The sequence below is a fragment of the Toxotes jaculatrix genome, chromosome 14 (genome assembly GCF_017976425.1).
Source record: "Toxotes jaculatrix isolate fToxJac2 chromosome 14, fToxJac2.pri, whole genome shotgun sequence".
Classification (NCBI taxonomy): domain Eukaryota; kingdom Metazoa; phylum Chordata; class Actinopteri; family Toxotidae; genus Toxotes; species Toxotes jaculatrix.
The window spans coordinates 6,264,752-6,408,930 of record NC_054407.1 but is presented as its reverse complement, the minus strand read 5'-3'; the positions used below and the strand labels follow the sequence as shown (position 1 = coordinate 6,408,930).

The 144,179-nt window shown below is 41.7% G+C and overlaps 1 protein-coding gene across 1 annotated transcript; it reads left to right on the top strand.

Annotated features, from left to right (window-relative positions):
• The first annotated feature begins 67,882 nt into the window (after positions 1–67,882).
• On the top strand, positions 67,883–142,454 carry carmil3 (capping protein regulator and myosin 1 linker 3). The gene is made up of 41 exons (XM_041055381.1): positions 67,883–68,015; positions 71,476–71,570; positions 81,838–81,888; positions 83,130–83,189; positions 83,273–83,394; positions 86,882–86,976; positions 87,387–87,457; positions 87,663–87,736; positions 93,001–93,076; positions 94,144–94,232; positions 95,386–95,480; positions 97,004–97,090; positions 99,698–99,807; positions 101,473–101,550; positions 106,075–106,151; positions 110,860–110,964; positions 113,807–113,876; positions 113,988–114,069; positions 115,973–116,069; positions 116,158–116,212; positions 117,638–117,810; positions 118,901–118,969; positions 119,330–119,423; positions 121,452–121,550; positions 121,714–121,833; positions 123,032–123,145; positions 123,899–124,074; positions 124,194–124,281; positions 126,758–126,883; positions 128,048–128,114; positions 128,660–128,847; positions 129,123–129,173; positions 129,642–129,721; positions 134,647–134,766; positions 135,802–135,970; positions 137,488–137,857; positions 139,680–139,786; positions 139,878–140,094; positions 140,416–140,487; positions 140,852–140,971; positions 142,414–142,454. Exons 1-41 carry the CDS (start codon positions 67,958–67,960, stop codon positions 142,452–142,454), a joined length of 4,308 nt encoding a protein of 1,435 aa, XP_040911315.1. The 5' UTR covers positions 67,883–67,957.
• Positions 142,455–144,179: the final 1,725 nt, after the last annotated feature.

The following is a 144,179-nucleotide window of genomic DNA, read 5'->3' as shown; positions in this document are numbered from 1 at the left end:
GCTGGTATGTGATTTATTATTGACAACTGTGGCTGATTCAATATGTTTGAAGTGGAGAATTCACACGCACACACAGTTTACACAAGCACAACATATACAGTCTCACATTACATACAGTACATATGCAAAATTTTGTATATACAGCCAGCTCAGGAGCGGAGGGTATAGCGCTGAGGCATGAAAAGTCTTTCCCAAAATGGCTCCCTCATATCACAACGCACAATTAGGCCTGCTACAGTAGCGCCTTTGCCCTGGAGTCAGTGGTGGCGCAGTATAGAGCTCTGCTTGGTTTCTCTAGGCTTTTACCCTGCGTGGGTATGAATGCTGCTGCAGCCCACTAACTGTATTGTGTGTGTGTGTGTGTGTCATGTGTCCAGCTGGTGCACGAGTATTGAAGTAGCAGGGTCATTCGGCCTCGTGGGTGGTGGCTTTTTGTTCTCATCCCTTTCTCTTGTTCTTCTGCACATATACATGCACAAACAATCAAGGCTTTGCGCTGACATTAGAGCCACATCAAATTGGCAGCTCCTGTGAGGAATCCGCGGGGCAGCGCTTCCCCTGATGAGCTTTTCTTCCGCAATCCTGTGCAGCCAAAAGAGTCCTGAGAGGAGAGATTCATCGTGCAGTAATCGCCCTATACAACACAAGATTTCCAGTAGACCTACATCTGGGCATTCCAGCCTTATGGAAGCCCGAGAGGGTCTCAAATTCTCCACACTCAGAGAACTTTCACTCTCAAACTTTCTCTGCCATCGCAGACGAAAAAACAGAGAAATTTAAAACTTCATAAAATCGGCAAAACGGGGCCATTTCTGTGCCTGCTTCTTTTTTTCCTTTTCCCAGTGTATAAGCTGGGACCTCTGTGGAAATTAGGTGAATCCATCACACACAGGCAGTGCCTCAGCCCTTTTTTTCATATATAGAAAACATGGAGGAAAGGCAGGAGGCTGGGAGACAGGGTGCAAAGAGACTGTCTTGACAATTTTTTTATTTTTTTGCGTTAACTTTTTCATCTGACCTGGCAGTGTGCCCCCTCACGCAGAATAATAGGAGCTAAAGCCATTCTCTTTTTGCCAAGCCATCACTGAGCCATGGAGAGTGGGGGGGGGAGGAGTGATTTCCATGTTAATGGGAACGGTCCCGGCAGTGTCTAAAACCTTTCTCTCTTTTCCTTTCCTTCTATCACTCCTTCCTCCTTTCCTGTCTCTTTCGTGCTTACCTACCTTTACCTGCTGTCGTGCCCGAGCTCTCAATCCCTCTGCTGTTGTCTTGCAACGTTACCTTTCACCTCTCAGCCTCTGTTTACTCCTTCTTTTTTTCCTTCCCTCTCTTGCGCTCTCTTTCTTTCTGTCGAGCTTGATGAATGGAGTCGCTGGACTGTGAGCGGCACATCCTCAGCGGGGTGTGGCGGGCCGTTGCTGGCTGTCTCACATCACTGTTTGTTTGGGTGTGTGTGTGTGTGTGTGTTTCTTTTTGTTTCCTCTCTCAGTTAGCCTGTTGGTATACACAAGCTCAAATCCTGCTTCAAACTCGAGCTCATCAAAATGGATCCTTGGAAAGAAGTTAGAAGAACACTTTCTGAGAGTCTTTTAAAATCCCTTATCCCCTACCACTGAGGAACTACACTGATGTGCACTTGGCTGAACATGTACAATCCCCACCTAACCCTCTGAGGATCCCTGAGCAGCCAACTGAACATGCTCCCTGAGGTCTTTGCCATCCCCCCTCCTGCCTTCTCCGCACTCTTGACCCTCCTCTCCCTGGGCTCCTCAAAGCACAGCTGGAAATGGGCCAGCACGTCATCTCTTTCCAGATATTCTAAGTAGCTCCATCCACTATACGGTCTCTGTCAGGAAACCGGCAGTGGGTAAACTACTCTGCTGCAGGGGTGCAAAATGAATGGCCTCAGCCCTGCACTCCCATACCTTACACATAAAGGCTGGCAAAGCCAAACTGAGCGCTCCTCCGATTCTTTGCGACATTCTTATAAATCATAAAAATGCCCTTCGTTATTGGGTAAATAGACGATCATTCTGTGAGCCAAACAGATATAAAGTCAATTTTGGGGGGATGCAGAGATATGATGCCAAGATGGACCCTGCGGCGTGGCCTTGTAGGAATCTGTGGCTTCCAGCTGTGTAAATGGGTTACAGTTAAACTGGAGTGGCTGGTTGTTTGTTGTGGATGAAGAAAAATTTTAATGATTTGGAGTAAGAATTTGGCGAGGAAGGAAGGGACGGCAGGAAAAACAAGGGTATAGACTGGAGGAAGACAGAAGGTCTGTCCTGAACTTAACCTCATACAGTCGCTTGGAGGAGTAAACAAACTGTTATCACAGCTCCAAACTATTCATTTTTGTTTTCCGACTTAAAGCAGGAAAGGAAACATCCATGCTTTCGGTTTCAAATAAATATGTCTGTATATATTTTTCTGTAACTGGTGTTTTTCTCTCCACCAACATTGTCGAAGCTGTGCACCTGCACTGTCATTGTTTTTTTTTGTTTTTTCCAGAACTGCACGAAAGCTCCCATGTGGTTTACCACGTTGTAACTGCTGCACTTGCAATTACGGGTTGAATTCTCACCAGGCCCATTTTGCTTTAGTGCGTGAATGCGGAGTGCACTGCTTTGCATAAAACACACTAAACGCCAGAGCGGGGGAAAGCTAGTTTCCAAAAGTAATCTGTTACACATAAACTGCTTAAAATATATTATCTATATTAATGCAAATGACATATTTATTCAGCTTACAGTCTGTAAATTTATATTCATAGTGTTAACAACATCTGCTGCCATCATCAACTGTTATTTTAAGATGTGCAAAACTATGTTTGCAATAAAACCAGTTTGACTTCACTCTCCTGGGTAGTTCAAGAACCAGTTAACTCCTAGTTCTTTCCAAGTTACGTCGAGACCTGTCACTGTAACATCAATGCATTGTAGGTACTGTTTTATTAAGATTAGACCATTGTTGTTTCAATCATCCTTTGCCATCATAAGTTTTATTCTCGGTACTTCACAGAGCTTCTCTGGTACATCATGGATCTGGGTAGGAGATGAGTTGTAACTGGACAAAACTTCTCAGAGTGAAGCATTTTTAGTTCTTATTTTTTGACTAACAGCTTGTATCTGTGAGGATCTAAAGGAGAGCTCCATGTCCTAACCTGTCAAACTGATACAGGCCCATTCAGTGGGAGGAGGGATATTAATTGATGACAGTGAGATTATTAAGAGAAACCGTTAACTGCAAATATTAATTAATTACAGTACAGTTGTTAATGTTGGCAGCTGGTTTTGATTTATTTTTAGTCTTTTGAGGAAAATTTGTTAGTTTTAGTTTACCTTTCCTCAGCGACATGTTTGTCTCATTTTCATCATACATCTTTAATTTTTATGTCTTCAGTACATTTTGAGACTACATCCATCTTTGTGTACAGTTACCATGGTGTAGTAGTGATACCAAGGTGTGTCTCACAAGGTGTCCATGTCAGGTAGTACAGCCTGACTCACCTCAGTAAATCCAGTCCAAACTCTGTGTGTTTGAACAGAGCCGCTCTCTCTGATCTGATCTAGTACAGTGATTCCTGCAGCTGCCTGAGCTGTTCACTGCAGAGCAGTGAGACATTCAGGAGCTGGATTCACTCACCTGTTCACTAAAGTACTCTTTAATTTCTGGGTTTAGTGTGAGAGAAGACACTATATCATCACATAACATCAGTACTGTGATCTTTGTTTAGCAAACATTTAGAGGACGGTTTAGATGGACCTCAGACGTTAATCCTGGAACTTACTCACTCCTCCTGATAGCAACACTAAAGATGGCCGACTGAGAGTAATGTTAATGTTACCTTCACAGCATTTGACAGTCACATTATCTTACCTTTTAGTAAATGTCAGCCTACATGTTTTCTTAGTCTGTCTGAGCTGCTTTGTTGCTGCCTCTTGTCTAATTCTCAGTGGACTGTAGATTTATTTAGTGTTCTTCCACGAGCAGGTAACGTCAGATACTGTTACTGATTTACTGTTTGTTATTAATAGTAGTTCAGCAGGTAAAGTGGCTAAATCATCTCCTGAACAGTGAAGGAAACTGTTTTACTTATGAGGAGCCACAGTGTGTGATTCATCAGATGCAGGCTGTTGAATAAAGCTCTGTGTCATATATTTCGTCACAGTTCTCTTTTTGGAAAGGTTACTTTTTATTTAGTTTTAGTCTTGTTTTTGTTGTGAAGAAAAGGTGATCGACAAATATTCTTCATCTCAGTTTTCATTAAGGAAACCAACCCTGGACAGCACAGGCTCTTTCAGCAAAAATCCTGGCTAACAGAGATGTTTATTTATAGAGCTGATATTTTCATCATAATTTGAACTTTGAGTGTTGTAAAACAGTGACGTCACACTAAGGACAGATGCTCGTCCTCACTGAAAATAAACACAAACATCTCTGAAGTCCTACTCAGAGGTAGGAGCGTCTCAGTAATTCTGAGACGCTTGATAAATACAGGCCCTGATTGCATTTCCTATACCCACATGGCGTTACATAATGGATGCGATCACTATAAATCACTTTGCACAAACAAGCCCGCAAAAATATCCAATTTAGGTCTTGTTGAATTCTTTTTTTTTTTTTTCCTCCTCTTTTCCAGCGTCTCCTTCTTTAAAAATTCACAGTGTTGCCACAAAATGACGCTTTTTATCTCGGGAAGAAGCGTCTCTCATCCCGGTACGTCCGTGTCCAGTGTGCAGCCTGCCTTCAGGCTGGAACAACACCTTGTGTTAATTAAACCCAACCTTTGGATTTTTCCGCTCTGCACCAGCACGTTCTGGGGGAAAATTGAGCGTTTGATTCCTAAAACAGTTTGACTAATTTCATCTGGCTCTAATGCTCGGTTGTAGTTGCAATAGAGTAATAATGATTACGGTGATAACCTAGACAATTAGGTAATAGGCAATAATTTCCAATAATTGTTATTCCCTAATTAAGTTTTACATCTTCAGAGCCCAAATAAGAGATGGAGGAAATGAAATGAAAGGAGAAACTAATTAAAATGGAGGTGGCTAATACCAGCGTGCTTTTTATCCTTTTATTTTCTCTATCCCTCTGTTTCTTGCTCTGTATTAATATTTCATCTAAAGTTCAGTGCTTTCTGCTTCAATAGACAGTAAAATCACTGCTGGAGACATTGCTCTCAGTCACATCCCTCTCTCTCTCTCTCTTTCTCTTTCTCCTTCTCAGTCACGGCCCTCCTTCGTTCGCTCTCAGCCCCGTGTCGTATTTCTCCCATTTTTTTTCTTCCCTTGAGCGCTCGTCTTACATTTCTCTGTTTCTCTCCTCTCTCACAATATCTCGCAGGTAGAAGCGAATGTCACCGGCGAGTCTAACTGGTTTGAGCCAGCCGCAAACTCTCCTCTCCCTTCTCTTAGTCACATCAGTCAGTCTTTCAGCCAACCAGCCGTCCAGCCTGCCACTTCGTCATTTTATCATTTTGTCACTGAGCTCCAGTCAGTCACTGTAAAGCTTATTAGCCACTGGATATCCTGGGTAAGCTGGAGCTGATGTTTGCATTTTCTACATAACCTTGCAGCTGGATTTCATTTAAAAAGAATATATAGTTTTGTGAAAAAAAAAAAACATTGAAGCTGCTGCAGAAAGCTCCATTATATGAGGTGCCAGTGCTTATCTGCTTTTCTTTATCCTGCCCTGAAAGGACCCAGAGCTGATTCAGGATTGACACAGGGCGGCGGAGTCGCCATTGTTTAGAGCTGTACGCACTTAGGCACCTGGGTGCGCCCACTCCAGCATGCAAGTGCAGGCATTCACATACTAATGGACTAATGGACACACACACATATACAAAAACACACACACTCAGGCACACCCTGCCATTTCCTCCTACTCCATATGGCATTAGAGCAGAGCTCAGTGATGCCTAATGGTCTACCTCTAAGCTCAAGGCAAGTTAAACAGCAACATGCAGTGTTTTATACCGTTTTGCCCCGGAGCCTGTGAAGGAAAAGATCTACACTGTTTCATTATTAACCCCATTAGTGCCGAGATGGAAGGCGTCACTTCCACTCTTGCTGCATGCAGTTTCATCCAACGCTGTTGTGGCCTGGGAGGAATAAAAATCTTGCCTAGATAGCAGCTCTGTTTTCATCTCTCCACCCCTGCCTCAGCTATCACTCCCTCTCTCTTTCTCTAACACTCTTGATGTTGCCTAAATCACACTCTTCCCCGCCTCGATCCTCCCTCCTGTCTCTCCGGCCTTTTCCGTTAAGCCCTCTCGAGTATGAGTGTCTGTGTGATGGACTCCCCCCTAAATGGATGCAGATTTTATTCAGGCTATTTTCAAAACCAGTGCATGCGCTTTAGCCAGCTAGACATTTTTTTAATGACTCCCCTAACTCGACGCCTTCCAACTCCACCACCGGCATCACAAGAGACACGCTGCCTCTGCTTCAGATAAGATGTGGTGGAGTCACATGCCTGTTTTTTTTTTTTGTGTGTGTTCCCACTCAACGCTCGTCTCCTCTCCCCTCCTGTCCTCTGTGCTCTTACATCTCAGGTCCCGGTCCATGCTTGTCTTCAAAAAGTCATTCCCTGCTGGTTTTTTACCCTTTGCATTTCTCTCTTCCCACCTTCTCTGTCCCTGTCGTGTTGCGTCTTTCATTTCACATTTATCTGTCCTTTTTACAGTCGCCCCCTCTTCTGTTAGATCATCCTCAGTCCCCCTCCACTCTCCACCCAGCAGTTTGTCAATTTAAGTGCTTTTTCTGCTCTTTGAAACCTGTATTAAACTACACCTTCCCTAATTAACACTCACCGTCCGTCTTTTCGCTTCATTTCCAACTAATCCGCCTGCCAACGTGGCCCCATTCATTCGATCACCACAGCTCCCTTATTGAACTTAGTTTGACAACAGTCATGGGGAATCAGAACAGGCTGATATGGCCTAGGAGAAAAAGACGTGAAGAGAGTGTCTTCATGTCTGTGAAGCAGCACCAAAATAAAGCACAGGAGGGTGTTTGATCTTCTCTCCCTGGCACAATTATGGCCGTCTCAGTGGGGAGCACCTATATTACTGAGACATGAAGCCTACAACCAGTGTGCTCATGCTGTTTCCTCACAGTCCGCTCTAATGGCTTTACCTGCACGAACAAAGGCGGAGGACAGATCCCAGCCGCTCTCTGCTTTCGTCCCGATGTGTGATTTTATCAGGGACCTGTGCTGCTTTCTGAGGTTCTTTATGCTCTGAATGAGCCGGGATTCTCTCCCTGCCACTCACCTTTTCACTATCCTCCTTCCCACCCCTCCCTACTGGATACCCCTCTTTTTAGTCCCCCCCCCCCAGTCCATCACAGGTGGAAATGATGTACGACTTGTGTTGCCAGCTGCTCTCCTGAGTGAGCAGAAAGCTGATAATGACTAGGTATAGCCTACTCTGCCAGCATCACACCCCCTTTGTCACTCTCCTCGTGAGCGCTCCCTGTGTGCGACAAGAGCGTATGAGAAAGAGAGAGAGAGAGGGAGAGAGCGAGGCTGGAGCGTTTCCCTCCGCCGGTGTGCGTGAGAGAAAGAGCTCATGACGGGGCCTGTTGTGCGGCGGCGTAGGTGTGCGTTGTCCCCTCTTCGCCGCACAGTAGCACAGATCAATAGAAACCGCAGTCTCTGACTTGTAAATAACTTTCCTAATTTGCTGTCTCATTAGCAACAGGCCTGTTTATGTTCGAGTTGTCTTCGTCTCAGCCTTCTGGTGCTATGTCTGTCCCAGATGGTAGGCATGGTAGTCACACCACATAAACTGGCATTTAGCATTTATTCATTGGCACACGCTGTCCCTTTCAGTGGGCAGGCCCCTGCAGGGCCATGTGGGCGTTGGCATACTCTGTCAGCAGCAGAATACATTTACTTTAAGGATTGTTATGTGACACTCAACACTTTATGTTTCATCATGTAATATGAACCCAGTAATGTATACATATAGCAGATAATACAACAAATACACCCAAGTATGTAGACACCCAAGCATCATACCCGTATGTGATCAACATCTAATTCCTAAACTATGGGCATTATCATGCTGCTGAAACAACCTCCAGTCTTCTATGAATGTCCTCCACTCAATCTGCAGGGATTTGCTCCCATTCAGGCACAAGAGCATTAGTAATGTTAGGCACTGATGGTTTTTGATGAGGCCTGGATCACAGTCAGGACTCATCCCAAAGGTGCTGGATGGGGCTGAGGTCATGGCCTGAGGTCACAGATTGTAGTTTCGGTTAAATGTTAATAATATGGACATGTCCTGTGCATGCTTCAAGTCACCGTTGACTTTTTTCATATGAAGACCATGAGTTTTATCAAACCTCAATCATGTGGGTTCCTAAACTTAACTATAATTAACTTATTATGCTTTAGTTGCTAGGATATTATATTGGAAGAGTGGACATTGTAGGAAAACAAATGAAATGTGGTGTCTGTGAACATTTTGCAGATACGTTCATCAGCATTTTGGAATAGTTTTGTTTTACAAGCTTGAAATGATTTTTCTCCTCATTAGGTTGATCAGGCTGTAGAATACCATTTGGTCTTTGCTATCGAACTTATACGATTTCTTAATATAAGAATGTAGGGAAATTGATAGTTATAATTAAGTATAAGATATACTTAATTATAACTTAATAATAAGCATGTATAAGAAACTAGCTTTTAGAGCCATAATGATATAATAACATTCATTCTGGTATGTAGAGAGTGACGAATACATAGAAATACATTCCTCTTTGTGAATAAAAGCACTGTGGGAGTTCATTTTATGTCAAACTATGAAGTCCTCTTTGGAGGCGGTGCTCATGGACTGCAGTACCTTTAAGTCTCCTTTTTTTTCCTTTTCAAAAAGTAGCCATTAGTATATAAGTTGAAATCAGCCATTACATCCTGTTCACTACACTTTTAGACAAAGGGAAACACTCCACATCATCTCGCAGAGCACCTTGAGTAAATTGCACGAGGAGGGGGAGGAAACAGTTGTTCACCAGGAGGTAAATGAAGTAAAGAAAAAAAAAAGGGGGTGGGTAAAGAGCAGCCTGGAGAGCAGCATATGGTAATGGGGCCAATTCATGGCCCTTTAGAGCCATAAGGCCAGCAGTGAGCTTAATGCTACTGTCACAGTTACTGCTTGTAATGTGTGCAGAGAAAATGCTGTGGTGCTAGCTAGCAACCCGCCACTTATTTAACTATGAAAAACAAATCTCATTTGAATGTCAGTGGTGAATTTGTGTCACTGGCGCTGTTATGTAATCTCCATCGAGAATCAGCTGGCAAAAAAAAAAAAAAAATCTCAGCCGTTACCCCAGCTTGCTACAGAAGGAAAGCAGTAATAAACAAATAATAAATTTGATTTGCATAGTATTTATTTCAGAGGAGAATTCCTCTCATACAGTTAAACAGCAGTTAATAGAAGCCAATAAGGTAAATGCAGAGACCATAGCTGGGAAACAATTTTATTATAAAAGGCGGCTTATTGAAAAATGTGACACTATTTGATTCACTGTGGTTTCGTCTTGATCAAGAAAGAATTTGTTCTAATCTCTTCAAATCCATCTTGGCTGTTCTGTTTTTAGAGTTGTCCATGCAAATATTACCACAGCAGTAACATGTTGACTCATCAGTTCATAACTTCTGTTTGTCAGCTGAGAAAAATGATCTGGAGTTACAGTTTTTTTTTTCCTTCTTCAGTTCCTACGCATCTTTGCTGCATAGTGGTACATTGTTTTGATTTGTAAAGGAAGGTCACGTTTCCGTCTTCTGATCGGGCTCAGTTTGAAACACCACCAACTAGCTTATCTCCCAGATGGATGTCTTCATTGTGAGGGCGATGCCGTGGCTAATGATGTTCAGTTCCTGCAGAAAAAGAGAGTCCTTGCTCTGTACAGACAACGTCGATAACTGGGAGTGACTTCCAGGCAAAGAAGCAAATTAATCTAAGATAGTAAGGAAAAAAAAAAAAACGATTGTTGTAAAACATGAGTTGTACTACTTTGCCAATTTTCAGACTTATTTCTAGATATCTGTGACAGTATAGATCAAAATATTGATCAACATGCTCAGTAATTCAAAAGCTCTTTTTAACTCAGCATGTAATATTCTAAAAAGCGGTTGTCCAGCACGTAATGAATGACCTTTTGGTATTTACCTTTAATCTTTATGAGCATCACAGCTAATTCATCCTAAATGAAATGAAATTCGAGCCAGACTGAGAAATTGTCCTCTATGTCCTCATCAGATAAAGGATAGCATTGATTGGTCATGACCTCCTGTGGCCGTGTGAATACTGTAGCTCGGCATTGTTATAGGTTGTGTGTTAGGGGGTTACAGTGGAGCTACAGAGCCTACCCATGTAGTTATTGTAGCTAAGCCCTGTGGCTACACCACAACTGGTGGTAGTGCTACAGAGATACAACATGGGGGACTGCAAGAGAACTCCTTCTCCTTTTTAGTAACACACATCTAACAAAAACATCCTCCCCTGCAAACCCTCTGCTCACCATGATCAACACTCTCTAATATAGTGAATGATTAGATGCAACTCCACTTCTATAAGGACTTGTGTAGCCGGCTGTCGCTCCATCTCACAAAGTAAATGAAATACTGAAAACATAGTGGGGTTAATGTAGCCTGATACAAACTGATCACATCTGTTCTAGGGTTGCAGTTGCTGTGATATTGACACTGAGATATAAATCAAAACCAACACCATAGATATTTACTGTTTGACTCTGTTAACCCTTTGCATCCAGCATAAATCCAGTTCTATGGAAGAAGTCAGGGTGGATGGTTGGGTGCACAAAGCGTCTGACTCTGATCTGGAGAACCCTGTTTGCATCCTGTCTCTAACAATCAACGCTGGTTTCTTTTAACCATAACAACACCTGACTTTGTGTAGACGTTTAATCAGGGGCTGTAGCTTCTGTACCACTGAGAAAACTGATGTCATGCCCTCATTGTAGCTTCAGACTTACACATGGTGGATTTGTTTTGCTGATTCCAGTATTTTTAGACTCAGTATTCATTGACTTGAACTCAGGACCTCAGTGTTTCTATAATCCAAGCAGCCATAGGGTTTGCAGTTTAAAGACAAGAAAAATTGTTTATCAATTGATAAAGTAATCATCTGTGTTTTGTGCATTGACAAAATTGTCTTGCCATTAGAAGTCCCAGATCAAAAGGTCATGTGGGTGGTTTTTGAAGGCAGTGACGGCCAACCTGTTGTGTTGTTGAAGTTAGTAGACCTGTTGGAGCGAGAACCCCCCCTGTGTGTTTTTAAAATTGCAATATCAGTAATTACTAGTGGGGAAGCGTACACTACAGAAGACAAGAATCAAACACCCTGAGTGATAACTTCGGTCGCAGATGCCACTTTGATGTCTGAACTGTAATACTGAGCCACAAAGTGAACTAACCTCACATTTAGTCTCACTGTGATGTTTGTCAGATTTACGGAATTCATCTGCCTGTGTGTTGGCCCAGATACTGTCTGGTTGAAGTGCTGGCTATCTTTTATTCTGTCAACCCAATGTGTTTGTGCGATGTTGTTCTCTCTCTCTCTCTCTCTCTCTCTCCCCCTCTCTCTCTCGTTTACAGGTCTATCTGATTCCCTTAGCTTTAGCTGAGCAGATAACAGCTCTGTTTGAATGAGCCTGTCTGTTCTGTGTGTGTGCGAGCCAAATAGTGATAACTTACCTTTTCCCTCGTTCAATTTCTATCTTTCCTACCCTACTTAGTCTTGTCAGTGCTGCCGGTGGCCGCTGTGTGTGTGTGTGTTAGGATGAAATAAAGTGGTAGGTGGATATTTGAATTCATATGTGTGTGTACGTGTGCTTTTATGCAATAATGTGAGTTCGCTGATGCACCTTCTGATGGAGCACTGCACACAACGCGGTGCATCAGGTGAATCATGAGAGAAATGTACTGCATGTCCCTATAATACAAACTGCAAAGCCAGCAAAAGGACTCATAATGTGCCTCTTTAATGGCAGCAGTGCTGAAAGTAAAATGGACATGTTCAAACATGATGGCAGCACACATCAAAGAGCCCGTTATCTTGGTACTTGTTAGCAGGAGGAAGGAATGGACGACTGTGCAGCTAAAAAGTTGATGTTTATGATGAGTAGTTAGCGCATGTCATCAAGTTCAGATGTTTTGAAGGAGCTGAAGCAGCTTCTTGTACTGTAATCTTTTTGCTTTTTCTCCATCTCCTCTGTTCCTTCTTCTTTCTATTTAATCCGTGCCTCTTTTAATTCAGTTACTTTTAATGGCAGGTTTTTGTGGCTGCTGTTTTACCTGGCTTTTAATAATATCTCCGTGCTGAGCTCTCAAACACGCACTCTGCCGTTCTCTTCTTTAATCTCTCTCCTTCATCCTCTCACTCCTGCTAAATTAAATGGCGCCTCGTCTGAATGAAATATTGTAAATATAGGCTCAGCACAGGTGGAGAAAAGCAATTTGAAAACAGTTCAAAAGACAAAATGAAATGTTTAACTGACAAATGAAGCGTATCAGTGCTAATGAACGATGGAGACTAGTTCCATAATATGTCCCTTTGTGCATCTCTCCCAGGTATGTGGTCCTTCTCCGTGTCCGAGCTGGCCATCCCGGGCGCCGAGATAGGGCGTATTTCAGCTACCGACGCCGACCTCGGCGAGAATGCCAAGCTGGAATATACCATCCTGGAGGGGGAGACAGGGGACACGTTCAACATCACTGGGGTGAATCAAGAGGCTGTCATCACACTCAACAAGGTGAGGGAAAGATGACAGAGATGGAGGGATGGACAGATGGAAGGAGGGGTTGACAAGGGAGGAGGAAGATGAGGGAAGGGTCGTTTTGATGTCACCACAGATAAAGGAAGAGGAGGAGAGGACAGTTAGATGAGGGAGGGGTGAGGGAGCATAAATAGAAAGGTGCTGGTTTGGAAGGGTAAAGGGGAGAAGGACACAAGAGGATAGTGAGAGAACAGATGATGAGGGGGAGGAGAGGAGATGACACTGGTAACGTGGGCAGGTTTTTTGAGAGGAGTTTTGTATTGTCTATGAGTCAAAGCACAGCTAACAACATGTTGCCAAAGCCCATTAACCTGGAATTACCTGGAAATACACAAAGACGATATACAAGCCTATAAGATTTCCCATGACTCATCTCTCAGGAGCCGTTTCAGTGAGAATTTTTAAGCATGTGATCTGTGTTCTGTATTATTTGCTATTCTTATCTTCTCTCCTCATTTGACTCGTACAGATGAGGGTGTTTTATGGGTTTCTGACAACTGAATTTCCTGCTCGATTCTTTGGCTGTAACCCAGCTTCCTTTCTATTGACGTTTTCATCTGTTTACAGCAAACATAACGAAACATCCTATTGGAAATCTCGATCAAAGAATGACGCACCCGAATGCAAATGTTTGCAGTGGCTGAGTTGAGTCTAATTTGCAGCAAACATGTTTTGACCGCTGCTGAGGTGTTTTGACTGCTGCCTTTCAGCAAAGATTTTCAGTGCAGAGCATTTGCATGTGCAGAAGGTTCAGTGAGGCTCTGCCTTTCCCTTCCGAGTGCAGTTGGCTAATAGTTCCCTTTAGTGTAATGCTAGATGATTTCAATTTCAAACGGTCATCTACTAAGCAGCCTGTCATCCTGAATAAGCACATTCTTATGAAGATGTGTGTGCACGGTGGGGGCGATGAGCGCTGACACCTACTCATTACAGCTTTGACATGTTAAAGTACATAAAAGTCTGTCTCAGGAGAAGGACAAGGGCCCCGGCACTCACATGTAATGTGTAATCCTTAATGGGGAGGAGGAGGAGGAGGCCCCTGTGTGAGAGGCATGTCTTAATTTCAAAGGAGCCCTTCAGGAGTACTTCAGACACTTCAATAAAAATACACGTGTGCGTCCTGTGATGCTGCCAGCCACTTCTCTGATGTATGGGATGTCACTCATTGAGAGTGTGTGCTTATGTGCTTGTTGTGTATTCTGTGCACCACACAAGCTAATATATTCATGCATATGCAGGAGTAGATTGTGTGTGCTCACACATATGCATGCAGTAGATGTATTATGATGAGGCTGACGTGTTTGCCTTAATTTGATTTGGTTTTTGTCAATTGTCTCACAACTGGCAGATGGTTTCGTCATTTCTACACAAACTTTTATCCTTTCACTGGCCTCAGACCTGTTAGGTTACTGTTAAGTTAGAAGACACTCATCATTTTACCTCGCCTTGGTGCAGTGCGACATCTATATCTTCAAAAATTTCATCTCAAAAATTTTTCAAGAAACTTGAAGTTGAGGAAAAAAAAAGTCCCCAAACTCATATGCCAATAAAATCCTTTGAAAACTCATCAAAAGTGCTCCTGAAGTTTCTGAAATGAAGCCATTTTGGAAACACCACGTTTCAGAGAATAGAGACAATCTGCACAAAATAACAGCAATTTGGCAAATCTGTCAAAAATATTGCTATTTGTATTCAAAAATGTGTTATGTGTGTTTGTAACGGTGAGCACCTGTGTGTGTATTTGTGTGTGTGTTCTCACAGTCATGTAGCCATGAATACTGTGTGTGCGTGTGTGCGTGCGTGTATGTGTGTGTGTGTACGTGCGTGTGTGTGCGTGTGTACGTGTGTGTGTGTACGTGCGTGTGTGCTGCCTTGAGTTTGTAGGATTTGTTAAAAACAATCCACTCCTGGAGGTGGTGTGTGGAGCAGGATTTCCAAGCCTGGTATGAGCTTCTTTGAAGAGAAGCAGAGAGGCAGGGAGAGGAATAGTTACAGCAAGAGATGCAAGAAAAAAAAGAAACAGAAGGTGAGGACCCATGAATGAGGGGAAAGAGTAGGGATGAAGACAGAGATAGAAGATGGGAGAGGTGAGGGAGGAGTGTTAAAATGAGGTCCTGAGACAGCAGTGACAGCAGAGAGTGCAGTGTAACAAAGGAGTAAAAGTATGAAGGGACCAGAGAGAGAGAGAGACATGCAAAGGGCAGAAGAGAGATGCAGAGACAGCAAGAGCTGCGAAATCAGTGACAGCCATAGAGAGAAATTAGCACAGCTAGAGACTGAGAGGCACAGGGAGGCAGAAATACTCATCCAGAAAGACAAGCAGTTAAAATGGAAAAATAAATAATTAAAAAGAGCAAAAATGAAGGGAAAAAAAACTGTTAGAGATAGGGAGGGAGGCAGCATGGCACCAACAAGCGGAGTGAAGAAGAGAGAGCGGGGAAGGAAGAGAAAAAAAGAGCAACCTGCTGTGTGCAAAAGGAAAATCGATCAATTCGCCATGTGCTGGGCGACTGGCGAAACGGGCGGGAAAAATTACATGTAAACAAATACAGTAAACACCTCCCACCCACAGTATTCCTCCCACTTGATTCAGCCACACAAAACAAAACGTACAATTAGTATTTGAGCATGGCCTCCTTCGTACTGTTTTGTGTTCCTTTAATCCCTCTACAAAGGCACCAATAGAGAAAGAGGAACAGATTAGATTCAGGATCGCTGCTACGGGTTAAATATTAAATCAAATTGAAGAGTCAGAAGTTTACATGTTGATTCATTCTGAATGAAAAAAAAAGTGGAGCATTTATTGAATATTTTTCAGGTTCTTTAAAGCACCATTTCACAACAATCCCAGGTTACTGCAGCTGAAGCCTGAGCAATACTGGGATTTTGTGTAAAGGTAGGTGTGCTACTGTAAACTCTTCAAATGAATAAGTAAAAAGGGATTTAGCCTTTCAGGGAAACTAATGAAAAACATGTAAGATAGGCTACAAGGCTAATAGAATTAAAATAAATGAAGAGTAAAATTAGCTCTAAGCTCCCCCTCAGTTTCCACTTCGTTAAACAAACAAAAAAAAAATTAAAAAATGAAATAAATGTACAACAGCCTTTTTTTGGCGATGCTTTTTTTTTGGTGTGTGTGTGTGCCCATATGAGCATATACACATACGTGCATATGTTTAGGCAGAGTTAATATTGATTCACATGAGCCAGTGTTGATTTTCCAGAGTCAGACGACTTTCACACTGTGAAGAATTTTAACAGGGGAACGAGATGATCTGTGCGCCCCCGGAGAAGGAAGGATTTCCAAGTGGAACAATTTGTGTTGCCACAGAGTCGGCCTTGACCTTGCTGGTCATCTCGCTGCTGTGGGCTGAATCTCTTTAACCGTTGATCTCAGATGCACACTCTCTCTCTCTCTCTCACACACACACACACACACACACACAGATACACAGAATGGAGATGCACACCTACACAAGCAACAATAAACCACAGAGAGAGATATATACAGAGGCACATCAATATAACACACTTGACCTTGCAGCTCCCTGTGTTTAAACTGTGGGGAATGAGGGAAAAGCGATAGCTTGTTTAAGGACGGAGGGGGATGCTGCACGGCTGCGTTCGTCTTTACCTCAGAACAACGTGTCAGATGGGAGGTGGGTGGGAGACTGGGCCTGTGGTGGTGGTGGTGGTGGGGGGGCAGTTAATAGCAGATTAGGGATATGTAGAGTTGAGAGAAGGAGATGAGACAGAGAGAGAATATGTGATGACAAAATGCAGCTAGGAGGAGAAAGAGAGGAAGGCAGACGGAGAGAATCAGACAGTTGAAGGCGAGGAAGACTGCAGATGATGTGCCGATGAGCAGGGGGAGGAAGAGAACACGGTAAAGCCCTGGAAAGGCGAGGGTTAGGCAGGGACATGCAGGAGAAGCTGGGTCATTAAAAGCCTGGAAGACTGGGTGCCGACTGAAGCTGCCTGCTGCTTATCACTGCTTATTTACTGTCAGTCCCACAGAGACCCCCAGCAATAAAAAGATTTCTCTCCTTCACCCATTCTCCCTTCCTCTATCACCCCCCCTCCATTACCTCACCCCCACCCTCAACCCCCTCTCTCATCATCTGCTGATGTCTCTCTGCATTTTATTACCCTCACTTACTCTGATCTCTTCACACGTCCAGATACACTGGGCGAGACTAAAATGCAAGTAAATGCAAACACGCGCACACACACATACACACACACACCCTCGTAGGCCCACCCCGCCCTATCTCGCCCTCGCTCTGTTTTGTGTCTGGAGGCCATGTCAGACAGTGTGTGTTGTTTGTCTATGGCTCTGACTCAGCCCAGGTCTGCCTCATTCGCATTCCCACACACACACACACACACACACACACACGAAAAGATACATCCAGATAGATGCGCACAACATCAACCACATACTAACCCACAAATGGAGCACTCATCTGTTCATTTCAAACAAATTTGCTCTTTCTAGTTTCTCTTCTATTTGATTTCATAAGACTTTTATTCTCTTCTTCTTTGCTCTCTGGTCAATCATTTCTACTCCACTCCAGCTATTTATTTATTACATATTGCTGTTAATGAATGGACATATTGCTGCTAATAGATTTTTGATACAGCATGTGAACAAGGCCACAGTGTAAGTAGCAGGTAATTGAAGAATTAGCATAACACTCTCCAGAACAGTGGCTTCTTGACATTGCTCGGCAGCAGTGCCCCCTAATGGCAAGAGGGTAACATTCAAGCCAATAGGAGCTTTAGCTGGTGGCTGCTGGTGAAGGTTTCATTGAAATCAATCAGCTAATCAAAATCTGAAGAACTTCTACAATGAGGAGCATTTAGAGGAAAAGGACAGAAAATCTTGTCATTGGCTGATACTTTACATACAAATCAGGCAAGGGCTCAGTGTGTTAGACTGTTAGAGTATTTATAACAACTGATGCAGCAAAAACAAAAACCCAAAAACTTTAAAAACAAACTAGGATAATGCCCCGATTTCCTAGCACCTCATTACACACATATACTGTATTTAATAGCATGTATATAACAAAGTCGGATCACTAGACGCAACACTAGGCATGTCACAACATCATTAATACGAATCCGGCGGTATCCCGATTCAGGAGGTTTCCTTTTGAGGTATGTTTTCGGGGTGCTGTGAGCTGTGTAAGCCTGCTATTTGTGCGCCTTTCATTCCTCTTACCTGGGGGACAAGCTAGCTCGCGCATGTGTCAGTTTGCCGTTATTATTTCCATATGCTCTCACTTAAAACGGCTGGCTAATCCTCGGTCACACGCCAGCAGCGCGCCCAGGATTATCTGTGTTTGTTTTCTCACGCGGAGGAGAGATTGTGTTAATCTCCTCTGAGGGGAAAAAGAGAGAGAGATGGCAAGAGAAAGAGAAAGAGGGAGACCAATGTTTTGCTCATACACTGGAAAAAAAGGAAGACACAGGACATCTGAGAGTGAAATAAGACAGAGACAGAAGACAAGGCACAAGTGACAGAGGGAAGGGAAAGCAGCAGAGGAAGAACAAAGTCAAAAGAGAGATTTAGAAGCGTCTTTGTTCTCCCATCTCTGCAGTTGTGCTTGTTGGCAGAAATGTCCAAAGCTGCGTTTTTTCATCAGACAAATGTGATGTATGATCTTGATTTAGAATGCACGAAATCAAGAAAGAGCTCAAGCTGCCAAGGACAGCAGGGCGCTGAACACACACACACACACACAAGCGTGCACACCACAGACTGTACACACACTTGTAGGTCAGCACATGTGTATGTGTTCACTTGAATTCACACACATGTCCAGAATATTTATTTTCCAGAAAAGTCAGAAGCACCACCTCTGTGCCTTAAAGCCTCACCCGGCAGTAATGTACATTTACTGTAAAGCACGCTCACACACTCTTTCTCAGTCGAGCGTGTATGCATATGGGTCGGCCTCTTTGAACAGAGATGTATTATGTATTGCCAGTCTAGCATGCAGGTTAGCTAATTAATTTCTGCTAACTGTGAAGCGAATTTAAAAGGGAAATTGTATAGAGTCATTTGAATTTCAAAAAGGACTGTGGGAGCACCGCATCGCAGGACAGGAGAAGGTTACACTTGTAGAGCATGTGGGTGTGTGTGTGTGTGTGTGTGTGTGGGCAGAAGGGGAGGGCAACATTAACTAGAGATAAGGGAGTGTGTATGTATGTTCAAGCACTGCAACTAATGATTATTTTCAATTAATTAGTTGATTATGATAATTGGATGAATCGTTAATATCTGTAAAAGGTCAGAAAACAGTAAAAAATGCCAAATCACAAATATCCAGAGCCCAAGATTAATTCTTCAAATTGCTTGTTGGGTCCAACAAACAGTCCAAAACAGAAGGACATTCAAGTTATAATTAAATATAACACAGAGTCAATCAGCAACTCCTCACACCGGCAGATTTTTGGCATTTTTGCTTGATGAATCACTTAAACGTTTAATCAGTAATGAAAGTTGTTCTTGATTAACTTTCTCTTAACTGTCGAAGCAAATAATCAACTGTAATTTTAGCATGTGCATGCACATGTTTTTCACAGCTTCTGTTTATGTGACAGAAGATGTGTAAAGGAGAGGTGGATAGATGCCACTTGAAGAGAGTGTGGTTGCATGTACAGTCGCTTTATCACATTATCTATTGATCCTGATCCCATTTCATGGTGTTCAGTGCAACAGAAGCTATTTTCCTTTTTCCAGAGAAGGTTGAGTATTTCAGTCCTCTAGACCTGCCAAAAATGTGTGAAAAATTAATGAAGTACCCAGAGAAACTCTGCCCCTGAAACTACACAGCAGGCCCTGTAGCTCGTGGGAGTGTAAATACGTCTGCCTCGACTAATTGTAAGCAAGTCATTTTATAGTGTTGATCGGTGTTACAGTGTGTGTGTGTGTGTGGCAAATTTACAACTTCACTGCCACTCATTCATATCCCCTGCTCTCTCACTCTGCTACCTCTGCAGAGGCCTCGCCAAGCTAACGTTAAGCTACCAGTTCAAAGAGCTCTGAACCACTGACTTAGCTGTCAGTGAAGTTGTCGAGCTGGGGTGGGGGGGTTAGTCTTTATGGTGTGTGTGTGTGTGTGTGTGTGTGTGTGTGAACGAGGTCTACATGAGCCAGCAGAGCACGTGCGAGGAGTTCACCCACATGTGCACGAGACAGAAAAACACCAAAACATACAAACAGAGGGAAAAGCAGTTGGGTCACTGTGTGATAAGTGCTTCCTGTAAGGGCGAATGAGTGAGAAGGATGAGTGTGTGTGTGCTGTGGTTTGTCAGAGCTGGCGTCCTGTGGCGCACACACACACTTTGGGGAAAAAAACAAACAAAAAAGGCTGGGTAGAGGAGCGGGTGATGGAGTGTATGAGGTAGCGAAGGAAAGGGGAGCGGAGTGATAGAGTGCTGGATGGAGGGGGGGTGGGGGGGATGGGGGGGTGATGAGTGTGTGCTCACAGTGTAAGTGACACCTCTCCTGCTCAGACAGATTGTCTCCCTCTCTTCCTGTAATGGGGACCCCGTCAGAGAACCTTTTCCCTCTGTCTACGCGGCTAAACCTCCCTCTGCACACACACTTCATCTCACAAGCTCCGCCGGTTCTTCTTGTTTATTTATTTTTTTCTGCAGAGATGTTCCCCAAATTGCTTGCATTTTGATGTCTTTCATTCGCCCTTTTCTCTGCATAATTTTTAATCAATCTTCACCTCGTTTTAAAACTGCTGATTTTCTGTAAAGCAGTTTACTCTGGTTTGCAGCTCAGAGAGGAGGAAGAAAAGAGAAGAAGAAACAGAAAAAGAGATCAGAAAGGAAGGAGAGAGCGTGAGTGAGAGGATATCAATATTCCCACTGCTGCTGGGATCCTCAGAATGATTTTTTTTTTCCTGTTTGAATCTGACAGCAAATACTCTGCATAGCCAGGGAGCCTATTTATCCTCTGTCCAACATGGTTCTCTGTGCCAATCACACTGAGATGATTCATATGCACACTTACTTTAAGGACACACACATACTGACAGACGATCTGAAGACGCACTGGCTCCAGAGAACCACTTGTACTTGCACACAAGCCCACACACCCACATACACACACACACACACACACACACACACACACACACACACACACACACACCCACATACACACACACACACACACAAACAAGCGCTAATACGGCAAACAGGTATTTTGAACCACACACAAACATGTTGCTTTCTCCAGATTTAATCAGCAGCAGGTGTACGTCAGGGTGTGTGTGTGTGTGAGAGAGAGAGAGAGAGAGAGAGAGAGAGAGAGAGTAGACGTGTGTGATTACCTCTGTCTGCCTCTGAACTTGCTAACAATCATTTCTGCAAACCCGATCAGAGGCTCATCTCATCACTTCAGAGCTGGACAGCTGGTGGGAGTGCGGCACGCAATCACACGGACACCTCAGACAAATAGGCTTCATAACTTCTCTGTAACTAACAATCTCTGGGGCCCGAGCCCCTATCCCAAATGTAATCTCCACTACCTGTGTAGATGCAAGGATACAAAGGAATTTTTTAACGTTCCTCATAGCCAGGTAAGAGCCTCTGCAGTGATAGTAGAGTTGCCATGGTGACAGAGGTGGTGTGAAACAGGAGCGTGGTTTTGTTTTCAATTTTCATAATACGAAAATCTATTATTTGTGGAAATTAGTTGTCAGCACAGTGCACCATCTGCACTACCTCTGAAAGCAAACTCAGGATTCGTACTGGAGATTCACAGAAACAAGTTTGTCCAAGTTTTACTCCCACAATGATTCACCACGTCTGAAATGACCCCAACACGTTTGTAACATTACAACAAAACACACTACCTGCCAGGTACCCACCAACACAGGTCCAAGCGTGTTGCCAGCACTGCAGCACCGAAACAATGCCGAAGCTAGATGAAGAGTTCAATGCAAGCTGAAGTCCCACATTCTTACATCCATCTGCTGCATGTAGAAACCAGCGCTAATCTTATACAACTCCCACAGATGCACGACCGGCATTCAGTATCCCGGCAGTAAACCCTACAGTTAAATATCCTCCAGTCTAAGAATATCAAGAATATCCCAACATCAACTCCGAGCAATGTCAAAGCAACACCCAAACATGTAGTTGCTTCAGTGTCGGAGCTCTCGAGAATCCTTTGAACTCTTTGAGCATCGGGAATCTCATTGGCAATGCTGTAACATCAACACCTCATGAATGTCTTTTCCTACTTCACACAAAACCCACGATCCAAACATCCACCCACAACAACTTTCAAAGTATCGCTTCAAAAATCGAAGCGTCACAACATGTAAGGTAACCATGGTGTTATTTACTCCAAATCTTCCTCAGCTGATTGTGGATGTGAGCGTTCTCTAGCCTCTGCGAGCTGTTATCTGTGGGAATAATTCATTTTTTTGCCAGCTCTCTGCTTTTGATATGTAATTTAGCAGTCATCTGTGGAGAATTTAGTGTTAAAATTGGACCAAATGAAAGCACAAAACAGATTATTGGCTCTGATGTTTGTAACAGTGACATTTGCATAATTTCTTACTAATAAAATGTGTCATCATTACTCATTTCACAGTAAGTGTATATTTCAACCTTGAATGATTATATACTTCCACATTAAGTATTTTTAATCCTACCAGCTCATCCTCTTCTGTTGTCCTCCTCAGGCTGTAGACTATGAGAGCCGGAGTTCTTACTCTTTCTCTGTGGAAGTCCTCAACCCCATAGTGGACCCTCGCTTCCTGCGTCGAGGCCCCTTCAAGGATCGGGCCTCCGTCAGAGTAGCAGTGCTGGACGCAGATGAGCCGCCGAGGTTCTCCCGGGCTCGATATCACATGGATGTATCTGAGAACTGCCCGCCAGCCTGCACGGTGGGCCGGGTCAGCGCTGTGGACCCCGATACTGGTCTGACCAATAACATCAGGTGAAGTAATATGTCTCTTTCCTCATGTTACGTATGCTCACAGACATGAAACCTAAATAAACATAATGTTACACTCTGCATTTGGACAATCAAAAGGAAAAACAGTATATCTTCAGCTCTCTTTCTCATTTAAACTAATCAGCAACTTCAGAAAATCCATCTAAAAAAGAACAGAATACATTTTGAATATGTGATTTAAAGGTAGATTAATAATAGATTAATAATTAGCAGACTAGTTTATCTGGTGTTCCTTTTTTCTGTCGGTTATGATTTAAGATTTAGCCATTGTGTTATTTATGTTGTATAAAAAACTCAATTCATAAGATCTTGAAGCATCAAAATAGGCTTTTCAATTCCAGGAAACAGTAAGAAGTTTGGTGTTTTTATCAACAACACAAGGATTTCACTGCTAAATGAAAAATCATGTATTTAATGGTCCTGAGAGTTAGGTTTCTCAGCTCATTTAAGGTTTATTAGGAATTGGCATGTATTTTACATTGATTTTTAAATCACAAGCACATGCATTTTTAAGCTAGGGATACACACACACGCACACACACAGACAGACACATCCTGCTCTTCAACTAAAAGAAGCAAAACACAACAGATAAGAGCTAACAAAGTAAATATAAACTAACCGAATGCCTACTCAGTGTTCCCCTGAGCCAGACGGCAACCACAGAAGTTTGGTTCCATAGTTTCACTGGTGTTTGTTGTAGGTTTTGTCTCACATAGATCAGGAAGGAAGGCGAATGATTCGTCTGTAACAATCACAGAAAACCATGTCCCAATTAGCACCGGCTAAAGTGCTACGAGTGAGCTTGTGGGGAGGAATGATACTTCGTATATTCATAGAGATATTTAGATAATCGGTCACACTTCAAAAGAGCTCCTATCAGCTACGATAATCTTCCTACATTAGTTCTTTGGCCATTAGAAAGCTGACTTCCTTATCGCTCCCTCACACATTTGCCCCATCTGCTTCTTTCACTTTGTACCCCGCTGCCACCTCTGCTTGCTTCTTCCCTCCACTCCTTCTTTTTTATACTTCTCTCTTCCCCCTTCCTCAATTCACTTTCGTTCACCTTCCTCCTCTCAACACATTTATCTCTCTGCTTCCTCCATATTTTCTCTTCTCCAGGTTCTCCATTGATCCTCAGTCAGACCCGGAGGCTCTGTTTCGTATCACCCCAGACACCGGCCTCATCACCACAGCCATGGAACTTGACCGAGAACGCGAGCACTGGCACAACATTACTGTCATTGCAACCCAGAGAGGTCAGAGGTCCCTCTTTGTACTGTACAACTGAGACAACATTAGAGTTTGTTCACTGGGATTTTCCTTTTATTCAGAGCTGAAAGTCTTCAATGGAACCAACCATTACCACCTCTGACACCTGCACCCACTAGTTTATGGGAGTTTAAACTGTATATTGTGTGGTGTCTGAAAAGCGCAGTATCCAGTGTGTGATGCAGTTCACTAAGCGGCTTAGCTCTCAAGTCATCAAGCCATGAGGGAATGTTGTTTGGTGCCACAAATAGTTTGTTACAGCGCTTCCTGAGAATCAGTTGTTCTATATTGTGTGAGTTATCTGATTTTGCGATAGAGCCGTTCTCATAAGGATTTGAGTGGAAACAAAGAATCAAAGCAACAAATCGAGGACAAGCATTACTTCACAGGCGCGCTCTGATTGCAGGGGAGAGGGGTAAACACCTTTCAGTTTCAGAGTAAGGCTACCCAGCTTCGGCAAACACTGAGGCAATTCACAGGCAATGTTTCAGTCAGGAAAGACACCAGAAGAGAACGAAAGTGCAGATGTCAGGACGATCACGGGTCCGTTTTTTAGATGAATCTGGAGCTTTTAAGTTTTGTTAACTGCTGTTTCTAAGGTCAAAAATAAACCTTGAAACTTAAAAATGCAGATGCTTTATTTTAATAAAGCAAGAAACATCAGTGTCGACCCTGCCAAGTGCATCCATTCATTGTAGAAAAAAAACATTTAAGCTGTTTGAAGATCCTCTTTGGGAGACGTAGTTGTGGCCTTGACACTGGTGGTCCTGGAGAACACAGTCTAAAATGACAGAACGAGAAGCAAAACAGGTGAAGTGTTTTTTTTTAAAGACTAATGGTGGTGCTACCACATGATGTGGTTAAAGAGCTACAATCCCATGAAAAAAATCAAACTAAGAGTGCACAAGTTCATCTCTCAATACTTTCTGACTAACCTGCCTGTGGTGCTCCTTCCAAAGCCCACTGGTTCCTAATAAATAAAAGGGTCATGAATAAATGGTTTCATTTTTTAAGAAGGCTAAATAATATCTAAAAACAGCTGGGCACTGTAGTGTTTTGCCCAAACAAGGAGTAAATAGTGTATTTCCTGGAGACTGTTTTCAGCCATGGATTGATACACATGCGGTGCTGCTGTGAGTATTTATGGCAGTGGGCACAGTGTATGTGGGATTGACCCAAAATAAACTAACAGTGCCTATTTTCATTGTAATGAAGCAGCATGTCACCCAGTGCAACAGTGTGGCTCAGGTATGTTGGATTTGTTTTTGTTATGAAATGTGTTGGCAATAAGAAAAAAACAAGCCTAAACATATCACCTATTCTTAAAATGCCCTTCAGCAGGGATAGTCATTGGTTGACAAGGAAGGTCCTGGTTGTTTATTCAGATGCTGAAAACAATCTCGGTTTAATCTTACCTGACAAGCACTTCTTGTGACTCTGCAAATTATGACTGTCAGAGGGAGAAGATGAAGTAGTGTGATGGCATTTTAGCATCTGACTTTGACAACAGAGGCCACAATGTTTGCGTCACACTTCCTACCAATAAACAAAGTTATTTTCTTTGAATCCAAACCATGATTTTTTTTTTCACACAGGTGGCAGATTAGAAAACAGTCATATGAATCTTTATGGTCACGTGTTTTTGAGGGTGATGACAAATGATGTCTCCTTCTGATAACACCAGTCTCCTGCTAAATCCCGGTTGCAAGGTTCCAGTAGCCATTTTTGGCAGGTGACAAGCTATTATTTGGATGCTCTTTTCAGCTCTAAAAAAAAAATCAATCAAACTCTGTTGGTGTAAAAGTGAAAGTATTGCTGTCCAGTGGCCACTGCGTGCAAGGAGGGGAAGTTGTTTTCCTGCCAAGGCTTGCTCTGGACAAAGTTAATCTTTACTTAAAATCTACTCAGGGCGGCTCCTTGTGGCAGCAGTGTTGGTAGGACCATGGAGGCAGCACAGTGAGTGCCTGTCTTGAATAATGAGCTCTATCTAATAAACAGGCTGTTGGAGGCTGTGTTGACATAAAGCACAGTAGGAGCTCTGCCATGGCCACGGGCAGGCCAGCTCACCCAGTGGCATAACAGCAAGAGCTCATTTTCAGCTTTTCAACGATGGGAACCAGTTGCTGTCATCCATGACACAGTGTTACAGCTCTAGGTTTGAAAACATGGTGTGGGAGTGTGTGTGTATATGTCACAGAAAGTGTGACCCAAGCTGTGTTGCAGGGTTTCCTGCTCAGATAAATGAGTGAAGATGTGTGTGTGCTGCTGAGCCCGGATTGTCTCCTACACAAGAGTAGCCTAAAATGTGGTGGTGAATGTTCGACTCAGACTATGACTCCATGCTTTTCAAGCGTGGCTGTGAGAACTTCATGTCTGAGTGCGTGTGTATATCCATGTGAATGGGGTGTGGGAGACCCTCTGCCAATCCATTTAAACTGCACCCTTGTGTAACTGCATGCAGATTGACTGCTTTCTACATCCATCCTCTGCTAACTCACTCTCTTTCTTAGAAACACACACACACACACACACACACACACACACTTGACTCTGTGAGATGCTTTGGCTAAGAATGGAACAGTTTGATGTGGAAAAATCTGACTGCTATGGAAGCATCAGTTGTACTCCAGCTGGGACTCTGTGAGCTGTAACACAAGCCAAATGAAACTGAATGTACTACTGTATATCCAGCCAATTGCGTGCTCGCTAATGTGATCTGAGTGCTGTTGAAGTTTTTGGACAAAGACTGAAATGCTTGATCTCGCCTGTGAGGGCAATTTAATGGAATTAATGGAGTGCAAACTTGCACCTCTGTGTGTGTGTACACACTGTATTCATATAATTTTCCATATACAGCTGTGTGTGCATCTCTGAACACTCCCCGTTGTAATCTGTTTCTCTCTGATTGGCCTTTTCAGACAATCCCAGCCAGGTGTCCAGAGTTCTGGTCGCAATAGAGACATTAGACCTGAATGACAATGCACCCGAGCTGGACAGGCAATACACAACAGCCATGTGCGACTCGTCCACCATCGGGCAGGTCAGTATGTGTTTAAATGATCTTTGATGTCAGTGTATTTTCTCCTCTCTCTTTATCAAAACTAGGATTTAAAGCCTCTATGTGTAAAAACATTTTACAGCATCTCTCAGATTATTCTGCTGGCACAAGCTTTTGTTAGTATGAAAATGAGATGATCCCAGTGTTAATTGGTGCAGGCTATTAGTCCTTTTCTGCTGCAGGAAAGTAACACAACATAATGCAAAGTGCAGCTGTCGTCACAGGCTCTGCTTTTGTTGTGCCTCCTCGCTGTGGTGACAGCCGCGACCAGAGGGATTATGTTTTCGAGTTGTCCGTCAGTCCCATTCTCGTGAACATGATATCTCAGGACGCCTTCTTCAAATTTGGCACAAACGTTCCCTTTGAATCAAGGATGAGCTGAGTTAGATTTTGGTGGTCAAAGGTCAAAGGTCACTCTGACCTTACAAAGCATGCTTTTGGACTCAAGAGTTTATATGTCATGACAAAATTTTATACAAATGTCTCCCAGGATAAAATGATGACATTTTATATTCCAAAGGTCAAAGGTCAACTTCACTGTGACATTATAATGTTCAGCAAAAAAAAACACTTTTCTGGTCACGATTCATTCACGCCATAACTCAGGAACAGAAGGGCAGATTGTGACCTTATTTCATATTTATTCGGTAGGATACTGAGTTGGTGACACTGATCTTGGGTGCTCACCTTCAAACTGACTGTATAAATCTTCTGAGCTGCTGGATTAAAGGTGCGTGTAAAGCATTCATGTTTTAGAATTTGTAGCTTCTTTGCAGCGACATCCATATTTGAAGCATTGTCTGCTGTCATGGTTACAACTCTGTGTTTTATCAGAATCAGCTTAACTGGCCAAGCATGTGAAGAACAACAGAGCTTAATAAAGTCAAGTCAGATCAGTTTTATTGATATATCCCTGTATCAAATATTAAAAAATACATTTAATTAAATTCCTTCACTACATATATTATATGAGTCTGGGCAGACATGGGTGTAAAACTGCAACTTGACTGGTTGGTGGAGGCGTACAGCTGCGAGGTAATCATTCGAATGTAAGGTTCTCCACCCTCCTGTGGGATGAGTTCGGGGAACAGAGTTTTTGCCCTGCTCAGGGGGCAATAATGAATAAAAGTTGCAGGTATTTTCAGGGCTTGCTGTGAGCTCTTTCTGTTGTGATTGGTCGAGCCGATGTGCTGTGACATTACAGCGACGCCGACTACAACAAACAGTGGCCAGCATTTTACTGCTGTAGTGAACAGGATAACAAATAATTACAAAATGAACAATGGAGAATTCTGTTTGAACAAAGAAAGAAGTCCAGGCTCTCATTAGTATTTGGGGGAAGGAGGACATACAGAGGCAGCTGGAGTCAGTGATTAGAAACAAAAAGGTGTACCAAGTGATTTTGCAGCGTCTGGCAGAAATGAGGAACCAACATGCAGCCAAACAGCGGTGGGAAAACATTAAAAAGCTGAATCAAGGTGATAGAAAATCACAATATATGCAGTGCAGCACACTGAAAAATTATCAAGAGGTTTGACGACACCACTTTGAGCCAGTGATTGACAGGTGCTGTCCCCAGCAGTAACCCAGATTCAGTAGCTTTGAAAGAAAATCAATAATATCCACACCACTTCTTCTTTTACTGTCCATCCAGTAAATGTTTACTTCACTCAGCTACCAAACTCTACATTCTATGTTTCTGTGACACGGAATAGTCAGTCCTGCTTTGGGCTTTTAAATTATGTTTAATCTGAAACATCCCTGTTTAAAAAATTATACAATTATAAATTATACAATGAATGGAAAATCAGAGCCTCGAAGGTTGTTAAAAGATTTTTGAGGGCCTCAAGTTATGGGTTGTTACGTTCCTCAGTTGGAAAATGGCTGCATGTGTTTATTTCAGACCATTCGTCTACAGTAAGTGTCTGAGGGTCAGATCCAAGGCTCTGTGGGTGGTTCTGGAGGGGCTGATCAACATGCATTGCTGTCTTTTTTGATACGACTGTAGGACGATGCCAGATTTAGGGTTAAAACACATTTTTAGCCGCACTAGAAATATGGGTCCTTGGACAGCAGTGTCAGTCGATCCACACTGACAGAGCTCAACAACTGTTGGATGTATCCCCATGTAATTTTGAACAGACACTCCTGGCTCCAAGACGATGAATCCTAATGACTTTAATGATCCGTTTTTTTTTTTTTGTTTTTTTTTTTACCTCTAATGCCACTATTGACATTTGTGGTTCTCAGTGATATGTCTCAACAACTACTGGATGAATTACCATGAAATGTGACCTTTATGTTCTGCTCAGAATGAATTGTAATAACTTTGGTGATGCCTTATATTATTTTCCTCTAGCGCCACCATCAGGTCAAAATTATAATTTGTCCAATACTTTGGTTTATAAATACCTGCAAACTGAATGTCAATATCTTTGGCAACAGCTGTAAATATCTAGATAAAATGTTTATATTGTACTTTATCCATAACCTCACCATCGTCACTGGCATCTTTATACAGATTTCATTGATTTTTACTTTTGTGTACCCTGTACTCTGCATGATGCATAATGTGTATGTTTTGTATGCCATGTATTAACCATATAGTACGTTGTAGCAAGGCATGAGCATAAAGCATATACAAATAATAAATCTGGATTAAAGTTTCCGTTATTATGTCAGACAACCTACTCAAACATTGCGTTTTATGTTCATGGGCAAATCATAAATAACTGCAGCATGGTCAATCTGCAAACACATCCTTATTCTGTCTGACAGGGAATTAGATAAGAGGTTCATGCTATCAGTTGTCAAGAGTTGGATTCATTGACTTCCAAAGAGTGACGTCTAGCACAAAGACACGTACAGTGCTTCAGAGCTGTTTCCATTCAAATAAGGAAACACAACATACAGAGCAATGCCCACTCTGGTACAGGAGCATACAGAGTACAGTAGTACAAAGCTCTGTCTATTCAGATATAGCATCGTGCTGCTACAGCTCATCCATTCACCATGGAGGCAGGTGAATCCTCAATGGTCTGTTATCACAACGCAGCAGCTATTCACATTGTAATTAAACTCGAGCCTCCTCTCAGACTGTCTCCCTCCTTCCTGCTTTATTTGCGTTCTTGTCTATTTTTCTGCATCATGGTGTTCTTCCTTGATCCTATCTCCGTTATAGAAATCATTCACTCTGTTCCTCCATCTCTCCCTGGAAACCATCCTTTGCTCTCTTCTTTTTTTTCCTCTCTCCTCCATCTTCAGTATTCCATGCTGGCTCTGTCGCCATAATTTGGTGTCTTGGCCCATCTGTTGTTTTTGCTGGTGTTTTCATTGCTCTGCTTGTGTTGCTTGTGTCTTTGTTGTTTCGCCACTAAATCTGTGATTCTATGGCAACGACGTCGATTTGTTTTTCCCTGTGATGTTCGTGTTTGTGTTTGTGTATAATGTGAAGGAGCAGGAGTCAGTTCAAGAAATAAAGATGATGATATTTTTCAGTGGGTTGGGTTTGGGTATGCATTTCTCCGTGTGACAAATCGTCAGGCAAAACACGTTTGAATACTCTCACACAGCAACTGATAACATAATGTGGCTGTACACAGCAAGTCTTCTCGAGGCCTAGAGACACTGACTAACTCAGAGAGCATGCGGCACCCTTCATCCCCGCTTTCAGTCTCATAACTAGCACTCGAAAAGCATTTCTGAAAGGACGGCTTGCATAATGCCGACTGGAGTTTTTCATTAAAAAGAAATTACCCATCATCTTGGGCAGGGGGAGATTTCTTTAAGATTAATTTAGTTACAATTGCTACTCTAGACTTGTGCAGATGCTATTACTAAATTGAAAGTCACACTGTGTTTGTGAAAGGCGATTCACGTCAGATACAGTTATTTATTTGGTGTGAGTATCAGACACAGTTCGCTTGTGTCTCTACGCTAATTGTTTGGCTTGTTTTGATTCCTGCTGACGTTGGCTAATGGTTTGTAGCTAAAAGCACTCTCTGTGTAAGTGTTTCTCCCATTACCTTCTTTTTCTCTTCTCTCTGTGCCCCCCGCCCCATCCATACACACACACACACACACACACACACACACACACACACACACACACACACACACACACACACACACACACACACACACACACACAGCCTATTCACACCCTCCCCTCACCCAATCTCCTCTGCTCTCTCTATCTCTGTGTTTCAGGTGGTGCAGGTGTTGCGGGCGATTGATAGAGATGAGGGAGGGAATGACAGCACTGTGTATTTCAGCATCCCACCGGAGTCCAGCGCTGCCCTCAACTTCAGCATTAGGGACAGTGGTGGTAGGCACTCAATCATTCCCTCTCTCTGTATTTCTCTTAATTCCTTGTTTTTTCAGCTCCCTTGACAGAAACAGACTGTTTTTCCTACTTTTTAAGGCTTAATCCCACATTTTCTCTCCGCCTTTCTCATTCCATCTTCGTCTTATTCTCCTATTCTCTTTCTTTTAACCTCCTCTCAAACCCATTGCCTCGTCTTCTACTCTCTACCTCCCACTTCCTTTTTCTCTGTCTCTGCCTTTCTTTTCTCCCATCCATCTCCCAACTCTGGTGGCCCCATTGTTTTGCTTTGTTATTCTCCCTTCTTTTGTTCGTCCCTCTTGTTTGCTTTCCCATATCCTCTAAATCCATCTTCTCCTCCCAGCTACCACATATACTTACTGTTTCCAATGAAAAGCTTTTGAAGAAATCAAAGCTGCTTCATTTAATTCTCTTCAACTGAATTGAATTTAGCTACTTCTAGTTCATTCTGTGTCTGCTCTGCTTTCCTTGGCCCCTTTTCCTGCACAAACACACACACATACTGTATGTAGAGTGCAAGTACACACTAACACAGCTGTATACAGTGCAAACATGTTAATATATACCCTCACACATACTGGGCTTGTTAATTCAAGTAATGTACCACTGATTATTATAACTCTTAAGAGTCAAATCCTACAAGTAGATAATTTTTGCCTCATTAAACTTTAAAGAAGCAGTGGAATAAAATAAAACTTTGTCCATATTTTATGATCATATTCACTTTGTTTGCAAATACAAACGAAATCATTGGTCCATAAATACGTTTTTGCAATTATGCATCACCTGTGGAGTTTTCTTGTAAACAAGCACAGTAATATTCGCAGTCACAGTTTCACTCTTAAACACAATGTGAGTGTGCTTGAGGCCTTACAAACGTGCTGAATAAAACATAAAACATTTGCAAAACTGAATATTTTGAAACCTCCAGCATTTACTGTACGGTACATCCCTGATTACATCAGCTCGAAGTCTCTTCCTTTCTCTCCTTTAGCTGTCGTATTGCTACATTTTTTTGGCACATTACAACCAACAACTGTCAGTTCATGGAACAGGGTGGAACTGGGGGAGCTTTCACGTACAACACATTTGCACACAGGGTCGTAATGCAAGTCAAAACAATGTGCCAAAACAGGTGAAAAAATATTTTTAGAGCATCTCTAAGAAAATTGTCTCATTTCTAAATGATGGAAATGTTGATTGTTTGTTTGGCCACGGGGAACCGTCTAGTGTAGATATTTTTTTTTTTAAAGGGGACAATATGTGAGAATTGGCCAACTGTTGTATTCACAGGGGCAGGACTTGACTCACTACTGCCTCTTGAGGCTCAACGTGGTATTACAAGACGGCATGGGCTGGGACTTGCTGGTTGTGCTAACTTCGGTAGATATCTCTGCAACACATAGACATAGACGTCTTTGACATAACATCAAAACTGCGCTCTGTCGATAATCTTAGTTAATTTTTGAATGTTTTAAACCAAAATACTTCCAAATTGTCTCTTCAATATGTACTGTTTGATAGTGTTGTCACATTCAACAGCATGATTTAATTCCAGTGGTTCACAGCAGATGATCTGCATACTTCTGCATACCTCACTGGCACCATACTGCTGACCAGCCCGTTAATTGTCCCTAAACTTGGCAAAATCATGAAGAGTGAACCTGCTCTGGTTGAATCAAGGATCAGGGGGATAAACTCACGGACATGAGGAATCAAAGGCCTCTTTGATGTGTCATCCAGTGCCAGAACAGAGAAAGAGAAGAGTCCTGATCCCATATGGACAGCTTGTCTGACAGAGACATGCTTTGTTAAAAAAGATAATGATTTATCTTTAGATGACAGAAGACTGCTTTGATAATTGAGTCATGTTTGTACAACTTTGCTGATTAAATATTTTCCACACTATTTTCAATGTGCTCTTCTATCCATGGCCTTATTTCTTTGTGGCCTTGGACATTTTATTTAGAAGAAATCTGAAGACCTCTCCCACACAGACACTCCACAGCTCTTTTGCCAAGAAGCAAGAGGAGTCAGACCAATAGAGGCCATTAGCTCTTTTGTAGTTCATGATTCCTCTCTCTCTTTCTAAATCGTTGCATGAGGGTCTCTGGTTAAAAAAACAAAAAAGCAAAAAAAACAAAAACTGAAAGATGTGTGGGCTTATAATGCTCCATGCTTGAAAACACAAATACAGACATGGTGTAAAACCTGATGCTTCCTTTGTTCACACTGTCCATCAGGACAGGTGTGAGCCGACAGGTGTGAGAGTCTTTGTATTGGACAGTAGTCTTATGCAGATGTCTATGATGGCAGTATATTAATGCAACAATATTTTGCATCCTAGTTTTAATTTGCGAAGTGTATCAGACTTGATGTTGACGTTTTCCAGCCTATTGGGAGTTCTGAAACATGAAGTGTGGCTGCAGTAGAGAAGAGGGTACTATCTGGCCTAATTGAGACACTCTGCACTAGATTCATCCTATTAGCTCAAATTAGTATCATTGTTATTCTGGTGTGAGACACTGTAGCTTCAGTGGTGGTTAAAGTTTGCTAATTAAAGGGCATGTGAAATGAAACAGTAATAATAAAAGACGAGGCCGGACTCACCAAAGTTAGCTCTTTTGGCCTGCCTCATTCTTTTGTAGTATAAATTAATGACCCGTTGTGTGGAATCACAAATTTGCAAACATGAGCACAGTGATGTGAGGACATTATGTCCAAATTGTAACATTCAGCACAGAAAACAAGTGTAATTGCACCATGCAGTTAACAAGAAATTAGCTATCTTCCTCTCTGTCTGTCCTCCTCCAGGCCCCACAGCCAGCCTGGTGCTGCTGTCCCAGCTCCAGCCGCTGTCCCGGTCCCCATCCTCCACCCTGACTCTCTACGTGCCTCTGGTCCTAAGAGACGGGACATCAGGCCTCACCAGCACCGGGACGGTCACTGTGTCCGTCTGTCCCTGCCTGAGAGGAGGGGCACGGGCCGGGGAGAAAGAGAAGGACAAGCAGACAGAGGGCGAGTGGGACTGGGAAAGAGAAGCGGTGTGTCTCCCTCAGCAGTCCACGCTGCCTTCACCTGGACTCAGTACAGCCGCTCTGCTCGCTATCCTGGCCTGTGTCGCTACACTACTCGGTAAGTTCTTCAATACACAGAGTTTATGAAGGGACATAGTAATGAAGTGGGATCAGCATACGACAATAACAACAGTGGAAATAAAAACGTGTCTGGTCCCATGAAAGACTCTTACTTATGTATCATAGCATGTTTTTAGTACAGCACTTATGTATACATGTGAAGTTATATCATTAAGATTTACTGCCTATAAAGGAGTTTAATGCTAATCTACAAATAAAAAGAAAAGATGAGTAAATAGTGTTTAGGGCTGTTTACCCTCCACTACATCCCTGGATGCTTAATCTGCATATGAAAATAATGGAAGCAGCAGCGTAAATATTTCTCTTACTCACAGCTGCTCAATAACAGGGTTTGCTTTTCCTCGCAATTTTGGCCCAGTTATCTCCTCTGGCAAGGTCAGCACTAATCACTACTAAAATAACAATTGTGAGTGATTACCGGGGCCCTCCGGTTTTTGATAGCGGCGTAATAAAATGTCACTGTCACCTTTGCGGAAACTCTCAAATGCTCAATTGGATAATGTCTAGATGCTGAGGAGGCTTTGGCTCATGACCAGCTTCACTGCCGTTCCTATTCAGTATGTTGGATCACTACTCATGCCTTGTTGATAGGTGCATTATCATTCTGGAAGAGACCAGTACAATCAAGAAAGAGACGCAACATGGCGTGAAGGTGATCGTGTTGAGTGGCTTTAGGTGGAATTTAGAATTTAGTTCTGTAAGTGACAAGGGCATAAACTATACCAGGAAATACACACAACTTTATACCACAGTGTGTTGCTTTAAAACCGAGGTGGAGTTTTGTCCCTGTACAATTTTGTTTTTCCTGTCTATAAGAGGTCTGTGCTAATCCCGAACAGTATAATTGGGCCCCTCAACGAAATGCCAAATGTTGTTACACAAGCTCTGACAATAGCTCCATCAGGATCCCATCTGGTTATTAAAAAGGGGTTTGGCATTCACAAAGTGGATATGAAGCCACTTGGTAACCACTCATGCCTTGTGGATAGAGAGAAGAGAGAAACACATGTACATATGGCTTGAAGGTGAATCCCTCAAGTTGTTATGAAAGATTAGAGTTTTCCTGTTCCTTTTGGGGATCATTGAATTAGTTCCATGGAAATCAAATAACGCAACCTCAAACAATATTTAGGCAGTAGACTGGCTGAGTGCAACAGTATATGCACATGTTGAGGTGTACAAGTAGTTTCAAATTGGGTCCAGTGAAACCGAACATTCGTCACACTCCTTCCCCAAACAGTGATTGTCCAGTCATAGCTTAGCAGCTGTTAGCAGGCACAACAGGTCTGTGAGGGTCTGGTTTTCTCCACATGTTAAAACAGTGAGTGAGTGAGTGAGCTTTTTTTTTTTTTAGCCTTTAAAAAACCAAAAGCACAAAAGAAAAAATGTAAGGCCTTAACAAAAAAATGTGTCTGTGGAGTCACAAGTTGCTTTCAATAAACTTGAACATCCACCAAGAGGAAAGTAAAGATGCCAGCTCAGAGTAAGGATAGGAGCTCTGTCTCTGACTCTCCACTTCAGACCTTTTACAGGGCTGTGGTTTTTGAAACAAATCAGATGGAAACATCAACTCGTCAGTTGGATTAACATTAGCATTAGCTTATGTCAGCGCCATATCTGATAAAAGCTAAAAGTTATAATTTCAGCCAACAAAATTCACCGTGGCTGGCTGTAGATGTTTACATCTGTGTGAAATCATGGATCTTTTATTTAAAAAAAATTACATTTGAATTTGTCAAGAGCTCACACAAATATTCTTGTTGAATAGTGCGTAACTATAGGAAACCAGATGCATCTTTTCTGGCTGATTTTTATCAGGTAGCCTTGTTGGACAGAAGTCAAAGAGCTACCACAGCTTGGTTCTATGTCCACAGCCCTGGGTCAAACGTAACTCTCTGCTTTGGGAATATGGAGTCATGGGAGAATAAAGCGTCCATTTGCCTGGCTGGAGTTCAAAGTCAATTTCAGAGTGCAGGCATGCAGCCTGCTGATATGATACACCAGCCCTCTAACCCAAGGCCTCTTCTGTATTCGTTTTGTCTCCGTGTGTCTCACCTCTTTGTCTACCTGAATTTTTCTCCCTTGGTCTCTCTCTCTCATTTTCCTCCTTCCCTTTATTTCCCTTGTGACTTGTGCCCCCTTCCCCCTTGTTCATCATTCTTTTTTCAATTTCTCTCCTATGCCTCAATATCCTTTATTCCCGCCGCTGCCCCTCCACCCCTCTGCAGCGGTGAGTGCCCTGTCATTGTCATTGCGTCGTCAGAAGCGTGACTCCCTGTCACCGCTGGAAGAGGACGACGTGCGTGAGAACATCATAACGTATGATGACGAGGGCGGGGGAGAGGCTGACACGGCTGCCTTTGACATCGCTGCGCTCCAGAGTGCGCCGCACAGCTCGCGCTCACGTGGCTATCGCACGCTGGACAGCAGGAACGTGTAAGTAGGCGAGGCGAGTGAGTGGGAGACTTTGTTTACATGTGGTGATACATATATAATGATTGTTGTTTAACTACATCATGGTTGGCCTCTTACTACATGCTGAAAGGAAGATGGGAAGGAAACAAATTTACCTTTCATATCTGTCCAGCACTTAATTGATCCTCTTAAGTGGCTGATTGAGCCTTAACTCCAGGGTCATAATCAGTCACCGATCAAAATGCTGAGACAGAAGGCTATCAGGCCTTACAGTCCTGGGAGACCACTTTGTTTGTGCTCATTTTGTTAAAGCTCGTTTATGTTCTGCTACATCAGAGAGTTGTTTGCACCCACTTTGATGTTTCTGTGAAACATTGTTATTGCCTTTGGACTAATAATTAGCTCCGATGAATTCATGCGAGCCATATGGAGCGGCCATAAACAAGTACAAAGCCTGCCTTCAGTTTATCGAAAATTGCTTCTCGCAATTTATGGAGGTGGACACAACAACATGAAAAGCCTTTTAAATCTAATGCAATCCAACGCAATATCCCAGCAATAAATACCACCTTTGTGAAGTTTGTGTGGAGTAATGTTTCATTTTGTTGACACCATGTCACAGAGGAGTGGATAGTTAAGAATTTTGGGTAACTTTGAAGCTGTAGTTTGTGGTTCTGCTGTGTATTGCTTTGGTCTGAGATCTTTCAGAGACACATGAATTTCTGTTTGCTTGTCACGGGGAGTAGTGGCAGTTGTATAAAATCTTCTGTGGCTCTGGCAGGAGCCTGAGAGTGTAACCCCGATGTTGCTGTCAGGCGTATCTTGGTTTGGGCTCGGAGACTACAATTTTTTAACTGAACGCCTGCATTATAACAGTTTGTAATTTCATACTCGGATGTCTTGGCCTCGGCTGCATTTGGCTTTTTAAAAAATCCTGTCTACAAAAGTACACAAACTTAATGAAAGTGAAAACCAAATCACTGGAGTATCCCTTTAATGTTTGTCCACCCTGGGAAAAAAATTACCCAGATGCACAAAGTAACAGAAAATCAGGGCTCCGGACCAACATTTTCCACTCGTAGCACTGGTGCTAGGAGCAGCACTTAAATGGACCTGCAACGCAACACATTCATATTTTTTGCTGTTAGTAGTTTTACTGTAGTGTAAATGGTCTTGATAGTTCTTCCACCGCTGCTCTTTTTCCTGATACAAACACATGCTGGATCCCTCGATGCAGGATCTGTGCGTCTCTCATTCTGTGATTGACACATCAGAGTCACCATCACTCCTGAAGAACAGATAAGTGGAATCCTTTATCATTTCAATGGTCCTCTTTTTCAGCGAGTCTGCGACATCTCCAATAAACTGCACACACGTTGTGCCGTTGCTGTAAGTTAATTCACTTAAACTCCGTTCTTTTCTTTTTTTTATCGTTTCAGTGTGACCTTTGAATTAAGTGAATGACAGCTCTTCCTTTGCAGTGTGGTAGGCTGTAGTGAATTTTATCGTCATTTCAGCCTCGTCTGCAGACAGATTAGTAGATTCCTGCCTTCGAAATGCTGCTGGCAGAGTCGCTGCGATTCCATCAGAGCATCTGTCCCTGCATAGTTTATACTTCATGCTATTTTTGGGCCTTACGGGTGTGTCATGCTTAAAGTTTGCAGTCGAGTCTGCAAACTTAGTTTTTCCCACAAATTTTGGGTCACACCACATGATGCACAATGATAATTAAAAAAAAACAAAACAAAACAAATGGAGGTCACATCCAGGTCACAAAATGAGACTAAATGGTTACACTCTGTCAGATAAAGTAAAAAATAAATCAATTTACATTTAAAGATAAACGGAGAATTTCGCCTTGTGTCTTACAGACGTTACGCACATCGTGGCCAAGACAAAGCTCGCACCTATAGCTGGGCTCAGAATCCGGGTGTGGATCATAGCTACTCAGGACCAGGAGGACCCCTCTATGGTCGCCTCTGTTACAGCAGCCACACTTTACCTGTTCTCCGCCGCGCACCAGGCGGAACATTTGAACCAGGTCTGGCAGAGCTGGGATACCGCTTTCCTGGAGGCCAGCCGGACCACTCCCTGGTCATCCAGAACCAGGGGGCCATGGTGGGGCCGATGGAGTCTGGGGCAGTTTACATAGCCCCCACAGACCTCAGCACAGGAAGCCGAACGGGAAGCCGCGACGGGACTGCACCCCAGAGTGCGGTGAGCACGTCGGATGGAGGAACGCCGAGGACCAGTGACAGCCAGGAGAGAGGAGGAGGGACAAGAACTGTAAGCAACTGTACAGAAGGGAGCAACGAGGACAAAGTGAACCACAGTCAAGATGTGGACTGGGTAAGGATTACAATGACCCTGCTTTCACACTTAACACATAATTGCGACATTGCACACAGCAAGGCCATGTTTTTCAGAGAAATGCCGGTCCCACTGTCCTCAGCACCTGTGTAATAATGGCGTGCACCATCCTAATTGTCTGCCAGGTTTTTCAGTCGAAATTAAACTTTGACCCTAGATAAGCTGATCTCCATGAAAAACATCCAGTGGCATTTTGGCATGGCAGGTAGAAGTTATGATCGTGCCACTTTCACTGTGGAGAGGAATGGAGGAAAAGTTGGAGCAACTTTTAATTGAAAGAGTTATGTAATTTCTTGCCATGATTTGGTTTTACTGGGCCTTTAGAAAGATGATGTGAGGTGAGAAAAGGGATATTGTGAATGTTATACTGCGATGTAGTCTGTAGCATTGTGAGATGATAAGGCTTTAATCTGCTAAGTAATGATCTTCATCCTTCAGTTTACATGGTGCAAATAATGCATAACTGTCCTTTTGGTCTGAAACTGGCAAATGAATGGGCCCAATACAGTAACACAGTTAAATACATGGATGGATGGTGGCTAAATTGTTCCGGAAGGAGAAAAAGTGATAGATGTCGCATTGAATAATGAATTAAAATTGAATAAATCACTTGATTAATGATAGATGGCTGCACTGGAGAAAGCATTAAAGTTGAATGAATGACTTAATTATTCAATTAAATAAGCAAACGACTAAGTAATTAAGTAAATATAAAATCATTATTAGGTTTGCATTCAACCTGCTAAACTGTATCACAACACCAAAATATTTTTAATCTTTATATGGCAGGAGAAAAGTCCAAGATATTGTTGGGGGAAGATGATGATTCAGACATATCAGCACATTTATATCCTGCCGTTCATTATCTTTTCTGTGTTTTGTTTTATTTATTAGGCCATAGCAAGGCTCTCTTGCCCTTTCCTTATTTAATTTTCAAATATTTTATCTCTCGATCATTTCCCCCTCCATCTCCCTCTCACAGTGCAGTGTTAGCTCATTCTAGTGTTCAATTAATATCAATGGCTTCTTCCAACTCTGCTTTTCTTCCACTCTGTTCTGCTCATTGTCTGTTTCTCCTTCCTCTCATTTATTATCATCGCCATCTCCTGCTTTTCCTCTGTTTGGGCACTGTGTCATCACACTCCCACATCTTTCTGCTTTTATTATGCCTCTTATTAAATTATCCCTCCCGCTTGGGCACGTTGTTCTCATCCCATTTTGTCTTACTGTAACCAAACCTAACAGTTCCGCACCCTACCCCAGCCCCGAACTGAAACCACTCGTGCTCGCCTACGTTCCCTCCAGGTGCAGTCGGAGACATTACCCAGGGAGCATAATCTCGTCATGACCCGATCCGGCTCCATGATTGGCCAGGGTCACGGGGCAGGAGGCTGGGTGAGCGACTCGGCCACACTCCCTCTGGCGGGACGCAGGGCCTCCCGCACTGGGTTGTCCCCGAAACGCACAAGCTCTGGCCAGGCTGAGTCTGACTCCAGCGGAGGGGGAGGAGCAGGAGGGGGAGGAGGAAGTGGGGGTGGAAATGGAAGCGGGGGCACCTCCACAGATGGACAGCAGCAACCTGCCAGTGGACGCAACTACGCCACTATGCTGCAGGGGGAGGTGTCTGGACAGAGGGACTACCCCGGCAGCTTAGGGAGAGGAGGACTGGAGATGGGGAGCAACTTTGTGGTGGCGAGGCCAGACAGGGAGGGTGGAGGGTTATCACTGACCGGGACTCCATCTGTCTACCCAGAAGCAGCTGGCTTTATTGGGGACTGGCGTGATCGGGTGGGGCTGGGGGGCTACGTTTTGGGCCGGAGGGATATGACTCCACAGCTTTTGCCCTTTCCAGGGCAGCCTCGAGGAGCATATGGTGGAGTGATGGGCTTTGGGGCCAGTTGGGTTCCGGGAGTGGAGGCGGCGAGAGGGGCACCAGGGCCTGGGGGTCCCTCCTTGGCACTAAGGGTGGGTGAGTTCCTACGTCTGCGTCTTGCCCAGGTCACTTTTGACCCTTCACAGCCACCGTATGACTCGGTGCAGGTGTACGGCCTGGAGGGCACAGGGTCCAGGGCTGGATCCCTCAGCTCACTGGAGAGTGAAGGAGAGAAGGATACAGAGAAGGATGACTGGGGAGCAGGGCTGGAAGAGTGGGGTCCCCAGTTCCAGAAATTAGCCCAGCTCTTCAAAGAGAGGGAGAAAGAGAGGGAAGAGAAGGAAAAAGCTGAAGATGGAGCCAAAAAGGAGAAGGAGAAGAAAGAGGAGCCAGAGAAGAAAGAGCAAAAAGGGAGAGGAGAGCAGGCTGGAGAAGAGGGGAAAGACTGAGGAAAGATAAAAATGAAACAAATAGGGGCAAAAGGGGTAAGAGAGGAAGGGAGGGAATAGGAGGATGATGAAAAGGCAACCAGAGCTAGAATAATGTGAAGAGAAGTTAAAGGGGAGAAAGATGAAGAGGCAAAGTAATAAAAAGAGACAGAGAAAAATGAGCCAAGGGAGGACGGAGAATGCGAGGGCAGGGGAGGGAGTGATTGATGTAATTTAAAGCAATAAGTGTTGAAACGCTGATATGGTTGAGCACAGATACTGAGACAATGCAGAAGCTGCTTCTGCTTGGGGCAGCAACAATTTGTTAAACGCTTTGGACAAAGAAAAACAACCCAAACATCCAGGACTCGATTTAATCCAGCTCTCACGTATGGAATGAGAAACAGCGGGAAACAAGGAGGGAGGCGTTTCTCGTCGTGCGCGTTGGTTTGTTATTTTTGTCTGCATGCGTGTTTGTGTGCGAGGAAAGACTGTGAAGGGATGTGGCTGTGCGAGCAAAACTGCACAAAATGCACTTGTGTGCGTGAGTGTATATGTGTGCATATTTAATAAAGATGGAGGAAGAGTGGCAGGGCGAAACCTTCATCTCCAGAGACAATTTAACGATGAGACTGATGACTGACGATACGTAAGCTGCGACATTAGTTTTCGGGGACAATGTGCAAGAGTAAACATTTGACAAGGAAGTTTAGAAACTAGGATAACACACAGGCGATAAAATATATATTTGAATATAAAATGAAGGAGGAGGATGTATAGCGACAGAAATCGGGGGGAAGTGAGACGATTGTACAGAAACAGTTACTTTTTATTCCATCTGCAGTGGCAGAAAAGTGAATTATTCAGCTCACTATTTCATTCCAAATGAAAATGATGAATCATTTAAATCCAGCAAAAGATTCTCCCTCCTCTCAGCCCACAAGGAAAACAGACAATGTGAAAAATTTAAGTGATTTAGGGATGTGATCCCCAGCACCCCTCCCACCCCCCCCCACCCCCCCCCCCCCCCCCAGCTTTTTGTAGTTGACTGTTGGTATGTTTACAAAGATTCACACACACACACAAATACACAAAGAACTGATGAACACCACAAGGCTTTGATTGTACTACAGTGAATTATAAAAGCAAAACCATCCACAAATATTCCATCTACTATATGGAGTAATGATGACACTATCATTTAATGTTTTTATGGAAGAAGTCTCCTATTTTTCACCTGTAGCCCCCCCAGTCTCATTTGACACACCCCGAGGACAAAGTATGCATGATTTCTGAAAACAACATCATCAACAACAACAACAACAAAAAAAAAAAAATCTAAACACGGCAATCTGTTCTCAGTTTGAACACTCACAGTGCCCAAATGAAAATTTCCACAAATCTGTAATGAAATTATTGGGGAACAACGCCACAGAGACATCCTGTGATAGGCTTTTTGTTCTTGTTAAAGGTCAGGATGCAAATGAGCTGTAGTTTTCAGCTGGAATGCACTTTTCTACTGTGTGATGTTCAATAATAGATAACGAATAATGTCAAAGGTTACAGTTGTTTTATAAGATGTCAATTAAACAACAAGATACAATGTTTGACTGTATGTAAAATCATTTCAAATGTAAATACCACTGAATATTATTGCTAAAAGAGAGTATATAAAACGAGTAAAAAAAAACAAAACAAAAAACAGAACTTACATGTCCAAATGGAGCACTGTCAGGACTATCTGTATGTACCGTAGATTAGAAATGGATTAACCGAGCTGGACTTAACAGCCTCCTGGACTGAAAAAGCAAAGACCTTCTGTTCGACATCTGTGTGCAAAGAGACCAGGTTTGGGGTTTGTTCTGTGGTTTGGTTCTCGTCTGAGATGGACAAGCCAAGGATTCATTTATACATGTGGCCTCTGGCAGAAGTTTGTTGTGCAAAATATTAGTTACAGGAAGCCTGTGAGCTTGCCCATCCCAGCGAGGAACCAATTTAATGAAAATCCAGTGGAGAAAGGAGAAATTCCCCTACTAGGCATACAACAAAAAATCAGTATTTTCCCTAAAATCTGGATTATTATTCTGCAGAAGGAGAATAACTCGCTAAAATGGAATTTGTAATGAGTTTTGAGGACATTGCTGTCATTAGAGCTGCACTGCCTGAGAGATATGGAACAAAGTTTTATAGTTAGTTACTTCTCTCTTGAAATACGGTACAATAAATGTACTTTTAAGAGTAGGATTTTTAGTATGTGACCATCAAATTTAATCTTTCATACATTTCAGGCAGTGCAACTCAAAGACCTTGACCTCTAGTCATCTCTAAAGTAAAGCAAATTCTCTTCATTTTGCAGAATAATAACCAGTCAAGTTTGAGTCAAGTTATTTGAGTCCAGAGAGGAATTTAGCCACTCACCCTAACCTGAACCTGAACGTCTTTAGTGTGCCATCGTAAAAAAAAAAAAAATGTCACCGTTAATCACTGGTTCACTGTAAAGCCACCCACATAAGTCGAGCTCCAGCTTTGCTCGTGTCCACCAGGTCGGTCCACCATAATCTTGTTGTCAAGGTCTGCTACTGTCAACACTTAGATAACCAATCAGGAAGTCAGGCTACTCACTGACCGAAACGAAACCCATTTACACCTCTTGTACCCTTAACAGTACCTGAGCCACTGACTTGTCCATACAGTGCCACTGTGCAGACTGGATGGGATCAGGACCAATGTACAAATACTGCACAATAACCGGAGAGGAATGGGGGGTGCAGAACCGCGGGGGTAATTTTGACTGATCAACAATACCTCAGCATGCTAAAGCTATCTAAACCTTCCATCAGATAACTAACTGTAATCCCAAGTGACATAGACACATGGGTTTTTAGACACAACATGGTGAAACACCCTGTGCCAACCCTGAAGGACAGTTCTTCTGCTAATTAAAATTGTATTATATTTTCATAGTTTTGGCTGTTATTTGCATCAGTAATGACACTCCACTCACCAAGTTGCTTGCTGAGATGAGGGAATGGGCAACATCACTGCATGAAGTTGTATTGGCTTTGTTGTACAATGTTGCCATGTTTCCTGTTTTCAGCAATTAATCGAGTGTGTACAATGTTATCGCACCTAATGGAAGTGGTGGTCAAAACTACAAAAACAAAACTGAAGTCGTCATAAACCAGAATTATTAGAACGAATTGATCCTGGATCCATTTCTCTGGTACACCCAAAATGACAAATGCCAAAGAACTTGGAAATATTTGTTATGAGAATAAGTATTGTTGTAAAGAGAACTAATTTGTTGCTTTGCCAAACCATTATGTGGGCAATGTTTTCCCAAGAATTCATGCGAAATGTGCCAACTTCCCGAGTCTCCCTGTCTCTCAAAGCACAGAAAACAATCCTCATTTTCATAACAGCATTGCCAGTTTTTGGGCAGCCATTGCAAAAGCAATTAGCATGGTGTACCAATAAGTGACCTTTCTTGCTATTCTAATTATATGGTTTATTCCACAGTCTTGATTGGCTCCAGGTGTTTCATCTCTGCTGATTGGTCTAATTCAAAGTTCTGCTCCGGCTGATTGGTCAAAATCAAAGTGATGATTCTCCTGATTTGTCTTATTTCAGAGCTCTGGAGTGCTGCGCCAGCTAAACCACTTGACGGAGCTGATTATCCCACCTCCTGAGCCCGGCAAACTGGTTCAATCAGAGGCGTGATTACTTGAATCAGTTGTTTTAAATAGAATAAAAGCCTGCAGTCTCTGTAGCACTCCACAGCTCTTCTTCACTCTTTTAGCTAACTCAGATGCACCAGCTCTCGGCAGAAGATGAAAGTGGTCCTGTCAGGCCATTTATCAAGTGCTCTGTCAAAAAAGACCTTTATGCTGAGGAGGATGAAGTCCCACTCAAAAAGATAAGAGTATTACCTTAATATCTAAATATGTTGATATGTAGCTTAAAGGGTGCAGGGTGAAGGTCATGACTTCTGGCCTTAAGAGTCCTCTTGACCCCAAGACAGGTAGACGCCATTGGTTCTGCGCCCCCCAGCGACTTGATTGCTCCTGCACGATGTTGATACAATTCCACAATTGCGTGCTGAACAAAGTGTATTTATTTCTGTTGTACTTTTTCTTTTTGTAAATTTGAATAAAAAAGGAACTATTTCAAAGAGATGAGTCAGACCTGCTCTGTGCTCCTTTCTGCAGTCTCCAGAATTTCTGGATAATCAGACTTCTGCTGCTTGCGTGTGCCTGATGTTTGTGTGTGTCTGCTCGAGAAAGAGACAGCGAGCGATTGAGAGATGTGCTGTGCAGTGCATACAAATGTGTGTCTTGTTGTGGGTAGGTGGGTGTGCCTTGTCAAATTGGCCCCTTGAAATTTCCAAACCACAGACAGTGTGTGTCTGTGTGTGTGTGTCTGACTGCAGGATGAAGGAACACCTTGTCTGGTGTGATCCAGCCCGATGGGGGGATGTGAGGTCAGTAATAGAGGACAGACGGAGAGTTCTGCAGCGCAATCACGCTTTCAGACAGAGGGGGAGAGTTCTCTGTTTGTTCGCTGGCAAAAAAAAAAAAGGGGGGGGGGGGGGGGGGGGGGGAGAAGAGGACATTTTGAACTCAGGAGGTGCAGCAAATAGAGCAGACCTGACAGCTGCGACCGAATAGTACAAGGCCCCTTTACCAACCCTTGCAGCTCTCCTGTATTCTGCAGCGTTCGTCCCGGCTGAAATGATGGATCGGGGAGATGTGCGCCATTGCTGTGTGACTGAATAGCTGGTTAAAAAGATTTATTACAATAATCAAATATGAAGGAGGGGATTATTCCTACATGATGGTTTAGAGAGTGATCGTGTTAGCTGGGCCTCCGCTTGATTACAATGATAATACCCGCCTCAAGTTAGGAGAGGGAGAGAAACAGAGCCAGAGGGAGGGGATAGGGAGAACCATATTAGCAGTTAATATGCAAGTCTGTTGCATTACATAAAACTGTATTTGTGATTGGGTTAGAGCTGATTCTGCAGAGTGCCGAGGAATAAACCCTCACCATCTCAGTCAGTGTTTCTGTGCATTCCCATAATTATGGATGTGAAATCTGATTCGCTTTAACCCCGACTGTCCGTCACCACACTGAAAAAGTACATCAGCTTGTAACCAAAACAACACTCTTATTGATTTACAACTCCTATATGTACGTTTATCAGCGTGCCCCGAGCATCAACACCGCAATGCAGCATCCTAGGTGAGATGTGCTGTCATGGCACTGTCAATAATTACAGCATGCATAATTGATCACAGTATAATGGCGGCAGTGGAGATAAAATGGGCTCTGTTAAAGCCATACACCTGGGAATGACTAACTCTACACTGTGTTGGAGAGCTATGCACTCACACACGCATACACACTCACAGTGCTGCAGGATTGCATCACAGGACACACAAGTTGGTGTGTGCGTGTGTGTGTGTGTGTGCGTGAGTGAATCCAAGTACATGTAGATTCCTCATTCTGTTTGAACCTCACTGACACACAGAATCCCTCTGGCTATTCAGCTCAGTGTGGGTGCTTGTGTGTGCGCATGTTGTGTTTCTTTGTGTGTACACTGTGTGTCTGTACTTGTGCCCGTGCATCTATGCATTTCAAGTACATATGGGCTTTAAAGGCAGCTTCTAAACTCAAGTGAAGTCTAAGGGAATGAGGTGAATTTCAACACCTGAGGAGCTCAAGGCTGGAGTAACTTTGTGGATGTGACATCTCGCTGCCCTGTAGTTAAAAGTCTAACAGCCTTCCTAAGTAGCTTTTACCTCCACCTGTCCCTGTGGTTTTCACACCCGAACGTTCCTCTTCCTCACCTCCTCTTGTCTTTCTCCTTCTTTCTTTCTCGCACTCTCTCCGCTCATGCGTTCCACTCGGGACACTCTCAGAGTTCACTGGCTCATTTGAAGTGGAAAATTAAATCTTCATTAACAATCTTAATTAGACTTCGATCTACCCGTAGCAAGCCGACAGGGAATCCATAGTGTAACAGGGGGAGACCTGGAGCAGGAGTTGGTTTCGGGAAGCCGGTGGTGGGGGACTGGGGGAGGGGGAGGGTAATTAGTGAAAGGGAACTTCGGAGTAAATTACACAAGAGGTATTTACACTTCAGAGGCAGGGGGAATGGATGGAGGAGGTGGATAATTAAAGTGGCCCTCTGGTTGATGGCGGACACTGGAGTGATAGCTGAACATGTGTCAGACGCATGTTGGTGAGTGTGGAGTTCTCATTTCTACTGTCGGCAAACTAGGGCTCAGTGGGAGGGAGGGAGGGAGGGAAGGAGGGAGGCAGGGAGGGAGGGAGGGAGGCAGGGAGGGAGGGAGGGAGGGGTGGGGGCGGCCATTATTAGTCAGAAATCTTCATTGGAATTCTTCTTGTCTTGCTTTTTGGTGACATGGTGTTACTTGAGGCGACATAATCCCTTGTCATGCTTCCATAAGCATAGAGCATTTGCCTAATACCAGACAATAATCATTCAAAGACAGTGCTAAGCATGCAGCCCATTGCTCCTGCTCTTATCCACATTTACATTCTACAGAACGCTATTTAACTACGGCGCGTGGGGATTGGGTGGTAAATAAAACAATTGCTGTGTGCTCTGGCACAATTAAAATATGCATTATGGTCCCAAAAAATTCTTTGCAGCGCTTCCTTTCAGTTCCTTCCCTGAATGATGTCTTTTCTCTCTGTAGTTCCATTGTAGTTAGCTCTCCTATCAGAAACCATCAAAATCCCTGGGCAGTCCTCTTTGTGCGAGCAATGAGCTGAGAAGAGAGGAGATTTTTGCCTGAAGGAAAGCAGGCGAGTTGAACTAGCCCGGGACTTAATCCTGTGACAGGAGGCCCACAAAAGCAGTACAGCACGCTGGCCTAAGTGAGATTGTGTTTGTCCCCGTAGAACTGATTATTTGCTTAGCTGTCTAGCTGCCGCTTTATTTGCAGAGAACATACAGATACACATGGTCATGGAATATTTCTAAATGGTGAGGTCAGGAGATAGTGTCTGGACCCTCGTTGTATTTATCTGCTCCGCATGGTTTCCTGGGAGCTGAGCTGGTCGACCGCTCCGAGCAGGGTGATCATATCTGTGGTAATGTTGCTGTGGCGTCTGAAGACTCGGGAGAGAAGTCTGAGGATGTGTGTGTGTGTGTGTTGGGAGGTGACAGACTCTATTTACACAGCTGATCATTAGAGACAAAAAGAGAAAGAGAACATGATAGCCAATTATAGACGCACAAACACAGAGACAGAGGGAGAGAGTTAAGTATGTTCATTAGCCCTTTGAGTCAGATTGGTTAATTGTTCAATGAAGTGAGCAGAATAATAAGTTGAGGGGGATGTTATGCCTTTGGTGAAATGTTCACAGGGATTTATTCTCATCAGCTGCGCCTCTTATTGTCCTACACCGATCATGGAGAAATGTTAACAGCTGAGGGCTGCAGAAAAAGCAGAGCCAGTGTTTGGTCAACTGCCCATGTGTGTGTGTGTGGCCATTAAGAATCCCCTTGTCATTTGCTTGTCATCTGACAGAATTATTCTCTTCTAATTATTGCACCAGAGTTTTGCCAATTAAACATATCTGTCCAGCAGAGTGCACACAGTGCTGGTTAAACCTGAAATATATTGTGTTGAGAAAAAGTAATAGTAAAGAATAAGTGCGGAAAAGCTGACTACTCACTGAATTGATTTATTTACGTTTTAGTTGTGTTTTAACATCACGTCTTCATCATGTGACAGAGATAATCCGTATACAGACATCATAGACAGAGTGTATGTCATTTTAAATTTAAGTTAAGTTTTCATTTTGGAAAAAAATAAGAATCAAAGTCAAAGCAGTAGTTTGGTGTGAGAGCTACATATTTTGCCTGTTTATCCATTATATCCAATTTCTGTCTTAATATTGTGTTTCTATAATATTGTCTACATTTTCTGTTTATTTTCTGCCCATAATATTTTTTTTATCCCCTTTTATCTTGACTCATTTACGCTCAGTAGCTTTAATGATGTAGACTGGGAAATAGGACTGCTTACAGTGGTGCCCTCTCTGGTCATGATGTAATTTGCTGCCCATTACTTCATTCGTATTGCTGTTAATTTTCTTTTATTGGGTTTGTACTTATTCCAGGGCCTGTGCTTATTTTTGTTTCTGCTGACACTCTGGTTTTGCTTCTTGTGGGGCTTTGCAGACAAGGTACCTCTGTATATCACTACCTGTTATATTATGCCACCATCAATTACATGAGCATTTACACAAAATTCATCCTAAATATTTTAAATATAATGGTTAGAATCTAAATGTCTCTTACCATATTTAATACAAGGGATATGATAAACCCCCTGCAGCTAAGAAAAACATAAAAGTTTTTTAAAATTTCCCCTTAAAGTACTTTTAAGGTCATTCAAATCGACTTACTCCACTGACTGATAGTGACGTACTGTGTATAAGCTTTCTCCAGCTCTTCCTTGAAGTTATATGAGTGAAATATTTACTTCCTAGCCTCCGTAATTTTTACGCCTGCAGCATTCATCAAACAGAAATCTTTTAGATGTGTTGTGCATGACGTCTTACTAATTTCCCCCAGATTCAACTTGTGATTTCTTTGGAAACTCAGGGATCTCTGCTAGAATTTAAATTTATAGTAACTGGCTGCACAGCATGAGTTTGTACAGTGTTCAAACAGCAGGACTGTTTGAAGAGGTTAAACAGGCCCTTGCAAAACTGAGGGTTATGAGGATACAGTCACTGCGCCACTAATCAGTGATGAAATTCAAGCCATGAAGGACCTAATATACACCAGTTCTCAACAGCAATAAATCATTTTTGTCATAGCTTAACAAAAAGAATCATAGAAGTTTTAGATCATATAGCAAAGGTCTCTCAAGTCAAATTTTTCATTTAGTCCATGTGGAGCAACTTAATTCCAGCTTAAGATCTCGCTTTTTGCTCAACTCCAACTCTGTCATCTTGCCACAGTGACGAACAGGTGTACTCCAGGGTGTGTCAGTACACCGTGACATCACAGTGGGGTGTGGTCTTAGGGATGATGAAACTATTCTTGAATGAAATTTATCTGTGCATATGCATGTGCAGGAGTGTGGGCTCCGTCAGACCAGCCAGGCACCCCACTGTTTCTGAAAATCATGACAGTAACAGTAATGGACCAGCTCTGCTCTGCCATGCCAGGGCACTTGATTAGAGCCCCCACAGTTCCACTGAAACCAGAACCACAACATGTCCAGCAAACACTGACAGAAACAGGCCCATCCAGATACATATATTGGTTTGTGTCTGCTGCCACCTGCTGGAATAATAACCCCTAAAAAATATTGACCGTCTCTCCTTGCTTATGTTCATTCAGGGGCTGTCTGCAGCTTATCCCAGCATGCTCAGAGCAAACACCCTTCACAGATCATCTGTTCATTAAAGAGCTAACTCGCTTGTACAGACCATCATACAAATTCACACCTCTGGTCAATTTAAATTCTCCATTCTGCCTGACCTGCATGTCTTTGGGATGTGGGGGGAAAAAAATCTAATACAGCAGGGAAAAGGCTGGGCTGAGGAATCAAACCTGCTTGTTGGGTTCAGGCTCCAGAACAACTTGCCCATCTGAGGTACAGAATATCAATTACTGTTTTACAGTGATCAAATAAAGTGTGAAGGAATCTGCATGATGCTTTAGAGCAGGGGTGTCAAACCTGTCCACAAAGGGCCGGTGTGGCTGCAGGTTTTTGTTCCAACCAAGCAGCAGCACACCAGACTTGACTCATTTAATCAACTGATCTCAGTCTTCAGACAGTTGATTGGTCAAACTGTGTGCTCTTCATTGGTTGGAACAAAAACCTGCAGCCACACCGGCCCTTTGTGGACAGGTTTGACACCCCTGCTTTAGAGAATGATCATCAGCTTGATTACAGAAATAACCTGTATTTGTGATTATGCTGAATCTGTACAGTGCTGGAAAACACACTATTGGCATCACTGTGTCTACTGTGTGTTTTACACTACTGTTGCAGTGTCAGAGGCACTTAAAGGTTGCATGTTGTATATGATGCCTGTATGACAGCTTGAATAATGTTGATAATGTCATATTTATTTAAAAACCCAAAGTACATGACTATTCCTAGAAAGCTGATGAAAGCACTGTGGATCTGACCGTATAAACATGAACATTTACAGGACCCCAAACAGATCCTTTAGGGATAAACTGGACTATAAAGGTCTAATCAGTGACTTTTTGCATTAGTACTTATGTTCATGTAAAATTGAGAACTTGGATTATAAATCAGAAAGCAGCAATTTGTAGACAGACATAAACACTCAGAAAAGCGACATTACGACAACACAACACTACTGCTACTACAGGTCATAGGTTGTGGGTAAATGTGTGTTTTGACGAATGGGTTGAGAACAGTTTGGGGTTATATGTACTCTTCCCCTCACCCACTGATTCTTTTGCACACCATGGGCTGCTGTTTCTTTTTTTTTTTTTCCTCCTTTCCTCCTTTTCTTCTCAAATGCCTCCCGGTCAGTGATCACACTCTTTAATCCCATGTCCATCATTCTGCTCCGCTCCATACCTCTGCCTGCCTCCTACTTTTTGCCCCCTGGCTTTAGCCATCATATCAAACAATCAGATCAAGATTTGGTGCCAAATATTGTAAATTGGTGCATGCTGACAGACTAGCATGTGAGGTTTCCCTCAGGCATTTTTTAACATGATACAGAAACACTTTGTGCACTATTGCCTTGTTTCACTTTATATCTTGGCTGCTGGAAAAAAATTGAAATTTTGTATAGGTTTAATTTACCTGCAACAGATGAAGTAAATTACTGAAAATGTCTCTGAACTAAAAAAAAAACAAAAAAAAAAACGTTGACTCTTTCATTTAGAAAAAGTGTTTCTGTCAAAGGGCCAATAAGGCTATAAATGTCGCCTTTGTAGGCAAAACAGACTTTGAGCTGGCATCTTTTATCTAATTCTATTAGCTGTTTGCATTCTGCTGGCTTTTCTCCAGCTCCAAGCTACGATGATTGCATTTCTCATTTTCCATATTAGGCTCAAATCCCTGTTGAGCAGCAGCTACAAGAGGTCAAGAGAAACTCCCATGAGAGACTTCAGCACAAAAAGACTGAGATTAAGACTCAAAGACAATACTGCATTTGGTCTCAAGATAACAATTTAGTTTATTTTACAGATGTATAGACTCAGTAGGCTTTGTAGCCCAGCTGTCTCAAATCCTTTTCTCTGATAGCTGTCATCAGTCCCCCGCTGATGCACCGGTGGAAAATATAGCCCACAGCTGCTTTTTTGATAGCTGCTGTGAAGAATGTGCAAACAGAACAGTCAATAAAAGTAAGGACAGAGAAGGAGGAAATTGTAAATGGGCGCTAAAAGAGTTTAAATAAACGAAAGGCACAGGTGAATAAAAGAGGAGCAATTGGTCCATGATTAGGCCCATTGTACATTTTTTGAAAGTGGACACTTAAAACTGTTTCCTCTAAAAGTGGTGAAAAGAGAACTTTTCTTTCTTAGAGGTCCTTGGGTGTATTCCAGATGGTCCCCAGAAAAATGAACAGTGACTTAGTTTTAATCCCCTAATTAGCACATGCTTATTTACCATGTTTCATTCTTCCAGTTATTTGCAAATCATTCATAGACATAGACTCTAGTTTTTCACTAGCATTCAAGCTAATGTAAACATACCATACCATTCATGCAAAGAACCTAAATCAAGATCAGCGCACTTCATACTGTATAATTTCTACTTTCTTGTACATAGGATATTCATGGACATTCCCAGTAGTTTTGGTGACATCCTGACCTTTCATTTAGTAATACGACCATGTCAGAATCTCCTCTTGACCAATACTTTGGTCCATGGTTTAGTTTTGAAAAACGTAACAGCTACATTTCAATGAAATTTGTTCCAAAGTTTCATGGTTCCTGCAGGATGAATCCCAGTCTCTCTGGAGCACTATGGCTGTTCCATTAGCACCAGCATCAGGTCAGTGTCTCTCCCTCACACAAGACATTGGTCCATGATAGGGAATCTGAAAAAAAATGACATGGCCTCCCAAAGAATGTGTCCTAATGTTTGCAGTGTCTCTGATCTTTCTTCTACTACTAGCAAGAGCTGACATTTTCCTCTTGTGTAGAAAAAATCAACTTAATGAGCAGTTTGACATTGAAAAATTAATATAACTAAATAACTGCAGCTGTAAAACGTATTGCTTGCAGATTGTGCTAAGATCACAGCAGCTATTTCTTTCTTGCTTGCAGGATTTTTGTGGTCCCCAGAAGATGATTCCTTGTGATTTTTTTGTGACCTCCTGATTGTTCATCTTGTGACACCCTCAGGCTAAAGCATCTGAAAAACTGATGGCTAATTATCCCTGGAATTTGTTCTGAATTTTCATGATCCCCAGAGGATGAGACCTAGAGTTTCTCTAGCCGCCTGATCTTTCCTCTATCACCACCATCACATTATAGTTTTCTTTTATAAAAGAATAAAATAATCTAAATTTCTTCAGGCAAAAATGTTACGTTTACACAGAAGTCTTAAGACTATAGCACCACCTTTTTTTTTCTCAAAGGTAAAGCTATGAAATAGCATCATCTTTAGTATGGTGGTTATTTCATCCAACACTATATGGTAGTATTCAGTGAGTATTTTGTGCTGTAGTATCTTAGACGCTCTTTTTCTTCTAGTACAGCTTTAGCATGTAGAAAATGTCTGCCTGACTTGGCATCCACCCAACCACTCTTATTATTAATTAATACACTACCCTGTCTATTGATGACTAGAATCGAATAGGGGATTAAACACACACAAACTAACACATACAGACACACAAAAAACACACAGAATGAGTTAATTAGTTTATTTTTACATTTTTATATTAGTTCCAAGGGTGCAACTAATTATCCAGGATCAGTTTATACAACATTCTCTTTTTTGGGAAACGTGCTGAAAGAAGGAGCAGAATTAAACAGCACTGCAGGAGGTGAGTCCTTGAGAAAGGTAATCTTTGAAACTGAAAAAAGGGGTTATTAAATGTTGGTAAATGTTATCTTTTGTTGTCCTTGTGAAGACATGACAGTGAATTAGTTTTTCACAGCTCTCCTTTCCTCTATATCTGTTAAAGTCAAGGGCCTGAAATAAAAGCATTCCTGTCTCTTGTACAAACCCAAAGAGAGCAGTTCTTCTCCTGTTTGTTTTGTTGCCTGCTGGTTATTGAAAAGTAATCTGATTTGGAGTCTCTGATCGATTAGTGACTTGATGTCCAACCTGTGATTCTGCAGCAACATTTCAGGTACAACTGTTTTGAAACGGTCTCTGAAACAGAACGGGGAATCACTGTTTATGCTACCAAACTGTCAGTCCTTCCAACATTTTTTACGTTGATGTTCGAAGTGGCAAAGGCTATGCTGCATATAAATATTCACCTTAATAAATCATTAATCCTGTATCAAGTCTAAAACACCCCTGAGATAATTCCACTTTCAGTGTTTTCAACTAGAGTCAAGTTATTTTGAAAAAGACAGACTCAGTCTGTTTTCTTTTCAAGAAATTCAAAGACACAGAAGAAAAATACCAAATAATATAAAACACACTAAAAGCACAAGAACATACTAAAAGTACCTACACTGAAGACTGTTCTGCAACCATAAGCTTTATGTTGTTTTGTTGAATGTGGACAGGTTGGTATAGTGACAAATGTATTTTGGGAGTTCCAGAGGGAGGAGACAGCAATGGAAAATCCCTGTCACCCCAGGTCTGGTGCTTGGTCCTGAATGGCAAGGATAAGAAGTTGGCATCTGATCAACGGAGACTGTAGGAAGGCATGCGGTGTTGGAGAAGGTCAGAGAGCTAGGTGGGGTAGGTGCTTTCTGGAACACGAAGTCCTGAGCTGTGCTTGAACTTTTCTCACTTGAGTGTCAGATTTTTGAACTCCAGAAAAGACTTTCAGACTGAACATGAGCTAAAATGACTCTGAGAAACAGGTGTATGTGTTACTTGACATCTTTGTTATTCTGTCTTGCCCTTTCTCTTTCAGCTTGACCAGTCTGTCTTACCATCCTGAAGAAACCCTCTATGCACTCAGCTCTTTCAGAGAAAAAGACAAGCCTTAAGGGCAGATCATGGCAGGAGTCTCCAGCACAAATATCCTTAGAAAAAACAACAGAATCTTTGATCATTTTCACTATAACAAAACTCCTGCAGCTTATGTTCCCAAGTGGAAATTTCTATCACACCCTACAGTGTCCATTGGATCAAATTATGGTGCAGCAGATCAAATAAAGGTCATAAGGTTTTTGAACTTGTTAAATGGGGCCCTGAAATAATTACACAGCCTTTTATATCAGCTTTTGTGACCATGTTAAAACACTGCATTGTTCTAATGCAGTGTTTTAACAGGGTCACAAACACCGCATTGTTCTAATTCTGTACAAAATAATTGTAGTTGTGAGTACTTTGTGAGAATGCAAAAGACTTTAAAACTTGGGTAATGTTTTATATGTCTTACTGCCTGCTGTTGAGGTACTGAGGTATGGTTATCTCCTGAGGCAGTGAGAGCAAAAATGGCAAGTCTGCCCACAGGTACTGTTATACCAAAAACTATTGGTTTTACAGAGATGAGTTATCAGACGTTATTATGATCAATATGGTCTTGATACTGAGCAAGAGCAGTGTGCTGAAATGTACACAATAAAAATTTCATTTCCCACAAGACCTTCAACATTGACAGAATTGAAGGCATATGGAAGAGGGACCCAGGGACTGAGTTAGGGGAGGTGGCATGGTCTGATGCTGTGGAGTCGACAGGGAAAATCTTTCTGTGCAAGAGGGTAGAGATTCAGTATAGGATCCTTCACAGATTGCACACCCCACTCCCTTAATATTTTCTGTCCAAGGATTTCTCCCCTGTGTGTCAAGTGCAAGAAAGAGGTAGGGTCTTATATACACTGCATCTGCCACTGCCCTCTGATGTTTAATTTCTGGGAAAAGGTCTCACAGGAGCTTAACTCTATTTAGGAAAAACAAATGAATCCTGGTTTGTTTCTGCTGAATCGCTCAGGTGAAGGAGTCTCTCTGATAAGTGTCCAGCAAAAACTTTTAAAGAATCTTCTCCTGTTAGCAAGAAGATGCTTTCTATTTCATTTGATTCAGCACAGACCTTCTACTGTCAGCCACTTGTATAGAAGCCTCTTTAAAGATTATCTGATGGAGCGTTTGAGCTTGGTCTTGAACGGGAATGACAGGGTTTTTGATAAAATGTTCACCTTTTCTAATTGACTTCCCTAATTGCTCAGCAGGCCTAGACCTGTCTTCCCATGCAATGTGAAGACAATGTCTTCCCATGCAATGTGTACATCAACATATCATGCTGTTTGTTTGGGACTTGTGATCTGCTTGAATCTAACTTTTCTGTCATGTAGATTATGTGTGTTTTGTATTAATTCTGCCTTCAAAAATATAAATATAAAATAATATTAAAAAAATATTCAGTTATGTATGTGTATAAAATATATGTGTATTTTTAAATGTAGATAGTAAATCAACTCAATAGAAGTAGAGTGAGTTGAGTTTGCTTGCAGAGATGAATATACAGGGAATTATCAATTACCAATTCTTTATCTTTCCTGAGCTTTTTTTTTGCCAAATGTGGTTCATTGTTTGATTTAATGGCACATTAACGTTCTGTAGTCATTTTTCAGGGGCTGACCAAAACGGAGCCAAAAGGAAAATCAATTTTGAAAAAGACTCCATTAATGTTGCTCTCTGTCTTTGATTGACCAGTAATTCTTTTGTGATATACTGGCTATCTAAAATTATATAATGTGTATATTTGTATATGTATATAATTTTAAACTTTTTTTTAAACCTTTACTTGCCTAATTTAAATGCACTTTCAATCACTTCAGACATCGTTTTTAAAGGCAGTCTCTTACTGATTATGAGCACGTACTGATTATAATTAACTACTGAAACAGTGAATATTAATTCAGGTGGTGTGCTTTAGACTCTGCTGATTTTTATTACCATAATAAAAAAAGTCAAAGAAGGAAAGGCAGCAGAACACTCTAACAGTAAGGCTGTACACTACAACAGTAAGGCTGAAAAATGTAATTCAATAAAAGTACTCGACAGTAAGTAACATAATTTGCATGGCTATAAAATATTCATACTGTAAATGATAACAGCTGCAAATGTAAACATTTCTCAGAGAGCTACAGTCGAGATCTAAAGTCTTTTATTGTCAAGAGACACACTCTGTTCAGTGAATTGTTTTGGTTGGCATTCACGCACCAAATTAAGTTTTCATCGCTGTGCTAGTTAATTTTTAAGCTCAGAACGCATGTCCAGATCTGCGGAGAGTCAAACTGCATTAACTGTGCTTCATTCAATTTTAACTGAACAGCATTATGTTTTGCCTGATGCAATAAGGGTTGTGTTTGCTACCAGGGAAGAGCTCAGACACACAAAACTGTAGTCATTTTCTATTTCTTCCAGATTCTACGGTATTGAGCATTACTCATTTTTTAACAGATTTATTGCATGCTGGGATAGATTCCAGCCCCCGTGCCCCAGAGAAGGAACAGATGGGCAAAGAAAATTAATGAGTGAATGAATGAACACCTGCAGGTATGCTTGACTAGGCTAATCGCTGACTCTTGAGAAGAGAAGGAATACTGTTTTTCAGTACTTATGATTTTACATGTACTCTACTTAAACTATATCTACATTTGAACATTACTGTAACTTTCAAAACTAATATGTCTCAGAACAAGGGCTCTTGATGTCCAGTTTTTTTCTTTGTACCGCCAGGCATGTTTAGCAGCTGCGGCAGCATGGCTGGTATTGTTTTCACCTTGTATAGCTGTGTGTGTGTGTGTGTGTGTGTGTGATCATGGAAAAAATTGGTCCTTGAGACACCCAAGTAATTTGGTAGGTGTTTTTATGTGTGTGTCTGTCTGTGGACAAAACCATTCAAGATGCATTCAGGAACCTTCACAGGTGTGGAGATGAGGTCAGAATGAAGGTCGAGTTGGAACATGGGTGCTTTCTGAGCCATGAATCCTGAGAACTCATGGGTCGGAACATCAACATGTTGACAGGCGTTGAGGCTGGTGTGACCCCATCGCAGGATGGCCTGTAGTTTTGTCACAGTTTTGCATGCACTACATGTGTTCCTGTTACACACAAGAAATATAATACATTTTAACGGAAAGTGTTTATTTGCAATACAGAAGAACAAGAAAGACAAATACATCCATAACATTTTACACATTTGTTCTGTATCCCTGTTAAACATTTGCCACAGTCTATCACAGTCCCACACTAGTTCCTTCTTTTCACTGATGTTATACAGATATATATCCATCTACATACATCTATATAACATAACATTTAGAAACCTGACAGCATTCATAAAGCGCTCTATGAAGGACTGTTATCCAAGAGTGAACTGACGTGTGAGGACTGCAGGGAGGCCAAGAGAGACTTTTTGATCATGCATAGGTTGTAATAATCCACTATATGGTGAATGTGGTAATCACTCTAATGAACAGTGCTGCAACTACCACTGATCACACACGCATGAATTTCTGTCCTTAAATGCATAAACATTTGCTCACTCTTCCACTTCAGCTATTTCAAAACCATGCTGCTGGATTAAATGGAGTGCGCTTAACTGTATAATTCTTAAACCCTTACCCTGAGCTAATGCATCATCTGCAAGCTATGCAGATGTGGTAATTTCACCTCCCTTGTAAAACTGTAATGCTTGAATACATTTATTGACTTTTTAAGCCATTATAACCACTTCATCTCCTGTGTTATTCACTTTTTACCACATATTTTGCAAGGGCCTACATTTCCTCTTGTATGCCAAGCTTGCTGCTGAATGCCACAGAATTCTTCAGGGTTTTTTCGCAGGTGAAATGATTTCAAAACATCCCGAAGGTAAAACTGTGGAGGACTCAACAGTTGCATGATTGATTAGCGTCTACTTTATTTTGGCTCTTGTTTCATCAGCTATAGCTGATAAATCATAGTATTCTTCACAGTTAGCTGTTACTTTCACTATACTGACATATCAGTTATGTAAGAGTAGCCAAAGTGTGGCTTGATAGTGATGATTCCTGGTGGGAGTGTGAATGTACACAACAGATTTCAAGCCAATTCGGCCATTAGCTTTCAAAATATGTTGATCACAGACAAAGAAAACAAACACAGATGGACAGAAATGATCAGATAACCTTCTTAGTGGAGTAAAGTAGAAAAAAATCATACAGAAAAAAAAACTTTTTTTTTTGCATTCCCTAAGGCTTCTAAGCACAAAAAGACATATATTGCGGCTTTATGAATATGAAGACAAACTTTGTGCTTGGTTGAACACAAAAAAATCCAGTCAGTGATGACACTTGCTAACAGGACTAGTTTTGCTGGACCGTGAACTGAGCCCTTTGGTACACAGAACAAGTGTATCTGCAGTTTTCACTCATGCTGTGTACGCTCTGTAACAGTTTCAGTCTGGCTGCTGCGTGGCCAAGTGAAGAAGCCTGTTCTCTGTCACTCCCTGAACACAGCTGAGATACAGTAGTATTATTGACTCCCTTCAAGGGAAAGCTGCAAATGTTTGCCTGAAAATCAATATAAACAGACTCCATTAAAAAAAAGAAAAAAAAAAAGTTGCAAAGGGAGCCTTAAAAGTTTCCACCTCTGGTGACTATTAGCAACCCTGGTGTTGCCAAATTAGCAACACTGGGGTGGTTTCAGGTGTGCTGTGTCACCTGTTGCAGAAGTGCCTTTCTTTAGAGTGTGTCAGTCCACCTGCACTGTAAGGAACATTCATTCTGATTTTTTTGGCCACTTGGGGGCAGAAAAACAAGCTGTGAACACACTACCAGTTTAACTCAGGAGACCATTGATAGTTTCCCTTTTCAAACCGATTGTCACTGTTGTTTCTTTTAATGCTAACCAAGCTCTTTCTATGACCTAAACTACATGTTTAATATTGCAATCAAGATGACAAAGGCCCTCTAACCTTAACAAAGTACTTATTTTAAGCCAAACCACAATATTTACATAAACATAATCAAGTTGTATTTGTGTCTAAACCAAACCAAACCTTTACCACAGCACTGTTACAACATTAAAGGGTTACTTGTATCCACCTGATGAACCTCAGTCCAGTATTTACTCTCTTTTGGTTCTGTTTTTTAGGCTCTACCTACTCCTGAGGGAAATATCTAGCTCTGTACCTGCTACATGCTCCACTGTGTTTACCAGCTAGTTGCCCGCTGCGTCTGTCTGATGTGTGGTGCTGAGCAGGTAGTGTACAGTCGGCTTTTAGAGCTTTTTCGCTGACAGCAGCTGCCTGATGCAGCTGAAAATGGCTCTGAGAGCAGTGAGTGTGAGGAGCTGCAGATTTGGGTGATAATCCTCAGTGGGTTCATCGTTATGAGTGACTCTTCTCATGCTGACACACTGTTTTCACATTGTTGCTTGATACATTGTTCAGACTATTGATTATAATTGCTTTAAAGTAAGAAAGGGGAAAAAGATGAATATGTTGTATGACCTTTGAGATGGTTTTACTCTCAGGCAACGTAATGGAACGTTGCAGTAGCTTAGATACGCACAGAAATTTGAAAAAAATCTTCACTTGCTAAGGTTTTTTCCTGAGCTTTCAACTGCATACCTGTCTCAGTCAGCAGATGGATTTGAATCAGCTGTCAGAGAGATGGCTCAGCTGTAATCACATGACCTGGAAATGAACAGCATCCATGTCAGCAGATGTATGTGCAGAGTCTGAAGGCTGTTTTCTCATTCATCTGCTGACAGGGAAAAGCTGATTATTTTACACATCTTTAAGGTTTTTTTTTGCAATCTTCTGTTTCCAAGGTTGAAAATGAGCTTGCATACACACTTGTTTCAATATTATTTACTGTCCAATCATAAATGAGCACATTACACCTAAGATAAACTGACTTGGCACTCATTCCCGCTGCTCACTCCAGTGCTGACCACTGATCCTTGCAGCTACACGACCACCTGATACTCCCTGCACCTCTGCAGCCTCCTGCTGCATTAGCATTTAGATTTGTGTGATTTCATGGCCTTTCTCACTATGGGTTCAAGATCATCCAAATGTTTTTATCACAGCATCTGCCAGATGGCCTGTGAGCTCAGAGACAGAGCCACGCCACCAAACACAAAATGACCATTGCTATAAATGGTTAAAACCTTGATGTAAGTGTCTCAAATAACAGTGACTCAAATTTATTCAAGTCAAGGTCTCACTCCCCCTCTTCCCTCTTCTGGCACGATTTCAAGTCCAGCCTGTTATGAGACATCTAAGACCTCAAAGATGTCTGGAAAAGGACAGTGAAACCCTTTAGGCATCATGTCCAATCAATACTCTTTTCAGCTTTTTGGTGTGCAACACATCAGTGGAGCCATGAAATAGAAAGCCAGAGAGTTCAGCTCATGCTGTTATCCACTTTCCGGTCTTAAAGCGATCTTCCATGTTACTTCCAATAACTTGCTGACTTACTATCCATATATATTTTTTTCTGAAGCAGCCGGTGCAGTAAAGAAAGGAATCAGACAAAATAAAGCCTTGTAACAGCAGGAACCCTGGCAGAGCAGAGCGCGTAGCCTCTGGTGGAGTGCAGTACATGCAGGCAGTCAAGCTGTCTCCAAGTAGCCAGCTGTTTCACACTCCCTCTTAATCTGTATGCAGGCTCATTTAACAACTGGCTGCTGTGGATTTGGTTTTCTCAAGCAGAGTCATTGCTGTGAAGGTCAGCTAAAATGTGGGCCCAAGGGATGCCCCCAAATTAGACAGGAGTCAAGGCCTAGATTCCATTTGTGGAAACGCTGTGATAGGAAAGTAACGAAGGACATTTATTGAAGCAGTGTAGATAAGTATGGTTTTGAGCTACTTGTACTCTACTTGAGTATCTTGAGTATTTGCACTGCTTTGTACTTTTCGGGGGCAAATAATTGTGCTTTTTACTAGACTATATAACTGACTCATAGAGTTACTGTTTACTCTTCAGGCTAGGATTTCTGATATTTGTATTGTTTAATAAGTGGATTGCGGCATGCTCAGTTTCATTGTGTTATACTCAGTTATACACATGAAAGGAGTTGGTTAACGAAAAAGAAAAGAGCTTGAGAGAGAGAAGTTCAAATCCTGCTTACTTTCTCAGCTTCACAGCAGGCTGATCACGGCGTGAAGTGTATGGGAATGTTGGATCCTCAGTTCAGGAAGGTTACAGAAATTGTTGGACACGCACACAGCCCTAAACTGATGTGAAAAAGGTGCAGGGGTGAGGAGGTTTCCAAAGCTGTTTGACTATCTACAAGCATTTCTGATGAGTATACTGGCAGCAAACATTTTGTGAAGCAGAACTTTATTGTTTTCTTCGTCTCTGGGCCATTAATCACTTTATGACCCCTCAGATTTATCTTATGAGCTGGCTGAGGGGGGCCTGACCAGCACTGCATGACCAGCAAGGCATGAGTTTAATAGGCTCAACAAAAGTGACTTATTTACCAAATGAAACCAAACACTTAGGTACATTTCAAAAATGCTAAAACCTTTCTTTCCTTTCAAATAGCCTGGTGAAAGATTTTTAAAAGCTAATTATATTTATGAACCATAGGACCAGACGTACATCTTATTTTCAGCTGCAAAATATATTCATTCATTCATTCATTATCCATACCACTAATCCTCCTAAGGCTCATGAGATGGGGTGGGATGGGAGGCTTGAGCCAGTCCGAGCTGGTGAAAGGCGGGATACACCCTGAACAGGTAGCCAGTCTATCACAGGGCTGCATAGAATATATATTTATACATATGTATAAATAAAAACTTGGCTGCTTTATTTAATTGCTTATGTATTATTTTGCTGATAACATGAATAGTACTCACCACTGATGTTAACAACATCAATATAAATGTGCAGGGTTTAGCCTGAGAGAGACAGTCCCAGCACAAACTAAAAATAACAACTGATTTCCTGCAGCACTGGACTAAACTACGCAAAGATACAAAATGAGTTCCAGTGACTAAAAATGTGTTAATGGAGTATTTTTGCATTGTTGTATTGCTTTTTCTCAGGTAAAGGACCTGGGCACCTCTTCCACCACTGCTGTATGATGACAGTAACTATTGTGAGAGTGAGACTAAGTGTGAGACAGCAACAGAGTCACCGCTGTCTGGATTTATCTGTGCCACCTTGCAGTTCAGAATATGTCAGTATAGAACAACGGTGTTCTGCCTCCATGAAATATGAACTTCTGTCCATGGGATCGATGTTTACTGTGTTCAACCAGATGAGGGCAGTGTATCACAGCTTTGTTGCACAGCCTGAGAGCTAATGTGTTAATCTAGCACATTCTATACCCCGAGGAACACCCAGCCTTAGGTGAATATTGGGAGTGGATCGAAAGCCTGCTTTGAAGCATCATCTTGAGTTATTACTGACATCAGGAAGAACAGTGAGACGGAGGCTTCTAACACTTTTATATCCTCTGGCTGTTACAGAGTGGATGTGGTTGCCAGTGTATTATACAGAAACCTTCCTCTTCTCTCTCTCTCTCTCTCTCTCCCTCAGTGCCTCTCTAAGTGTTTCTGTGATATGTGAATTGTCTCACGTCTCCTATGCACAGATGTTGTGTTGTCTTGTGTAGTTATTGTCTGCCAAATGACTGTCATGTGTGCAAAAGAAGGAGCCCAAACAGATTTTCAGTGAATGAGTGTTCCCTTTTTTTTCTTTTTTTTTCACAAGCTTCGTCTGCTTGAAATTTCTGCCGGAGCAGCAGCGCCTTTGTAAAAACCATTCATTCCAGCATTGTTTCATGTAAGCAGATTCATGCACATACAGCACCTTGACGGACAAGTAATTGAGGGAATATTGAGCATCTCGACTCGTATGAGCTGCTGCATTGATGAATAAATAATGGATCGTCCTTTCAAGTGCTTCTTTGAACAGTGTTGAAGTTTTTAACCCCATGAAAACTGGAGACAGCTACAGTCTCCCAGACTATAAACCTCTTATTCTAGCCTTACACAATCCGCCTTTCTCCTTCAACGCCCCCACCCGTTCTCTCTCTGGAATGATGCCCCCCACTGGGTCTTCTTTCATCAGGGTGAAGTATCAGTGAGACACAGACACAAAGGTCTCTTACACACATGCGCAAATATACATAGGAGCGTGCATGCACGTAGCAGACTGCGCACTTTTGTTGTTTGGCTCTGGGGTTCCTTATGGGCCAATTTTTGGAAATGACACCAAAGACAGCTCCCCCCTTCACAACCCATTCCTTTATGTCTTCATGAGCACATTTGTCATTTTTAAGAACTGAGAAATGGGAGTGAAAGAGTTAAAATTCTGGTGTAATTTTGGCTGCATCTATGAAAAACAGCTGAACTGTGCTGCATAAGCGATGACATTGACAAGTAGCAGCCATTCAGATGAGTGGATGAATCATATATCATTGTTACTTACAGCTCGAGCTTCAACCTGGCCTCCCAGTTCTCCATCCCAAATCCTATCACAGCCATGAGTGGTGATCTCGCAACTCAGAGGAGAAAGCCACTGAATGAAACTGTGTGATATATGGCTCTGTTACTTCAGTGTCCTCACATTATTACAGAAATACTGCCATGAAAACACATTTATCAAAAAGCATCAAATCAACTTTCTGCTCTGACATAATAAAACCATTACTTTTCTATGAAGATCTATATTTTGAACATTGTTCAAATAAACTATTACTTATTTTCTGTGAAAAAGTTAGACATAGGGGAATGCAAGAACCCATGTGAATCCTTTGAGATATGAAAGCCTTCCCACTGATCTAATACTGAATATTTTCTATCAGTTTGGAGATTAAGTTTTTTGATTCTATATGCTGCTCCCTCTGCCTGAAACCTTCTGGAGTTTGATCTAAAGTTGTAAAATTCTCAGAATGTTTGCTCCTCTGGCTCCTGACATTTTGGGGGATTTTAAAATCTTCATGTGTCAGCCTCATTGAGCTTCCTTATGTTTTTGACTGGTCTTATCTGTTTTTATGGTTTCAGATAGGTCTTGGGTTGATTTAAGGTGTAATTTAAGTTGCTTTTAGGATTAAAATCTTTCATATGGTTGCTGTGGAAATTTGCTTCATTATTTTGTGAATCCATTTATGTTTGTTTCAGATTTTGTGGCATTTCTTGTGTTATGTCTTTTTTTCCCCCTTTTTTCTGAACCTCATTGTCAATGCTGCCTTGGATTTTTAATAACAGTTGGAATTTTCTGTTTAAATAAAGATTATATAAACTTTTAAAAACATAATTAAAAATAATCAATATTACCTTAATAATTAATCACTGTGAGATGAAGAATCAAGGGAATACTTGAGATAAAATAAAACCTATAGACATATTATGAAACCAATAAATTGTTAAACTTATTTCATCATTATTTTGATATGAATAGTTTTATTGAAGGTCATTTTCTTTTCATCACAGTGGAGTTGTCACCAGTACCTGCTGTCTAACCAGCTGTCAGTGAGCTAGCATGGTTAGTTTTGGCAACGACAACAGAAAAAACTCACAGCGCTGCCAAGGTTAACTCTAAATTAACCTGCTAGCCGCCGCTGCTAACAAAGGCTTTTCACTTTAACACAGGTGGTTAGAGGTAGTTAGGTGGCTAACGTGAGCAGCCTTGTCAAGTCAAATGAAAGGAGAAGTTACTGCACTGCAGCTAGTGTTTAGGGTGCACTGCATTTATTTACATCAGCTGCTCCTTTTTCAGAGGACTTCAGCACTGCTGTTGGACTAGCTAACTGGCAAGCAGTCAATCAATCAATAAAATAAAAATGTATAATAATCGATCTATTTTTGGTAACTGTTTTATTTCACAACCACTTAATATATTCTATGGTATTTTTTTTAGTGTAGCCTAATTCTAGGACTTCATTTCATAATTTATTACTGAACATTTTGGAGCTTCATAAAAACAGAAATTACAAACAGGACTTCATTCATTCATTTATTCATTCCTTTGAACCTTTAAACTCTTTAATCCTACCAACTGCTAAGTGTTGTCAGCAATACTTGGATCTTGTAAATCAGGGATTGGATCACTCATCATCTTCAGGGGTAATAGTGTCTTGTGTCTGATTGAATGTTTATTGATTGATTATTGTAATTCTGAGATGTCTGATCGGTGAGTGAATTCTATAGATTTATCTATAGACTGATCTGACTGATAAGTGCTTTCATTGCTGCCACTACAGTACAACATAATTTGTCTTATTGTTTATCAGTTGTGATCCCCTTTATAAGCTACTTTAGAACAGCTAATAATCCTAGGGTCATCAAGAATATTTTCACACAGACCAGCACCACTAAGAAACGAGAGCTGAAACAGCTTTTTGATCACAGGGACTGATAGAAAACAATAACATAACATGCTCTAATTACAGCTTCTCAAATGTGAGGATTTGCTGCTGTTTTTGGTTTCAGATCATTTTAAATTGAATGTCTGTGGGGATTTGACTTATTGTTTTATAAAACAAAACATTTGAAGATGTCACTTTTAGGCTTTGGGAAACTGTGATGTGCATTTTTCACTATTTTGTGACACTTTACAGACTGAAATACTATCGAAAATAAGCAGATTTTATAAATCATATTCTGTTTTCTTTTCAAGTGAATAATTAGAAATCTTACAGAGCCCCTAACGTGTATATTTGGACCCTTCATTCCTTTACATACAGTTCCCATGTAACCCATGACCACAATTAAACAGTTTAATTGATAACAAATAGAGTACAATGAACACAACCTCTAACCCTTCCTCAACTCTACCTCCCACCCACCTCTCTCTGTCTCCCTCCCTCTCTGTCTCCCTCCCTCTCTCTCTCTCTCTCTCTCGCTCTTTCATGTGCTGAAGTCTGAATGCGCTCCTCCGGTTTTGCCAGTGCGCACCAGAGCATCGGCTCTCATCAGTCTGTACCGGCTGTTGCTGCTGCGCCCTGAGCACCCGCAGGCGCGGAGGGAGGTTAAAAAAACAGTGGGGGGCCAGCGAGGAGGGTCTGAGGGGACGTTTGTGAACAGAGGAAAGAGAGGAGAGGAAGGAGACGGAGAAGGGGCCGGACCGGCAGGAGGAGCGCACCATGGCCTCAAAGGAGACCACAGCGTCGGGCTTCGTCAGCGTCAGCAGGGAAATCACAGGTGAGCTCAAACATGACTTTTTTTTTTTTCGGGAAAGTGTGTTTTAACCTTTCTATGTTAGGCAAGAGGAGAAGGGAGACCTGTTTTCAGACGCGTAGGTACGCTGAGTTTCTCTTTACTTTCGCCGCTTTCCAGTGCGTTTGATTTGAAAGGAGTTATCATCGCAGGAAAGAGCAGGAAATGTCTCCCCCAGGCTAAACCAGAGTTGATGGCTGTTGAGGTCGATCTCGTAGCCGGAGTGTTCACTTTCGGGCTGATCTGGCTTAAAGAGCTGCCGAGAAAATTTGTGGAGCACATGGTTTCTGTAGTTGCCGCAAAGAGTTTTTTTTTTGTTTTTTTGTTAAGCATCTGGGGCTTTGATGAGCATTCATTAGGAGTTTTCATCTTTCTTGTGTGTGCGTGGGAGTTATTGTGCGACTGAGAGCGCTTTGCGTGCAGCAGGCAGCATGGGTGCAGCTGCACACAGGCTGAGCCTCTTTCTGCTGGGGAGATTGGACTGGACAGCACACACACGCACACACACACACACACACCAACATGTTTGGAGGGTAAGGTGTTAGGGAAGGTGTGTCTCTCACTGCTAATTATCCTGACATGGCGACTTAAATCCTGCTGTTTACCAGCTCAACCTGGTCAAGCCCCTTCTGTCTGGCCTGGTGATAAGAGCCAGGCAGCATTAGGCCATTAACACACCTGCCAGTGGGTGGGGGTGGGGGTTCACTGGGGGTGGTGGGTTGGGGGTGGGTGGGGGGGGGGGGGGGGGGGGGGTTGGTGAGTGAGTAGATCCATCAGTGTCAAGAAGGCAGTGGGGACATGAGAGGGAACTGAAGAGGAAGAAAAGGGACTCACCCATCCTGGTTCTTCCTCTTCGCCCCTCCACCCCTGTGGGAGCAGATGCTGAGGTCACACCAACAGGCCTTGAGGGGGACCACAGAGTGTGTTAAAAGGTTTAAGCAATTGGGTCTTACCCAGCTTAACGTCTATAACTCTGTGTTTGTCTCCGGCTGATCCTTCCGTCGATCTGCCGGTGTGATTCCCCTTACACCCCCTCCACACCCCCACCCTGTCCCTGCCTCGTCCTCCCTGCATCTGCTGCTACTCGCTCAAGTGTGAGAGCCAACTTCATGGTTGTTGCTGGATGTGGAAAGTGAGAATTATGAGTGTGCAGTAGTGAGAGAGTCGGGGACACTGACACAATGGAGCATCGTGACACAGCGTGACGCACTGTATCTCCATCTGGTGGGCTCCATGAGTGAATATTTAGCATGGGTGGCCCCGCTTGAAATGTGGACTGTGAATATCACACAGCTTGCAGGCATATGTGTATGTTTGCAGTCTGGAGACATAGGTTGATGTTGCGTTTGTGACTAGCAGGTTGTACTGAGATGTAAATGGAGGAGGCCTCTGGTGCGGTTCAGTGAGCTTCAGCAGGGTCGCCTGGCATGATGGAGCAGAGGCCCCCAAAGACTGCATCTCTGGATCTTGTGTTTGGCTCCACTGAGATGAACTGGGCTGTTTTTTTTTCCCCTTTATCTGTGGCTAAAAATAGCCCAGTTGTGAGTCCTCTTCAGCTAGAGGTTGTATGTGTGTATGTCTGCTTGTCCTCGTGTTTGTGTCTTTGTAGCCGTCTCTGTGAGTTTTCTCCCCCGTGCGGCTGACATTAAAGGAATAATCCACCAGTCTCTCCCAAGACATGATGACAGCATCATCAGCATTAAAATGGTGATATTGCTGGGAAATGGGCACAGCTTCTGATTCACAGCCACATTCAAATGGAATAAATTTGGATGGAAGATCCCAAACAAAAGCTCAGAGATAACAGACTAATCTGCTCCGATTTCCATAGGAGCATGTCCAAAAGTGTCACCTGGCAGTGTCCTAAATCCAAATCCTCTGATGTCAAGCTTACTTTACAAATGAAAGTCACTGTAATAATACAGTGTGCGCATGGGTGAAAATGAGAAGAAAACCCAACACAAAGTGTCTTAATGTGGTTTTTGGCCACTACAATTCTTCAGAACAGGTTCAGTGCTCTGTGGCATTGATTGTTTACGAGTCTGGAGCTGACTTTTGATTGATTAGACTTTTGATTGACTTCAGCTGATGATTATTCTGTTATTATATTCTTTTGATTGTTTTCTTGATTAATTGCTTTTCTTCAAATAAAATGTTAGAAACATGTGAAAAAGGCACAGTTCCCAGAGCCCATATTGATGTCTTGATGTTGTTTTGTCTAAAAAATCCAAGCATATTCAGTTTACTGCTACATAAGGCTATGATCTGCCACTGACGTTTGGGGATTGTTGCTTAAAAAAAGATGATTAAATAGTTAATAACTAATTTGATGTTAATCAGCTACCTGATTCATTGATTAAGTGTTTCAGCTCAACTTTTGATTATATCTCATCCGTCTTCATTGGCAGCTGGATTTTGCTGATATGTTACTTTTGATGTTCCAACTGCAGATTACACAGATTAGATTTACCTTTTTACAACACACTTTCACATAGTATGTATTTATTTTATTTGTTAATTTTACACCATTTATCTTTATGATTTTGATTTCTTGATGTTTTGTTGATGGTGGTAAGTGCTGTCTGACACATTGCTCTGATACAGTGCACCCATAATAACTGTATTAAGAGTTCAGGGCGTCTTTGTCGGTGTCATTATAAAATCCATTGTTTCGGCCGTCACAGCAGCCTGCTGATTCAGTTTCAAGCACCACAAAAATCCTTGGCCCCGGGTCAGTTTACGTACAAATGATTCCAATGAATTTTGGATAGTGTGGTGTACAGTTTGGGGAAAATGGAGGTATTAGTCAAGTGCTCTGTCAGAAAGTATTCTTGAGTTATTTAAGCTATTTCAGTATCTCAAGAGAGAAAGTTGAATCAGTGTAATTTCATGTTTAAAACATTTACTCTTTATTTGTAATATTTCTCAGAGATGCACCAATCAGATCTGCAGGATCGGTCTCTGTGCCGTGTTGACGGTTATTCTGTTGCATTGGGCCTTCAACAGAATTTTCAGCACCATAGCAACTGCTTGTACACGATACTCTCTTATTTATCAATATTCGCTTGCAGTTACTATTCACTGTAGTCCCTTAAATAGCATTGTCACAGCAGTAGCCAGCTAATATAATTTCATGAATAGTAACTTATGTCTCCATGTTACCATACACATAGAGGAATGACCCATTTGGAACCATTCAGAGAGGCATAAAGGGAGAAGAAGAGTTGGTATCAGCAGAGAAAACCGGTCCAAAATTTGTGACCTAGCTGTTTATTGTAATTTATGGATTTCCCTCTTAAAAGCTTTTTACTGTGTTTCTGAGTGCATCTGAGGGCAGCGCTTTTCAGTCTGTTATGTGTTTACATTATGCAATTAGCTCTCCCCGTTTTATCGTTTTTTCTTTCTTTTTTTTCTTTTCTTTTTTTTGCTCTATTCCTCTCTCCAGAGAGCATCAGGAAGGTGCTGGACAAGCAAGCCATTAAGTTTGTGCGAGCCATCAAGCAGGACACCAGGAGCGGCAAATCGGAGGACAGGATTTTGGTAAGAGACGCAGACACCCTCAGTCAACACCATCTCCCATCATTCATGCTGTCACACCAGGTCACCTGAAAGAGATATTCATTGTTAGAGGGGAATGTCGTAATGTGTGAGCTGCTGAATATGGAACAGAGCGATGACGGCTCATTACAGACAAAACGGAAATCAATGGAAGTTAATTGTGACAGATTGAAAGAGTCATAAGAAGTCACAGATTACACATCCTGAGACTCACAACAGATGCGTTGAAAAGCAGGCTTAAGACAGATGCTGCCTAAGCAGAGTGAAGTGGACACCATGCCATGGCCTACTGAGTCCATCCTCAGAGTTTATTAGATGTGGCAGGATGGCCTTAATGCCACAGGCAAGAGTTCAGAGCGTGCATGTATGTGTGTGTATGCCTGACATGGGGTACATACAGAGGCATCTTTTCTGTTTTTTTTTTTTTTTTTTGAAGAAACCTCAGTGTGTGCGTGTGTGTGAGTGCATGCCAGAGGGTGTGTGGGCAGCCTGCGATGTGTTAAAGGAGCATGTGCGAGCCAAGGCCACCACTGTTATTGAGAAATTGTCAATTAGTCAGCGACATTAGTGAGCGATCAGTTACTCACACATGGTTGCTATGCATGAGCGCGGCCTCATTTCCTCCCCTGAAGACAACAAAAAAGACAAGCTGATAAGCGACTCGCAACTGTTAATCTGTACTTCTGTCGGTTTTCCGTCTCTGCTGCTCTTTCTCTTCCCCAACTCCTCCCCGCCTCCATCTATCTCCATCATTACCACACCACCCCCTCTATTTTTGTCATCTCCTCTCTTTGTTTCCTCTCTCCCTCCCTCCTTATCTGTCCATCTCGATTATTCTCCTCCCCGTCACCACCCTCGTCGTCCTCCCCTTCCTCCACCACGCCAGTCGCCTCTCACTTTTCTGCCGTCCCTCCCCTTTATGCCCTTCCCTCTTCCCTCCATCTTTACTCAAACCTGTAAAAGGGTATTGAGCTCCTCTTTCCATCAGAAGCAATTCAATTAGGTCTCTGCCTTACGAGAGTTTTTTACTATCCAAATGGGCCTTGGCTGCTGCTGCTGCTGCTGCCACTGCTCCAAATTCTTTCAAAGGGAGGGAGGCAAGGGGGGAGAGAGTGAGAGTGAGATGGATATGAGCATTCATTCTAGCTCGTTGTCAAGGTCTCCCCCTCTAAAAGGCAATCTTTTCACTCTAATGGATAAATTTGCTTGGATGTATGAAGGGTGAACAGATGAGGGAGTTTGTAAATAGACTGTTTGTTTCAGTCTCTGTGGGTATTATGCACAAAATATTCACCCATGCTTGAAAATGTCATACGTGGTAGTTAGAGAGAGTCGTGTGTTTTAGGATTGCTTTCTAATACGGAGCTGAAGTTTAGTCTTGAAAATCATTTTTCTAAGCCTCTAGGCTTAGGCGAGGCCTTCTTTTACCTTTATCCTCCCTTTCATGTGGCTCCCCCTCCTTCACAGCTGAAGTAGATTTAGCAGGTCAAATCTATGTGGGATCTTAGCTTTCATCTCAGCTCCTCAGGTTTGTTTAGTTTGCGGAGAGAAGAGTTTTTAAAATGTTATACATCAAGTGTATATTTACTGTTATGCAGGTCTTTGTTCTACATCTTGCTCTTTCTTAGTACCCCCCTTTTCCCTGTGGAGACTGCTGGTATCTGGCTGTCTGTGTGTGTTGACTGTACCAGCCATCATGCTGCACACGGGGTTGTCTCCCCTCCACCCATCTCAGACAGACCCTGGGAGGGCTCAGCATGACATCCAAACGGCACCCAGGGCAATGCGTTAGAAAGCATCATCACGCACATTTCCCTCACTGGGTGTGCACAAATACACACACACACACACACACGCACACACACTCATGGGTGCATTTTGACATGTGCAGGGGGCATCTACACTGAAACACATGGTTCAGTGCATTAGAACTTGCCTGCATACACACTTACACTTACAGCCATTATTAGATCACCCTATTTGAAGATTAGAGGCAACTCACAAAACAAAGCATCTTCAAAGGCAAAGAGGGGGAGAGAGAAGGAGGAGGGGGAAGGAGTGAGTGGGTGTGATATAAGAGGGGAGGGCATCCCAACTAGAGGAAAGGCAATGGAGGGAAGGAGTGTGTGTGTGTGTGTGTGGGGGGGGGGGGGGGGGGGGGGGGGGTCTCTCATGTGGTGTGATGCCCCAGTTGCCGTTTTGGCTCTTCCGCCACTTATTTATCCTGATTGGTCGCTCCGTTTTCTCCTCTGTTGACTCTGCAGTTCCCTGGCTCCTACCTAATAATGGGCCTATTACTGACGGAGATTGCCATTGTTTGACAGTCCTGAGCACACTCGGGTGCTTATTTCCACTTAGTTTCTGCAGTTACGTGGTGTTCCCGCTCGTGAGACCCCTGTGGGGGACTGAGGTTTGAGGTCAAGTTAGTGCTGCTGCATTTAAAGATTTGATGGTGGTTGTGTGCTTAGTGGATGTGCTGGTGTGGGGGATGCTTACAGCAGGGATGATATTTAAAGTGGAAGTAGTGTATAATGATGATTTATGGTCAGGAGTCACTTTAAAAGTTGCTTTGTTCCACGTGTAATCATTCATGCATGACACTCTTTATTTACTTAATATTATACTTTATGTTCTTTTTAGTATACTTTTTATTTACAGTCTCATATCTTCTTTCTCATGGTTGTAAGTCCATCACTCCTGCTTCTGTCTACTCTGTGCATTGTTTTGTTTTTTTCATGGAGATCTTCTCTATCTGAACTTGGGTTCAAAGAATTCTCAGACTGTAGAGCCTGCTGAGACAAAGTTGTGTTTTTGTGCTAAAATATGTACTGGATAAGTGAGCGTTTTGGGACTAAATAAATATAAGTAAATAAAAGCAGCGTAAAACGTATTGGTTTTAAGATTTGCCTCGTGTTTGTTGTTCATCAGTATCTTTCTTTGAGATCCCTTCCTTCCTCGTGTCCTAAATTCAGCCTCATATTTTTCCTCAACTGAGTTGTTTTTGCTTGTTGTTTTAATTTTGTTGTGGTTGTTGTTTTTGCCTTCCGCCTTTTTTGTTTTCAAGTTTCCATGTTTCTTTTACTCCTTCGGGTTTTTAGCCTCGTCTGCATGAATTAACGTTTTCAATCTTCTCTCTGTGCATCTTTTAATTATTGAAGATTTTTTTTTTTTACTTTTTGGTAAGCGGTAAAAAATAAATTGCTTCTGTTCCTCAGTGCTCTGTCCAGTGTAAACTACACCATCGACTTGTGCTGAACTGATTTGTCCAGACTCGGAGGTAATTCACTGGTGGTAAAAACCAAGCCTCCATATTTACAATCCTGACATTAGACCTCTGGCATTAAAGTGGCACTCCACTCTGTGGCTGTGGAGGGAGCTTTTCAAACCTGCCTGACAAACAGAGACATGATGTTTGAAAGATATGGGCATTTACCAGACAGAGATGGTCCAATGAAGGCATGTTATTGGTTGCATCATGGGAAATGTAGGAACTTTTGGTGCTTAAGTCGTATGTGAGACTTGGCATGTCTCTGCCCCTGTTGACCAAGCCTTTTTCAGTCTGTCTCTTGTGGAAGTGCAACAACTCCTTTAAAACTGTCACACTAGACTAGAGGAGTGGTTCCCAATCTGGGGGTCAGGACCCAATTAAAGGTCGCATATGTCTAAGTGTGGAGAGATTATCAACAATTCAAAAGCCTCTTTTCAGACTTTGATCTAGTATTTGCTTTTGTCTTGTGAGTAACTAAATACATGTGCCCAGAGCTCCCTGGAAAATGGTATAGATATGGAATGGATTATCCTGGTGAAGTAGAGTGGATTGAATTGAAATTGGACCGTTCTGCTTCCTCATGCCTATAAAGATTATTCAAATAAATCAATCTGACAGTGTGAAGGGATAGTGGAACTTGATAGCATACACAACATGGGCTGCTTTGTCTTCTACTTATAAAAAACAAAAGCATGCAGCTAGACTTTTTTTCTTTCTTTTAACTGTCCACAGTTTAAAGACATATGCAACCTATGACAAGGGAACCAACTTTACCAACTTGAAGTCTGATGTGCCAGAAAAGTCTGCAATTAAATGGACACTTTTTCATTTCTCAGTGAACATACGCTCAGCCCAGTGATTTGAAGGTGATTCCTTCTTAGATCTGTTCCTGTAGGTTTGGAGACAGATTCCATCGACACCAAAGTAAAATTCCATCCTTTGGTATTCTAACAATATCAATCTTAATCAATTTGTGACCATAGAATCGATAAGTACTGTAATTTACTTGTTCATTGAGTCCTCCTTCCCTCATCGAACCTAATCTAATTCAATTACTAAGGTGTTACATTTCCCAGAATACCCTTTTACAGCTCCCAGAGAATGTGACTGAACATCTCAAACTTGTAGGTGCAGAGAGCCGTACAGCACACTGCCAAGAAACAAATCTGGACCAGAACAGACAGGAAGATTTCCAAAGGCTCTTTTCTTTTTCTTTTTTTTTTTTTTTTGGCGTTTATGACTTCATCAACACTGTTCAATGAAGCCAGACAGAAAAGATTTGCGGAGGAAGAATGGTGTTGACTCCCATGCCAAGGTCCCAGTCTAGATTCAAACCCAGGATTTTTGCACTCTTTATGGTTCATGTTTTAGACAGTGAATAGGTGATTGCTGAGGCCATACAGGTTGAACCCAATTTGGAATGACTTGTTGTGTATGGTACAAAAAAAGAAAAACGGCATGGCGGGAAACAAAGTCAAAAGCAAGAGAAACTCACTGAATTACATAATCAACTTGTACATTTTAAATAGTGAAACTGGGCCTTGCTTCCAGCTCAGATAACACTTTGTTGCAGAGAGACTCCAACTGTGCATTGGACTGTGAAAAGCTGAGTACAAAGCAGTAAAACAGAGACAACTCCGTGCTAGCGGCAGAATCTTGTATCCTTTCAGTCTCTCAACACCGCTTCCATTTTTTGCTGTAATATGCTTGCGTAATGGAGAACATTACCACTGCATCATCCACAATTTTCGTTTCACAGCTCTTCCCTCCAAGATGCTCAGCGTGGAATCATTTTCTCTGCAAGTATCCAGGTTTTAGCATCTGATGGTGCGTGGCGAGAGCGCTGTGCTGTAGTTAGGACTGCGCTTTCTTTTGATTATCATAACACATGTTGGCTGCCTATGGCGGCGAGTCTATGAAGTGTGACTGCTGACCTTCTCTCTCTCCCCGTGAGAAGGAGAGGAAGTGTGAATGAGTGTTTGAAAGGCCACTCTAAGTATCGCTGCCTCTGTTTTATCTTTCCATCCTATTTGTTTCCTTTCTCTCCTTTCCTTCCTTGCTCTCATTGTCCCGGTCTTCCTGTATCACCTCTTCTCTCTGTCCCCCTCGTCTTTCCTCATCCCATTTGGCCTCTCCCACCCTTGCTGCTTGTCTCTATCTCATCCCACATTCTCACATTTGCTGTTTTTTTTTTTAGTTTCTCCTCTCCCTTTTTTTCCTCTCAGCCCATTCACCCAGTCCCTGCCACTCTTCCCCTTTTTCTCCACACTCATCTCTCACATCTATAGCACAACCCTACAACCCGTTCCCATTATCTCTCTCTTTTTCCTGTCTTTTTTTCCCTTTTTTTTTTTAAGACGTCCTTTGAGTTTCAGAGCGCTTGCTTGCCATCTCTTTGATTTAGGAGCGTTGGACTGGTTGGATTTTATGAGAAAATCTGGAACAAGATGTGTTTTTTGAGCTTTGCATTTCTTTCCTCTCATTTAGCTCCATCTCTGCCTCACTCTCTTTCAACCACTCCAAAGTCCACTTATAAAGTAGAACCTGGGGCATCTGTGCTTTCAAACCCCCTGTCACTTCCCCACACACACGTACATAAGCTGACAGATTGACTGATGGCAGGGTTGTGTTCTTATGATGCTGAGTTCACTTGAATGATGGCAGCTGACTGTGTGTGTGTGTGTGTGTGTGTGTGTGAGTGTGTGAGACAGCGAGAGAGAGAGAGAGAGACAGGCGAGTGTAGTCCAAAGCCAGCTTAGCAAGCTATTGTGCATCGATATACGTTCATGAGAGTCAAAATGGAGTGTGTGTGCTGTTCTGGGATGTTGAACTTATGCAAATGTTTGTATCGGAATGTTTCTGATTGTGTGTGTGTGTGTGTGTGTGTGTGTGTTCAAAATGCCCTTGTGGGCGAGCCAGAAATACCACGGGCGGCCAAATCTGGCACTGATCCTCAGCTTGGTCCCTCGGAGGCAATGCTGCAACACACACATATACACACAAGACCCAGAGACACACTTTGATTTGCACCATCTCGTTTGAAGTGCAAGACCCAGAGCCTGACAGCTTATTATTAATATAAGCCCCCGCCCTCTGCCCTCTCAGCTGCTTATGCACCCAAACACACACATCCAGAAAGTGGCGCAGTTGTTGTTTTAGCGCACGTACTAAACACGCGCTCCCTCTGTATGACACACACTCCCACCCTACCCTTGCAGTCTGCTTCAGGGATCGGCTGCCTGGCTTGCTCTTTGAACTAGTCTTTCTGACATGGTGCCATCACAGCAAGGGTACCTCTGTACCCCCCGACAACCTCCTCTCAGTTTCTCCCTTTCACCAGTCCCTCATCACTTTTTGAGACAGTCATCGGCCGTGTCCTTGGCTGACCAGATCAGAAAGGTTGTCCATCTCATCTCGGAAGATTTCTTGGGTGGAACACGATTCTTTGTGCGGCTTTTAGGATTTTCGATTGATCTGAGGAGGAACGGGTTGCCAAAATGCCACACTAGGGGCAAAAATTCTGGTTTTGGCTAGTGGGGCTTGACTTTAGTTCTGGCTATTTGTGCCAGTTCATATTAATCGCTGGATAAATTATCTTTATGCCTTGATGCTTTAGAGAAAAACAGTTTGTTTGTTTCTTGAGAAAAAATGTATCAGACAGCTCATTTATCTGCGCTGTCTGGGCCAGGACTGTCTGGAAGGGGTTGTACTTTTCAAGGGAGTAACACAGCTTTGTCGAAGAGAGCCAATAAACTACACTGTAAAACTCTAACTACAGTCTAATCTGTTTAAAGTTTGGTGTCCTGTTCTTGAAATTATCATTGAGTCACTTTGTGCCCCCAGCTTTTAAAACTGCCACTATTCTTCCTTTTTTGTTGAAATTACTTGAAAGGTCTGTCGTTGACCACCTCACTGCCTACTAATCAAACAACAGTCTTTTTGAGAAATTTCAGTCTGACCTTTGGTCTCATCATTTTACTGAAACTGCCTTGACCACAGGAGTCATGGATCTACTAATTACTGGTGATTCTGACTTAACGTTGTTGCTACTGCTTTTCCAAGTAATTTTAAGTCACTTGGAGAATCAAATTGGGATCCAAGAGACGATAATTTCATGGTTTCATACATACCTATCAAATAAAAGTCAACGTCTAAGTTACAGTAATACAGTCTCTTTTTTTTTTCTGTTTTCTTTTGTGTACCCCAGGAACTCGTCCTTGGCCCGATGCTTTTTTCTCTATCTATATGCTTTCCCTTGGTGACACACCATTTACTGCATTAATTCTCATTGCAGCACTGATGATACACCGCAGTATGTAACTGTAAATCCGAATGACCATTCCCAAATCCTAAATCCCATAGTGAGCTAGGATAGGCTCCAGCTCCCCGCGACCCTGACGGATCAAGAGGTATAGAAGATGAATGAATTTAGAAAATTGGATTTTGATTGAAAATTACATTAACGACATGGGAATCTATAAGAAATTATAAAATCATATGGATGTAAGATATGGTGAGACAGGACTTTGCCACTGACAAATATTTGATCAGTATTTTACTTGACGTGAACTTCAAAGTTCATTTCGATCGTATCTAGAAAATCAGACCAATTTACTGTAGTACATATTAAACGATTTTTATTCCGTTACTGTGATACTGAAAATTGCTTTTTCAACATTCTAATGATTAAATGAGTCACATCTGAAGACTAAAGCTGAAGATGTCAGATATCCTCTCAACCGATCATCCTCACAACTTTTGTGAATCATGATTTCTCCAGCTGTAAGAACAAGCTGCTGCTCAGCTCAGTGCGTCCTGGATTCTGGATTCTGACTGCTGTTTACTGTTTGCTGGCATTATTTGTCAATCAGCACTTGACTGCTAACTAGCTACAACGATACTGTGTTGGAGAATAACATGCACAGGCAGCTAATACTACATGACCAAAAGACTCATCACTCACTCTGTTGGTCTTTGACAACAGCAAAAAGACTCTATTGAGGAAAACGTCTTAAATATCAAAACAATGCATTGGCATTTCAGTCCCCACAAAACATATTTGTCAGAGCGTCAGACAGCCAACAGTTCATTTTGCAGTTTGGCTAAATCACAAAATAAATGTTGAAACAGCTTACAGAATCTAAAAATGACAGGCCTGCTAACAGTTTTTATTCTGCCCTTGATTTTATGGGAGATAATTGGGCACAGGGAGGTTGTAGAGAAGGAACATTTAAAGTTTTAAAGGGCAACATTGGCTCAAACCCTATCTGGTGTAGCTCATATACTGAATAAATATCCCTTATATTTTTCCTTTCACCGCTACACGTAACCCATCCAAGAAGACAAAAAATAACTGTCTGGAGTATTGATTGTCTCTAATGATACCTCAATGGGCTGTAAATGATATATCAAGAGAGAAGAAACCCTACGCAAGAGGCCTTGTTCAGCGTCAGAGGATCAAATCGGCACCCGTCAGAGAGCCTGCATTATTGATGCATCTGTTTGCATGATGAGACCTTCTGTCAGGTTGCAAGGCTTTTGAAAGGAGAAGATGCTTCTGTCTTTCATTTTCCCAGTGTGTATATCGCTCATCTCTCTTTTCCTCTTTCTGTGCGCCTCAAGGAGGAGATTTATATAACAGTTTTCAAACTTGTCAAGCAGTTGTGATTGGACTAACAATCTTCTAAGGCCCCTCCACCGGCTTAGTGTGGAGATTTTTCTTGTCTTGGTGGGGGTATCATTCTGTCTCCTTCTTTTTTGTCTCTTGTTTTCATTCCTCTCCCTCTCATCTGTCTCTTCTCTGTGGGAGCTTGTTATGGATGTCTGTATAGTTGAGACACGGGGCTGATCCGTGAGGCCAGTTTTGCTGGGAGTTGATGAAGTATAGTAGAGGGAAATCTGAGGACTTTATTATCTGGAGGGAAATCTGGTGTCTCTGTCCTTCTATCGCCTCCTCTAACTCTCCCTCTTCCTGTCTCTCTCTTTCTTTGTATGTTTCATTTTCTTTCTTTCTCTCACTGCCACTCAGCGGGGCGCCATTAGCCATTCAGCACAGAGAGGCCTTGAGGAATTGAAAGCGACAGAGCAGAAAAAGAATAGAAAAACTGAAACGGGAAAGGAGACAGGGGAGTTGGGAGATGGGAGGAGGAGGGAGGGGGGTACAGGAGGGGATGGAGTGAGGTGTTAGGGCGGGAGCAAACCAGACATGGCACTGTGGCACACGGGGAGATGGAGGGATTAGGGATTAAGGAAGACGATCGGGAAAATGAACAGATTTCCATGGAGATGAAGAGAGAAATCAGAGGAATGACGGGATGCAAGGGAGGGAATTATGGACAAGCCAGGAATGGAATGGAAGCCAGCTGAAAAAGTGCAGAGAGAAAGTGTGGGCAAGAATTAGAGAACGAGCCAGGGAGGGATAGAGATGCACAGTGCATGCATGGGGTATGCTAATTATGGATTTTTGAATTATGAATGAGATTAATTACATAGACAGATGAGAATATATTCACATTTTTTTCCTTCTCATACTGTACCCCGGACACTTTTAAATGGTAATGCCTTTCTTTTGGCAAAAGCACACCTCTCGTTTTTGCTTACTCTTCCCATTTTCTTTGTCCTCTTTGTCCCGTTTCTGCCCCAGACCTTAGCATCAGTTTCTTCAGTTTCATCCCTGACGCGATGAGGCATCTGTTCAATAAGTGCTACTTAGTTCCATCAACACAACTTAGCGCGATGAATCGGATGCCCATGTGACTCGCAATCTCTCCATAATATTTCTTTCACACACACGCTCACACGCGCTATCATCATTAGCCTGCTAATGTCTGGAGTGCTTAGCATGACTTACGAGCCGTTGGGATGAACTGCAGAGATGATTTGCTGTCTTTATGGGGTGTTTGTGCTGTGCTATTTTTTGCTGCCATTTGCATTTTGCATTTCCTGCTCTGTGACAGAAAAATGAATGTGTTCTCCCCTCAGGTCCTGGCAACATGGAGACTGTATCTCTTTGCTGTCAAAGTGCCCACCAAGGTAAATGTTCCCCCGCTCTCAGTGGAATTTTATGGCTTTCACTTGCCAGCCTTGATCTCATGGTAATTCACAAGAGATGTGACAAAAAAAAAAAAAAGGCAGACTTTCAGAGCAGAAGAGGGGAGATAATGATGAGGCCTGTACTGATGATGTTTTAGAATGATAGGAGTCATGATGGTGATTACAATGAAGACGACCAGGTGGCAGGTGGCAGAAAACTAGTTGTTTCATGCAATAGTTTGAAATATTGGCAATCTGCTTCCTCGCTGAGAGTTAGATGAAAAGATCAATACCAGCCAGCAGCTTAACTTAATATGGTTTTACACTTTGGTTTTTCGACAGATTAAACAAACCAGCTACAATGTGTTAATTAGTGAGCTTTAGCGATTCTGGTAGGCTGATTCAATTACCTTTGGACACAGCCAGGTTATCTGTTTCCCCCTGTTTTCAGTCTTGCTGTGAAGCCGAGCTAACTGGCTGCAGGCTGTAACTCCATATTTATCAATTCAGACATGAAAGTGGCGTCAATCTTTTGATCTAACTCTCAGCCAGAAAATGAACAAGCGCATTTCCGTAAATGTTTCTGCAAGGTGCAATTCGGGTTTATTTTGACTGGGGTCTTATTTATGTAGTTACGTAGCCATTATTTTTTGTCAGTCATGATGAAATTCTACACACCAGAATAATTCCTGAGATCTGGGACTGTGGCCACAACAAGGAAAGAAGCAAGAGCGGTCAATCGGTGATCAGTCGAGTTGTAAACAAGTTTACAATTCTGCTGCTCTGTTTTCTTTGTTCTGAGGGGCACATGTGGGTTCCACTCCATCTGTCATGCGATGGCTGGAAGAATGTTGGGATGTTATTCTCTTCCACACCCAGCAGTAGTTTCTCCATGTCAGCCAGGTCAAGGAGGTCTACAAATCTTTTGATTATATATATCATGATTTTATCAATGCTACACATTTGTCTGTATTCTGTGATGGATAATTACAATAATGAGTTGAGGACAATCATTTTTAACTGTTAGACCTAGGCTAACCTCAGGGTTTGCTTAAAATACAGTATTGTATGACTGTGCGTGTCTCTTGCCCCATCTGATTTCAATATTGCCACATTGCCAGATCTTAGCAATTACCTTGGTGAGTACAATATTGTCTTGATCAATGTAAACAGAAAACAAGACTCAAGTTTAAAGATGATGTGAAGTGTGGACCACAGTGGTGTTTTTCTGCTGTTTGCAGGCAGAGGTCACCTTCAACTTTTTGGAAATCAGAGCAATGAACACCTACCCAGAACACCAGGTGAGAACATTTTTTTTCTCCACTTGGTCCTTCACAGCAGTGCAAAGTATTATAACAGAAAAGCTCATGTCCATATGCTACAGGTTGTCATCGATACAGACAAGACCACCTACTCGCTGAGACTGCAGACCCAGGACCAGCTGGATCACATGGTCAGCCACATCAACTACGCCCTCTCCCGAGTCTTCAACAACTCTATTTATGCGTAAGCATCACCGAGCATCCTCGCCTCAAGCAAAGGAACGAGTCTTTCTGGTTTTGTGTTTTATGTGCTGAGGAGCAAAGACAAGTTGGCCGACGTTGACAGCGCTCGACAGTGCGTTGGCAAGTTGGCAGCTTCACTTTCGGGTGGCTTTCCTCTTCAGTGGCCAAATGCATTCTTATATTGCTGTAGTTCGCATCCAAACCATTTCTATGTCACGGTAGACTTTAACACCCAGCAATCACTGGGATTAAATCAGCCAGCTGACACTGAGTAGGCTGTTACCTGAAGGCATTGTGTTGGCTCTTTTATTTTCCAAAGCAGTTTATGTAGTGAAAGCAGTGAGTAGCAGATCAGACAGCCACTGATGGAACTGAAGAATCAGGCCTCCAGTCAAAAAGCCACTCGTATACAGTTGATGGCTGCATGGAGGTAAGTTCAAGTCCCAGAATTCTGTGCCATGGTCATGTGGATGTACGGGTGAGCGGGCAAGCAAGGTACCGAGTGTATTCCCTCATCTACAATTTCTAAGAGCAATGGGATTGATTCTGCTCCGGCTATTGACCTGCACAAGGCTATCTCCGCACTCTATCATCTTTCAGAATGGCTCTTTTCCATTAGAGCCACGGCGGATGATTGCTTCCAGTGAGAACGTTTAAAGAGAGAGGGGAGAACAGAAGGAGGGATGTTGTTGTGGGTTTGATTGTGCAGCTTTGTAACTGATTGCCGCCGCTATATTGAAGTACGTAATGCAGATAGTATCTAGATAAATGTGCACGTACACTCACGCTCCAGGGGTGGATGATGATTATCGAGATAAGGTGGGGGATTAAGGTCACGGATGTGGTTAGGTGTTGTGTGTGATTTGTTGACAAATGGGATTAAGGATGGTGTGTGTTGAATGCAACAGTATAGCGGCATAATCCTATCAAAAAGCCAAAGCAGGTACAGCACAGTATTATGTGCTAACACAGTATTTACTTTTTTATCCCAGTCTGTACTCTTTTCTGCTTACTGGATGTTTTTTTTTTTTGTTTGTTTAAAAAAAATTATAAATAAGTGAAAGAGAACAACCAGTAAGCTGAGGGGTATGCTTCTTCTTCTATAATTGCTGCAGGGAGTGACAGTAGCTTCAAACAGCATTCCAGGGATCCAATTTTACAGTTAACGTGGTATTTACTAACTACCAAGGCAAAGTCACAAGCGGTTTCAATGTCGCACACGTTTACTTTCCATCTCAGTTCTGACTGGAGCAGCTATAATCAAAAAACAAGTTTGCTGCAAATTAGCATCTTGCCAATGCAAATGAGTCAGTGTTATCATTTTAAGAATATTATGCAGCTGTATTTTGTTTAGTAGGCATGGGCTAATTTTAGCTCTCAAGTATTTGTAAGCCAAATACTTTTTTGGCAGCCTTATTTAACTGAAAGTTGTCTGAGAGTGTATTTTTATTTATAGCAGTGTCTTGCAGGGTGAGTGTGGGTTTAATCACAGAATCACTCACACCTGGGAGCAGCCTCGTATCATCGTACTGTCTCTTGGGCACTGAAGTGCTCCACTTAAGCAGCTGGGAGTTCAGTGTCTTGCTTAAGGGCACTATAGCAGTTGCAGCTTAGGGAAGGGAAAGCATAATATTTACCATCCACTTTTTCCCCAACCTGTAATTGGGACCAGAGGCTTTCTAATCACGACACCTCTTCTCAAAAATCAAGGACTGTGCCTCTCCCAAAAATGTAGATAATGACAGGTGATACATTTTCAGCCATGCTAGCAGCATGGCTCTAGGGGTGGCAATTTCAGTCTGTTTGTCAGTGTATCACTTTGGTCCAGACTGAAATATCTCAATAGCTGTTAGATGGATTGTCAGTGGTTTTAAAAGTCTGATATAGTGGCCTCTCCCCCCACAGGCAAAATCGAGACAGCTGTGCCGCCTTTGCTTTCTTTTTGTGGTACAGCTTGTTATGGGACCTTGGTCGCCTCCAGGTTCATGTTGCAAAACTCCTCCACCACTCACTGTCGAAACAGCTCCAGTCTCTGTTTGTGGTGCGGGCTGCATGCTATCATTAGCTAGCACTTCTTTACAGTTCACACACTAAGGCTGCTGTGAGTCAGTTGTGCCAGTCAAAGTAAACCCAGCTTAAGGTACCGTTCATCATATTTCTGATGTTTTGATTTGGCTTCTTTAGTTTTAGGCTACAATACTCTTGGCATCAAAAATAACTACAGTTTTCTACTTCAAGTGCTTTAATTGCCTCCATAAGCTGTGTGTCACAGCCACTGCTGCAACTGCTGAACGTGCTGATAGGCTTGCCAAATCTCTGGGCCAAGCTATAATAAATTCCAGTTGTTTTCAGAACTCCAGCATCAGCCTGGTTCTCTCATTTCACACAGCATCTTTTCCTCATGTGTGTCTCTGAATGTCCACCCTGAAGCTCTCCTGTGCTCCCCTGGGGAAGCGCAGGACTGAATCACAGTTTGGCTGAATCCAAATGTCTGGAGTTGACCACACTTGCAAACTCACAGACTTAACGGGCCACGTTCCTGGGAAGCCTGTGAGTGCTGACGGCTGTCCAAATCGGCCATTCATAAATTCCACAAGGGACCTCGAGTGAACTTTCTGCAGACTTCCAGAGAGTCCACTTAGGGTGCTGAAATGATATGTATCATATTTATTTTTTAATAATAATAATACAATAATAACAATAATTTAGATATTTTATATTTGTTTTATAATCTATTGATTGGTGAAACTAGACAGGAACAGGTTAGTTTATCTATGGTGTGAGGACGCTTGGTTGAGGGTTTAATTTTGACATAATAATGTGTTTCACAGCAAACATAAAGGGAAGCTTTTACTACAGGTTCAGACCATATCTGTTACGGCTACCACATAATGCAGCAGACACACACACATATGCATACTCTGCCAGTTGCACTAATGTTCAGAAAAATACTTGTAAATGAGTTACAGGGTCAGGAATTTCAATTCATCTCCATGGAAACACATGAGGTCTTACAAGTCTCATCTCATGGTGCATTTCATCCCCTTGTGATCCAGCACACTCACAGACATGACATGACAGTCAAGTCAAGGAGTGCTCAGTCTACATGTCTGGAGGATGGAGATTTGGATTCAGCCCTTGATAAGCTCAGCACCACCATGAGGTTGATATGTGTGGTTTTGAGTGAAAGATTGCGTTTAGCCTTAGGATGAAGTGGTGTCTTAACTTTTCATCTAGACAAATCATCAGGTCACTTTAATTTGACTTTAGTTTTATGACCAAATACCTGGAAAACTAATCGCCCTCAGTTGTATACTTTACTTTCCAAAAATTAGCATGCTGGCATTATCATTGCGAGCATGTTAGCATACTGACCTTAGCATTTAGCTCAAAGCCCTGCTACGGTTAAGCACAGCTTTGCGGAGCTGCTAGCATGGCCCTAAACTCTTGTCTTGTTTGAACTTCTTCTCTCTGTCCTTGTCTTTCAGTCCTCCCATTTGTCGAGCCGAGGGAGACCTGACTGACGGAAGTCACAAGTTTTCACCGAACTCTGAATCGTCCTTAGAGCCCCAGAAAACCTGTGGTGAGTCTGCTGCCTTTTCCATGTACACTTCAGAGGCCATTCACTCGCTGGCTCACTGACTCAGACCAAATCATTTTGGAGACTCATCCTTAAGTGGGTCAGAAGACCAGAGTTGCTGGATACACTCCCTTTCTGCTAGTAATCCTATTAATCTACAGGAAGAGCTCTTTCATGGTGCAATACTTTCATCTCACCTCAATATTTACAGCTAATCTCTCTCGTTATCTCTGCTGACTATCTTTGTCTTGTTCTCTCTGACTTCCTCTTTCATCTTTGGCCCGCGCTCTTTCACTTGTTCATTCCTACGTATGTCCACTATCCTGCTTTATTCTATCCTTGCCATTTCTGATCTGTTATGGTCTGGTTTGTGGTTTGGATTGATTCGTTGTGTTCTCCTCTCAATATTTCAGGAGGTTTTTCTGAGACCTATGCAGCTCTTTGTGACTACAATGGAATTGGCTGCAAAGAAGAAGTGCAGTGGGTGAGGAGACATGCTGTATAAAACCGCTTCTGTTTGTTGTACTTTTATTAGATCTAAAGATACTCCTTTCTTTTGTGTGGCTGAAGAAAAAAAACTAGCATCTGCTTTATGTTAGTGTCTCTCATTCTCTCTTTTTCTGTTACTGCTTGTTTCTTCTTTTCTCATCTTTCGTCTCTTTCTTTCTCGCCCTGCATCCCTGCTCCAGGATGTTGACACCATCTACCACTCTCAGGACAACAGGGAGTTCAACTTACTGGATTTCAGCCACCTTGACAGCAGGTGACATAGTTTACTGACATCTCAGCTGCACCCGGGCTCATTACAGTACACCAGCATGCAGCATGCACTGATTGGAAAGATGCAATTGAGTTGAGTCTGTGTGTGCGTGCGTGCGTGCGTGTGTGCGTGTGTGTGCGTGCACTGACTCTGTTCTCCAGCACATTGGATTTGAAATGAAGCAATGAGTACAGGGTTAAAGTGCTGACTTTCAGCATTAATTTGAGGTTGTTTACATCAGCTTCAGGGGACATTTAGGGGAGAAAAAGCAATTGGACACAAACTCATATTTGTCAGTTCTGTTGCCGTCATTGTCTGGCTGTCTGTAATACACAGACACCAGGAGACTTCTGGCATGCTCCCTGGTGATGCTCTGCCTGAACTGTATTGCAGCCATCTTCATTTCATATGGGGCTTTTTGCCTTGAAACACCTGCTCAGTAGCACCAGTAGCAAAAGGTCTGGTGACTCATTTGACCAGGTATTGTAAGAATATTCCACTGAAAGGCCCAGTACAGGCATAGTTCCCCATCATTTTTTATTATGATTACACACTGGATACGTGTTAGTTCTGTATGTGGGATATGTCTGTAGTAACCACTGGAATTCAGTAGTAGTGAGTTGCACAAAATTATTGACTTTTCTTTTGCCTTTTTTATTAAAGCAAAGTGTGAAGCACTTCATCCTTCGAATCCACGCTTTGTTTGGGTGCATTGTGAACAGACACAGATGCAGTAGTTCTTCTATTGCATTTCTGACAGAGTAGCCACTTGGGGCATATTTGTTGCCCCTACAGGTTGATGCACATGTCATTTTGAATGGAACTCTGGGACCTGTATTATTAAAAATCCATTTGTACTTCCTACCAATAACCGCAGGAGTTGCCAGTAAACCAGGACTGAAATCTTAGCGAGTTTAACCGAAGCTGAAATTCATCACCTAACTTGTTTCATTGAAATCCATTGTACAGGAGCACAGATCCAAAACAATAAAACTGCATCACTGTGCTAATGCTTCCTGACTGCACTCAACTTTTGGAAGATGGTACCCTCTTCACTCTGCATCATGCTGTTTTGCAGACGGTGTGGTGCATCCCTTCAGCTGTCAGTCTTATCTGACATTAGAGTGGCTATTTGTCTAACAAGACCCTCCCTGGGTAAAATGTTGAGTGTGTGTATTAGTCTTTTATTCTCTGCCTGGCTTACTTTCTGTCTTATGTCTCAGTTTTGTTAGAGGTTTGGGAAGATCATAGGGAATCGGAATGATATGCTTGTCAGAGGCAGAATCCAGGGCTCGGAAACAGCTGTAAGATGCCATATGTCTTTTCCTCTACCTCCCCACTGGAATGTTTTTTTAAGTCCCCCGTTTCCTCTCCCAGACGTATTGAGGAAGAGCGTACGTGTCGCTCGAGCGCTGCCGATCATAAAAAGATTTGACAGCTGACATGCAAATAGAGAATTCAGCCTAGCTTACTTGTCTTTTGTTTGAGGAATGTTTTGTCCTTAGAAAACCCTGAGGCCTATGGAATCTTTCTACGCTCCTCTGCAGCAACAACAATCCAGACCGGAGAGGATACATTCACACTTAAAAATGCATATCTCATCATAGGACTGAAGCCTTGCTATGCTGGTAAATCAAAAAGCCATTCATAGAAGCATGATTGCAGCAGCAACTCATGAATATATTAATGTCTTTCATATTGAGAGCTAAAATTACTGCATCGCTGTTGTTTTTCCTCCAATATTTTATATAATGTGTGATAAAGAGAGAGGCTTTGCAGGGGAATCTGCCTGCCTGTGCTGTTTTTTTTTTTTTTTAAAGATCTTTCTTTAACATAGTGTTCCCTTGAGCCCACAACCCAGTGCTAAGCACTCTCTTCTTGCTTTTCCAGAGAGGCTGTATCAAAATCAAAAGAGGAAGCAAAAATCTGATGAAAGAATCACATAAAACCGCAAATGACTAAAGAAAGGATCTAAGAATGGGGTTTTCCATGATCATGTGCCAGAGGCTGTTTGTGGTGCATTTGCTCCCTTCCTCCCCTCCTTGTCCACATTTCCATTACCTCCATCTCCCCTGATTGAGCTCGTCTAGCGTTACGGCGAGTGACAGGGCGTTGCTTTTTCTGCTGACTGTTTTCCGTCCGAATTCCGTCTCCGCTCATACCTCCCGACTGAAAGCGGACACCTTTTTCTCTGGCCCTGTCTCATCCCGCTGTTATCCACTTCCTGTGTTTTCTCCTCTTTCATTTTCTTCATTTCTCTTGTTCTTCCTTTTTCTGAATCACCCTCTCACACACAAACACACAGAGACACGGACACTCTGCCTGTGTCTGCTGGTTCTTTCTGGTCACTGGAGGTTGACACCATGCTGTAGAGGGGACTCTGTGTATGTGTGAATTTAAGTCAAAAGATTGTGCGCTTGCAGATATTTCTGTTTGTTTGTGTAAGAGCGAAATTGTTACGCCTTGCTGCCCCAAGAACTTCATGGGGCGCTTCTTGGCATGACAGTCATCCCTCTGTGTGCACGCGCACACACACACACACATACTCACTAATAAACACCAGTCTGGATGCAGTGTCCAACCTTTCTCCAACTTTGTGTCTGGTTAGGTGTTTTTTTCTCTTACTGAATCAGGACAGCAGCTCCACAGTTCAGTGCTACCATCTGCCTCACCTGTCACTGTTACAACACCTGAGTCATGTTCTGTACAGAACTGGACGGGAGCACTGAGTCAGTGCATCACATCACAGTCATATGCTTCAAAAAAATTCAATCACCTTCCAACTGGTGACAGTGGCTGGTTGATCCAAATAAATAACAGTCAGATGGCTATGAAATTCATTATTAATATTTATGGCACTCAGAGGATGGTTTCCAGTGATTTTACTGCCCTCTGACCTTCACCAATCAGATCAGAATATGCCCTTTCTTTGGCTAGGGTATTTTCATAAAGGGCTATAAATATTCATTGTCCCCACAGGGTAAACAGTAATGTTTTTGGTGACCCCTGTTAAACTTTTGTCTGTCACTACAAGAAGCAGTTTCATTTGTTCATAAGAAATAGGAAAATCTAACAGGCCATGAAATGTACTGTGCATATTCATTCTAGCCAGAGGATGAACCTTGTTTATGGTGGACGCTTTATGACCTTCCTATTTTACCTTTTTACCCTGTCCTTTTAGCTTTACCTACAAGCTATTTCATAATCTAAAAGGCTTGATGCCATGAAATATTCAGAGCACATTCATGCTCCAAGGGAGACTTTGAATGATTGACCCCATGCCCTTTTCTCCAGTATCAGTCTATGGTACCACCTAAGGACAAACTTTTATCTCAGGCCATTTCCTGATGAGGTCTAAGAATATCAAAATCAGTTTTATGTTGTATATACTGTGCATACTGTGGGCTGTAATAAATGTTGGCTTTTGGTTTTTTGGAAGGTCTTAGGGTTTTTTTTTAATGAGAAGTTTGGTTTTACACCCTGCTTGGCGTTAATTTTGAGGACAACTTTGAGGATGCAGAAAGTACAATTTGAATTTCAAGGAGCAGTTTGACACATAGGGAAATACACTTATTACTTTTTGCAGTCTTGTCAATTTGTGCAGTGCAGGCAATCAGTGGAGACTACAGGAAATCAAACAAATAGTCTGGCACTTAACCCATCATAACACCTCAGTTAGTCTTATTTGCGCTTTTTTTTTTTTTTTGTATAGATCAAATGAATGAGTGAGAATTTAGAAGTGTAGGTAGGCAGACGTTTGGACAGAACCAGGCTAACAGATGGCCCCTGTGTCCACTCTTTGCAGCCATCTAACTGGCTTCGGATTTTAGTTACATATCAATGGTATCAACCCATCCAGCTCTCTGCAAGAAAACAAATGAGCATATTTCCCAAAATGTCAAACTATAGTTTTAATTTTCACCAGTTAGCAATCCTTAGTGGATTCAGAGCACGCATAGGAATGGGAGCAGGAATAATGCTTAAGCATTATTCTTGTTTTGCCCTACATATAATATACCCAAGATAACAAGCTTTGGTAACTGTATCTTACTTAAAACTGAATTTACCTTTACCCTTAACCTTAAACCCAACTGTTATATTAACTCAGCTTCAACCCACACGCCAACACAGTGTTAATGCCAAGTTTTAACTTAACATCAAATCCAGTCCTAAATTGATCCTTGTGAAGAAGTAAACAGCGACAGATTGACCTGCTGCGCCACCATGTCCTCATGTACAAGTACAAGACAACACATAAACACCAACACACTGCATGACTGAGTGAGACATCATAGAGGTCAATTACATGTCCTGCTGTCAAAACATGAACCAACAGACAGTGCTGATGAATCTTGACGTGTGCATCATCTGCTGTCACACGCACACACACATACATATAGTCTGAATGGACTGGTCTGATATCTGGCATGGTAATGAAAAAGGAACACAGCCTGTAGCCATTTTACTCCTCTGAGATATACTGTAATGGCCTGGCTACTGCAGTTACTGGCAACAGGACCCCTCCCTGGCTAGATTACACTCTTTCTTCATCTTTCTTGCGTTCACTTTGTATTTTTCCTCTGTCACTCTATCCCTCTCTTTCTTTCTTCATCTCTCTGAGCTTATTCTTTTTCTCTGTGCCTCCTCTCTGTGCTGCTGCTTGTTTGTCAGATGATGTATTGCAGGTGTAGCAGCAGTGTGGCTATAGTTGGACCTCGGAGGATTCTAAAACTCTCTCTCTCTCTCTCTCTCTCTCTCTCTCTCTCTCTCTCTCTCTCTCTCTCTCTCTCTCTCTCTCTCTCTCTCTCTCTCTCTCTCGGTTCTCTCTTACTTTCTCTACACACACACACGCATGCACACACGCACACACACAGGATTGTCTGTAGGCTCTGTGTCTGTTTATGTACCAGTTGCTGTAGCAGTATTTGAGGTCTGTAGCTGGGATCAGACTGTGGCTTTATTGAATAAACCACTGACCCAGCCATCGATCTTTACATCTCTCTCTCTCTTTTTCCTTATTCTCTGCTTCTTCTCCTCAGCGGGGCTGCAGTATCTGTCATCTCTTAGAAAGCAGTGCTGCCCATAGTGTTCTCCCTGTCACAATGATAAACTGCTTTCAACCAAACTGGGAGCGAAGGAAAAGTTTGGCCTGCGATAATGTGAATTTATGGATCAATGACATCAAATGGTTTTGAACAGATGGAGTTTGCTAATTTAAAGATTTGAATTTTATCTCTAATGTATGTGTGTGTGTGTGTTCATTGCAGGGACTTGGCGGTGATTGTGGCATCCATTGCATATAACACCTGGTTCACCAAGCTGTACTGCAAAGACATGCGCATAGTAAATATATCTGTTTTATTTTCCTCACTTATAAACCTTCTTGCCAGATGTAGTCTACCACTCAGTTTTCTTTATTAGTGTTTTTTTATTTAATTCCTCTCTTTGGTTTCCTCTGCTGGCCTGAATGTTATCAGGATACCTTTATTTGTTTGAATCAACTGATCATTCAGCAACTCTTCAGCCCCGATGTGTTTAAATAAATCCCTTGGTTTTTGGTTGTAATTGTGGTTGTAGTATTGGTTAACATTTTCTAACTCAACAAGTCATATATGCTAAATAAAATCTAGTTTAAAAAAAAAAGCAAGATTGAAAGAGGGCACTGAGTCAACTTAACCACTATAAAGTTTTATGTACCTATTTAAGAAGATGTGAATCTTTATGAAATATTCATAATGTGCATTACAGTAAGTGGTATCCATCTAAGGTGAACTACATGGAAACAGTCTTCAAAAAGTTACACAGATAAATGTCATTTGAAAGGCATGAGATTAATTGCCGTATGGAAGTGCCGTATGGAATTTTCTTGTAAACTAAAGTTATGTTTACTCTGAGTAACTCACCAAAACACATGGTGTGTATCCTTGAGTTCAGACAAATGCATTTTCTTCCTCATAAAACATTTGCAAAGCTGATTTTCTTTGTAAATTTAAAATCCAGCATTGTTTACCCTGCATGCGTATGTGTGTCCTTGTGTGCACGCACAATACAAACCAAACAGGGACACATATGTAAAAAAACAAAAAACAAAAAAACATTCTATTAAATCTGTTGAATTCTATTTAAGTATTCAGTAACATGTAACATGAGATCCGAGGTAGGTTTATAGGTTGTATCCCTTATTTTGGCCCCCAGCTGGAACATGAGAGCTATTTCATAAATTACTGCTTTCATAAAACTGCTCCAATAGTGTAAAATGTGCAATCCATTTATCAGAGCTGATTTAAAAATGGACCAATGCTACGACTACAAATTACTGCTTGCTTGTAGTGCACTTTCCCTGCCTAGATTCTTCCACTGGAGCCGGAAACCTCCAGTCAGATGTTTATGTGTTGTTTGTTTTTCCTCAGGGGTCGGAGGTGGTGGACCAGGTTCTGCACACTGTCAGCAAGTCCAACAGTCTGGAGGAGCTCACTCTGGAGAATGCAGGGCTCAAATCGTAGGTTTCCTCTCTCCTGACTTCATCATCGCCACCTCTGCCCATCACCTCCCTTTGTTTAATCTAATTTCCTCCCCTTTTCTTCTCCTTGCCCCCTTCACCTGTCAAACAGTTCTCCGCCCCTCCTCCTTTGTCCTTTCCGTTCACTTCCCGCTCCTTTCCTCCTTTGCTTGTGTCCTCTTTTCTCACTTCCATCTCTCCTGTCTCACCTCTTCACCTTAGCTCATCTCACCTCTCCACTTCTCCTCGCCCTCCCACTCTCCTCCCATCCTCTGCTATCTTGACCTTTCCAATTCTGTCTCTCCTTCTTTTTCTCTCCATCTCACCTCTCTTAACCTCCATTCTTCCATCCAATAAAGCTCCAATAAAGCTCCCCTCTGTCTGCCTCTGTCAGGTGTACTGTTTCTCTGCTGAAACATTAGTGAAATTTTGGGCTTTACAATTTTCATTTGGGAAAGACACTTCACCTTCTATGTATGGCTAGTATCATTTAGCAGAGCTGTTTCCTTATTTAGTATTAACTGAGATAAATTGGCTGCTTTGGGCCCAGATGACGTACTGCGCCAAAATGATGTTACTAAGTTTTTATAAATCCCCTGTATTAAACAGTGTGTGACCTAAAAGGATTCTCCTGAAATATACTGTCTGATATGTGATTTTAAATATGCAGTTTTAAAATAATTATAAATATATAAATATAAAAAGGGATTCTTGGTCACAAATATAGTATATATAATATAATATATAAATATATAATATATATTTTATATAATATATAAAAAATATAGCACAATAAAAAACAAAAAGTGACCTTATAAAAAACTCATAGTGATGGTGTTAGCAAATTGTTGCTATTCTGTGCGTCCAGTGTTGGCATTCATTTGGATGAATAACAGATGAGACATTTATTCTCCTTTAACTCTGTTTTGGTCTTCACCAGCTCCTGAGGGAAATATCTGACACTTTAGAGGTTTAATTATTTATGTTCACTAGCTAATTTTGTCGTTTTGCTGGGCAGGTAACACACTTTATTAAGATGCATTAAGATGAATTAGGGAAACCTGTCCAGCAGATTTACTCGGCCTTAGAGAGCAGTATTGAATTTGCAAATCTATAGAAAACTTAACTTTCTTCTTTAATGTTTTGTCCTCAGGGATTTTCCGCAGAAGATGGCGTCGGCTCTGTCAGAGAACCCAGCCTCTGTGATTCACTCTCTCAACCTGGCTCATAACACACTAGACAACCAAGGTACCGGCCTGGTCTCTGTTCTTTCTCCGTCCTACTGCTGTCTCTCTCAGGGAATCTCTGATTGTTCTTTTGTTTTTACTTCACCACAGCTTTTGTTTGCTCTCAAAGAATTCAAAATCAATCTCTCGTCTCACAGAGGCCTTATTCTCTGTTTCTCTTTGTTTTTGTCTTTTTCTCTCTCATCTATCTTTCATGCTATATGTGTATGAAAGGTCCTTCTCTTTAGAGAAATGCTTTTATTTTTCAGTCTCGCCCACAACTTGCCACACAAACTGAAGCTCTTATGCTTCTCTATACACACACTCAGAGAAATGAACACTTCATTTGTGTCTGCCTCAGTCACTGTTGTTATATATGTATATCAACCACTATACGCCTTTCTGCTCTGTGAAAGAGATGTACGTAAGCAGGTGTATGTGAGCATGTCCTTCTATGCCAGCGTCAATCTTTGCATGCATGCAAGTATCACTCATTAGCTAATTTCTGTCCTCCCGTCTGACACACGTCACTTCCACTCTCTTCAATAAATTCTCTGTGCTCACACTTACCACCCTTTCTCTGTATGTGTGTGTGCACGCGCACTCGTTTATGCACTTACTTTTTTATGATTACAGACAAAAAATGTTCTGCAGCTTTAACTTCCATCACAATAATACCTATAATAACAGCAAAGAATGACCTTCAGCACTGTGCCTGTTTGCAGTGGTTACAGTGTGCTTTCTTTTTTTTTTTGCCTTTCAAAGTAAGAGCTTTATACATGCACATTGATAAATGAAGGAACCAGGAAACAAGGTTTGGCATTACAATGAATTCCATTTTTAATAAAGCAGAGCCCTTTGTGTTATCATCATGGCTGCAAAGTGTTTAATCAAATTGCTGAGCTGAAGCTATGTGTTATGTAAGCTAGCTTGGCATATTGTGTTCATATGGGTTTGTTTCTGCACTGGGTATGTGGGAGAAAGTGAGACTGAAGTATGTTGGTGTGATGTACTTTTCGCTGTAGTATACTTGTGGGTTTAAGTATATATAGTGTTTGTGTACCTTTTGGACGAAGTGTACTGAGAGAGGCTGCAGTTCATGCCATGTGTGGGTTGACTTACTGTCCTAGTCATAACTCTTCGAGAAGGGATGGGTGTAGGAAATAACAGTCATTTTCACTGCAGATTAATCTGTCATTTCTTTCCTTGATTAAGTGATGAAGCATTTGGTGTCTTTCCAAATTACTTTGTTTTGTCCAACTAACTTTCAAAATCCAACAATCTTCACTTCACAAAACCAGAAAATATCCACATTTGTTAGGTTGGAAGCTGTGGCATTTATCCTTTACAGAATATCTGAAACAATTTATTGATTGTCAAAATAATCATTGATTTATTTGTCAATCAACCAATCAATTAAACGATTACTAATTTTTGGCTGTAGATAGGTGGATATGTGTGGGGGTTTTTTTGTGATTAATTGAGGCCTTCATCCTCTCTCCCCTGTCTTTGTCTCCTCTCCTCTTCCCTCTCTTCTCTTACCAGGAGTCTCCAACCTGATTCAACAGGTGTGTCGCCTCAACAAGGGACTGCGTCTCCTCAATCTCTCCAAGACCTCCCTTTCCTCAAAGGGTAGGAGTGCTCCTTTGAGACACAGCAGCCCCTAGTGGCTGACACTACACTAGAACTCATACACGTACTATAATTAAAAATGAATGAATTAATCCAATTAAATTCTGGACTTGGTACCAAATTGTGTCTCTTGCTCAAAGATGCCTCAGCAGAGTGGAAGCTTTCTGTAAAATCCGGGTTTAATCCCAGGTTCTTCTGTTCAACAAATAGTTTCACAACAGTGCTACCCCAAATGTTGCCACACAGATAAACAGACCCATGCATGGACAGTATGATCCATCTATCAAATGATAATCAGGCCAGACTCATAAGTAGTTGATCTGTTTTTTTTTTTCCCTAAAATCCTACCAAGGCATTAGTGCAGTGTCCCAGTTCTATTGCTTTTATCCCAGACAATACAGCCATCCTCTAGTATTACAGCCGATTCCAAAAGATAACACTGATACAGAGATGCAAATCCATACATTAATAGCCTGATTTTCATAGTATTTCTGGTCATTGTAGCAAATTTCAAAGCATTTATAGATCGTTTAGAGCATTAATGGGTAATGATTATGTTTATCTGATTTAGCTTATATGATGATTTTATTTTTTACTAAGTTGCAGAATAGTTACGCTGCCCTGCAGTGGCAAAACACAGTAACTACAAATTTGGTCAAAATTAGCAATAACTATAAAATTAAGCTAAAAACCAGGCCAAATTACAGTAACTGCACTCTGGTTTGGTAATCTGTGGCCATTTTGCTGAACTGTAAATTCACTCGGGTGTGCCACATATCTGATTGTGGTAAGCTGAACTAAATCCAGTCATTCTGAAGGAAAACAAACCTAGCTAAACTCCTGCTAAAGCTAACTAGCGTAACAGAGTAGCAGTAACAGCTGTACCATTTGACTGTGGTGGAATTGTATTTGGTGTTGTAAAGCTTCCTTTAAATAACATTTAAATGTATTCAGTTGTAAATTATTATATTAATTCTAACATAAATATCAATAGACAGAAACACAGCAAGACAGGGATTCATTGTTTACCCTGAGCCACGGCTGTGAATAATGAAAATAGAGTTTATTTTCCTTAAACAAACTAAAAAATGGACAAAAGAGTTAAAAGACGACTTTCTGTTTGTAGATACTGTATTACTCCCAGAAGATTATGTAAAGGCAGTGTCTGCATTTTTTAGTTGTTTTGTTGGTTCAGTGGCCGAACTTGGGTAAAATAATCAGCCTAAAACGACATCAATAACAAGACGTTTCATCCTTTCTATCTGTTACTTTCTCTGGCCAACTTGAAAACACTAAACCCTTGTATCTCAACTTCTCTGCTTGTGTAGCTGCAGCTCTCTGCCTTTATTGGGCAGCATGAATGAGGAGGTGTTGAATGCAATTATAAAGCTGGAAGCTGGATGTTACACGCCATGACCTTCATACCTTGCTAGTGTACTTTGTGAATGGGAAAACCACGCTAGGTGTGATTTTTAAAAGGTAGTGGGTTGACACAGTGATTCAGGGGGAATGCAGTGATGGTGCTGACCTTGAATGGTGGGTGTTGGCATGACTTTGCAGTGGCTGGGCATTTTTTGATGAATATTTATAGATATCTCTCTCCCTCTGCTCCTCCCTCCTCCTGTCTCTAAAACACCTACACATATGCCGACACAGGCACGTAGACACACACACACTTAAGCTATACACGTCTCTGAGATGTGATCAGACATGCAAATAGCAGAGATAGCACGATGCTTTCACACCCTTGCTCCCACACACACTTGACAATGTCACACAGACCGGATGGTTTCTAAAAGTCTCCACTTACAGCACAACTGAGCAGCTGATAGATAGATGAAGGGGGGATTAGACACCCTGTCCCCTCTTCCCCTCATTTCCCTCCTAATCGCTACAAATTAGGGATGAAGAGCTTAGTGCCTTGCCAGCTTCAGAGCGGCACATGTAGCTGGCTTCTACCAGACACGCTCCTCAGTTCTAGAGAACAGGAGAAATACACTTCATGCAACTGCAGCCTATAATCACGGACGTATCGTAGAGTGAACACACAGATTAATGATTGTTGTAGACTTTTTTTATTCGTTGCTGCTACCAGATACTTTTCCCGTTGTTGTTATTGTGTCTATATTTAATCCGTAGCTTTCCATGGCGCGCTGTGCTTTGCATCAGAGTTGCAGGGTGAGGATTTTAATGAGGGGTTCCTTCGGGCCTGTGGGTGTAATTGTGTAGTGATCTGATTTGAGAGAATGATTTTCTTTTGTTTTGGCTTTCAGGGTACGCTGGGATAGTGGGATAGGAGGAGAAAAGGAAAGGTGGCTGGCTTCCTCCAAAAGCTTTTTTTCATTTGAGCCTGTCATATGAACTCAGCAGTCTCCCCTCAGTTTATTTTTTGCCACCGAGGTTGCTTACCCTCTTCCATTTTGTATTCATTAGTTGCTAATAAGTCATGTCCAGAGCGATAAATTGGCCCATTGAAAAAAAAACAGGCTGATTATAAGGTGATTAAATGACTCAAGGATGCATATAACTTGTTTATCCTCACCCCTCCCATCCCTTCTCATCCCTTTATCCCCCTCTTCTGTCTCTCCTCTCATTTCTCCCCATTAGGTGTTGTTTCTCTGTCTCAGGCGTTGTGTTCAAGTGATGACTACTCCAACTCTCTGCTGCATCTGGACCTGAGCAAAAACCCCGGGGTTCTGTCTGGAGAGGACGCCACAGTGAGGGGCACACTTATGAACACGTTTTCATTGCCTATGAAAAGGATTCATCCCCCTGGAATTTTTTATGTTGTGTCCACCTGTTTTTATGCACACTTTCAATTTTCACATAAAAAACCTGAGTGACCAATAAGGAGACTGTAAACTTGCTCCAATTAGTACATGAAGCAAACATAAATGTCATATTTCCTTGGCATTTTCTACATGGTTTTCCATCATTTGAGGTTTTATCGGCTCTCTCTCTTTTACTGACGTCATCTTGTTGCATCCTCTTCTTGTGCAATGATTTAATGGAACCTGACTGGAGAATTAGCTCCACCAGCTGTTTATCACAATGCGCCCAACTACTAATATTTGCATTACAGAAGTGGACAGAAACTTGCATTAGTTTGCGTTTTCCTTTGCCAGTTTTTTTGAAACTCAGTTATAACTTGGAATGAAAACCTGGTGACAGTTTTACAACACTGAATTAAAAGGGATTCAGTGTCACTATTTTGACCCTTTAACATCAAAGTAAAAACAGATTTTGACAAAGCGATCTAAATACAAGTATTCACTCCATACTTCTTTGTACAACAGCTCAAGTTCTGTCAGGTTGCTTGGGGATTGTGAGCGAACAGCATTTTTAAATCCAGCCACAGATTCTGGATTGGATTGAGATCTGACTCGGCCACTCCAGTACATTAACTTTATTGTTTTTTTTTCAGCCGTTCTTATGAAGCTTTGGCTCTATGCATGGGCTCATTTCTTGCTGGGGAAACAAATCTTCTCCCAAGTGGCAGGCTTCCTGCAGACCGCAACAGGTTTTCATCTAGAATATCTCTGATTTTACTACATTTATATGACTCTCACAAACCCTCCAGGACCTGCTGCTGAAAAGTGTCCCTACAACACAATACTGCCCTCCACCCATACTTTTAAAACCCATTGGATGCACTATTTAAAAGGGTGAATAATTATGCAAACAAGTGTTTCATATTAGTAATTAGTTTAGATGAGTTCATAGAGATATGTTTTCACTTTGAAATTAAATTAATTTGGGCAATCAATAAAAATGAGCAATTATTAAGTAGAAATTAAAGGTTTTTTTTCTGTCGGTCCGTGTCAAAAAAGCCACATTAAATCTGCTTTGATTTATTTTTGTAAAAAAATAAAACATGAAAACATCCAGAGGGACTGAATACTTTTTATAAACACTGTATATTTTGGTAAACACAATACCTTGTGAAAATTGGAGGCAATAGAAGTAAAGCAATGACGTTTTCAAACATAATGCCATGAATAGTTTCTATTAATCAATTTACTTTGTACAAAGTGCAGTATACAGAAAAAAAACTAAATAATCTCATGTCCCAAATGAAGTAATCCCAATCTGAGACTATGATGTTAGGACCAGGGCTCTGTGGGGGCCACACCATCTGCTGCAGGGCTCTGTGTTCTTCTTGTTGCTGAAGGTAGTTCTTTATGATTCTGGCTGTGTTTGGGGTTGTTGTCATGGTGTAGAATAAATTAGGGGCCGATCAGAGGCCTCCCTGGTGGTGTTGGATTGATGGATAAGGATATACACATCTAAAGTGCTTGAAACCTTTGCACAGCTCTGTATATTGTGTGTAAGTATACTGTGTTTTTTGTATTCATTTTCTTAAAGACATTCTTGTCTTGCAGAACCTGTACCTGTTCCTGGCCCAGCCCAACTGCCTGGTCCATTTGGACCTGTCAGGGACAGACTGCACCGTGGACTCGGTTCGTACTCACCGTCTCTCTTACAGTCACTATCCACCCATCTCTGTCTGATCTCATCTCTGGGATGGGATTCAGGCCAAGAAACAGAAAGGGGTAGTGCCCTGAATATGAATCGCCCACCATGCAAAAACAATGTTACCTCAGTTGACTCACAGTCTTTCTTAGAGCTCCTCGGAGTGTGAGTGCTTGATTGATGGTAAAAGCAATGAGAAGGCATTACAATACAAATGTATACCCACTTATGAATTATACAAATGATACATTGAATGAATAGCACACAGAAGCCTTTATTTCATGTATTTGTTCACATCTTTGGCACTTCAGAGATATGACTGTGTGTGTTGTCACAGTGTCTAAATTTAAACTGCGACTGCCAGTGTGACAAAACAGTGTCTTACCGCATTAGCAGATACGCTAACAGCTGAGAGGATGACAGAGCTTTCTCTCTGAAAGAGTTCAGTGACCACGCTTGAATGTGTCTGCCCCTGCTGGCTACTGCTGAGATGGCAGTTCTGCCTGCATCGCTGTGACTATACAAGACTCAGTGGAAAAATGTTGAAAGTTACCACTGTACTAAGGATGTTTTTAAGTGTCTGTCTCCCTCTGGAAGATGTAGAGCTTCGTGAAAAGTGCTGGCTGAACGGGAAGTCACATTTATTGTTTATGTCTGCTGCTTTGTCAGTGCTGTATTGCTGCTGAGGGCTGAATGTTCAGTCGGGATATGCAAGGTTGGCGAGAACAGAGATAAATATCCTATTTTCATTCTTCCCCTCTGCTGCAGGGAGGTTAGAGGTCAGAGCGATCTACAGATCCACTCTGAGCTCTGCTCCTGCTCAGCGACAGCTCAGCAGGACACTGTCTGAACTCCCCACTCCCTTTATTGCCATGATGGTTTGTTATATTGCAAATTTTAATCCCAGTGCTGATTCAATACTGTGCTTCCCAGTGGTGGAATATAAAGAAGTACAATTGCTCAGGTACTCTACTTAAGTACTATTTATACTTTAAGTGAATATTTTTATTCTACTTTATACTATGCTCCATTTTAGTGGTAAATTTATCTGACTGCTATAGTAACTGATTACTTTTTGTCGATAATTGTTCATACAAAACACATAATCAGCTTCTACATGATGCATTGTTCAGTGAAAAAAATCTTCCTCTTATCAAGTTATTTTATTCTGGAATTTGAGTCCTTAATTAAAAAAAGTACACATAAAAAGTGAAGAAGTTTTGTATAAAACAAATAGTTTAAGCTGTTTTCAATGCAAGTTGTCAAGAGTTTCTAAAATCATTTATTTCCTGTTTCTAGTGCTGCTGCCTTGTTCTTTATTGTTTCAAGATAGAGACACTAGTTTGTAGAACATCTGAGAAACAAAATACCGAAATTGTGTTTTTGATGAATGACTGCTGTCAGCGCAATGACTAACACACTGCGTGTTGTGTGACAGCCTCTCAGCCGAAGCCACCCTGTGAACCAGCAGCTGTAGAAAATGTTCGGTTTGCACAAGCAGTAACTTCGTAACAGAGATAAGAGAGTAAACAGCGAGGCTAATGTCAGTGAGATAAAATTACAAACCCTAACACAGCACCATTTCTTACGAATCCCTTCAACATGTGAGGGAAATTTAAATCCAGTGTGGGAATGGTGGACTCCACCACTAACAATGAAAACTACCAAATTAAAGATGTGATTGTTACATGCAAATACACTGAATGGCTATTGTTGAAAATGCCCAACATAAATAGTATATATAGAAAAACTTCAGGATTTTAATTTTAATTTTTGCCCTATATTTAATAAAGCAGCTCTACCTCAACCAAACACAAATGCTGCTGCTGGCAGATTAATGCATCATAAATACTAATACTACTATAATACTTTACTTTTAGTACATTTTTTCATAATACTTGTGTATCTTTACTGAAAAGGGATTTTGAGTGAAAATATAATGGAGTTTTTACATTGTTGTTTTACTTATTCTTAAGTAAAGGATCTTTACTTAATTCCTCTTCCAGCCATGGTTGCTTCTTTCCGCATTTCCCTGCACTTCACTGTGATAAGTTTGCTTTCTTTCCGTGCTGCACTTCACTTTTAAACACCTAGGAGCAAGAGCTTGTCAGGCAGGAATCGGTTTCAAGGAGATATAGCCCAACCTGTGAAACTAATCCCCCTCCCTTCCGTCAATGAAGGTTATTGAATTATGTGCATGAATGAAAGTAATTGAATCTGTTCTGTTTTTTGTTTGGGAGTTCTCAAAGTTTGTCTCTCAATATCTCTTTTTAGAACTCCCCTTCAGACTAAGAGAGTGCCTTCTGTGGTAGCTGCTTCACATCCTGTTTTGTTAATTACCATTTATCCTTTAGAGAGAAACCGTGTGAGGGAGAATTTGTCTTTTTTAGTGTTCGCCTGTGGGACTGAATTATTAATAAGTTCCTTTTTTAATCTGCGCTGACATGCCAATGCCGGTCGATTAGTCAATTTGGGTGATGGATCACGGTGCCAAGGAAAAATGGATTTGTCTGATAGTTTAACCTCTCGCGAGAGGTGCTTCTTAAAGTCTTACAAGAAATTAGGTTTTTGATGCCAGCCATATTTGCTCAGAGCTCTCTTCTGTCTAACAAACACACATATATCATCTTTATTTCAAGATTAATTGTGTCAGAGGTTTCTGTACATTCATCCCTATATTTTCCACAGCCTTTTAGTATGAAACTGAGCGATATCTTTACAAGATGTGAGCTTGATTTGATATAGACTTTGATGGATGGTAGATGAATGTCTGCTACTACTGCTGCATGATGTGATGTTGATCTTAAAGCAGGGAAACTGTAGGTGACACAGCCCGTTTGATTCCTTTCACACGTTCTGAACAACTTTTCCACATTTTTAATGTGAAGCTTGACATTTGATGGATTGTCAGTATAACAGATTTAGGAACGGCAAGTAATTAATTTTTTCCTGGTATGGGTAGAGCTTGGCTTTGATTCAGTGTAATACAATTACACTTCTTATTGCCCGTTTGGTCCTGCTATCGGGAATAAGCAGACTTCTCTGACAGATGAGCACTTTCCGTACACACTTTGAAAGACTGGTGGAAACACACTGCTTTATTTAATTCAGCTGCCGGAGCTGGGGGCATTAACCCTTAAATGGACAAGAACATAGAAATAATCAAGTAGAAAATGTAACCTTTAGGGCCTAAATAACCCAAAATCATAATTTCTTTTTCATTTTATGAATTTATATTTGTCTATCTAGCATATAGATTTGGAAAAAAAAAAGATTTAAATAAAGAAAGAAGCATTTGCAAGAGCTTTTAAACACTCTAAAACTTTTAAACATTAAAGAGCCTTCAAACCTTCATTTAAACATTTATTAGAAAAGCTTAGAATCATTATAACTAAACATTTTGTGTGGCCACAAACGGGAAATACTCCAGTAGGGTAATATCTTATTGTCTGTCTGTCTGATGATGGTATAGTTTTTACTCATTTACAGACAGAAAACTATACCATCATCAGTCATTCAGTTTTTTTTTCTTTTCATAACCTCATTTGTTTGGACTTTTCTGTATTTTTTAAATTTTTTTTTATTTTTTAAAAATTATTGGATAATTTTACCTCTTTGTGCCTCAGTTAATTATTTAAATGAAACCATCTGAGAACTTTGGAAGGGAAATATCTGTTTGGTGGAACTGCTAATAACTCATAGACATGACTGAGACATGACATGGGCCCCTACCTGATACCAGTCATCTGTATGATCTCACAAAGTTCTCTAAAAGGTTGGGTTAAACAATGCCTGTATTTTATAGTGTTATCATATGTTTTTTTAATGTTAAATATGAATCTTGAGGTGTCAGACAAATGTGGTGTAGTAAAAAGCACAGTATTTTCCCACTGAAATCTTGTGGACTAGAAAATGAAAGTACTTCAACATTGTTTTAAGTGCTTGAGTAAAGGTACGTAGTTACTTTCCAACACTGTACAGTAGACTGGTGATCACACATGTGAACACCAAGTCAATCACGACCTGAGCCGTGGTACTCACAGCAGATCCTAAGCAAGTAGTCTTAACAGGTGTGTCTGTTCACTTTGCATAGAAAGCTTTGGAGCCTTGGAGAATTTATGACATTCACTTCTGATAATTCCACATTTCTTGGAAATCACATACAGTAGAAGCTAAATACACTTGTTGTGTTGTTTTATAAAGTTAAAGACAAAACATTTTATTATCTTGTACAAACCCCAACCATATGGCACAAAAAGGATAAAATCAGTCCTACAACAAATTGCAAAGACTTTTTTTTCTAGCCTGATTTTACCAACAGTAACATCTCATTTTGTTCTGTTTTTTTTTAATACCATCATTTTTTTTTAGCCTGTTCAGATTGCATTTGTGTCCGTTATAATCTCTGCTATGATCATTTGTGCAGCCTCATCGCAAAAATAACTCTTGTATGACACAATCACATTCGCTGCAGTGAACACAACCCATTTGTCTCTCTGTTTCTCTGCCAGTTGTTTGGGGCCTTGCTGCGAGGCTGCTGCGCTGACCTCTCCTACCTGAACCTGTCCAAGAACTCCTTCTCTCACAGGTGGGCGTTCACCTCGAGTGTTAATCCCTGTTAAAGCCTTTTTCTGTTAGTAAAAAACAAAAAAAAACAAAAAAAAACCCCAAAAAACGCACACAAACACATTTGTTTTCTTCCTCTGACTCAGCCAAACAGCTCTGGAGGAATTCCAGTCAGGAGGCGCCAAGCAGAGCGAGCATCATCATTTATTTTCTGCTGTAGATTAGTGTTTAGCCCTGGACCTCACTGACGGAATTAGCACGCACGCCTGACTTGCTCCCCTCATTTGTTCTGCTGTGTGTGTGTGTGTGTGTGCGTGCGTGCCCGCCCCTGCACACTTTCACCATACGAAAATGACTTCTTTCTTTAATGTACACGTCTCTGTTTGCTAACAAGTTTTCTGTCTGTCAACCACTTGTATGATCGCTTACAAGTGTCTTCTTTGTGTGTCAGTATGTATATGTGTGTGTGGGTGTATATGTGTATATTTGTGTGTGTTTACCTAGCTAGCAGGCAGAAGCAGCTCTGGCTCTCATCATGTCGTGTCTCCCGGGAGCCCAGGAGCTTCCCTGCTCAGCATATTACATTACAGAATTACAGAGAAAAATGAGACTAATTTTAGATGGGAATTATTGTTCCATTCCCCAGGCTCCCACGCCTGCATCTTTTTTTCTCTCTGTTTCTTTGTATCTACTGTATCTCTCTATACATATTTTACGTTTTTTTTTGCATATGTCTGGCTGCACCTCTTGTTCTCTTTTTCGCCTTTCTTGCTTGCCTCCTCTTATTTTTATTACGTGAATTCTTTCTCTTACTGGGGCTCTTGGCCACACAACTCACTTTCTTAACTCAGTTTACAATGGAAAAAATGGAATTTCCCACTATGCCCTGTTCCTTTTACAAGTGACATCCACGCTCCATCCATCTTCTCTGTCTGGTTTTTGATCTTTCCCTTCCCATGGCTGGTTTTCCCTCTCTTATCACTTCCTCCTTCACTCCAACATCCTTTTCACCACCTTTCCACTATCTGTTCCATTCTCCCTATTCTCTGCTTATATTCCCAGCTCCTCTTCCTTGTTCCTTATCAGCCCTTCATCTTCTTCCCCACCACTCTTTTGCCTCACATCTTTCTGCTCCTCCCCTCCCTCCCTCCCTTTATTCATAGTTCATTCCACCTCCTGCTGGTCATGGGTGTTCTAGTATTAGTGCTGCCGGTCAGACGGCTGCGGTGTTGTGGTGACAACACAGAGCCACAAAGCTGAACCGAGCTGATAAGAACCGCCCGGCTGCCACTCATGAATATGGATTGTACTGCCTCAGACCCCTCTTTCACCCTTCAGAGAAACACACTGCACTGACTTTCACACACACACACACACACACATAGATGTGGCACTTGTGAGAAACAACGAACAGTCCATGTAGATATAGTTACACACACATGCACGTGTGGCAACAAGCTGCTGATCCAGCTCTCTGGAGAGTGTTTTGTGAGAGAGACAGTGACACTGCATCTGCTTATGCAACAGAAGCCTTTCTGTATCTGCGCAGTCCTGACAGTCTGTATGCTAATTATAACGAATGGGTCAAAGAAGAGCTGGTGTCCCACACACTTGGAGATTATCAAAAGCAGTGACAGGGCCTTGTAATGCAGCTGCCAGGGTTTTCCTCACTGCTTCCTTAATGTATTCATTTTGGTCTTTTGTCTTTTTTTCCTTCCACCATTGCTCTCTCCCTTATGACCTTTTCCATTTTTACCCCTCATAACTTCATTGTCTCCTCTTTCTCCCTCCTTCTTTATATCTCATTTTTTTCCTATTCCTTTCCTCTCGCTAAATGTGGTTTTATCTTTTAACCAAGTTAACATGCTTTTATCTGTGTGGGGGGGAACGTCGGAGCTGTCTGGAAGACATGCGACTCCGTCAACAATACATTCGCTTTAATCGCTGGGAAAAAAATGGATGCACTGCAGCTCAAGAAATAAGATTATCTTTTGGCCTAGTGTCTGTGTGTGTGCGGGCATGCATGGCCTGAAATTAACACCCTCCACAAATCAGCTGTGGAAGATAATGTTGTCAAGTCACAAACCAACTTGGCAAGTGCTAAATCAAATTTTAATGGTTGTATTTTAACAGTTCAATCATAACAATCATTGTAAAGCGCTGGGTCATGTGCACAAGGACAATAAGGGCTTATACTCACAGCACAATATGCAATATGCACAAAGTGGAATAGAAATTGGAGGGGCGTAGTGGTTAGTCATTATATTCTCAGCCAGTCACATTACGGGTCTCATACCTATTAAACAGCTGTGCCAAACACATGGGCACATGACAAAATTGGCTCAGCAATCAGAGAGGAGAGCACTGAGCAGCTTTTCAGTCATGATTCCCTAGAGGTTCAGACAGTATTACAGATATGCAGCTAAAGGCAGGTGATGTCTCACTTTAGCTTTAATTTACATTAGTGGAAATATTGAAAGTCAGGTTATGCTGTTTTTCTCCTCTAATGTGTGATGTGTCTGTTTTATTTTAAATGATACATACCATCACATCTGTGCTCCCAGCCTAAAAATGATAGCTTAAATATTTGAAATAGTTTCAGAGTTTTTGGAGCCTGTGAAACGTCTTTGTATGGAAGAAACTGCTGAAGCTGAAGTAGTGAAAGGAACTGAAGTGTCAGTTAAAGTGTCAGTTGAAGTTAAAACAATGGAAGTAGTGCAAGTGAAAGTGGACACAAGCATGAAAAAGAGTTGAATAGTTTGAAGTCTTTGAAACTCCTGAAGTCAGTTCAAGTGTAAATGCTGAAAGCATTTGAGGAGTTAAAATTGCTGAAAGGACTTAAAGAGACAGACCTTAAGTGATTTGATACAGTACAATGCACTGTAAACAGTGTATAAAAACAAAGTGTCAGACACTTCAACATTTGTTAAGTTGTGTATGAATCTCAACAGCAGTTTTGTGAATTGGCAGTTGCACAGTTGTCAAAACACTGAAATGCATTTTATAGTTTTGAGTCTGTTGTCAGCAGGATTTAAAGTTGTAAAAGTCAGTTTATCAGTGAGAAACATAAAAAATTCCAGTCTCAGCTGTACCTTGTGTTTACTGCTAAATAACAAATGTTACTTAAACTAAGACAGTGGACGTATATATGTACGTACTTGTTAAACAACAGCATGTTAGGTGTGTGTGTAAGTACAGCCTCACAGCTGGTGTTTTATTTAGAAAGAAAACGATTTACACAGCCATATCTGGCGTTAACAGGATTCTATAGCAAACAGAAAGCAGTGCAGTCGAAGTAAAAGGAAAACAGTTGCGAGCACTAGCAGACATTTTGACATGTCATAGCTGAAAACACACAGCTGTGCTTAATAACATTAATGACTGCATTCCCTTTATGGAACTGGGTCCTCATTAACAAAATTAGCTGCACCTGTGCTTTTCCTGCTCAGATGAGTCAAAGTGTCTGCATGAAAAAGATGAACATGAATCTGAAATGACATGTTATGGAGCAGTGTCATATTAACCATCCTGTGTCTTTCATCTTCATCAACATGACGAGATTGAAAATTCATTGTGACTTTCAGATTGGAAATCTGCTGAGCATTTTGGCCGGCGATCTATAAAGTAAATTTCAAGCTTTGTGTGTGTGTGTGTGTGTGTGTGCGTGTGTGTGTGTGCGTGTGTGTGTGTGTGTGTGTGTGTGTGTGTGTGTGTGTGTGTGTGTGTGTGTGTGTGTGTGTGTGTGTGTGTGTGCGCGCGTGTGCACGCCTCTTCATTGAAGATAGTCCTCGGTGTTTATCAGGATGAGGGTGGAAAAATAGAGTCGCAAAAAAAGCTTCTGTGCTGCATAAGTAAACAACATATCAGCTGCCTGGAGAGAGGTAGCAGGTGATATTCTCCAGAAAAACAAACCTTGTCTTTCTGGAAGATGGATTCATCCTCCCCTCCTATCTCTCTCTCTCTCTCTCTCTCTCTCTCTCTCTCTCTCTCCCTCTCTCCCTCTCTCCCTCTCCCTCTCCCCCCTTCCTCCTTTCCTCTCATCCCTTTCTCCTGCCATCTTCAGACCCCCTCCTCTTCCACCCCTGCGGTGAATTATTTGTGCAGTGGGGGCTGAAATGGCAGATTGGCTGCTTTGACAAGTTCTAAACACAGATCTGAACCAGTGTACTACATCCATCCTGTGAATGTCGAGGATAGTCCCCTTATGTATTATGACTCAGAGGGATGTCGTACATACACACAGATGTATTCTCTGTCTTTACCCTGATGACAGGCTAATGTACTGGATATGCCAGACAGATGGTTGGATAATTGGTCAGTGTTACCTTTTTAACTGGTGGCAATAATTAATTCCAACTTCACCTTTTCACGGTGTCTGGTTGATATATACTGACCTAAATGTCACAGTCGGCATCTGTCTGCTTCAGCCTCCCTTTCTCTTCCTTTCTCTCTCGTCCCCGTTGCTCCATTCCCTCTCTGTCAGTTCTCCGCTCGTCTGCCGCAAACTTTCTGTCACCCTCTATCAGCATATCACGTCCTTCTGTCATCCTCTCTCTTGTCTCCATCGGTCTCTTATCTGTTCTCATCGTTCTCTCACCGCCTTTCATTTTCTCTGTCTAAATGCCTGATCGTGATTCATCTTTAATGCTCCCCTTCTGTCCTCCCCTCCCTTCCTCTCCCCGTACATATTTCTAAAACTTTCTATTATTTTCTTTCCTCTCTTTTTCCAGGAAAGCGAGAGATTCTCTGCCAACTTTCCGCCAGTTCTTCAGCTCGGCATTCAGCCTGACCCATGTCAGCCTGGCATCTATGAAAGTCCCTCCTGATTCACTGAGGTGAGTCACTGTCACAGGCAAGGACTTAAAGGCACCTTTGAAACCCTAATGATCTGTGACCAAATCACTCACATAGAACAAGAAAAGGCTAAAAAAGCTGTACATGTGAACCTCATTCAGTTTGACCCCTCTTGCATATTATGTATCTTGACTGATTAGACTGTAATTAAGTGCAACAGGAATACAGCCAGGGTGTATGACAGATTTAATTGCCCTAATCACTTTGCAAGTGGCCACGCTACTCATGAAAAGCACCCAGATATAAATACCTGTGTAAATGCAACATAAAAATACAAAATAAACAAATAATCCAAAAACACACCATAAATGCACTATCTGGATAGGTGTTTTTTAAAGGCCACTGTTAACAGAGGAAGTGACCTGCAAAAAGTGAGAGAAAAATACCTTTCAGTGCCAGGTGCATCTCTAACCACGTCACCAAAACACCATCTAAATCCAAGTGACATGTTACACCCTGGCATGAGGGAATGATACCCCTGCTACTCAGTCATTTGGTAACCAAATCTTCTGTTAGTGTTTTATTAATCCTGCATTAGTTGTGTGGAGTTCTCGATGTGCTTATGCAATGAATATTGTGCTGACTATATTCAGTCTTGACTAGTGCATCACCACTTGTGACAGCCAGCTGGCAACGGAATCTCTCCCCCTTCGTTTGGAGAACCTCTGGACAGGACACACAAACTGAGTTGGCAAAATCTACTGCAATAAAAGCCAAGAGGATTCACTAATTTACACATCAGACCCTGCCTGTAATATTATACTGATATTATGTAAAAAAGGTAGCATGAACTCACTGAAGAGCAATAACAGAAAGAATGTCACTGTATGATACTTTAAATGAATAAAATAATGTTAAGTTTGATAGCAAGTAGGTGTAAATAAAATACTGAGTAACAAACAAATACTATGAATTAAAACAGCAATATTGTGGCTTTATAGATGAGATGAAAGGATGTGAAATACCAGTGTAAAGTCACTTAGTCCTGCTAGATATCGCTATCAAAGTGTTAATTGGAATATTATAGGAATGAGTGAACGCATTGTGCCAAAAAGTCTTTAATTGAATTGTTACAATATGTCTCCCAGCCTCTCTGTAATGAATGTCACGCACAGTAGGAGTAAATGAAATCCATAAATAATCCAGTTAAGAAATGAAGTACTGTAGATGAGCCAATATGGAGGTGCAGGAGACACGTTTCCTTATTTTCTAACAGTGGAGACAGTGTTTCCCCTCTGATCTGGGAGTCCAGCAGCTGAATGCTCAGATACAGTAAATGTAAATGTGACTTTTATGTGGAGAGCGATGGTGAAACGAAACTTTACAGATCTGAAATAAGGTTATGTTCAGCTCTGGTGAAGGTTTATGAAATCCTGTTTGACAGCTCATGCAGCTTATCTTGTGTGGATGTGTGTGGTTGTGTGTGGTTGTGCTACAGCTTTTACCAATGCTTTGTGTCAACAACCATTTGTGCTGCTGACAGTGTTTAGTCAACTTGCAGCGTAAGAGTGGTAGAGGATGTGTTTTCACCTGGGCCACTCTGGTGCTAAAACTGAATCCACTCATGGTGCTTTGGTTTAAAGCGCTGGATAAAATACAACAATTCAAATGCATTATTCTAGTATTCTCTGGCTAAGTGGTACACAGTGGTACACTCTAACATTAGTACAAGTTAAGCCACTCAGCATACAGGGGTGTTATTTTTCTTGTTTTTATTGTCTTGGGCTTGAGCACTGAAATAGCTTGTGCCATATGGGAAGTAGTTTGCATCCAAAGTGAGATTTAATCATCAAGGCTCACATTAGGTTTCAAACGCTTTTCCTCGACTGTGGAGCCATTTTCTATTACGTTAGCAGACTGGCCTTCAATCAGAGGACACAGATTGAAGTGTCCCGTATTGGCCAGTGTCCACTGTGCTGATGTGTCTTTGTGTACTCTGTACTCTCACCAGCTTCAGCAGATCTGCAACTAAACCGGCTCGATGAGCCGCCAGGCAAAAAGCAAGATTCCCTACAGGGATAAATGGAGTATTGCTTTATTACAGTTTCTCTGTTAGGTGTTTAGCCTGCTGTTTGCTCCTCATAGCCAAAAAGCACAATCAATAGCCGAGTAAACAAAGCAAACTGCCAACAATTGACATGATTGCGTGCTGCATGATGGATCTCAGCCAAAATGGATGGAGCGGACTCCCCACTTAGCACTTCTCCTCATTACCTCCTCATGGTGCATAACTCTTAAATGTGTATTCATTGCACAAGAACAACCTCCAGCAGGGCCTTGATGTGCAAATGTGGTTTTATTTCTGTACCCTGCTTGGCCTGTGTGTACGTGTGTGTGCGCACACACAACAATTGGCCACTTCTCCTGAATAAATATTGAAGCTTTTTGAGGTGATTTCTGGTGGGGGACTTAGTGAGCTATGAATCTTCTTCGTAAGCTACTTTTCTCTAAATCCTTTAAGATGGCTCTAAAACTTTTAGGTGTGCAGAGGAGAACGTGGGGCAGCTGGGGAGGAGGGGAGGGGTCGGATGATCCGTTCAGGTTGTTAGACAGAGGAAAGGCACCAATTGGATTTACGTCGGACTGATCTCTCTCAAATTTTTTCACTCTCTCATTTTAGCCTCGCCTTTGTCCATTAATTGCCCTTTGTTTCTCCATTGCTTCTTATCTCCCTATCACTCTCCTCACTCTTCTCCCTCCTTATCTCCTTTTCTATTAACCTTTTTTCTTCTCTCTTTGCTTTTACGTTCCCCTGTTCTCTCTCTTGGTCTCCTTCTTGGTCTCCTTCCTTTCCTATCCTACCCTGCCTGTGTTTTCCTTCAGGGCTCTGTTCCTGGGTCTGTCCAATAACCCCCATATCACTGATTTACACCTGGACATCAGCGGCTGTGAGGTACGCTCTGTCAGTCTGTGCTGCTGTCGGTATATTCACTCATCTTCTTCATAGATTAATGCTTGTGGCTATCCCATCATGTTCCACTCCTCTCTTGTCTTCCTCTCACAGTTGAGGTCAGCAGGTGCCGGGGTGATTCAGGAGCTGTTTCCTCGAGTTTCATGCGTGGGGACTTTAGACATCTCTGATAATGGTAAGAGACACGCAGACCTACAAGGGAACAGAATTTGATGGTCTGTTGTTGCACAGACACATTGAAACCCTTTTGGTGGTGGACGTCATGGTCTGGACATCACCGTGTGCAGTTTTTTACACTTGCATGAGTATGATTGGATGTTACCAGGCAGCTCGTAGCCAAACAGCTGGTGAATCAGCAACTGCTGTGTCTGAACTAATGCAGTGCTCCATAAAACAGAGATGAGGCATCCATTCATTCATGAGGCAACAGTGAGTTTTTCTTCGATATTCAGAGCTGGATTACCAACTGAGCCAAGTGAGCAAAGACCTGTTTCACAAGACTTTCAGGGACCCCAGTAATCCTGGGTTCACTTCATGTCACTTGGTTTTGGTAACTGGACGACATTTGTTTGGGCATTAACACCACGAATGTATAGTACAGACTAAGGCAGGTCCATTATTATTTAGGAAAGTGGCCCTGCCTTGTAGAGGGGTGCTTTGTCGCAATCTAGTTTTAAGACCTTTGTCATATATTCACTGATATGATGCATAGTCTTATATTAAACTGAATTTATTATTCCAGTATATGTGTACTGTGATCTCTGGTCCTCTTGGCATAAAATACAGTTTCTGTATAGTATCATGAGTGCACTGTACTTAAAGGGAATTTGGAGATGATAGGGTACACAAGGTGGTGTATGTTTGGGTCCAACAGCAATTTTTTTCCCCAAGGCCCCCTTCATGGCCATGTTTATCATAGCACATATCATCATAACACATATCATAAGCTTGCTGTCAGGATCCTCTTGAAATATGGAGTGATGTTCCCTGCTCCTTCTGACTCGATTTTAGAATAAATTTCATATCACCACTTCACAACGCGTGCGCTACCTTGATGTGGTGAACATGCCATCGGATCTGCGATATAATTTGAAAGTCACAGATGACTATATTGAAGACAGATTCTCATCCAGTGGAAGAAATTCTGCTGGAGACTCATCACCTCGACGCTGCTGATTGCTAACACACTCTCTACACTTAACCACTGACTTTCATTCTTTAACACTTCTAACGATAAAATCAAATGCATATCTCCGGATTTATTCCTACAAGTGTACTGTTTTTACCATTTGACCTGTGAGCCAATTCCCCACTAACAAAACATCAAATGAGATGGCTCTATCCTATTTCCCAAACAGCCATTAATCTATTTATTAGTTTAGTAAAATCAATAGTATTAGCACAAACAGTAAAATGTGTCTCCTCTAACACAAATCTCTGGTGCAGCTCCTCTCTTCCTCTCTCCTGCCTCCTGCTCTGACATGTCACAGTATCCTGTCAAAAATAAATTCACTGTGAATTAGAAGCATGCAAGCTTATTTAACCAGAGATATATTTTTTTCTATTTTGAATGAGCCATTCCACTCTTTGTTGCTGAAATATCTTGCCATGGTAACCACGTCCTCTTAGCAGCATCCTCCATCCTTGAGCTTTTGAAAATGTGAGTGGGTGGGAGTATGGCTGGGGGGGCGGGGGGGAGTTAATTGGGAGTATTTTGGAATTTCAGTGGGCAGTGAGATTTTGTTCCAAAATGGACCATGAGACAAAAAATGAGCTTTGAAAGCCAGAAGTGTTAGCACCTGGCAAAGTACATGATGAATCACTGGAATGACAGCCCAGAAATGGTCATTTAGTAAAAACCGGACTTTTTCAGTTTAATTTATCAGATAATCGCTTGTCTTTTTGTGTTCAACTTGAACTCTCTTAAAGTTGTGTGCCTGTTCTCTTATTTGATCAGTACTTACAAGGATGTAATTAAAGATCTACTTGCAAGTGGGTTTTTGCAAAGGCTCCGCAGAGTGTAGTACTGCTGGCGTTGCACTTGTACTCTAGTGATGTTTGTGTTGTGTTTTGTGCAGGTTTGGATGCTGACTTGCTGGCTGTCATCCCAGCACTCTCCAGACACCCCTCCCTCAAGCACCTGATGCTGGGGAAGAACTTCAACATCAAGGGCAGGTACGGACCACATGGGGTGCCAGGAGTACAGATGGCTGAAACCATGATACTGATGCTGAATGTTTTCCTCTTCTCTCTGCCTCCTCAGGGTGCTGGATGAAATTCTGCAGAAACTAGTTCATTTGGTGCAAGAGGAAGAATGTGTGAGTTGGATTATGTAACATATTGTACACACACACACGCACGCACGCACGCACGTACACACAAGTATGCAAAAATCCTCCGTGGCATTATGCACAGATGCAGGCTTACACATGCCTCACAGATTTCACACATGTCCTGCGCACACACAAACACACACACACTTGTCACCGCTTAAATTTTTGTGTCTTTGTTCATGGGCATTTAAGCTCAATCTCCCACCTGCCACACACACACACAAGGTGCAAAACATGCACACGAGTCATGATGTCTGTGGGCCCGGCGAATGATTCATTTGGTCTCAGATTATTCTCGAGGCTCCCGAGGCTCTCCCTCTCTGCTCTTCGCTTTGCAAATCCAGCATGACAAGCAGCTTACTCAATTATTTACCACTGTTGATGGTGATAGCTCACAACTATGCTCTTGCGCTGAGTGCAGACTGATGCGTGTGTCCAAGCGCACTCACAGAAGCATGAACGAGTGTAAATGTGTAAGTTTAAAGGCATTACAAGAAGTTTCTCAGAGGTCGGCCTGTTAGTCAGCTCACCCAGTAGGTTTTGACGACACACACACATCAAAAATCATCTGTGTGTGTGTGTGTCTCCTGCAGAGCTTTGATCCAATGCCCCATGCTAACACTCCAGTATATGAGTCATAGAAGGCTGCTAGCAGCTAGTCAGAAAATGAGAACTCCCAGCAGCTGAAATGATATGCAGCAAATTCAAATGACATAAAAAAAACAAAAAACTTCTTAAAGGAATAGTTATTATTTGCAAACTCTTGTTTTAAACCCACCCAGAGCTATAATTCCTGTTTCCACACAAACGAAACATAGGTGGCTGTGGAGACTGTAAGTGGATAAAAATCTGGTTGGTGCTCATCTCAAGTACATTCAGAAGTTCAAAAATGGGATTGCTAAGATGTTAGCATGGAGCACCAGAACCTATAATTCAGGCAAGTTGGTTCAAACATTTTAACATTCAAAAGTTGAAAAGTTGTCCAGATGTAAGAAGGCACTGTCCTAATAATGGAAAAATGCATTATTAATTAAGCCTAGTGCATAATAATGCACTAGGCTTAATTAAAAACACAATAAATGATTTATAAATTGTTTTTTCATCCAGATTTTTGTATTACTGATTTCACAAGAGCTGCAGAATATAAGTTTTGCATGTTTTGTCATAATTATTTATAATAAACACTAATAAAAAGCTGCAAATACTTGCCTGTAATCTGCCTGGGTTGGATGGTTTTATATCTGCCTTTCTGTCTGGTTTTTTTTCTTAATTTTTTTTCTGAGACTCCAAAGAATCTGTTCAATTCTTTGAGCAATTCTTTGCTACTCACATTTATTTCACCCTTTAAAGTTATAATTTTCAAATCATCCACCAATTTTTTTCCCTCCATGCTCTCATTGTGTCCTCCAGGCTCTGCAGTCCCTCTCCCTGGCTGACTCGAGGCTTCGCCAGCGGGGCACGGTGCTGGTCAATGCCCTGGGCTCCAATGCCTGCCTGCGGAAGGTTGACTTGAGTGGCAACCTCTTGGAGGACTCCGGGGCTAAGATGCTCAGCAAAGCCCTGCAAATTAACACCACACTCAGGTGTGTGTGTGTGTGTGTGTGTGTGTGTGTGTTTAATTTTATAATCATGAGACTAATGGGAACGAAAAGGGATTTCTTTGCAGATTAGAGGAGAAGAGGTGGTGTAAGACAGGGAAAAAGAGGCTTTCGAGGACAGATAAAGGAACAGGGTCAGAGGAAATTAATATGTTAGGTATGGCTTGAGGAGAGGACACACTGAGGTTGCTGTGAGGCAGAACAGTGTGTATAATGCAGGGCTTCAAAGATAGGCAAGGGAGAGTGAGCCATGAGCAGATAAGAAGATAAGAGTAAGGAGTTGGAAGAATAGCGAGGCGAATCAGTAGGATGGAGGCAAGTGGGGGAGGAGGAAAGAAATGGCCTTCAGGCATACAATAACGCTTAAGTAAGAGAAAAGAAGAGACCGAGTGAAGATGTGTGTATGTTTCTGAGGTGTGTTGGAGGCAAAGGAATGGAAGCAGTTGATAGTAGAAGCTCTGAGATTGGGGGAAAACAAAAGGGGGAAAAGGAGGACAGCAACCAGACTGGGGAGGATGGGAGTATTAGGATGGGGAAATGGTTGGATGTGGACTAGAAAGGGAGAAAGTTATGAAAGGATGGGAGAAGGGGGACCACCTAAGGAGTGAGATTTGGGTTTTGCTGATTGAATTTCTAGGGCAGAGAGAGAGTGGGGTGGAGAAAGAGAGATGGAGGAGGAGGATGGATGAAAGGAAAGAGGGGCTGGAAGTGACTGATGTATTAAAAACAGGAGTTAGACAGTGTCGAGTGTAGGTGGAGAATCTGCACTGTGAAATAACAGAAGCTCATTAGTTGCGTGGCAGTTGTTCCTGCATTCTTAATGTTGTTATACAGGCTCATTCTACGCAGGTATCAAGAAGAAAGTCCTGACAAATGTCTTGTTAATCCTTCTGTGACGTGTTTGTGCAGCTGCATGGTCAGAGAAGTAGTGGAACTGTGATATTATTGTGTGTGCGTGTGTGCGTGTGCGTGTGTGTGTTTGTGTGTGTGTGTGTGTGTGTTGACGACTGATCATGTTCTTCCGTCTCCTCTGTGCCTGTCTTCCCATATTTCCTGCTGGTTTGATCCCCCTCAGGAGTGTGACATGGGATCGCAACAACACCACGGCAACAGGCTTCCAAGATGTGGCGAGAGCGCTTGAGCAGTAAGATGAACACAACACACATCAAAAAAATATGGACACACATAAAAATGGATCACTCACACACCCATATGAAAGGCAGATAACCATCTCTGTACAGTGTTTGCTATTACACAGTGTTTCATCAGTCTTTTGACGTGTGTGCCACTCAGATGTCGGTGTGAAGCTGGTGTTTGTGTGAGTGTGTATACAAGGGTGTGTGGGTGCTTTTGCGTATCAGGGAATTGGAGACAACTGTTCTAAACGCCCTGGGTGTTTCCTGTTTGTTCTTGTTTACATCGTAACTCCTCCAGTTTGGGATTGTAAGGGTTATATTAACGTTCTTTCCTCCCTCTTTCTCTTCCTTCTCTCGCCACTAAACAGCAACTTTACCCTGCAGTACATGCCCCTCCCCCTCAGCGATGTCACCCAGGCGTACCGCAGCGCCCCAGAGAAGACCGACCAAGCCCTGACCAAGGTGAGAGGATTTTCGGTTTGTGATGTCTACATGTGCTGCCTCATGTTATAAAGATGCAGGTGCTGAATTACAGCATCACCGGACAGTTAGTGATCAGTGTGATGAACAACTTTCTTTTGCTTGTTCCTTAGATGTGATGATTAAGTGTGAAAGTATTTATAGATTATATTGCTGCTGTGGAAACTACACATGTGATGTGCTGTATAGCAAATCTGCATGAAAGGTTTTAGCATTTTCATTCATCAGACACTTCACAATTCATTCTGACTCTTTGTGGTATCTAACCTGTGCTATATAGAGTAGATTACAAAATAAAAGCACTTATTGTGGTGGCTCAGCTTGTGTCATTTCATATAACAGTCAAGTGCTGCAGTCTCTTTCAGTTGGAAGAGCTTTTTTACATAAAAAACAACAGTACAAATCACATGTGTGTGTAGGTATACCATGGACATTTACAACCAAATAATGTAATGCACCTCGAGCTCAAGCTATAAGTCGATAAACCAAAAAGTTAATCAGGTTTTAGGTAAAATGGGAATCAGCTTCATGTTGGAAACATGGGTCAAACACAAGTCTTTGGTATAAAAAGTGCGTTAAAACTTTGTCTAAGAGCTGCTGATTTAACTCTGGATTCTTTATTAAATCTCTGTGTGTTAATTGTTAAGAACTTTGAGATTACCACCAAGTAACATTAAAGCATTTTGGAGGTTTTGAATGAGCCTGTTGCTGTGGTGGCTGACACACTGGTGGGTTTTTTTTTTTTTTTTTGGTACTTGTGTTACTTAACCTGTGGTTGTTTTTGTCCAATTTTTATTTTTATCTGCTGGCTTCTGAGCAGCTCCACTGAAGCCATTAAGGGCAGGGTTAAGGGCCTTACTCAAGGGCCCCTTGGCGGTGATAAAATGTTAGGGGCAAGTACTGCTCTGTTTACTTTCCCCGCTCAGATATATCCTGCCTTTAGGCCTCTCAGTAAATTAGATATACTGTAATAAATAGGTTCACAAGGGGCAGATGTTCACATCTTTATTTTTCCAGTCTTAGAAAGTGTGGTTGCAGTTATGTGTCTATGTAAAAGAAACAGACTGCCTGCCAAAAACAAACAAACAAACAAACAAACAAACATTAGCTTTTTAGCTGCAGTGCCTCTTTTTTTTTCTTTCTTTTTTTTGAGCACACACCCTGTCTTGCAGCCTGTCTTATTTAAGTCCATAAACATTCGCCCATGAGGGAAAAGTGCACTTGCTAACATCATTAGGCATGATAAATTGCTAGACAGCTCCTCAGCTGTAGGACTTTGAACAGCTTTAAAACTTGCCTGCAAACATAAAGATCTGTCTTTTCAGATACCGAATGATGTGGTCAGTTTTCTTCTCCACCGTTGCTAAATAAATTCTGTCTGTCACTTGGCTTGTACGCTGCAGTTAACAGAGCAAGTCTGTTTATATTGCATGTCAAACTCTCCCTGCCGGCTCAGCTGTCAGTCAATCACGCACAACATCTCTCCTCCGCAGAGGCTCTGAGGCTAAAGGAGCATAACAGATACATCTCTAGAAACATAAAATAATATCAGCAGTGCACTTGCACATCAGTTTAACATGATTTATGACTTTAACTTCTTTCCAGCACTGGAAATGGTTCTGCTGTGGTTGTAACCTAATGAATCATTTCTGGTTCTTATCAAACTGTATGTGTATGAAGCTTTTATTCAGGGTTTGGGGTTTGTTTTGTCTGTGCATTGTCAGTGAAGCTTCTAAGTCCTTGAGGAACACTTGATTCCATCTTTCTTTACATAAGATGATTAAACAGTGAATGCTTCCACCTGCTGAGTCAAGAAAATAAATCAAAGGCATCCCATTTATTTCAGGGGATCAAAATTCTCTCTCCATCCTCCTTATTACCATGCAAATGGACTTGTCTCCTGTCTCCTGCACACTGTGCTTTGTAAACACCTGTCATCTCCACTCCTCTCCCTCCTTGTTTGTTTTCTGTGTGTGTGTGTGTGTGTGTGTGTGTGTGTGTGTGTGACAGATCCAGCGTGCCCTGCTTAGAAACAATCAGACTCAGCGTTTCTCTCAGAAACAAGCTCTCAGGCTGCACCAAGGCCTCGTCACCAGCACTGCTGAACAGGTGTGTGTCTGTATTTGTGCACATGATAGTGAACAAGTCAGGATTCTTATTTTGTTACTAGACCGAATGTCTTGAGTTTGTAAGTTATTATATACATTAATGTTTATGTGTGTGTGTGTGTGTGTGTGTGTGTGTGTGTGTGTGTGTGTGTGTGTGTGTGTAGGTGATGGAACGTCTGTGTGTGCGAGTGCAGCAGCAGGTGTGTGTCCTGAAAGGCTGTGAGGAAGGTGAGGAGGTCCAGACGGCCAGACAAATCCTCAAAGAAGTCAGGAACTCGAGAGCTGTAAGTGGACCGCGTTCAACAGCAGAAGCCAATAAAACCACCATGACTGATAAAACCAGAAACAACAGCATACTGCTCGAGTATTACACAACAGTGCACGCAACAGTCAAACCGACAACTAGAACATTGCACATAGCAGTGTAGACGCTACTGTAAATTGCTCTGTGACCATATGAAGTTCCAGTGCACCAATACAACATTTAACTGCCGCTGTTTCAAATCTTAATGGAGGCTTTAACAAATTAGTTTTTTAATAATGGTTCAGTCTCCATGTTGGAACTCTAAACGCTCACATGCAGAGTGAAGGATGTGAGACATTGGTTAGGTCATTTGTTATTATAAAGGCTTGACTAGTTGTAACTAATGACCTTTTAATGGTTAATTAATCATTTACTAATTATTTATTCATAAGCAATTAATTAGGGGAAATTTTAGTTTACCAGGTTGAAAGGTGAAAAATCTCTATGGCTGGTGAGTCATTAGAAGTCAAGTCCCCGAATAAATAAATAAATTCATTCATTCATTAATGAAGGTTAATGAATGAGGCATTAGGTCATCAGTTATGTTCAAGTTACAGGAAACTTGATTTAAAATTGTTTCTGCCGTGCAAAACATTTTGAAGTTACAGAAAACATCAAATAAAAGCTGTTAATCACAATTAGTTTTTTTGTGGAAATCCAGAAGCCAGGATTCTATGGGCTGTAAAGGCAACACAGCCATAAACTGTAGATCAGACCAGGGTGAGCCCTGTAAATAAAGATGAGTTCTTACAGCAACTGATACAAATTCACTGAGCTTCCTTTAAATCACAGGTCTCTCATTCTCAATAAATAAAATCAATAAAACAACAGCAAAAGTTAGAAGGATTGGAGAGATTTTTGGAGAGAACAAAGCTTTTAATGAGAATAAATTATAAACATATGGTCATCTTATTAAATATGATGATTTAATTGTAGTAATACCATCCAACAGTGTAAAATGTTGCCTAAAGTTGATTCATGCTGGAGAAAACACTACTTAGATTAATTCATTAATAATAATAATAATAATATAATGCATATAATGTTATAACTTTCAGAAAAGGGGACATTCAGCATATGAGTTCTTTTACTTTTGATACTTCTTTCTTCGTCCTCCACTGATTTTAATTCATTTTCTTTCTTGTCCTGCTGTGTGTGTTTGTGTGTGTGTGTATTAGCTGTACCCCTCTCTGTGTGAGTTGGCCCATGTGTTGTCAGTGGACGGCCCCGTCAAACAGCGCCTGGACACTTTGGCTGGAGAACTTGCCAAGGCTGCCGACAAAGAGCTGCAGGTATGTTTGGGGTTGAACCGTGGCTGTAATCACAGAAACAGCCGCTCCCTGATGCATCTGTATTTTAAACAGTAGTGCAGCCCTGGACATGGTGCATTTAAATTGCCCATTAATAGCGTGTGACTATGTGTGTGGTGCAGGTATGCTGACTTCAAAAGAAATGTAGCATTTAAATTCACAGCGAGGGAACACTTCAACATTTTTTTTAGTTCAATTCTGGTTCCATTGGGATTCAGCGGCACAACATGGTCAAATGATGAAAAAAGCAACACACCCTGAGGATGAACCAGGGATACTTTCAATTGAATTTCAACTTACTTGAGCAGAATTTGCATCTCTGTTTGTGCTTTCCAATTTTGTTGCTATTCACAAGGCTACGTTTGTGGTTTGTGGAGGTTGTGAAGGTCAAAATCAATTAAATTACTAAAATATCAGCAGGGGAATGTTCACCTATGTGTTCATGCACAAAAGTCCAACTTTGGTCTGAACTAGAAAAGTTAAAAGACCTGGAAGAAGGTGTGATGTGAATAGTTACTGGTTTATACATGGACAAATGAATGGCTACATTCCAGATAAATAAAAGATGATGACAAGTAAATAATAAAAAGGCTAAGAGAGCAGATGAAAACACTGTGAATGAATAATTAAACACTTTGAAAACAGAAATGTTTATATATTGAGAATTGTGTACATAATTCTGTGTGTGTGTGTGTGTGTGTGTACTGATGTATTTTTCTGGGCATTTGTGTCCAGGTGGTAGTGGACTCCATGGTGTCTCTGTGCCGCGAGTTGTGTCCCATGTCCTGCTCAGCAGCCGAAAGACTTAACCCGCCTCTCTCGTCCATCTCCGAACAAGTTTCGATCCCTCGCTCCGCAATCCGCAACGCCCTGATGGAGAGAGCAGCTGAGGATATCAACAGGGCCCTGGAGTAAGAAAGAGAGCTGGTGAAACGGCAACATCAAGCAAAAAAAACTTCAGCTAAGATACTGAATGAACTGTTTAATCTTTTTTTGTGTGTGTGTGTGTGTGTTTCTGTCTTTGTGTCAGGGAGGTGAAGTTGTCTGTGGTCTCCTATCTAACCAACTCCATTGTGGATCAGATTCTACAAGAGCTCTACACCACTCATAAAGCCTTGGTACTGGTAATATCCAGTTACTGCATGACTTCTTTGTAGACTGTAGAAAAAAAAAACTTTCCTCAAGTTTAAAGTTGAAATCTGTAACTTTGCAGCACAGATGATGAAGAATGATGAATGTAAGATGTGGGAGCATCTGGTGTGGTGTTTACCACAGAGCTGATTCGGCTTGATTTTGTGAAATGTTACGGACTAACAGGACAGGGTTAGCACAAATATATTACTTATGGACAAGATAGTAGATATTGGTCTGTTACCAAACACTTTTCAACAAATGTTGGAGAGTGGTATCAACTGCAAGTGCACAATTTTTAGTGTTTTAACACACACTTCACTATAAAAGTAGATCGTGACTATATGTCTAACACAAAACATTACAGATTCCAACTCTAAATTCTTACATGGATTATGGTACAGGAATACTGAGACATTCTGGGAAATATACTTGTTCACTTTGGAGTTAGATGTGACTTCCTGGAGTCTCAGCTGGTTGCATGGCAACCTCAGAACAACAGGACGTCACTGCTTCCTGCCAAGAAATAGTCCCCACACATTTCTTCACACTTCGGTTTTTGTTTGAATCACACAAACAAGATACAACTGTACCAGAGGTGTGCAGGCAGATTTTGTTACCTTTGGTTTCCCTCGGTTTCCAGTCTTTGTGGTAAACAATGGACAGAGATGAGGATGGTATTGATCCCCCCCTCCCTTACTTCAGCAAGAAAGCGAAAAAGAATATTTCCCAAAATGTCAAACTATTCATTTAAGCCTCTGAAAACTCAAAGCCAAAGTATTTTTCTATATCATTAAAAAGTCATGAGTAGATAAGCAACTAAAAAATTTAAAGTAAACAAAAATACTTTGGTATTATTTATTAAGGCTGTATGACTGCTTAATCTGCTTCGTGAGAACTGTGTGTGGTCTGATCATTTTTAATTGACAACAGTGACAGCATAAGGAAACACCCCAGCAGCTGCCATCAGATTGTGATTCAGTCTGGTGCATTGAAGTATGCAACATCACGTTTATCCTACAGAGTCCAACACACTTCAAGCTGAGTGGGAAGAACACAGAACCCACCAAACCAGTTTTCTCCTTTTTGGGAATTGAACAGTGTGTTTATGTAGGACCCCGTGATTCATGGTAAGAAGCTGATAGAGAAAACTGGTTTTCAGGGCCTTTAAATTGTTCGGCATAAATCTGCTCAAGAAATTTTGGGAAGAAACAGATCAGATCTATTTAAACCACCTCAATGGATGGTACACTCTCATTGATCCAAATGACACCCTCAGGCATAGGTCAGCCTTCCTCTGATTGGTTGGATTATTCCTGCACTTGCTATTCGCCAAGAACAGCTATTTCTTTTTATTGGCTCTTTGTGAATGATAATCCATGAATAACCTACTGTAGCTTGAACAAAACAGGTCACTGCCATGTACATTCAGTGTGTTTGTTTGATACGATGATTTCATTCAGAGTCAATATTTCTCCATAATAAGATAAGTCATGGATTGAACTGAACACTCAAAAATGATTATTTTTGTCACCATAGAGACACCATTGTTTATTACAAATCACACGCATCATTGTTAAAACGTTGTGCTTCCAGCCACATTGGTTGTAGAGCAGTGATTTTGAGCCAGCATGCTGTAGAGGCAGCTCAGAATTGAAATCCAGATTACACTCACATGTCAATACAATCAACACAAAATGATAACATCTACTGTGAGATTCAAGTTACGAGTCAGAAGTGGAACCAGTTACCCCCAAGTGTGGGAGCTCACTATTATTCTACAGTCTTTTATGAAAGACTTCTTCTAACGTCCTAATACCCATCAAAATCTGAGATGTTTGAAAGCGTTTGATGCAAATCTCTCAGGCTGTCAGGAAGCTTGTCCTTCTTGAATTTCTAATATGCATAATTATTTGAAGTAGGCACTCTGGTTCATGTGTCGTTAGGATTAAGGTTTACAAGTATAAAGCCGCTTTTGACGGAGAACATTGCCCTCGGAGACAACATAGCAACTAGATTTGAGTCGGTTAAGGACATGATTACACCCCGCAGATTCTCCTCTCTATAAAATTAAATTGTTTAAAATGAAGCCTGTGGAAAAGGAGGCAAAAATAGACTTGTGGCAATAACACTGCCTGTCCTGCCCTGTTTTGCATTCTATTCACTGCCTCTACCGTTACATCTCATTCTCCCTTCTCTGTTATGCTGCAGTGCCGGTGTGTCCTTTATTATTCCTCAGTCCACTTTGATAATCATGAAATTGTATTTTATTCATATTTTTCGTGGCCTTTGCAAACAGCATCGGCAGAGTACCTGTTGCTTTGTTTGAGAGCTTCATGGGTACAAGGGCAGACACGCTGCTCCGCTGGGATTGTGTTGAAGGATATTTTCACAGGTGTCATCACTGTGTATGAATTGTGTGTATGTGACTGGTGCATGTGTTTGATGTGTGTGTTGCAACAGCTGCGGCAGGTGTCTCAGGCGAAGCGCTGGGATGACATCGGGACGGGCAGACGCACTGTCAGACAGTCCAGAATAGTCGAGTCTCTGGATTTCCCTGATGAGGACTTTGGTGTCAACCTGGGAATAGTAAGTGTCTGAGGCACATGCTGATATGATGTGTGTGCTTGCAACAGCAGTTATTTTATTCTAACCAAGAAATAACAATTTTTATAAGCAGCTCTTTCCTCTGTAGCTAAACCTACAAACTGATTACGACTGGATTTTTGGCTCTTGAAGGGGACACTGTAAGCAGTTTGAAAGAGTTCCCTTGGGTTGTTTTAGTCAGGGGATTTGTGGTCTTCCCCCAAGAAAATTTGATGTTACGTGCCTAAAATCTGAGCATTTTCACATCCTTTTGGACCGTTATCATCATGATATTAAACAAAAACGACGACGCAGATTGTAGTTTTCACAGTACACTCAGCTGTTAGCAAAAAGAAAAGCAAAACAAATATGCTGACTGATGAAGTAAGTGCTATGTCCTGAAGTAATCCTTCCACATTTTTTGTGAGTCATCACGCCGCGCACCGTACAAAATAACTTTGGTAAAAACAAGACTTATAGTGTATGGATGTCTGTAGGCAGGTCACTTTCTCACTGCATGTAGCCACTGGCCAATTGATTGAGTTACTGTAGTGAGTCCTCCCTCACACAGCTTTAGAATTTCCAGCCTACTGAGAGGAATGAGTCTCAGTGTTCCCAACCCTGCAGTGGGTGCTGGCAGCCCTAAACAGATAGCAAAAATCCTTCACTTCAGAGGACTAGAGAACTCATAGTTTTTTTGGATTACATGCACAGAAGTGTCTTACGATGGAGGGGAAAATTCTGCAGTCTAATACAGCAGTCCTGCAATGAAGCCCGCCTCCATGAAGGTCATGATGTTCAGTTTCTGCAGAAACTGTTTCAGAAAGGTGTTGATTCAATCGCATCATCATCATTTTGAGGATGTAGGCTGTGCCGCTGTTCACCTGTATTGCATCATACAGTGTAGTTTCTATTATTTAGTTGATATAAATGGCGTGGACAAAGTGATGTCAGTATAACAACAGGGTTCAACAGCACCACAAACTGCAGCCTCCAAAATGAGCATAAACTTGAATCGACACTTACCTGAAACAGTTTCAGCAAAAACTGAACATTGAGACCTTCAGGAAGGAGGATTGTTTTTATCAGACTGTAAAAGTTGTGGGCTAGGTTTGTGTACTTGTACCTAGTGTTGCTCATTATGCAATTATCTCCTTTGCCGAAAAGGACACCATGGCTATTAAGAAGCGGAGCTCCAGAACAAGAAGAATTCGTCCTGTCTCCACCAGACTGAGTGAGTTTCCTGCCTCGACTGTTCATGCAGCACGACATATTTAAAATAATAACAGGGTCACGGTCAATTGACTTTTAATCAAATAAAAAAGCGCTTTATTTCCTCACCCACACAAGGGGTGTGCGCAACTTTTCTCAGTCTATTCTAATGCTTATGTTAATGGCCTGTGTATTCAATTTTGAATGTAATATCTTAAAAGTAAAGGATTAACGTGGCCTTTTCTCTGACACTGCCCTCAGGCCAGTGTTTCCATTTTTCCCCTCTAGCAGTAACAGTCTAACAATAGAAAAGTTGCCTCTTCATTTTCAACCATTTTCTGCTTCACAGAGCAGCTAGTGGACCTTTGGGATTTTTTGTACTGAATATTATTTTGAAAATGTAGGTTTTTAAGTTCTCTTTTTTGTGCTTTTTATATTTGAATTGACAAAAATCTGATTCCAAGACCTCTTTGGTAAATAATTATGAAAGAGCTCTCACTTTATATTTAATTAAAATCAAATAAGAATTTCCATGTTGTCACAGTCCTTTTCTTTCTCTCATTATAGGTTTAGGTGATGAGCCCAGTTCCTCTCCTACCCCCTCTGCTCCACCCCACTCTGCCCCTCTTACTCACTCTGCATCATGGGAGTGTCTGTCCACCCTCCCCACCAATGGCTCGCCCTTACGTCATGTGACCCATGTCAGGCCACGCCCACCCCGGAGACACAGAGCAGGCCACCTACCTCCTGAATCTGTGAGTTGATGGCAAATAACATGGCAGTGACCTTTGACCTTGTTCAGAGTTTCTGTGGGAAGGGAGCAGCCTCCCTTCCAGCCTGATGGGGACCTCTGAAGGGAAGCTACTCCCACTCCGGATACTATGAGACTTGTATACTGACGTGATTCTGATTCAGGAAACACTCCTTAAATTGGGGTTTCTGGAACCTAGAAGGAAAAATAGCTTTTTTAGTTGTTCTATTGGCACCGTTGTACATGTTTAACTGCCCCATTTTTGATCTCACAATGCAGCATGAAGTTCAGTCCATGTGTTTCCACAAAACAGCACAGGAGGGTGTAGAGGTGAGAAAGTAAACCCAACATGTATGGTTTTTAGCTTTTTTCGGGGGGTTGTTTTAATCTCTTGACTGCTTTGTGTGAACTTTTGTTATTCATCTTGTTTTCCATGCCAGTGGCACTTTCCAAAAATAAGTTGCTTTTAAAGAAAGAAGCTGTCGCATGTGTCTCTGTGACTCAAATGTTAATCATGCACAGCCATCTCCCAGGGGCCTGGGGGCAGCCTCTAACTTAGCGGCTTGTTTGTTTTGAGACTTTGTAAAAAGCTTTTTTTAAATCGGTACAAACTCAGTTAGGGCAGCATGATGAGGAGTTGTTTTACAAACAGAATTCTGTTGGCAGTGGATTCGAGTTTGCCAGCCAGCCATTTGAAATGATAATACCTTTTGTCATCCTTTCAGCTTTGCTGTCGACATGGCGGATTGGTGATTGTTATCCTGTTATTCTGTCTGTTTCGCGCGTGTGTGTGTGTAGCATTGCTCAGAGAATGGAGGAGTCAGTATGCTGGAGGATGGACTACCTGATTTCTACAGCAAGAGAGTCCTACCTGACAGGTATCTCACGGAAGCAGTTTTATATTTCTTTGGCAGTAAATATTTCATTTCCTACAGTGGCCTCTGAGGACAACACACAAAACATTAAGGGGTGTGTGATCTCTGATATTTTATTCTTCTAACAGGCATGAAGCCAGCCAAATGTGCAGTAACTTAATCTTGTGATTATGTAAGACAGTTCTCATTAGTATGAGCAAATTATCTCATAATGATGAGAAAATTATCTTGTAATTACATCAAAAGAATTTGATTATCAGAGTCAAGTTACCACTCAAAACAGTGATGGTGAGTGGGACCTGGGGCAAGATCTGCAATACACATCCTTGACAATGGTTTGACACCATTCCAGTGATATACAGGTAGAGGTAACATGTCAGAAGAAGCTGCAAAGGCAGAAAAGAAGACTGCATGCCAGCAAACACAGACATAAACAATGCAAGTTTCAAATTTTATGGGAAATTGGCTTTGTAAATATATGTATGAGGAAAGAAATCAACACAGTGCGTTTTGGTGAGTAACACTGAATGTAAACAGAAACTTTGTTTACAAGAAATATCCACAGAGGGCCTTTAACAGCGGAAACCCTACCAGTTTGCTGGTGAAGATTGTAGTATCACATGCATTGCAGTGATATAAATGCTATGGCAGCTTAACATGTGTTTAGATGCATCAGATTAATTGTGTGATCAGATGGGTTATAGGAGGTGAGATCCAGTCTTACTTTAGAGTACATGTGCTCTGGACAGAAAATAAAATAACACCCATCACCTCGCTGCACCAAAAATAGCATCGTATTAATATGCACCTACATAAGACAAGTATTCTTCCTTTTGTGCTTTTTGCTCTCAAGGGTTATCAGTGGCTCCCGTCTTCTTTCTCATCCAGCTTCAGTGCTGCCGAAGCTGCTTTTTATAATGATAAGATCAGAAGCAACACAGACACTCAGAAATTATTTTTCACCTTTGAAACACTACTCCTCCACAATCCTCCACCGCCTCCATTAGACACAAACCTCTCACTTGATATCTTTGCCTCTTTCTTTACTGAAAAGGTGGCAGCCATCACTAGCCAATTCCCTGAACCACTCAGAGACAATCAGCCTCCCCCAGTTAAGGATGCACCACTCTCCATGGTCAGCTCTCTTACTGACAGCAAGACAACTGCAAGCAGTCCTACTACTACCACTACATGCCTTTTTCTGCCTCCTGTGGTCACCGTTGTATCACCTCCGTCACTCAGCACTCTAGCTGAGTGCGAGGTATCAAAACTCCTGACTTGTAGCTGTCATACTACATGTGCTCTAAACTCCTTTCCCACCAACCTGCTCCAAGCCATATCTCCCACCATTGTGCCAGCAGTCACATGTGACTAAATACTTTTCACAACATCTACAGTCTCATTCAAACAGGTGTGGGTAACACCCTTGCTCAAAAGGCTACTCTCTGATATGAGCATCTCAGGCAAAGTGCATTCTTGGTTTGAATCCTACCTCACTGAGCATTCTTTCAGTGTGTCATGGCTAGGACAATCATCCATAAGCAATTGCCTCTCAGGGGTGCTGAGAGGACAGGGGTGCCCCAGGGCTGGGTACTGGGGCCCCTTCTCTTTGTAATATACCCCATTGTCACAGTATCAACAGAAAAATTCTCTCTTCATCTTTCACCCTAACCAGCATTGCGAGAAACCTGGATGTCACGGCTGATGACCAGCTATCCTTCTCTGACCATGTTGTGTGTGTCTTCTCGTCATGGCGCTTTGCACTAAACAACATTAGAAAAATCAGGCCTTACCTGACTCAGTGTGTTACCCAAATCTTGATCCAAGCCATGGTTATCTCTTGTCTTAACTGCTGCAGTGCCCCTTTTGCGGGTCTGTATGTTGTAACCCTTACCAATGGTTCAGAATGCGGCAGCACATCTGGTTTTCAATCAACCTAAAAGGGCACATGTCACTCAGCTGCTCACTGAGCCCCCACTGGCTACCCACGGTTGCCCACATCAAATTCAAGTCACTAATGCTTGAACACAGAGTGACTTCTGGGTCTGGACCCATCTGCTTGAACTCACTCGTACAAGGTTATGCTCCTTTTCTGCCACTGCATTCCTGCATTGCCATCTTCTCCTAACTCAAGGTGATCTCAGTTCAGACTGTTCTTGTTTGTGGTTCCCCAATGGTGGAATGAGCTACCAAATTCTACCAGAACTGGGGCGTCCCTCTCTATCTCTGTGAATCTCTTGAAGAAACCCCTCTTACAAGAACACCTCTTCTCCTAACACCTTTAATGCCCTAACAACAACTTGCACGCAACATGCACGCCCTCATCTGATCTCATTGCGCTTTTTCTTATTGAACAGATTTAGTACTTAGTGCTTACTCCAAGGTCTCCTACTGCACTGAGGCTTGAGTGTTGTTGCTCACTTGTTAAGTCACTTTGGATAAAAGCGCCTGCCTCTTACAGTTCATAGTACATGCATTAAAAACAAGACTATTAGATGTTCTTCTGTATAATGTGTACTCTCATGTCATTTAATGTTATCAATGATAAATGAACAATTCCTGAAGCACTTGGGCACAAATATAGTGGAGAGGTTCCATTTGCACTGATTAGAGGCCTCTTTTCTAGCTCTATTTTTTCAATAGCTAGAACATATTCCATTACACAAAATAATTCATTTTGTTTACTGTCACAGCCCAACCTACTGTTTTCTAACTAATTTTCCTTGAAACTACCCCATACAAAGTTGTGTCGGCATATACAGATCTTTTGCAAAGTAATTAAAAAATATCAGAGATCAGAGAAACACAACAATCTCAACTTCACATGACTCCACACTGAGACACACAGTAATTAGCTTCAGCTGTGGGAAAGTGTCCATCAAGTTTCCAAAATTGTGTGATCAGGGAATTTTTAATGTATTTGCTTTCATTGAAATGACTCATTTAACCTCATTAACTGTAGTATTCACCAGTGGTGATGTAAAGGTACACCGCTAACATTAATCAGTAAAATTCCAATGGAGCGGTGTATTTAATTGTGTGCTCTAGTTATGATTTCATCCCTTTGGGGCCACTTTAAAGTGGCTGTAATCAATTTTTAGTGTATGTATTTAAAATGAGTCACATGGCTGCCTGTAGGTGCCTGGCCAGCACCAAACACAACACTTGCATGCCTTGGGTTTAGAATAGATGTCACCAAAATAAGATTTGAGCTTAACACAAGCTATACAGAGGGGTCTAAAAGTCTGAAAGTTTTAAACACGCATTTAAAAACACAAGAAATTCTATCATGTAAAACAAGGAAGAAATATTTAAGATACTGCACTTATAGGTCAACAATCACATTTAAGCAAATGTTGGCCAATGGCCAACTTAACTCCTGTGTACAAAAGGCCAAATATCCTTGAGTATTATCCCTTCCACTGAAGCATGTGCTCAGATCACACTCAAGAGAGTCATTGAAGTAATTCGACTTGCAGCCAGTGTTCACCTGTTATAAATAAAGCCGTGTCTCAAGTTTCCAACAGATCATTGCTGACTTCATTGCTCAGAAGTTAAACTGTTATTCAAAGCAAAGAGGGGCTTTCTCAGTGTCAAACCACGGTTAAACTAAAGGTTTCTTCGGGGGCAGTGAATGGAACTCGCAGCAACTGAATCAGTTGAATCCAAAGCATGATCAGGCAGACCAAAGTGACCCACACCATCAGAAAACCATTACATCAAGCTTAGTTCCCTGTGAGATAGAAAGGCAGCTCCATCACAGACAGAATTTGCTAAATAAAGAACGCAGGACTCCAACCAGCAAAAGTACTGTGTTTTGTCTAGTCCGGAGTTGGACACCTGCACTGAATTGACATCCCCCTGACCAAGGAAAAGTACCACTCCGTTCTTCAGACACATGCTGTGCCCTCTGCTTTGCATCTTTGTGGAGAAGGATTCATATTTCAGCAGGATAATGACCCCAAACACACCTGAAAACTTTGCAAGATGACTTTCCTCCATAGTAACCTTACCTCAACTCCACTGAACATTTATGGGGGCACTTGAACACTGAGAAAACCAAGCATTCTAGAGTCCCTGCAACTCAAGTGTTGTCATTAAAGTATAATTCTCAGACCTCTGACCCCACTATATGTTTTTGACTAATGAAAACTCTGTATTTTACAGCATTAACATATGCAATTCATGTGTATACATATGTATATAAAAGGTCATGCCATGGCTAAACCATAAACAAACCGCAATGATATCATCAACAACCAAATCATCAAGCTTAAAGTTATCACTAAACTAGCACATTTAAAAAAAAAGATTCAATAACTTCAATAACAAACTACAGTTGGTAAAACTATAACGCAATTTATGAATCTTGAGTAGTTGTATTTAAAAAAAAATATATCCAACTTCAAAAGTTTAGCTTAATCTTTACATCACCGCTTAGAAGCATTAACTGGGATTGTAAGATCCCCATAAATGGCTCCAGCCACATGGAAATGATAGTTCCCAAACAGTCACAGAGCTACATGACAATGTGTGCTTAATGCCAACTAGCAGACAGCTCATAAAAAGGATTCAGCGAGGCAGCAAAAGCTACGCCTTCTGTCAAATATGTTAAACCATCTGTACAGGCCACTCAGAATAAGAAGCCTGTTGTCTGTTATTGTCAAATGGTTCATTAGCATGGGTAGTATAATACATACAGTGTAGTCAGCTGTTAACACTGGGATCAGGTAGTGATTTATACAGAATACTGGGCAAAAATGGTTGGTGGCTGATTTCCTTAACAGCACAACCCCATGAAAAATGACCTCTAACTCTTGATCCTACTGTTTGTACCTCTCTATATCCATCTGTCCTTTTTACCATCTTGTGTTTACCAATAAGCTCATCTCTCATTGTTTCTTTCCTCCTCTTTCTGTCCCTTTCAGTCAGCTGTCATCCCTCCATCAGGCCCAGTCGCTGCGGAGGAAGAAAAGACGCAGTGTGTTGTCCATCTTCTCTGGCTTCCGCAAGAACCGCAACTCCACCATCTCTAATCAGGACTCAGAGTAAGTACGCAGCAGAGGGGCTGAGTGGAAGGAGGGAATGAAAGTAACATTTAAGTGCTCAGACCCAGAGAGTGAGACGGCTGTTAAATTAATCCAGCGCTGGGCATTAACGTCACTTCATAGCTTCATAAATATTTTAATGGAAGAAAATATTTTCCCGTCTCCAACTGTTTTTCTTTGCTTTGAATTTATGGCACTGCATACATTTACAGCTCCTGTTACATAACGGCATCATAGTTTAAAAAGCAGACAGCAGCACTGCGAAGACAAAAAAAGTACAATGTGTAAAACTTACTTTAAAAAATGAATTACACAGAATAGTAACTGAGGGGAAAGAATGGCACTCAGCAGGTGCTCTTTGCAAACTTCACCATTAAAAGGAGTTACACAGTTGGACAAAATGGAGGCACTCAGTGTGAGAGCTACAATATGTGTTTTAGCTGACAGATGTGTTTACAAACTGAACTTAAAGGAATTGTGGCTAGACTAAAACCTGGTGATGCAGTCGCCTTTGCTGGTTAACAAGCTGAAGCCAACTTTTACAGTAGTCTTTTTAGCAGTCTGGAAGAGAAGAATAAAAGAAGAGATGACTCATCTGAAGGCCAGCTATAGATAGAAATGGATTTTTAGAAACAGTAGACCATGTTTTGTAGTGTTTTACCTGCAGATTGTTGCTAAGCAATCAAAGGGATTTTTTGTTGCTGCATTCACTTGGCTGCCCTCTAACTCCATGTCTTTTGCCTTTTTCACAACAGCACAGTGTGGTAAGTGTAACAGAATCTGGGCCAAAGATCCGTTCATTAACTGCAAAATTTTGAAATTGATGACAAACGAAGCACATGCTTATATTTCATATTGTAAATTAATTTAAAGAAATGGATTGTTAGTTTACAGCATATTAAAAATAGAGCCATGTAAGTCAATTTGAGGGCAAATAAGATCACCCACCACTTACTCACATCTTCCCTGACCTCCAAGGTCAAGACTCGACTCAGCCATCAAATGTGTTTGTGTTTTTCTGTCTGTCTGTTCCAGCAGCGCCTCAGAGAACGTCTACTCGATGATTCAGCACCCTAAGGACGCTGTAAGGCCAGAGAGCGCTGTTCCCGGAGCAAATGGGACCATGTCTTCACCTCGGCCAGGGCACGGTGTACCTGTGCATGGGATGAGGGCTGCCAGCCCCCCCTGCCTCATCCAAAGACAGGTACAGTGTTAGAGGCAGTCACAGTGACTGTGCTAAGACCACCAGAATTTTATGATTGCAAGCAGCTACTGAGACTTGATCCATTGAAGCTCCAGGGTTACTGCTCCATGTTCTCTGCTAATTGTGACCTCTGAAAGGCTTCCTGAAGTGTGTATTTAACTTCCATTATGCAAAACACTACCACCAAACTGTTTAAAGTAAATGCAAATGTGTTCTAATACTATTCCTTTTGTCCAATCTAACTCTAATATATGAGGATTGAAACTGTGAACATCCTGCTCTCAATTCCTATAGTCCCACATGACATGGCACAGTGCATAGTTACATGCTGTGCCCACTACCTGCTATTCTCAGCCTCAACTTGTCTGAGGTGTGGAGGACTCTATGGCCTATTTTAAAACTCTGCCCAAATGTGCGCGCACACACACACACACACATACACACACACAAAGAGAGAGAATTGGAGTCATCCAAATCCCTCTGGTTCTTGAAGCAGAGTCCATGGATCCTCACTGATCCTTGAGGGACTTTGAGGCCATCCCTTGTAAAATAAGGGATAATTGAATTTTGGCATAATTGAATTCACTAGAATTATAAATTTTAATCACAGGCTTCACTCTCACTGCTGTTAACCACCAGGCTGGACAGTTTAAAGGAGCAATATTTTTAGTTTAAAATATTCAAAAAATAACTCAGATTAGCAACTGAATGTAAAGAAATACCAGTTTTGATTTCATGTCAAAGACTATATATTGTGTTGCAGAGATATCTGCTGAAGTTAGCATGCTAACCAGCTAACTGCGGCCTACCCATCTTGTAATACCATTTTATATCTCAAGAGGCGACTACTGTAGCATCCAGTCTGCCCCCAGTCCAACATGAGAGGATGAAGTAGTAGTAACTGTGAGTAGGCTACAAACTTGTGTTGCAGCCATCTCCTCACAGCTGTTGATGGTGCTGCTGCTTCAGCCACTTTCCCTCTCCTTCCCATTCCTCTACCTCTCATGGTTCATCCATAATATAATGCAAAGCATAACATAATAAGATTGCAAAGTAAACACCAGGAAACCATTACTCCAAGATCCATGCAGATTTGGCAGCATGTCAACAGCTGCTCTATGCTGATGATAGATTTATTCAAGCTAATGTTAGCGCAATGCGAGGTTAAGGGTTGAAACTTGGTTGTGAGAGGCCAGTGAGCCCAGTCTCAGAGCATGTATGCTCACACTCTGATGCACACCCAAAATGGCAGGTACCCAGAGTGGGAAGGTAATAACTTTGTTGACAGTCTGACTGTGGCACAGGGGAAGGGGAGGGGAGGGGCAATGAGTGCATTTTCATTTTTCCTACAATAGGGGTGGCCAATTCTTACACATTGCATCTTTAACAATTCAGTATATCATCAAAAGCAAGATGGGAATACCAGAGAACACTATCTAGCGTATAAATAAATATATGAAGCTGACTTTTATAAGGTTTGACTGGTCATATATCTATCTTTCTTTGTCCCTGTATAGTCCACAGACCTAGTCAGCATGGTGTACAGCTGCATTGGGGCAGAAATCGAGGACTCAGATGGCAGCAGCACCTGTGACATCAAAGCGACAGAACAAGATCCTGACAGAACGACCACTATCTCAGATGCTCCTGCAGATACTCGGTCTAACGGCCACGTGGTGTCCTCCAAACAACAGACGGACAGACAGATGGAGACAGGCAGGCAGGAGAGGATTGTACCCCTGACAGACTCACGGACGGAGATGGAGGAGGACAGACAGAGTGGCGGTGGAAGCGTGGCCCCTTGTGGGCCGAGGCCAGAGCCACCACCACAGAGCACCAAGCCCAGTCTGGCTGTCATGAGGCAGAGACACCTGCAGGAAAGTTTAGGTACTGCAAACAAAATAACAACTGACATTATATCACAGTATTGATTGCTTTGGCTCAGTTTTAATACAGAGTTTCAGTGTTTAAGACTCCTGATGCAAACAGTCAAAATTACTCTCTGAATTCGTACCTAAAAATGCAAAGTGCACATGGTCCATGCTTAGAATACAGTCACCTCATATTAGCACAAGTTTCAGTGCTTGTTATGAAGTGTACAGATCCCCGAGTAAAATGCAAGCATGTCGGTTTATTTGAACAGTTTCACCCTGGTGAGCAGCATTGCACCATAACTGCTAATGACTTTACTGCTACTACAGTTTCAAATGAATGGAAATAATAAGGAAAAAACAGGTGGGACTGAATGCAATTTCTGTGTTAGTGTATTGAGTATCTGTTGTAGTAATGTAAATAGTGGTTTAATGTTATATAGCATTATCTTACTCTATTATAGATTTAACTTGCAAGTGATTTGAAATATAGTTTTGTAAAGGCAGAAACAGTAACCTGATGGAGTGGTGTCCAGTCACAACCTACTTACATGTATGTAGGATTAACTGTATATGTAAATGTATATACAGTAATACAGCTTATTCAGTAATTAAAATTAAAGTTTTCAAAGCTCATTCTCGCTCCATATCAGCTTCAGATACTGACTTCTGCAGGAATTATGCACTTTGTCTCATTGCTATTTGCATAATCTTGAGGAAATGAGCATCGCAATGACTCCATAGAGATGACCGTTTTACATTAAAACTAAATTTAGTGATAATCATAATGTTATAATGCCCTTTTAAACGATGTAAATCGTGTTTATTGCATGATGTAATATGGCTGTATGAATTTGAACTGAACCAAAAAAATAGTAAAATCCTGAAGAATCTTATGTGTCGGTCAGAATCATCATCAGATAAATTGCAATGCCATGGTATAATTACTGTAAACAAACGATGATGAACGCTGGAACGCTCTGTACACTGATGCTCTTTTTCCAGAAAATCTTTGCTGATGTTGAAATACATCATGTGGCACATTTCTTGATAATGTGGGTCTGTCAACTAATAATAATTACTGATAATTTAATGCGGCCCAAATCCCAAAGGTATACTGTTCAAAACTAAAGGGGCCTTTCCACAGTGAGGGCCGTTTTCAAGTCAAGACTCTGTAATGAGCTAAACCTACCCAGTTAAAAAAAAGTGGCTGCAGCCTGCAGTCTGGCTCAAAGGGAATTAAAGGATCAGTACAACAGCCAGAGGTCAGGACTGGTCATGTCATAAAATCAATGTAATGATCTGCGAATTGACATTAAAATGGAGAAAGGCTGCAAGAATGTACATTTTTAGCCTCTGACTGAAATTCTTGCTGCAGCATGTGGATAGCAAAGAAGTGTTAAAAATAGCTGCTGCTGATTTTTCCTCAGTAACTGAAGATGAGTTGTCACTGATGTCCGAAACAACCCATCAATATTGCACATACATGCATATATACATGTTAGAAGATGTCCAGATATTTACAGGCATATACTTTTTGGACTCTCTTGAAGCTGAAGGAAGAACTTAACACAGAAAATGTAACAGCAACACAGTCTATAGTTGTAGGTGTTTTATTTTTTATTTTACTTTATAGGTCTATTTTTTTATTACTTTAGTATATGTTTGGAAAACATTTCAGCCCTTGCCTCACCAAGGCTTACATTTCCAATTAGAGAATGCACATGAAATCTGTGCTTCTGCTACAAGTCAATAAGGACACATACTTCTTCTTTTAGAATTTCAAAAAAGCTTTGATAGATCACTGAACGACTCCGTCTGTGCTTTTCTCTTACCAGAAGAAGCAGGAAGGCTGGAGGGAGAAGACGACCAGAGTGAAAGAAAGCGTGAAGAGAAGCAGAGAATAAGAGGGCCAGAGGGACAGCGTCCTCTTATTCCTAATAAGGCATGTATCCGGCATGTAAAAAGGAAAAAAGTAACTTTTATTCAGCAAACTCTGATTCATCTCCGAATACCACTGTGTGTCCCATTTTCAGCCCAGTCTTGACATCTCAAGAGACAGGACCTCTCCCGAAAACACCAAGACCCCTGCCGAAACCTCACCTGTCAGTCCAGCTGAAGAACCCACCAATGACCAGAGGAGCTTGCCTCCGGCTCATCCAGTCAGTCAAGATGAGGGGACCACTGAGAGGAAAAGCCCACCAGCACCTGCCAAGCCTGGGACAGAGGCAGCAGATCCTGCCATCAGTCAAGGCACAGTAACATGATGTTATTTTACAACAAAGGACAAAGTGACAGTAAATTGTGATGTGTTAGAAGTTAGGATCAAACAGCATTGGTGGTACTTTAATGTCATTTTTGTGGATTTTCTATTGAAACAGAGTTTCACATTCTACACATGGCACTCTTTATTTTTTCTAATATCCAAATTCTGGTAGTTCGAATAACCGGCCAAACTTAAGGAAGACAAAATGTGTTGTTGATAACGTCCAGTAAGGCCACATGGAGAGGACAGGATGTGTGCATGATGCTGATGAGACTAATGATGATGATTATCATTGTTCCACCAATCAGATGACGAAGAAGGCCGTAATGGATTTCCAGCAACATCACATCACACCAGGAAGTCCAACTCATTCGACATAGGTACTGTATGTCTGACAGTGTGTTCACTGCAGCCCTGCTGTTGTGTGCACATTACATGTATATGATACATACACACAGAACGTGCATGCTGTTTAGTTACACACATTGATGTCTGAGACAAGCTCAAATCTTGCTGTTTTTGTTCATAATTCATAACAATGGTGCAAAGCCTTTGTTATTTTTTATTAAGTAAAAGCAGCATGAGTCTCTTAACTGATGTGCTCCCAAGCCTGTAGAACTTGCTGGCTGTCCACCATGCTATTGCTTTATCCTGTGACCCCGAATTGAGTTCCTGCACCCCACTGTGTGTGTGTGTGTGTGTGTCTGTGTGTTTGTGTGTGTGTCTCCTACCGTTTTCCCTCAGGCATGGAACGGGACAGCCCCTACGATCTGGAGAGGGCTTCAGATCGCAGATTCCCTCTGAAAAAGCCATGTTTCCCCCAGTACAGAAACAGATCTCTGGACTACCCTGCTGGGACCAGGTGTATGTATCTGTTTCACTTCCTGCAAGTATCTGTGATACGACAGCCATGGAGCAGGAAAAGTTTGCACAAAGTAGGACAACATTCAGTTAGGCTCATAAAGTTGATTGAATTGCAAAAGTGTCTATTTTTAACTTTTGCCAAAACTCAACTGTGTGTAAACTTTTTCAGAGCACTTCACATGGATGAGTCATACCCAGCATATCAAGTGCATGCTTGTTCCAGTATTTAATAAATGGCTGACCAAAGAAAGAGATCATAAAACATAATTTAAAGATGTAATTTGGCCATTTTCACACATGTCATTGCAGCTGGCAGCCGGATCTGACACTGCCTGGATAAGTGTGCTATTAGACGAGAACTCCATCATTTTGGAAATAAGGACCTTTTATCACTCCTGCTTTAATTGGGGCTGATTCGTTTTTGATACCATGTTCTATTATTGAGATAATTGGCAGCCATGTTTAGCTGATTCATCATCACTTTCTACACTGAGCTGTTTGGCACTGAAGATGAAAACCTGAGGCAGTGGAATTCAAGGGGCACTAATGACATGGCAAAACCACTGCCAATTACCTCTGTAATGCAGAACTATATATCAAAAACCTGCTTCAGGCGACTCAATTACAATCACTGTGAGAATGATAAAAAGGCTCCACATGTCACAGATGGTGGCAGAGAAGCCAGTTGTATAGGAAGTGTGAAACCTGAGTGGCCCTCTATGCCTCGTCTGGTTAAATTCTAGGTAGGCTGAAACTTCATTTTCAGGACAAGGCACATTGTCATGTTCCCGTACACACACTGAAATCTGAATATTAGAAATGTAAAGACTGTGTTAGAGGGATCAGTTTGTGGCGAATCAATTCGCTCCTAATTCTGAGTTTGACAAACTACAATCTGCATCATTAGATTAAAAAAACAAAAAAAAAAACACGTATATATTATCCTCATAAAAATGATATGGTGAACATGTTAGCAATGTGAACATCTGGTGAACGTTTACACATCCAGAAGACACAGAGCAATGTTAGCATTTATTTAAGAGTGTTTCCCGACTTCTGATCAATGCAAGTCCAAGATTAATTCTCCTTTTAGCATTTTGCAGCTAAATGCGCCACTGTGCCAATTATGCATAATTTGGTGATTGTTCTCTGTGGGGTTAGCACTACATGCAACGCATTTCACATTACACATGGTCTCTTGATCCATGGCTAATGTAAAATATCGATTGTGCAGCTTTAGTGAAAGTGGAGTTCAATTAGCTAAAACGTACTAAATTTCCCAGTAGAAGTGAGCATGACTGCAGGTTTGGGTGATAATTCTCTGTGGGTTTGTCACTGTGGCGACATCTTTAACATTACACATTATCATTTGAACCACTGTTCATGTAAACATTTTTTATCAATGCAGCCTTAAAGTCATACAGTGATATTTTCTGCTTTAGGTTATGACAGTCCCCAACTTGGTAACAGAGACGCTTTATGACGTTACCAGTGGACCAGGAGAAGTTTTCTGGGAAGAGAAGACTGGAACATGGAGGACTGGAGAGAGACAAGCTTTTAAAACTGTGTGGACTCAACTAATGCAGCTTTGTTTTTGTTTTTTTCTCTTTTAATCCATGTAAACATTTGTTGCTGAAAATGCATGTACTGTATGCTTTCTGTTTTCAACTGGTTGCACTTGCTATGGTTTTTCTCAGGCATAAAGGAAGCTCTGACCTGCAGTACATAAAGTACTTTTCATACAAACACACACAATATTTCAGTGTCTCTCCGGTATGCTCATGAACTGTTGTTTTATGAATTTGTGCAAAATCATTTAATGTTGAAAATACTCTGTCCTCTCGTTCCCCTCCCTGCCTCCCTGTTTTACTGACAATCTGTGACTACTGAAAGTGAGTTTGTACTGTATTTACTCTAATGCAGGTGTAAATACTGAATATAAAGCTGCACTAGCCATTGTGGTAACTCTACCAGTTAACAATCATGTTTTTATTTGTGATAATATATCATTTGATAACTGTGTTTGTAAGTATGCTTTTGGTGTATGCTGACGTTGATGATTGAGAAATGTGTTATCATGCACTTAGCTCTCCCATCTCTTCAAGAGTATTTAAGTCAGTCGGTGGATCATTTACAGTTTTAATCTGATTTTGCAGGCCTGAAAATAAGTATATTTTCTAAAAATGCTTCTATGAATCAGAATAAATAAAATTGACTTTACACAAGGAATTGGATTATATGAGTAATGCTTGATTCATTTTTCTCTGTTTACATTCTATTCAGTGCCTTTATTGTCATTGTTTAAGTTACAGGTACAACAAAAATAGATATTTGACATGTAATTTGCCGAGCTGTTGTAGTTTGACAAAAGGGAACTCCATCAATTTTACACAATAAGTTCAGGTTTTGTTGTGGAGTTTACATCTCAGCCTGTGAAAACAGTGTCTCCTGTGGCTCAGGAGGATCTCTGTCAGGCCTGAAGAAATAACCCCTGAGGATGTCACCAGGCTTCACCTGGCCCGGGTTTGGTGACTAAAAATTATTACAGAAATAGTTTGAGATTTTGGGAAATGCGTTTATTCACTTTCTTGCTGAGAGTGAGATGAGAAGATCAGAACCACTCTGATGTCTGCATTAAGTGTGACGCTGAAGCCAGGGGGTGGTTAGCTTAGCTTATAGCTTCTTAAGTCACTAGCCAAGCCCAGAAATGGTTCCTGCATGTAACTCCCTGTACGGCCACGACTTTGCTTGTTTGATCTGCACAAAAAGACGTGACATGGGTGTCAAGCTTAGAGAAACTAAAATGTTTTAGACACCAGTTGTAGGAGGCTAAGGTCCAAAAAAGGCAAGGTATGTTAAATGTTATAATTTTCAGATTATAACATTCATAATTGTTTCTTAAAGACACTGAATAACTCTAAAGTCTAATGGCAGCACAGATGGCGACTCATTCTTTGTGATGTGATGACTCCAGACAAACCCACTCAGTGAGTGTTACCGCCTCTCAGCAGCAGATGGCAGCAGAGACTGAGCGCTCCTCTGGCCCACTGCTCACTGTTCCAGTGACATGTTGCTGTAATGTCGTGATGCACTGTCATTACCATGATCCATGATTATACCATAATCAGGGATCCTAGCAGCAGCCGCTGTCGCTGCAGTAATGAAGGCAGAATATGCATGATGATACAGCTGTCGTGATGGTGATTGT

What these genes read in the sequence shown, in the direction of transcription:
- carmil3 (XM_041055381.1), top strand. Translation starts at nt 67,958, where the DNA reads ATGGCCTCAAAGGAGACCACAGCGTCGGGCTTCGTCAGCGTCAGCAGG. An exon ending in TGGTGCAAGAGGAAGAATGT is followed by an intron (nt 116,213 to 117,637) that starts GTGAGTTGGATT and finishes TGTGTCCTCCAG; the next exon opens with GCTCTGCAGTCCCTCTCCCT. An exon ending in TCACCAGCACTGCTGAACAG is followed by an intron (nt 121,551 to 121,713) that starts GTGTGTGTCTGT and finishes GTGTGTGTGTAG; the next exon opens with GTGATGGAACGTCTGTGTGT.